The following is a 144,179-nucleotide window of genomic DNA, read 5'->3' on the forward strand; positions in this document are numbered from 1 at the left end:
GTTTAATACCTTGTTGTATTCCATATGATTCTCTATTGTTTCTTCTTCAAATTTCATAACTTCAAAGATTCTATATGTAAACATGTAATGTATGCATGGCATACAGACATGCAGTCAGACAGACAAACAAACAGATGCGCAGAACTCCAAAATGCAACACACATGCCAGCCTCCACTTCATACCTGTCGCTGGGAGATAATAATTATACAATGACCCCTTGCAGGGGATTACAAGTTAGGAGAACCACTTTATTAAGCTGGGAAATACTGTCTCCAACAGGATACAGGCATGAAACAATAATTATGAATGTTTATTTGCACACGTTATACAGTGTCTGAGAACACTTTAAAAATTGACAAAAACAGCCTAGTTACTACACATGGATCAACCATTTAAAAAATGCAGACAAACTGCATTCCCTAGTTCATGTCTCTACTGTTGAGTTTCATGAAAACACTTTCATTTTCACTTTGCTTCAACATTTCCATCTATAATAGATTTTTAAATGATGTTTGTACGTGATGCTAGATATGAATCATGGCTTCCAAATAACTGGCATAGTTGGGCACAACCGGAGATCTCCTACAGTCTGGTCCTGTTGAGAGGAGTGTTTCTTCTCCACTCAATATAAATCACTACTGACAAAGTATCCCAAAAGATCCACCAAAGCTTGGCTTTGAACTGGAGGGGATTTGCATTGATCAGATGGGAAAATAAAATAATGATATATTAATAGACTTTCAAGATGAGAACTTACAATGGCTTCTCTTTACAATGGTAAAGGGCTCTATAAAGAGGTTCCCTACCCTGTATTCCCCATACTGACCAGGCTGAATTTCTACTAGACTCACACACTAATGGCCTGTGCTACCTCACTAGAATTTCTAGAAGCCTTTGTGAAATATACAAGAGCATGTACTCTACAGGCAAACTAGGGATGGTGGACTGAGGGGCAAGCCCAGATCTTTCTTTTCTTGAACCTGTAGATAATCTAATTGAGAAATTAGAAACAAGACGACAGTTTCTAGACAAAGCAACAAAACACAATGTATTTAAAAATGTATAACTGTTATTCCATCTATAAATGATAAGACATTCAAACAGTGCTAAATCAGGCAGCACTAAAACAAAACTAAATATATTCAATGACAAACCTTTGGACGAAGTATTTTTCATTGAAGACACTGAATGCGATTTCTAGTTGATTATAGTTACATTTATTTAGTTGCTTTTAATATTACTTAAGTAGTGTTATTGCAAGAATTAAATACCTTTATAATTTCATACACCAACTTAACACTGGTTATGTTTAAAGTTTACCTGCAAGAATATACTTGTTTAACTGGTATAGCTTAATGAATACATCCTTAGTCTCTATGGCCCTCAAAATAAAACATTTGTAAAGATATTTTCAATCCTAATGTATGCAAACCAAGTCCCTCATTATCCATTTGCAGCTCAGAAAAGCCATGGCCATTCGCAGCTCAGAAAAGCCATGGCCATTCGCAATTCTCCCAAGTCAACATTGGAGAGGAAGCTTCCCTGCAGCTCCGCCTCCACCATGTTTCCAGCATTGTACCCAGCATGCAGCAGTGCAGCAGCGGCGCGGCACAGAAGCCAGTCAGCAATCTTCTGCATCTTCATTCTGTCCACATTCTGGAGATTTCCACCCCACTGACAAATGTGGAGCAAATTGGCAGCAACTCTAGCACTTGGACGCTAAAACAAATACACAAAACAAAACATTAGACCATGACAGTGTAGTGTGAGGATACTTGAACGTCACCTTCTTTAATTTCTAGGCCTTCTGCAATAAATACGTTTTAAATAATAAACAAATTCTAGAAGTCTGTGGGTCTCAAGTGTATTTATGGATTCATTTCGATTGAACAACACGTAATGGAACTTCAGCAATGACATCATAAGATTTAGCTGTGTACCAAACATTACTAGACATATATTAAATAGTTTGTGTCTCATTATTACACACACACGGGTAGTTTACTGGTTCTATTTCCATACTGAAGTAGCAGTCAGTAGTTGCTTGGATGGACCTGTATAGAGCATGCTTTGTTGAAAGTGTAAAGATCAATACGATTAGCCTGTGTGTCTCGTCTCTGTTTTTAGTAGCAATGTGTGCTATGAACACATCACCATGTAGAAGGGCATTGGGGGGTGGTGAAATACCCATTTAAATGAAGAGATTCCCACCTTGTTTGCATTTCTGCGCAGCAGCAGTTTTACCACAAGCCGAGCTTCAGGAGGCACAGTGCTGGGCAGCGGGGGGAGCTGCTTCTCCTGGTAAGTCCTGCTCTCTAGTCCCTCTGGGCCTGCAGTATAGAAGGGGTTGGGCAGCCCAAAGATTTCATAGGCAATAGCACCCACTGCCCAGGCGTCTGCTTTGCTGTAGTCAATAACAACACCAGGACCTGGGACTGCAGTTGCAACCTGAACATCCAAACAAGGGACATCACAAATCAAAACTATCCATCTAGAACTTCAAACACTAATACAACTATAAGAGACAAAGTAAAACATTTCAGCTAATACTTTTAGCAGTGTTAATAATAATAATAATAATAATAATAATAATAATAATAATAATAATAATAATAATAATCTTTATTTTTACATAGCGCCTTTCATAGTGGACTACCATCACAAAGCACTTTACAAGATACAAGACTAGGGTGTGTGAACTATGCATCAGTTGCAGAGTCACTTACAAGAACGTTTTGCCCGAAAGACGGAGCACAAGGAGGTTAAGTGACTTGCTCTGGGTCACACAATGAGTCAGTAGCAAAAAAATAAAAAATTCTAGCAATTATAAGCAACCCCATTGTTGCTTTGTCATTGTTGCTTTGTAACCCAGAAGTAGATTTAAATTAATTTCAACTTGTGACCTTTATGCTATTGTTGAATATAGAATAGAGGCATTTTAGATGCCTCCTTTAAAATGTTCAGTGTATCAAAAGCACCATTTAGAAAAACATTGAGTTTTCTCTTTATGTACATTTGTAGGGCTTCCTCAATAGCAGCTTGCAGATCAAATTTCTAACCTCCTGCTGCCGCAGGTAGAGTGCATGTTTACATTAGCTGATTGGCATAGTTTCACCAAAGGAAGAAACCAAAGTGTGAAGTACTTACTTCAGGTGCCATGAGGCAAGGATTTCCACCCCGATCGACAGAGTTACTGTTAAAGGGTAGCTTCAACCACAAGTGTCGCTCAGCCAGACAGCAGCCAAAATCTGTGATCACCAGGCGTGGGCAGCCAACTGAAAACACAACAAGTATGTCAGGAACACACACATCCCCCTCCGCTGTGCATACAAACTCAGCATCGAAACTGCATTCACAGCATGTACAAATAGGACAAGCCTACGAACGTACAGCCGGACAAACAGATGCTTTGATATATTCCCAGGCTCTGACACACTCAGTTAATTGTCCTTTTGATAAGCAGTTCTCTGTTCTGTATAAATGTGTCACGTAAGAATATAAAAGTGAGATGGACAGACAGGAGCCTCTATATATCCACAATGGGTATTGGTATCTCCAGATTTATAACAAACGCTAAAGGATCCATGCATGTACATATAAACAGGGTCTCCTTATATTCACAGCTTCTTGCATTCAGGACTACAATGCATATTCAAATGTGTTCCCTTTCAAAGCACATACTGTACACACATATCACCATTTAAAGCTAACTGAAGACAAGACACGAAGAGACTTGCAGTATTAGTATAACTGAACTGATCTAAAACATGGTTCACACATTACAGTAGACTCGACAATCGGAAATGATCTTTACTGAGAACCACTCCACAGCAATGAACTGCAGGCTCACAGCAGCTGTACAAACCACTGATATCTGATGACATGGAAGTATCAAAAACAAAGTCTAGACAAGCCATGTTTAGTACTGTACAGATAACATTCAACCAATCACATCACTAATCTGAACAGGGTCCAGACCTGACTCATTTGGGTTAAAGAGTCTGCTGCATTCCGTATCGCCAGAAACACAGCGTGCTCAACATTACCGGAATTATTAGAAACACGGCGTGCTCAACATTACCGGAATTATTAGAAACGCGGTGTGCTCAACATTACCAGAATTATTAGAAACACGGTGTGCTCAACATTACCAGAATTATTAGAAACACGGCGTGCTCAACATTACCGGAATTATTAGAAACACGGTGTGCTCAACATTACCGGAATTATTAGAAACACGGCGTGCTCAACATTACCGGAATTATTAGAAACGCGGTGTGCTCAACATTACCAGAATTATTAGAAACACGGTGTGCTCAACATTACCAGAATTATTAGAAACGCGGTGTGCTCAACATTACCAGAATTATTAGAAACGCGGTGTGCTCAACATTACCAGAATTATTAGAAACGCGCCGTGCTCAACATTACCAGAATTATTAGAAACGCGGTGTGCTCAACATTACCAGAATTATTAGAAACGCGGTGAGCTCAACATTACCGGAATTTAGAAACGCGCCGTGCTCAACATTACTGGAATTATTAGAAACGCGGTGAGCTCAACATTACCGGAATTTAGAAACGCGGCGTGCTCAACATTACTGGAATTATTAGAAACGCGGTGAGCTCAACATTACCGGAATTTAGAAACGCGCCGTGCTCAACATTACCGGAATTATTAGAAACATGCCATGCTCAACATTACTGGAATTATTAGAAACGCGGCGTGTTCAACATTACTGGAATTATTCCTGTATTGATTTTCTTTTTGACCTGAATCATGCTCCAGCAGGATGTTGTCAGATTTGAGGTCTCTGTGAGCGATTCCTTGTCTGTTCAGGTGATCCACTCCTTCTAGCAGCTGCAGAATCAGCAGAGTCGCCTCCCTGTTATCAGGAAGGGAAACTTGCAGGGACTGCCGCAGAGTGCAGGGGTAGCTGCAAGCACACAAACACAGCACTTTAAAACAGCCAAGAGGACTTTCTCAACTCACACCTTTCACTTCTGAAGTCCTGGCTTCCAGTTTGGTGGTCTAAAGAAGCCCCCAGTGGACATGCATCAATGTCAAAACTTTGGATTTATTACACTGTTCCACACTGAAAAAATCAGATTGCGATAAAAATGTGTTTGGAAATTATAGTTTAATAACTCATACTTTATTACAGAGTGCTGAGAATGTTTAAGTCAATCAGAGCGTACCTTCTGTATTCCTAGACTCATTACCAAATTCATTACAACAACCGTACCATGCTGAGTTTACACAGTGATGTATTCTCAATGTTCATACAACTGACCCGCTTCACAATACCACCTCTTTCAATTCCATTAAAAATGTGACATCACAATTGGCCACCTGCCTCAGCCATTTAACAGTATTCTCTTTATCAACCTTTTCCCTCTTCAATGGAAAATCACAAGAATAAAGGCGAAACAAATATAGCTAGATTATTTCCTTTGTAAATAAACAATAAAGCAATATAAGATTCTAGAACTACGAGCGTCTGTGAATGGGTTATATCCACACTTGTACTGTGTACACAGACCGTGCCTTTCAGCCTCAGTCTATTCACTTCTACTTGTTTATTTCTTTATTACATTTATATAGCGTGTTTTATACAAAACTAAAGCAAAGCACTGTGCAGTACATAGCAGAAAAAAAGAAGAAAACCACAATATAGCATGTCACACATACAACTGCCACTATACTGCCAGTATACAGTAATACAAAAGCAGCAATTTTAAAGTTACATTAAAACCCACTGAGATAAGAAAGCCATTTTATTAAAGTACTTATTTAGTTTTGACTTAAACTGTAACAGTTCCAGTTCCCTGACATACGAAGGCAGAGCATTCCATAATTTAGGAGCTCTAGAAGAAAAAGCCCTACCTCCTGGGGTCAAGTGACCCCATACAGGGTCAGTAACTCCTGCAAATAACTATGTGCTAATCCACTCAGGGCCCTATAGTTCACATCAAAATCTTTAAATCAATACTATACAGGGAGCCAGTGTAGAGAGGCCAGAACAGGGGTAATATGTTCACTTTGCCTGGTTTTAGTCAGAATTCTAGCGATGGTATTCTGAACAAGCTGCCAGCGGGATACCACATGTTTTGGGACACCAGAAAAAAGTGCATTACAATAATCAAGTCTAGATGAAACAACAACATGAATTAGTCTCTCTGCATTAGATATGGAAATAACTGGTCTATTTGGCTAGATTATGCAGCTATTACCCACATACACAGACATAACCTTGCAATATGTAGGTTTATCTAGTATTCAAATAATCTTCAATTTGCTTACTTCTTCATTACTAAGAACAGGGTGCGGTTGTGTCCGATGCCATCTGGATTCAATCTGGCAGGCAGCATATCAGGATAATCAGCCCAGGCACCAGGAAGCAGAGGCACATCCGCAGTAAAAGCACGGAAAACCTGGATTACATTGGGATGAGGCTCCAGCTTCTTCCTGATGCAGCCAAATTGCCTGAAAAGAGAACCACAAATAAGCCATCTCTAAACCAGATCAGCAACTCAGATTACAAAATGAAAGTTAAAATAGCATCAAGGGCAATTCCGTGATAAAGTGACCATGGCATGATTAAAAAAACAAACAAAACAAGCAAGCAAACATATCTTCCTCTATTTTTACCAAAGCGCGTGTATTTATGAATGCTGTATTTTTACTAAAGCGCGTGTATTTATGAATGCTGTATTTTTACTAAAGCGCGTGTATTTATGAATGCTGTATTTTTACTAAAGCGCATGTATTTATGAATGCTGTATTTTTACTAAAGTGCATGTATTTATGAATGCTGTACTTATTTTCAGCCGGTGACTTTTCTTTACAGACATTTAAAGTTACTGAGAAAAAAAACACATTTCCAAAGTCTGACTTCCACACATTAAGTATCAATGGTGGGATAAATGTTTTAGTTACACATTTGTAAATATGTCACATTTTTACTCTATAAAGTATGTAATACCAAGTTAATAATATTAAATTTTCTTGGGATAAAGGAACATATTTTTTGAAATAATTCAAAATAATGGTGTTTAAATAAAACCAAATCTCACATCCATAACATTTTCTTGGTAAAGATTTTGTAAAAGTTGTATACTAAGTTATATTTTTTTCAAACTTTCTCTGCAAAGCTAACTTTTTAAAATGCATGTTATGGAATAAGAATTGTTGACCCTTTCTTAATAGTAAGTGCCCAGATTAGCGTACGGACGTGGCTGTTCAGGACGTGGCTGGTAGTAAACTTGATGAGATTGTAAAGAAATCACAGGTCTTATTATATACAAGCACAATTGCAATCACTGAAGGACACCATGGCAAATTGCCGTGAGACCACATAAACAAATCACAATACCAAAAATCTGTGTCTGTCATTTTAATGGGATTAAAGTGTTTCCTCTCATCTACAGATCTTACATTTTTCTGATCAAGTTAACGCTCCTCCTTAGTAAAATGTCTAGCACACTGAAGTGCCGCTAGTTAAATTGACAAAGTTAGTGGCAATGTGCTAAAAACACGTATACCTTACACGCAAGGTATACACATTTTCATTGATTTAAGATTGCCCAAATACACGTATCTTTACATTGAAGTGATATCATGTTTAGTTACTTCATTCAAAGCACCTGGATTTCAAGTTTACTTTCACATCATGTTATTATAACAATTCAGGACGCACTTCAAAAAGCTTTTTATTTTATTTGTTTACATGTTTTTATTTAAAAACTGAAGTTGTGTCTCAGTTTTTAGCTACTTGTAGCATGTGTTCACAAAGGGGCGTGTTTGTAAAAACAAACGTTCCCGTTCTAGTTCATTTGTCTCTCACTCGGTCACTGCTGACACATCATGTGGTCATTTATCAGCAGTTCAGAAAGCTGTCAGAGAACACTGCATTCTTACACAGAAGATCCTTCTACAGTCGACATTGTTAAGAGAACCTCAGTAGAAGGTAGATTTAATTATATTCTTAATTATTAACAAAATAATAAGATAATACAATGTTAATTAATCTTGTCAGTCCTGCCGACTGAATTACCAGACAGATTTTTCACTGAAACCTTATCTTGTCTCTGTGTCCCATAAGCAAAATGTAGTGTGTACATAACACAAGATTAAATCAAGAGTAATCATAATTGTATTTATATTTCATGATGTTAAAATAATAATAATATTTTGTGTCCATTGAAAGTTTTATTTTTAAATATGACTTATTAATTTCTTGATACATTTCAGACACTGTGTCACACCCAGAACGCTGGACTTCGGGTTGCACTATTAAAATATTGAAAACCTGACATTCATGAATATGATTTAGGGGAGCTGCAAAGTCTTTCCTAGAACCATTACAATAAATGTTTTGGGTGCAGATCACACAAACCACAGACTTTTGAGAACATGTAAAGTGACCCAGCAAGGCTTGTCCATTTCTGTCACATCCACAATGACTTTCTTTACAAAACATTTTTCTGAGACTTTGAACCATGGAATTTTAATAGACAGTTTAAAAAGCACTTTTTCCAAATAGTCTATAATGTTTCTTTAACTCATTAAAGGAGCCCTGGTGTATGGTAACAAAGTTACAAAGTTGCCCTTAAATAAATAATACTTTGAAAGGCATATTCATCTGACACAAAAATGTCAGGGGTGCTAAGAAAAGGAAATACATTTGTCAAGTTGTTCAAATCCATGAACTACATTTTTTTGTCTTACCCAGGAAATGGTAATATAGATCTGTCCTAATTGACTTGAGCTTGAATATCAGAAGTCTTGGCATTGACTCCTCTAACATACAGTATATATCTGTCCTAATTGACATGAGCTTGAATACACAGTAACTGTATTTGCAATCTTTCACCATTTTCACAAAAAGTCATTTGCTGCCAATTTCATTTACTAGAGTTTTATTTAATGTTTAACTTGAAGACAACATAATGTGATATGATACTGCATTACACACAGCTCACCCATTTAGTGCAGCTGTTCCTCTCTCTCTGCTCATAGCAAGTGGAGGAGCTGCAACCAATTCCTGACCCATGGCTCTCAGGATAGACTCACTAGAAGATCCTGCCTGCAATAGGGTACACACATGAATCTGTAAGGTATTGCAAAGCATTTGTGGACCAGATCTATATAAAAAAAAAAAAAAAAACCCTTTGCATCAGATCTCTCAACTGCTCAATACTAGTTTCTCTTCAGTTTCAACATTTAAAACTAAATTGTAAAAATAAGTTGTTAAGGGAGTTGTTAATAGTTGTTTAAACATTTAGAATTTTTCCAAAACATTTTATTTGTTGTCAAAAGTATACAGTAAAATAGGCGCTAGTTTTAGTGTTTGCATAATAGTAAGTGTACAGCAAAAGTCACTTTTGTATTTAATTTCGCACATTTCTTCAGTCTTGTCCCTATACACACACACACAGTCTTACACATTATAATGGGTTGTTTATACACAAACACATGTTGAGTCATTGTTCTGATGGCTTTTCTGATTGGTTACAGGTGTTCACACTACAGTTGAAGCCCTATAATAATGCTGTTATGGGTTGTTTTAAACAACACCAACCGTGAAATTCCACATCATTTTCACAGCCAGCGGGAGCCGAGCTGGACGGCTTGTCAGAGCGAGGCCGGTGTCCAGGAGCGCTTCCCCCCTGGGGGGTGCCTGCACATGGGAGACTTGCTCAGGTTTCCAGGGGGCAGCGAATGGAGCAGCAGCCTCGTACACTGCAGCGTTACAGCCTTTCCCAATCTGCTGTCCAATCACGTAATCCTCAAGTTTGTAGCCGGTGGTGAAAGGCTTTAGTGGGCTTTCATGTTTCTTTGCCTTGTTATGGAAAAGTGCCTTTCAAGAAAAGGAATGAAAAACAAACCATTAGAATGCATTTATTGAGAACCTCATGACAAATGTATTCCCAAATGTTCTTGTGCACTGTCTTTTCTGTAAACTGTGGATTTCATGGCAACTTTCACTAAATTCAGTGTTGCTCTGAAATCCTAAATGTCTGATTTCCTCATTCCAGAAAGAAGTTGGCTGCTTTGACCTTTCACCTCCAGAATTCAGAGGTACAGAGTTGATTGGTCACATAATCCTCACTTCAGATGCTGACACAGTACTAAAGCTTTGTGTATGATGAATGTATTTTCAAGTTTAACCACGCGTTCCCTTTAGTGATGGATGTTATTACATTTAATACAAAGCTGGCGTCGTATACAATTAAATCTTACCGGTCTTAAAATGTGTATTTTTGTGTTTTGAAGTGTATGCATTTTAACGTGGCTATCATGCATTGCATTTAAATAATGCTGTCATTAAAAAATGCGTGTCGTTATTGGATTTCGAAAATATTTTAAAACGCTACAATGGGTTACGGTTACACATTATTATGTATTTATTTATTTTATAAAAACAACAAAACATGATGTTGGTACTTTCCCATAAGCTTTAGAAACTGTGGATAAAAGAACACTTTGTGGGGTCCGTGTGTTTCTATGCAGGCTTTTTTTCAAGCTAGCTGACCGAGTTCAGTGTACTCTGCCCCCTCCTGTCCCAAACTTGTGAACAGAACAAGGCCATACCTGAATTTCCTGACATGTCGCAACGACCGTTCTGTCTTCTTCCAGCTGTTGTTCAATAAGACCCAAGCCTACCCCGAAAGCCAAAAACACAGCTCTGTTCCTGGGGGAGCCCGAACCGGGAATCCTCCAGAACACCCGCCGCTGCAGCCGAGCCGCAAGCCCGCTGAGGGACACTCGGTAATACCGATAACGACCCGGCAGGAAAGTCTGAGGCTGTACACGACTGGAGGTTTGGCCGAGTCTGAGTTGTTCTCCTCGGAGCTTAGCTGCAACCCGGGCCGCTGGTTTCAGAAGCCCGAGCTGCAGTACCGAGCGACCCAGCTCCAGCCCACGGCGTACAGCATGTCTAACAGACATGTTTGGCGCCAGAAGCCCCCGTTTTACTGTAAACGCAGTGCAATCTTGAATCGAGTTTGCTAATGAAGGGAAGTCCAAGGACACCCGAAGCAAACCGGCTTATCACGAAGTCGTCTCCCCCAAAACGTCACATGACATAACAACAGTCTAAAATAAGCACACACACAGCACCTGTTTTTAATTCACCTTATGCGTCATTATTGGCGTGTCTGTTGTTGTTCAAGTGTCGGTATAATACAATATTTACATTTAATAAATGCCTTAGCTTTTTATATTATTAAAGGGAATCGTGGTTTCTCGCAAGTCCCAGTGCTGTAGTTACTGTTCAATACTTTATTTTGCTTTTTTTTTACTTTGCACATGAAGTGGATCTAGTGTGGTGGTAAGATCATGTTGTTTTACTTTAACATTAATAAAGTCTAGAAAACTAAACCATGACTAACAAAAAAATCATGAATAACACATCTCCTTAGCAACAGTGTCATTTGGTTGACGGATTTGAATGCAATATATTGGGCTATTTATGTTATGTGTTGTATAGTTTTGTGTCGCTGTTCCGTGTTTTGTCAATATCCTGAGTGAGTGCAGCTGTGAGGGGGCAGTCGTCTGCCTCCCTTTTGTTACCCCGGAACGCTACAATACACGATTCCAAAAAGAGAAAAATACTCCCTCTGATGTGTTGAACACAAATAGGTTATTCACACAAAGAAATGGTTCAATTCATGTAGCAGCTTTTAAAAAGTACCAAACAAACAACATACATCTGATAAACACAACCAACATTTTATGCAGCGTTAGATCAAATAAGTGCATATAGTTTTGATAGTTTTTGAATTTTGTTGATAGGGGTGCAATAGTAAAACGATATTCCTAGGGTAACAGTTGCAGGCAATTGTTGGTTTGTCCTGAGGAGTTGCTAGGGTTGCAGTTCAAATGGTTTTATTTCTTGTGTCACTTTGTCATGTGTGTGTTTTAAATAATGATTCATATTCACAAGATATGTGCACCCTGGTCTGTGCAAAGTTAACGGTCTCTGCTGGGGATTCCAGAGCTGGGGAACCAAGTGTGCGTAAAGTGCCGCGCGATCCAGGATTTGCATAAACTAGTAAGTATGCTAGAAATGGAGCTGGAAGAAGTGAGACAGCAACAGGATCTTGAGGAACTGGCACACCCACAATTCATGGAAGTCTGCATCACCCCTAACAGACTGAAAGCCACCAGGGAGATAGAAGGTCAGAACAGCTGGGTTCAGGTAGGCAGAAGCAGGGAAAAAAAGAAACTTCGTCAAACACAACCACCAGAAATCAAAACAACCAACAGATTTGAGTCACTTCAGAATTTTGATGAGCAGAACCAACAACAAGAGAATGAAAGGAACAACATCCAGGACCCTATTGACAGTGGTGACCAGACAGCAAAAAGAAGGGAGGTCATGATTGTTGGGGACTCCATATTGAGAAACACAGCAAGTTCAATTCGCAGTTTGGACCCCCTTACTACAACAGTGTGCTGCCTTCCGGGAGCCTCGGTCAAGCACATCACTGAGAACGTGGACAAGCTCCTGGAACGAACAGGAGACGACCCGGTAGTAGTCGTCCACATTGGTACAAACAACATTGGAAGAGACAGACCAAAATCCCTGCAAAACAAATTCAGAGAGCTAGGAAGGAAATTAAAAGAGAAAACCAAAACTGTGGTATTTTCTGGTATACTACCCGCACCTTGGAAAGGACCATATGGACAGCTGGAAATAATTAATCAAAACGCATGGCTGAAGACGTGGTGCACACGGGAAGGCTTCACCTATCTTGATCATTGGACCACATTCTACAACGAGGACTATCTGTATAGACGGGATGGACTGCACTTAAATAACAAGGGAACCAGTCTACTCGGAGAAAAGATCCTCGAGCAGGTTCGGAAGCATTTAAACTAGAAAGGAAGGGGGGAGAAATCAACAAAAAAACAGAAGGGAGACCGCATCAAAACAAGAACAACAACTCAGGTAAGACAACCATTAAATGTATTTATCTAAATGCTAGAAGTATCAGAAACAAAATTCTAGAACTTGAAGCTACTGCACTAACAGGTAACTATGATGTGATAGGTGTTACAGAAACTTGGTTGTCTGAGAGTGATGGGGACGAATTTAATATTTGTGGGTATACACTGTATAGGAAAGACAGGCAGGACAGAAGAGGAGGAGGGGTAGCGCTATACATAAGAAACAGTCTTGAAGCCCAGGTGTTAAACCTGGACAAAGAAAATAAAGCCGAATCAATATGGGTCAGAATAACGGACAAAAATTCAAAAGGCATAATAATAGGAGCATGCTATAGACCGCCAGATTCAGACGGTGAGCAAAATAATCTGTTATACAATGACATTAGAAATGTGTGTAGCAAAGGAGAAGCCATACTAATGGGGGATTTCAACTTCCCCCAAATAAAATGGGAAAACCCGGTGGGTAGCGCGAAGGATGAAATAGAAATGGTGGAAATGACAAATGACTGCTTCCTAACACAATTTGTGAAGGCACCCACTAGAGGGGAGGCATGCCTTGATTTAGTCTTTTCAAATAACGAAGATAGAATAACTAAAACAGAGGTCAGAGAACCACTGGCAAACTCAGACCACAACATGGTCTCATTTGAAGTGTTTTTTAAATCCCCAAAAGTAATGACTAAAGCTAAGGTTTACAATTTTAGAAAAGCAAACTATGAAGGTATGAAACAGAGACTAACAGAAGTAGATTGGAGTAAAATAGAGAAAACACCCACAGAAGAAGGATGGTTGTTCTTCAAAAATGTAGTACTAGAGGCGCAAAACAATTATATCCCTAAAGTAGACAAATCTAAATGTAAAACTAAATTGCCAAAATGGTTTAATAGATCAATTAAAAAAATATTCAGCGAAAAAAGGCACTTTACAGAGCATTAAAAAAGGACCAAAAAGAAAGTACGCAGAAAGAGTACACAGAACTGCAAACGCAAGTCAAAAAGGAAGTTAGAAAGGCCAAGAGAGAAATAGAAATGAACATTGCTAAGGGAGCTAAAACCAATTCCAAAATGTTTTTCCAATATTACAACAGCAAGAGAACATTCAAAGAGGAGATTAAATGTTTAAGAGATACAAATGGCAAAATCGTAGAGGAAGAAAAAAAATAGCAAATATATTAAATGATTACTTTTCACAAGTTTTTACAAAGGAGGATACGGACAACATGCCCCACATGCCAACCTGTTCCTATCCAGTTTTAAATAACTTTAGCATAACTGAGGCAGAAGTGTTAAAGGGACTAGGAGCTCTTAAATAAACAAATCCCCTGGGCCGGATGAGATCCTCCCAGTAGTACTCAAAGAAATGAAAGAAGTAATTTACAAACCGCTAACCAAGATCATGCAGCAGTCTCTTGACACAGGGGTGGTACCGACAGACTGGAAAATTGCAAACGTAATACCGATCCACAAAAAGGGAAACAAAACTGAACCAGGTAACTACAGACCAGTAAGCCTGACTTCTATTATATGCAAACTTATGGAAACTATAATAAGATCCAAAATGGAAAATTACCTATATGGTAACAGGGTCCTGGGAGACAGTCAACATGGTTTTAGGAAAGGGAGATCGTGCCTAACTAACTTGCTTGATTTTTTTGAGGATGCAACATCGATAATGGATAATTGCAAAGCATATGACATGGTTTATTTAGATTTCCAGAAAGCTTTTGACAAAGTCCCGCACAAAAGATTAATTCTCAAACTGAACGCAGTTGGGATTCAAGGAAACACATGTACATGGATTAGGGAGTGGTTAACATGTAGAAAACAGAAAGTACTGATTAGAGGAAAAACCTCAGAATGGAGTGTGGTAACCAGCGGTGTACCACAGGGATCAGTATTAGGTCCTCTGCTATTCCTAATCTACATTAATGATTTAGATTCTGGTATAGTAAGCAAACTTGTTAAATTTGCAGACGACACAAAAGTAGGAGGAGTGGCAAACACTGTTGCAGCAGCAAAGGTCATTCAAAATGATCTAGACAAGATTCAGAACTGGGCAGACACATGGCAAATGACATTTAATAGAGAAAAGTGTAAGGTACTGCACGCAGGAAATAAAAATGTACATTATAAATATCATATGGGAGATATTGAAATTGGAGAAGGAATCTATGAAAAAGACCTAGGAGTTTTTGTTGACTCAGAAATGTCTTCATCTAGACAATGTGGGGAAGCTATAAAAAAGGCTAACAAGATGCTCGGATACATTGTGAAAAGTGTTTGAATTTAAATCAAGGGAAGTAATGTTAAAACTTTACAATGCACTAGTAAGACCTCATCTTGAATATTGTGTTCAGTTCTGGTCACCTCGCTATAAAAAAGATATTGCTGCTCTAGAAAGAGTGCAAAGAAGAGCGACCAGAATTATTCCGGGCTTAAAAGGCATGTCATATGCAGACAGGCTAAAAGAATTGAATCTGTTCAGTCTTGAACAAAGAAGACTACGTGGCGACCTAATTCAAGCATTCAAAATTCTAAAAGGTATTGACAGTGTCGACCCAAGGGACTTTTTCAGCCTGAAAAAAGAAACAAGGACCAGGGGTCACAAATGGAGTTTAGAAAAAGGGGCATTCAGAACAGAAAATAGGAGACACTTTTTTACACAGAGAATTGTGAGGGTCTGGAATCAACTCCCCAGTAATGTTGTTGAAGCTGACACCCTGGGATCCTTCAAGAAGCTGCTTGATGAGATTTTGGGATCAATAAGCTACTAACAACCAAACGAGCAAGATGGGCCGAATGGCCTCCTCTCGTTTGTAAACTTTCTTATGTTCTTATGAGTGTTGCATCTGGCGCTCCTTCAGGTTCGGGAAGTCTCCTTGTTGCGTTATAGCGGCCCCTACTGGCCAAACACGCGGTGAGCTAAAGCACACAGTCTGGCCTGCTGTGGACCTTCTCGCCCTTTCCATTAACAACACATTTAAAATAATTCTTCACCAAATTAAAGTCTATTTAATTTTGAAAACAAAACAGTGTTCATCTATTTTTTCACAAAATATATATTTTTCTTTAACTTAAAATGTACTGAACTGGAAAATACAATGCTAAATAGCTTCATACTATCATTGGTGGAACTGGACATATTTCAAACGAAAACATACAAAAACTGCCATAATCCAATAATGTGTTCTACTGTTGTTATTACCAAGGTATCATCTTTTTTCTCCCATATATTTAAATTATTGGCAATACTTCAATATTGTGAACATGATAGAAAATATAGAGAACAATACAGGGCTGCAATGACTTGGTGTTAGTACCCATTGTGAACACTGAACACTTTCTTCTTCCTCAGGTCTTCAGGTCCAAAAGACATGGGTAAGAGTTCATCCACGGTCATTTTCAAATAGGACCCATCGGGTCTAGAGAGGAAAACATCCCATTCAGTCCCAAACTGCAAAACAGAAATGTGGTAAGCACTCACTTCATAAAAATCCTTTTTTAATCATATTTTTAGGGCACTTTTGAGTCTATTATCTATTAACAGCTAGTTACTAATATACTGTATTATTACACGTGTTATTTGTTAATGGCTAGTTTTATATATATATATATATATATATATATATATATATATATATATATATATATATATAATATTATATATTATATATACAAAATACAACATCTTTCAGCCATTGTGCCATCACTTAATAATGGAACGGCAAATAAAGCACAGCTGAGAAGTGATTAATGACACCTGTTCTGAAACCACTGTTTGCTGATGAAACGCTTCACACAGACACTCAAGCTTCAGAAAGTTGGCTTTCAGTGGACTGCATTGATTGTGACAATGACCCAGCAGTAGCGTGCTCTTTGGTCTCTTGCTTAAATAATAACTAACCTATTAACTAACAGAAAAGGCCAGCTACAAGTAACAGCAAAAACAGACCACTACTTTTTATCAAGACAATCATATCATTGAAATGGGGCTACATGTATTACAAGATAAACTTTTATATTTGTCTTTATTTGTTTATAATTGGTTACTATATATTAAAGTGTCAGTTGCTTCTTTTACATCAGGCTGCTGTTGAGCTTGTCTGCAGAAGCTCTCTTCATTCCACTGAAATCCTTCAGAAGCACCCAGTCTACATGTGTACAGACAGGGAGAGCACAAGATGCGTCCAGACAGGGAGAGCTGAAGATGCGTGCAGACAGGGAGCGCTGAAGATGCGTGCAGACAGGGAGCGCTGAAGATGGGTGCAGACAGGGAGCGCTGAAGATGCGTGCAGACAGGGAGCGCTGAAGATGCGTGCAGACAGGGAGAGCTGAAGATGCGTGCAGACAGGGAGAGCTGAAGATGCGTGCAGACAGGGAGAGCTGAAGATGCGTACAGACAGGGAGCGCTGAAGATGCGTACAGACAGGGAGAGCTGAATGGAATAGAATGGAATGAGGGAGGCTGTCCCGTTCTGGCTCTTCAGATTCTCAGACAAGCTCAAAGCAGCTCAAACTCAAACCACATGGACTGATACAGAAATATTAAACTGCGGCTTCCTTGCCCCAACACTTCACTCTTTACTGAATTCAAACATAAAAAACAAGCAAAACAAAAGCTGGGGAACCAGGGCGGATTGTGCTAAAAGTAAGAGAGTGTAAAACACTGGTAACAAAAAAACAACAAAACCTGCTGTCACTCTACCTCTCTCATGACTTGTCTGCAAGCTCCACAAGGAGAGATAAACTGGTCTTCTAAATCACTGGAAAATATGAAGCACACAATCAAATAGGGAAGCAAAGTCCAGGATGACACTTGCTAAAAGGACACAGAACATAGCAAATGCAAGATACAGCTGGTGTGTTTGAGAGATCTTGTTCTCACATGGGAGGCATTTCTCTGTAAAATACAAATACAATGCAAGTATATTCCCTTCATCTAGAAAATAAAGCCAGTTGATCTTAACCAATGAAATTGAAATGCTGCAGCTGTTCAGATCACTCCAGGGCTTTTGTGCAACATTACAGCATTACAACATTACGGAATTAAAACATTACAACATTACAGGATTACAACATTACAGAATTAGAACATTATAGCATTACAACATTACAGCATTACAGCATTATATTACAGCATTACAACATTAGAACATTACAACATTTGAACATTACAGCTTTACAGTATTACAGCATTAGAACATTAGAACATTACAGCATTAGAACATTACAGCATTACAACATTACATTACAGCATTACAACATTACAGCATTACTTCATTCGATTCAAAATTCAGTAAAAGCAGGTTTGGAGATCTCAGGCCTGCCCCTGTTTACACCAGTGATAGACCTCGGTGCCCTACCTTGCAATGGCGATGGCTCTGAAGTTCATGTGCCCTTCTGAAACGGCTTTTTGAATTGCTGTCCTTTCAGCACAGACTCCCAAGTTGTAACAAGCGTTTTCAACATTGCATCCTGAAGAACAGCAAACAAAATCATCTTACTACAGTAATAAGACACAATGGGCCATATCTTCAAGGCGTTTACGCCACTCTTTAATTACCTCCTGTTTTTTGACAGTGGTGAAACACTTGTTCATTTTACAAAACTAGAACCATACAACTGAGTTATAGATTTCAGTTCTATTTAAAAATAAATATTTGACCTTTTGTAACATTTACATGATTTTTTCTCCTTTCAAAAAGATTGGAGGTAACACTTTGAAGACATATCATACAATCTCAATAAAGTTTCATCACAATTGGATAAAATGGATAAATGGTTCACACACAGTAGTAAAGTGTTTCTACAGATGGACAGATAGACAGAGAGGAAAGGGTGCCTTTATATACCATCAGGCACTTAATAAGCACCTGGACCTAGCATCATGGCCCGCCATCATTTGTCGTGATCACAGAGGTTTTAGATTGTACCCTGACGCCCCCAATTAAAATGAGGGAGTGGTTGTTCAGTATTTGTTATTAGCCTATTTGTTTGTTTTTGGGTCTCTCGCTATATCGCTGCCCTCCATATATAGCAGATCTGTACTGGACCCCGACACCCGCGATATGTATCGAGTGAGCGGTGTATATAGAACTTGCGGCGTTATGCTGCCATCTAGAGGTTATGATTGGAATTAAACCATTGGCTTGAGTGAAGCAGGGCAGAATACATTTGGTTATTGTGATTAAAATCAGGACCGTTTCACACTGCATATTTTCAACCCGTGCCAAACACAGCGTCGGAAGTAACCATAGAACATGAATTTCATTTCTCTGTGTGCTTTACTGCAAGTTTTTATTTATTTATTTTTTATTATTATTACCTTGCAAAAAAGGGCTCGTGTACAACAAGCTCGGAGGAGGTGCTGGCAGCGTGTGCTCCGTGCAAGACGTGACAATTCCAGGTTACTACGACAACAATCACAATCCCGTATGCTATTTTCAAGTTTATTTTTTGTTCCATTCAGCTGCCGCTGGAAATTTTCATTTGCTAAAGACTGAGAGGCTGAGCAACTCCCGGACCTCATCATCGCTCCATAGCACTCTTACCATTTTTATTTACAACTGCGCCCGGATCTGCGAACCATGCCCACTGACGTTAGTTTTCGGCTCCTGTCATGCGCGTTTTCAGCTAGAGCGCTTCGTCCTGGGTTGAAACTGGCAATGTGAAAGAGCTTGCTGTTCAACCCGGGTCGCCGCGGGTCCGAATGGCTAGTGTGAAAAGCCCTTATGTAGAACATTTGCGTATTCTTTTAGATTTGGATAATGAAAATATACGGTACGTGTTTTAGAGCAGTTAGTCATGTATATAAGTAAGTTAACGCAGTATTTAGATGTCACAATTCAACGAGTTGAACGAGCCCTCGCAGGTTGTGAAAGCGCAGCAACAGGAAGCCAGAAGATTGCAGCACTGAGGCACAGAGCTCACAGTGCCGGATGAAGCTGCCTGGTCACCATGGCAACTAACCACTCCCCACTCACTCAATGAGGGCATTGCTGTGGTAACCATGGCCTGTGAGGCAGTGTTGCCAGGTCCATGGTTTTCCCGCAGAATTGGGCTACTTTAAAAAGTAACACCTTGTAACAAGTAACAGGTGAAAATAACATGTTGCGCATGACCATGCGACTGGACAGGAGAGACGGACGAGTGTGTTAATTGACGGTGAAAAGTAGACATTTTAAGAAACGGTACAAATATCCAAACCACTATAAAAAGCAGGGAAAGTAAAGAAGTTTAAGAAAGGTAAAGAACCGAGATGCCACTGGGTTAGTGGGCTAAATACAGAAAAAAAAATACTGCAAAGACTGGGAGAAAGAAAAAGAGTTAAAAGAGTGGATTAGCGGTGTGCCTGCCGATGACTCAGAGCAGCGTGTAGGTACTCTAAATGTGAAGCCCGAGCACATGACAGCGATCTGTTAGCTCACTGTAAGACAGAGAAACACACTAGAAACGCGGCTCCATTTTCAAATGCAAGAAGATTATTTGACATGGGATTTAAGAACAAGGTTGACAATTCCGTTAAAATATGTAAGTTGAAGCTGGCAGCCCATATACAATATCCAACAACTTGAGTAACTTCCCGTTCTCAGCCCAACTGTTGTAGTCAGTTACAAAAAGCCACAGCTGGCAAATTTATAATTTTTGCCACTATACAATGGAGATCTTGGCAAACTTGAACAGCAATGGCGAGCTTTAAACAACGTACACTGGGTGCACACTGAAGAAGACAGCCTAATTGAAGAGTTCTGGGTTGAAGTGGCGAAACACACCGATGCAGCTGGTGATAAAGATTTCACTGAACTTGGTCTTTTTGCCTTATCTCTTTTAGCCCTACCATGTGGCAATGCATCAGTGGAACAAGCTTTTTCACAAATGGCCCTAATCAAAACCAAGCTCTGAAACCGAATGCAAGAGAAATTGTTGGAAAACATTCTTAGGGTCAGAGCATATATGCAGTGTAATAAGATGTGCTGCAACCAACGTGAGCCATCCAGAGCAATGCTGCCACTGTTTACAGGCGACATCTATGAAGCAAATAACGCAGAAGATGGTGCCGACTCAGAGGAGCTTTTTTAAAACTAAAACATATATAAGAAAAAAACCCAACAAAGTAAAAATGTTTTATTTTGTACATACTTTTTTTTTTTTTTTTTTTTTTACATTTTTTCTTTGTACGTATTTGAAATTGACTTTAGATACACCTGTATGATGATAACAACTAGCCCTTGCACGCGAAGATTGAAGGTAAGAATTAAAAATGTTTTGATGTGTTATATTTTTTAATGCATGGGGCATACTTTCAATTAACTTTTTTCTGTTTATTTAAAAAAAGGCAAGCTGTTGGCTCTGTTTTGTGCAATTTGTTAAGGTGCATTTAATTGATGTGGATGTGTAATTGATGTAATTAATGTGATCATCTAGTTAGATTGGTGGTATAACTTTAAAAGATTGAACTGTTTTCTTGTTTGGGAAACAGTAGCAGCATTAAAGGAATCGCACTGTAATCCGGTTGCTGGTGTGAATGTTGATTGTGCCTTCAGAGTTTCGTATTATTTTTGTATTTTTTAATGACGTGTGGATGAGCTGTGCTGGGGCCTGTCATTTTTATCACATGTGTACTAGATATCTTTTCTTACAAAAAAATTTGATTTTTTATGCATAGGGCTACATGTTAATAGCAATAAGCTTGGTTTCTGTTAAAAAAAAAAAAAATATTGGGCTAGTTTCGAAGTGACTTTGGGCTATAAACACTAGAAATCTGGCAACCCTGCTGTGAGGCTCCGTGGAAAAGTTGCAGGACAACAGCGTCGGAGCATGTTGTGACCAGTCAAAATCACGAGCCGCCACTGGTTAAAATTGAGTTTGTAATGGGCTGGATAGGTCTTTTAAACCCTTGAACGTAGCTGATGGAAATCCAGGGCAGGATCTTCTGATGGAACGATAATTGTGCTGGCTCTGGGAGCGGGGGCCAGGAGTAAAGAGACATTCATCAGACAAAGCTTTGTGGTAGATCTAAATTGAGCTAATCTGACAACGGGAATGTCGATGTCTTTTCGAAGGAGCTTTAAAGTTTAGCGGAGGCCAGTCTTTCTGGTAAAGACGCGGTCAAGTTGAGTAATGAAGCTGCTGTTTGCACGGCGCTGTTGCTGGCTGGAGACTGGATGGAGCAGGAAAGACTAACGTTGGAGCGCCTGGAGATGAATGAAGAAGCTGAATGATGATAAGAAGAATAACCTGCGCAGGTAGGAAAATAATTGATATTATCTTGGCAGCGCTGCACAGAAAAGTGGCCTGCAGTGAAAGGAGCGAGGCAGCGAAGTTCAGATAGCGAAGACGTTACGCTGAAGCACGAAATGACGGCGTGAGAGTTTACTAACTTGACACTAGACAACAAAGCTGCAAGTGATCGGGATTTAAATAGATAATAATTGATAGGAAATTAGAGACCCCCAGCTCCACGCCCCGGAACTGTGCTAGCTAACATTTCAGCTTATTTAATTTGATTTTTTTTTTAAACGATACAAGCAAATTCTCACACTACTTGGTTTGATTGAATGAGTACACAACAAGCTTCAGTATTAATTTCAATAAAGAACAACGACACATTTTAATGAAAATAAATATTGTAGCTTTCTGTCTGCTTCACAAAAGTAAAACCGGTCTGGTTCTCATTTGCATTTTTTCAATGACTAGAATTTAATTTACAGAGAATAAAAACAAACGAAGCTAAAAACTACCTAGTTAAATCTAATTAAACATTCTCCACAAACTGCCCAGCGTCTTCTGTTATAGCCAAACCGTTTAGATATTAACACAGTGCGGACCATGTTTGCATAGGGTGCGTATTATTATTATATTATTATTATTACTATTATTATTATTATTATTATTATTATGAATGCACATTTTTCTTTCTTTTTTGCTCTGCTGTTGCTTTTAATTTATTTTTTCTGCACATACTACTTCATGATGTATGTGACTGTGACATCTAACAGTAGTGACAATACTCTTTCAAATAAACGAGTTAGGGGGTTGAATGTGAGGTCCTTATGAACAGTATTGTTGTCATTGCTTGCGCCCCGGCACCTCTTCTGTACAAATTAAGCACTGACCTGCTAACCCAGCAGGCACAGTCTCGTTGAAGACGTATTTTGACTGAGTTGAATGTTTTTGATGCAAAGGCATGATGACTGCACACGAACGGCATTGAAATGCTATATTGCTATACTAATACATTTTATTTTATAAATTCATCTAAGTGAATAATGGGTTACACAATGTAATATGAATTTGATTGCATGTTAACTTTATTAAATAAAGTTATGCTCTCTTATTGTTTGATTCTCAAATGTAATTACTTTTTTTTTTTCCTCACCTACGAAAACGTTCCCCTCTTTCGTCATCAGAGCAGCGCCGACACGGAATTTACTGTAGGGACAATAAGCGAATTCCTTCGCCCGCAGGCTCTGGAGAAGCAGGATTTCGATCACGTCCTTCTCTGCCGTGAAAGACTTGGTGCTGCCAGACTCCAGCGATACCACACGGCTGCCACCTGTCACTGTCGCAACTGAGACGTCTTCGGGGATTAACGCCATATTGGTGTTTGCCTGCGGGGTCTCCCGGTTAATGAATTAATAATATAAACTGTTTAGCGGAGACTGCTTAGTCAAACATGCACCGTCTGCTAGACATTGCCAGTTTCATGACGGTTTCTAGAATGGAGTGTGGGGGCGGTGACAGCTTTAATTATTGGTAGGCTACTGTCGATACAGTAACTACACAGCTAGTGTTGCACAATATAAAACAGGCAGCTACTGTTATGCAATTACTTGGACTTTTCCCCGAATCTAGCCTATGGAAGTCTCTGCTAGGGTGGGGTTTGTTTGTGTTGCAGTTTCATCATGAGAAGGTCCGGTTCAATAACAGACACGGCCCGTCTGCTCTCCAGCAGTGAAGGTTAAATGCCTAACAGCCAGTAACACATTTCAGCTGCTGTTCAGCAAAGGTAATGGGTTACATTATAAGGGAAGAGTGGGCAGGGTAGCTACAAAGCAGCGGATTGGTGTTTTAAGAGGCGTTTCTGTCTGAAATCTACAGTTTGTGATAGTTGTTGTTATTATAAAACAGCGTGAATACACCATGTTTTGTGTGTTTATGTTGTACATTTAGTTTTAAATAATTATAGAATAGGCATATTTTCTTTTACCATCCAATTTTTAAATGTTAACAGTTGGGCTAGCTGTAAATTGCTAATAATTAGTCCAGTCGGGGAAATAGTTAAAAGTATTTGAAAAGATTACCTGAAATGAGGTCCAATACGGTCTTCTCTCCTCCACTTGCACAATTCTTTTCTAGAGCAGAGTGAATTGTTTTATTTGAACTCCCTGCAGCAATGTCTTTGTTTTAAGTCTATAAGAAACACAGCAGCCCCACTTCATTATGTCACAGTCTCTGGTAAATGCGTAGCACATTCTTCTATTTGGGTTATATCCAGTAATATCACACAGCATGTTATCATCATGTGTCATTTGTTACTTTAAGGACTCACTGGAACCAAACTAAATGGCCAATAGCAATAACAGTGAGAAATGCCATATACAAACACTGACTGGAATTGAGATTACACTGGAAACTGAGGGTTGAAAAGGTAACAGACAGAGGGCAACACTGCCTCTAGATCAGGGTTTCCCAATCCTGGTCCTGGGGACCCAATGGACCTTAATATCAAAAGTGCTTTCCGACAGTCCGAAACTCGCTGTCTCCATCTGTTTTAACTCGACTCTTATCCAGAGCATTGTTTCCATCATAAAATGAAACCTTTTCTCAGGATTTCAATCAAGGTGGGATTGAAAGGTAGTAAAGTGGAAAAAAACGAAGAGAATATATATATTGAATAGAACACAATAGTAAAGCAAGTACATTAGGACAAAGAGAAAACAGTAAAAGTTACAGAGCTCCTATTTTAGTGTAGCCTAATTTTTAACTATTATTATTTATTTATTACTAGACGCCCTTATCCAGGGAGACTTACAGTTGTATAAAATATGACATTACAGATAACAGCAGTTATACAGTACAATAAAGTCAGTAGTAAGTAAAAGCAAAATCAAATAAGAGAAAATAAATACAATAAATAATTCAATTTGAGAGACATTTCAAGAGCAGTGTGACATGATGTGAGTTGGGGGGGGGGGCTGAGCCATATCTGCTCACAATGGAGTTGTTTAGAGCAGCTACGTTCATTCATATGAACATATACTGTAGTAAATGATTTTTTTTGGCACTGCAGCTACACTATCCCTTTCATTCTGTAAAATCACAGCACTCTTTAGCAGCACATTGGGCTCCATCACCAAAGTAGTCTGAGTCACTGCCCCCTCATCAGAACGTTTTTAGACACAGCCTGTTTGAAATAGCTTTCCATCTATATTGGGACTCTTTGAAACAGGCAGAACCACTTTAGACGGAAAATACTCAATCCGACCACATCAACCTTTTAAATTTTTGCACGGAGGGTATGTTAATTAGGTACCCACTTAATTTGCATAACATTCCTCATGCTGTCAGAATTAGGGTACTCATCCTTCCTGGACTTTTTTGATTTTTGGAACACAAACAGTCAAAGTTAAAATCCCCCCACAAAAGCCCTCCCTGGTGGTCAGAAAAGCTTCAAGGCAACTGTGTCTGCTGATTTTCATTCCAACGGAGTTCTCAGTTACTTAACTAAACCCTTCATTGAACTGAAAATTTGCTTAATTTGACCCTTTTACTTGTTTTCAGCTCTTAAACAGTTGCAGAGTTCAAGTGAGCTGTAACCTTTTATAAGCAACTTGAACTCGGCAACTGTTTAAGATCTGAAACAATTAAAAAGGTCTAATTAAGCAAATGATCAGTTCATTTAAGTGTCTAGTTAAGTAATTGAGAGCTCAGTTGGAATGAAAACCAGCAGACACAGGGGGTCCCCAGGACCAGGATTGGAAACCCTGCTCTAGAGCAGTGGTTCTCAACCCTGGTCCTGGGGGAACACTGCCCTGCTGTTTATTCTTCCAGCCAAGCACTCAATTACATAATTGAACCCTTAATGGAACTAACTGGCCTAATTTGAGTTTTTTAATTATTTTAAACAGATGGAGATTTCACTTTAGGTATACAATTGTATAATGAACAAATTCTTAATCTTTTTATAAGCTACTCTATTTAAAAAGCTCAGATTAGGCAAATTATTAGTTCAGTTAAGGGTTCAGTTATGTAATTGAGTGCTTGGTTGGAACAGAAACCAGCAGGGAAGTGTTCCCCCAGGACCAGGGTTGAGAACCACTGCTCCAGAAGATGAAATGTGCAGTCCATGTCTGTTTATGAACTGTGATGTCAGAGGGCAATTGTGCTTCCACTATTGACAGCTGAGTGACATCAGAAGGCAAAAGTTATTACTTCTGACCTTTAGAGTTACTATTGGCCAGTTTGTGGTCATGTGACACCATATTGACCTATAGGGCTAAACGTTTCAATCTAAAGCAGGGGTTTCCAACCCTGGTCCTGGAGAGCTACTGTGGCTGCTGGTTTTTGTTTCAACCAATCTCTGTTACTTAGTTGAACCAATTATTGGTGTAATTAGTCAAGATGAACACTGTGTTCCAGAGTTTTAGCCTATAAAACCTGCTGGATAGGGGCTCTGCAGGACCAGGGTTGGAGACCCCTGATCTAAAGGTTCAAAAATTAACTATTTTTGTGGAAGAATGCTTTTAAATACTTTATTTAAATTGAATGTAAATTAACATAATGGGGGTTCAAGTTCTTTTGCATTAGTGGAGGTGTTATATTTAGTCAAATGTTTATCCATGATAACCAAATGAATATTTTAAGATTTCAAAAGTTAAGCGCTGGTTTTGCACCTCTGTGTGGGTAACCTCAACTCTTCCGACTTCATGCCTCAAAGGACATTTTAAAATGTTATTTGCATTTATTTTTCTGAATTGATTACATGTAGTGGCAAGGTTTAATCACGAGTCTTGGCATTATAAACCTACTAAAATACCTTTTATCAGAAGTAGTAAATGACGGATGGATTCACAGACCCCAATAAGCATTAGTCTTGGACTACAGTAACTCGCCTGCAGTAACATTAGTGTCCATGATTCGTGTGAATCCGGTCTGGGAAACCAGATGATTCATTTGCAGTTCTAAGCAGTCATTTGATTTAGATTTGAACTAAAAACACCCGGTACAGTAATTCACATGCTTGTGAATGTGTTTCTACCTGCCATACGCTCATGACTGGAATCCATTGTCTCTGCTACTTTGCAGACTGCGTTCTCAAACTCTCCCATTATAAAAGTAGTTGTTATTGTTCTTTGTATAGCATGATGATGTAGACATTCTAAAATAAATAACAAATAGGCTGTAGAATTACAAGAAAACAGTTGTTGACATTCCCAGGGCTGCAGATCTTTTCTTGTAATTTAATGAGTATATAAAACACACCGCTAAGGATTGATTGAATGTAACGTACTTACAGCAATTTGAGATTGTCCAGTCCCTGGACAGTGAAGGCAAGGTGTTTTGGCAACAACACCATTTAAATCTTACCTGTTTTGCATATTCATTAGCTATGGAGGTCTGAAGTGTGCTGTTGTGTGTTGTAGTGAACATGCATATTCATTTTGATCTGCTACTTCATTAAGTTCTCAGTTTCCATGTTTTAGTCTCAGTGAATCTGTTACACTGGCATACTCTGGATCAGTTCGCCTCAAACATGTTCCTGTCTGAAAGCATGTCACAGCACAAGGGAAGCAGCTGGTTGTTTAATGACAGGATAGAAGTTTTTGAAGGGGAGGGACAATGGCCCCCTCCAGGAGAAATGACCATTAATATGCAATGTGAAAGCAGGGCCTGCAGCATACTTCTTTACTCCAGTGCAGTCACAGATAGTACGTTTGAAAATACAAATATATCAAAACTCCACACATGAGACCTAAATAAGATGCCAAAGTGCACAGGTATTGATGAAATTGATTTGTTTGCTCCCATTGCTTTAAAAAGGCAGACAGAATGCTTGGTTATCATGGCAAACGAGGTACATAATGTACTGGTGAGACCGCTGTGGCCCTGGAGAGAGTCCAGCGAAAGGCAACCAGACTAATCCCAGAAGTAATGAGCCAGGAACTGAATCCATATAGAAAGAAGAATTAAGGAGGACTTGATTGAAGTCTTTAAAATGTTAAAAGAAATTGACAAACCCTAGCTATTACTTTAAGAGCAGCCCAGAAACCAGGACCAGAGGATACAGTTAGAAAGTAGAGATAGATACTTCTTCTCAAAGAGAGTGGTGAGGGGATGGAATGGGTTACCTAGTCATGTTGTTGAAGGAGACAGTTCTTCACACAGAGAGTGGTGAGGGTGTGGAATGGGTTACCTAGTCATGTTGTTGAAGGAGATACTTCTTCAGACAGAGAGTGGTCAGGGGGTAGAATGGGTTACATAGTCATGATGTTGAAAGATACACTTCTTCATACAGAGAGTGGTGAAGGGATGGAATAGGTTACCTAGTATTGTTGTTGAAAGACACTCTTCACACAGAGAGTGGTGAGGGGATGGAATGGGTTACCTAGTCATGTTGTTGAAGGAGACTCTTCTTCGCACAGAGAGTGGGGAGGGGATGGAATGGGTTACCTAGTCATGTTGTTGAAGGAGACTCTTCTTCGCACAGAGAGTGGGGAGGGGATGGAATGGGTTACCTAGTCATGTTGTTGAAGGACACACTTCTTCACACAGAGAAAGGTGAGGGGATACTCAATCATTGGGCTCTTTCGAGACTCAACTTGTCAGTTTTGAAATCAATCAGCTACTCTGAACCATTGGAGAATAGATAACCTTTACAGCCTCCTCTAATGTGTAAATGTTCTTCTGTTATCATGTAGGGCTGTATTGTGTATTAAAGACTTTTTCATTATGTTATCGTGTAGGGCTGTAGCATGTGTTAAAGACTTCTTCATTATGTTATCATGTATGGCTGTAGCTTGCATTGAAGATTCCTTCATTATGTTATCATGTCTGTAGTCTGTACCATATGAAGGCAAAGATATTGAAGACAACACACAATGACAAGTACAGTATGCAGGGTTATTTAAAAGGTACAAGGTATCACTACAGACCTAGGAACATACGTTAACGACTACCTTCACTACTGAATAGAAACAAAGGTAAAGGTACACTTTTAATATTACTATGTATTGATTATTTCAGCCACTTCCCACAGGTTTATATTTGAAGACATGTTTTCCAAACACCGTTGGTCAACTATAGAGCCATCAGATCAATACAAAGGTGAGACTTTGCAGCTGATTATACATACATTATACAGAGCCATGCATTCTGAACCAAATCTGTAGAGAAGAATTAAGAAGTTAAAATCCATCTAATGGCTCTTATCAGTGGAACTTTACAGACATCTATTGGCCTTCTACTGGCTTTAAGGTTTAAGCCAAAACATTTTCAACTTGAAACATCTCATAGGGGCCCCATCAGCACATCACAGTGGACCTACTAGTGGAACATGTCTACCAACCTGGAATACATTTACAGCAATGGGTGTGCAGTTATGCCCTTATAAGAGTAAAGAGTGGTTACAGCATAGCAAAGCACAATGAAGACACGGTAAAGCACAGGGTAGCCTGGGAAATCAGTGGGGACTGTGGTAAAGCACAGATACCACGATTACCCATGGGAAAGCCATGCTATACCCTGGTAAACCTCTATCAGGGAAGTCAGGTTCCTGAATACTGCAGAATTGTGTGTACCACTAGAGGGCACTGTTCCAGAATTAGCAATGGGGACTGCCTGCAGATGAGTTATAGATGTAGCTTAATAACGCAACCCATTAAAATGTTAACATATTACCAATCCTGGCCCTTTACTTACTTAATATAAAAATGCCCCTAAGAGATTTATTCTATTGAGCTGATGCATATATGTTCTATTCGATTGAGCTGATGCATATGAAGCTGCTACGCTGGGAGGCTAAATCTCTCTACAGTGTTTCCTTTATAATCTTCATGTGCATGTAAATGTGACAGCTCGCTTCACTTGGTGAAATGTGTAAAATGTACTTGGAGATTTTGACTTGTGTCTATTGAGAATAGTGTGTTCATGTAATAACCTACACATGTCTCGTTCTTTAAGTAGTAATGTCCTTTAAATGTCCACCCAAAAAATGATACACCCAGCATTATTATACACTTTCATCATATGTATACAACATTCCATCAATTCAGACTGATGAATACTGCAGAACTACTTGGGAAGGGCTGCCTTTGCTCCTCATTGAAAAATGGGCTCATGCAAAGGTCTCGTCCAGGCTTTCTGCATTGAGTTATTAACATTCCTGATTTACATGTACATTTATCTGAAGACATTTCTCTGTTCGGGGAGACGGAGTTAAATAAGCAAGGGGTTTGAGTGGGGAGCCAGTAATGCTGCTGTATTCATGTGCCAGCTGGGAGGGTTGTGTACATGATTGAGATTACATTGTAAGACATTAAAAACACTCTAATTAGATCTGCAATGGGACGTCACACAGGTGCACTTGGGATTAGGCTGTCTTGCTCAGTAGTTTGCTATTACTAGTTGTATCCATGGCACATAGTTGGCCACCTTTGTGTAAACCCCAGGGAAGTGTGCATTGGCACAGCTTATTCCCCAGGAAACAATGCCTTGAATTACACCATCGCAGATCAACGGTCCCCCAGAGTCCCCCTGTCAAACAAAAAAAAAAAACATTTTCAATTCATCTGCAAATGACAGTGATGTGTGCCGTCACACTGAGCTGTTTTTATTGCAGTATGGCGCTCTACAGTAGATGACAGTGATGTGTGCCGTCACACTGAGCTGTTCTTATTGCAGTATGGAGCTCTACAGTAGATGACAGTGATGTGTGCCGTCACACTGAGCTGTTCTTATTGCAGTATGGAGCTCTACAGTAGATGTCAGTGATGTGTGCCGTCACACTGAGCTGTTTTTATTGCAGTATGGAGCTCTACAGTAGATGTCAGTGATGTGTGCCGTCACACTGAGCTGTTCTTATTGCAGTATGGCGCTCTACAGTAGATGTCAGTGATGTGTGCCGTCACACTGAGCTGTTCTTATTGCAGTATAGCTCTACAGTAGATGTCAGTGATGTGTGCCGTCACACTGAGCTGTTCTTATTGCAGTATGGAGCTCTACAGTAGATGTCAGTGATGTGTGCCGTCACACTGAGCTGTTCTTATTGCAGTATGGAGCTCTACAGTAGATGTCAGTGATGTGTGCCGTCACACTGAGCTGTTCTTATTGCAGTGTGGAGCTCTACAGTAGATGTCAGTGATGTGTGCCGTCACACTGAGCTGTTCTTATTGCAGTGTGGAGCTCTACAGTAGATGTCAGTGATGTGTGCCGTCACACTGAGCTGTTCTTATTGCAGTGTGGAGCTCTACAGTAGATGTCAGTGATGTGTGCCGTCACACTGAGCTGTTCTTATTGCAGTATGGAGCTCTACAGTAGATGCAGTGATGTGTACCGTCACACTGAGCTGTTCTTATTGCTGGAGCTCTACAGTAGATGTCAGTGATGTGTGCCGTCACACTGAGCTGTTCTTATTGCAGTGTGGAGCTCTACAGTAGATGTCAGTGATGTGTGCCGTCACACTGAGCTGTTCTTATTGCAGTATGGAGCTCTACAGTAGATGTCAGTGATGTGTGCCGTCACACTGAGCTGTTCTTATTGCAGTATGGAGCTCTACAGTAGATGTCAGTGATGTGTGCCGTCACACTGAGCTGTTCTTATTGCAGTGTGGCGCTCTACAGTAGATGTCAGTGGTGTGTGCAGTCACACTGAGCTGTTCTTATTGCAGTTGGAGCTCTACAGTAGATGTCAGTGATGTGTGCCGTCACACTGAGCTGTTCTTATTGCAGTATGGAGCTCTACAGTAGATGTCAGTGATGTGTGCCGTCACACTGAGCTGTTCTTATTGCAGTATGGCGCTCTACAGTAGATGTCAGTGATGTGTGCCGTCACACTGAGCTGTTCTTATTGCAGTATGGAGCTCTACAGTAGATGCAGTGATGTGTGTCACACTGAGCTGTTCTTATTGCAGTAGCTCTACAGTAGTCAGTGATGTGTGCCGTCACACTGAGCTGTTCTTATTTGGAGCTCTACAGTAGATGCAGTCACACTGAGCTGTTCTTATTGCAGTATGGAGCTCTACAGTAGATGTCAGTGATGTGTGCCGTCACACTGAGCTGTTCTTATTGCAGTATGGAGCTCTACAGTAGATGTCAGTGATGTGTGCCGTCACACTGAGCTGTTCTTATTGCAGTATGGAGCTCTACAGTAGATGTCAGTGATGTGTGCCGTCACACTGAGCTGTTCATTGCTGGAGCTCTACAGTAGATGTCAGTGATGTGTGTCACACTGAGCTGTTCTTATTGCAGTATGGGCTCTACAGTAGATGCAGTGGTGTGTGCCGTCACACTGAGCTGTTCTTATTGCAGATGCTCTACAGTAGATGTCAGTGGTGTGTGCCGTCACACTGAGCTGTTCTTATTGCAGTTGGAGCTCTACAGTAGATGCATGTGTGTCACACTGAGCTGTTCTTATTGCAGTGGAGCTCTACAGTAGATGTCAGTGATGTGTGCCGTCACACTGAGCTGTTCTTATTGCAGTTGCTCTACAGTAGATGTCAGTGGTGTGTGTCACACTGAGCTGTTCTTATTGCAGTGTGGAGCTCTACAGTAGATGTCAGTGATGTGTGCAGTCACACTGAGCTGTTCTTATTGCAGTGTGGAGCTCTACAGTAGATGTCAGTGGTGTGTGCCGTCACACTGAGCTGTTCTTATTTGGAGCTCTACAGTAGATGTCAGTGGTGTGTGTCACACTGAGCTGTTCTATTGCAGTGGAGCTCTACAGTAGATCAGTGATGTGTGCCGTCACACTGAGCTGTTCTTATTGCATTGGAGCTCTACAGTAGATGTCAGTGATGTGGTCACACTGAGCTGTTCTATTGCAGTAGCTCTACAGTAGATGTCAGTGATGTGTGCCGTCACACTGAGCTGTTCTTATTGCAGTGTGGAGCTCTACAGTAGATGCAGTCACACTGAGCTGTTCTTATTGCAGTATGGAGCTCTACAGTAGATGTCAGTGGTGTGTGCAGTCACACTGAGCTGTTCTTATTGCAGTGTGGAGCTCTACAGTAGATGTCAGTGGTGTGTGCCGTCACACTGAGCTGTTCTTATTGCAGTGTGGAGCTCTACAGTAGATGTCAGTGATGTGTGCCGTCACACTGAGCTGTTCTTATTGCAGTGTGGAGCTCTACAGTAGATGTCAGTGATGTGTGCCGTCACACTGAGCTGTTCTTATTGCAGTGTGGAGCTCTACAGTAGATGTCAGTGATGTGTGCCGTCACACTGAGCTGTTCTTATTGCAGTATGGAGCTCTACAGTAGATGACAGTGATGTGTGCCGTCACACTGAGCTGTTCTTATTGCAGTATGGAGCTCTACAGTAGATGACAGTGATGTGTGCCGTCACACTGAGCTGTTCTGATTGCAGTGTGGAGCTCTACAGTAGATGTCAGTGGTGTGTGCCGTCACACTGAGCTGTTCTGATTGCAGTATGGCGCTCTACAGTAGATGTCAGTGATGTGTGCCGTCACACTGAGCTGTTCTGATTGCAGTATGGAGCTCTACAGTAGATGCCAGTGATGTGTGCCGTCACACTGAGCTGTTCTTATTGCAGTATGGAGCTCTACAGTAGATGACAGTGATGTGTGCCGTCACACTGAGCTGTTCTTATTGCAGTATGGAGCTCTACAGTAGATGTCAGTGGTGTGTGCAGTCACACTGAGCTGTTCTTAAAAAGACATCTGGTACTACACAAGTTCACAGTTTGCTTGCCTTTCCTTCTCAGTCTGTTACTGCTTTACAGCAGTGACTTCTGGGTAAAAGCATGTCACTGGCTGAAAAGCATGTCAGTCGATAGGCAAAGCAGGCGATTGGTTATTGACAGGAAAATGCCAGTGAAGGATTGGGGACAATTCCACCTACCAGGAAGTGATTCTTTTAAAACTGCACATTTGAGAGCTATAAGGAGTAGCAGTGCATAGATGAGGAATGAATGGCACTATTCGGGTATCTACAACAATGTCAAACCCAGTGCAGCACTTACTGCACAGAGAGCCATCCTAACCCTGGAACAATCGCACAAGATTGGTGCAAAAGCAAGGCACTTATTGTGTTCACAATGCAGAGTGTGAAAGACAGACAGGTGCTCAGTTCTTTGAATGAGCGGCCTAAAAACAAATACAATGACTTATGAAGCTACTACTTCTTACTGCCTTTAGGAATGTAAATACAGAGTCTCATGCTGTGAAGGGTTTAAAGCACACAGGCTTGTGTAGAAACAACAAAACACTTTAGACCAATAATACTCACAACTTACTTGACATGAGTCTTTTCCTCCAGTGTACAATCCAGCACAGACCATGTTATCTGTGATTCTCCCAAAGTACATGATATTACAGGTGCCAGAAGATATCACAGAGACCTGGACTGCTCTGAGGTCATCAGACAGGGTGTAGCTGTAGACATAGGTCACGCCCCATCCACTCACTGTACACACAGTGCCTGGAGGGATGTAATTGTAATACTCGGGAAGGGGGGCTGTTTGAACATAGGCATTGAGATGAGCGGGCTGTTCAAGCTGAAAATTCAAATAACAAACACTTTCATCAGTCCAAGAATGAACAAATAAACAGCTAGGAGGGTGTCTTAACTGAATCACAGCATGTAGAAAACCACCCCAATCAGCTCTGCTGTAAAATAGCTTTTATTGCAGTGAAAATATTTAATTCAATCTGTACTCCTTTGTAACCTACTCTTCCCTTACCTTTCATTTCACAAAAGTGGCTGGTGAGATAACTATGGTTCATTTCAAGATTAATCACACACATTTGTTATTGAAATTATGATATATTATTTGTAAGTATACCATCTTTAGCCACCAGAGGGCAGGCTAAGACAAGAATAGTACAGAAGGTCTGAGTATATTTAGGCTTAAACATAAGAAAGTTTACAAACGAGAGGAGGCCATTCGGCCCATCTTGCTCGTTTGGTTGTTAGTAGCTTATTGATCCCAGAATCTCATCAAGCAGCTTCTTGAAGGATCCCAGGGTGTCAGCTTCTACAACATTACTGGGGAGTTGGTTCCAGACCCTCACATTTCTCTGTGTAAAAAAAAAAGCCTCCTATTTTCTGTTCTGAATGCCCCTTTGTCTAATCTCCATTTGTGACCCCTGGTCCCTGTTTCTTTTTTCAGGTCGAAAAAGTCCCTTGGGTCGACATTGTCAATACCTTTTAGTATTTTGAATGCTTGAATCAGGTCGCCGCGAGGTCTTCTTTGTTCAAGACTGAATAGATTCAATTATTTTAGCTTGTCTGCTTATAACATGCCTCTTAAACCTGGAATAATAATTCTGATTGCTCTTCTTTGCACTCCTTCTAGAGCAGTAATATCCTTTTTGTAGTGAGGTGACCAGAACTGAACACAATATTCTAGATGAGGTCTTACTAGTGCATTGTACAGTTTTAACATTATTTCCCTTGATTTAAATTCAGCACTTTTCACAATATATCCAAGCATCTTGTTGGCCTTTTTTATAGCTTCCCCACATTGTCTAGATCAAGACATTTCTGAGTCAATATAAACTCCTAGGTCTTTTTCATAGATTTTTTCTTAAATTTCAGTATTTCCCATATGGTATTTATAATGCACATTTTTATTTCCTGCGTGCAGTACCTTACACTTTTCTCTATTAAATGTCATTTGCCATGTGTCTGTCCAGTTCTGAATCTTGTCTAGATCATTTTGAATGACATTTGCTGCTGCAGCATTGTTTGACACTCCTCCTATTTCTGTGTCGTCTGCGAATTTAATAAGCTTGCTTACTATACCAGAATCTAAGTCATTAATGTAGATTAGGAATAATAGAGGACCTAATACTGATCAGGGCCTAATACTAATTACATACATTATCTTCTATACATTGTACTAGTTATATACACACTACATACATGTTCAGAGAGTGCTGTGGTTATTTAACTCAAAACACTTTTCAATATTCTGTTTCACCTTCAAGGCTATAACAGAACTATAACACAGATATGTCATCATTTATAACCTATTACTGTTGCAAGCATTCGCAGGGCCATGCGTATAGAAGCACGCTTTCAAGAAGAATTCAATTGCAGAACCCTTAGAAAAGTTTACCATAGTAAAAGTAAAGTGTAATAAAGCACAGTGAGGGAAAGCATAGCAAAGCAATGTAAAAAGCAGTGAGGCATAGTAAAGCATAGCAAAGCAATGTAAAGAGCAGTGAGGCATGGTAAAGCATAGCAAAGCAATGTAAAGAGCGATGAGGCATGGTAAAGCATAGCAAAGCAATGTAAAGAGCAGTGAGGCATGGTAAAGCATAACAAAGCAATGTAAAGAGCAGTGAGGCATGGTAAAGCATAGCAAAGCAATGTAAAGAGCAGTGAGGCATGGTAAAGCATAGCAAAGCAATGTAAAGAGCAGTGAGGCATGGTAAAGCATAGCAAAGCAATGTAAAGAGCAGTGAGGCATGGTAAAGCATAGCAAAGCAATGTAAAGAGCAGTGAGGCATAGTAAAGCATAGCAAAGCAATGTAAAGAACAGTGAGGCATAGTAAAGCACATGCAAAGCAATAAAGAGCAGTGAGGCATTGGTAAAGCTAGCAAAGCAATGTAAAGAGCAGTGAGGCGTAAAGCATAGCAAAGCAATGTAAAGAGCATGAGGCATAGTAAAGCATAGCAAAGCAATGTCCGAGCCATGGGCATGGTAAAGCATAGCAAAGCAATGTAAAGAGCAGTGAGGCATGGTAAAGCATAGCAAAGCAATGTAAAGAGCAGTGAGGCATGGTAAAGCATAGCAAAGCAATGTAAAGAGCAGTGAGGCATGGTAAAGCATAGCAAAGCAATGTAAAGAGCAGTGAGGCATGGTAAAGCATAGCAAAGCAATGTAAAGAGCAGTGAGGCATGGTAAAGCATAGCAAAGCAATGTAAAGAGCAGTGAGGCATGGTAAAGCATAGCAAAGCAATGTAAAGAGCAGTGAGGCATGGTAAAGCATAGCAAAGCAATGTAAAGAGCAGTGAGGCATGGTAAAGCATAGCAAAGCAATGTAAAGAGCAGTGAGGCATGGTAAAGCATAGCAAAGCAATGTAAAGAGCAGTGAGGCATGGTAAAGCATAGCAAAGCAATGTAAAGAGCAGTGAGGCATGGTAAAGCATAGCAAAGCAATGTAAAGAGCAGTGAGGCATGGTAAAGGTAAAGCATAGCAAAGCAATGTAAAGAGCAGTGAGGCATGGTAAAGCATAGCAAAGCAATGTAAAGAGCAGTGAGGCATAGTAAAGCATAGCAAAGCAATGTAAAGAGCAGTGAGGCATGGTAAAGCATAGCAAAGCAATGTAAAGAGCAGTGAGGCATGGTAAAGCGTGTAAACAAGGGTACATCATGGTTAATGCACAGTAATACCATGGTAAACTTGCATAAGGGAATGGAAACAAAAAAGGTGTTTTTTCCTGTAAAACAACGGTTGTGGGACTGACCCATTACTTGCCTTCAGCAGCATGATGTCACCGTTGAATGTGGACGGGTTGTAGTAGTTATAAACAATGGTTCTAGAAACATTGAACACCTGCTCAAAGCCCTCATTCTCTGTCAAGGAATGTTCACTCAGAACGACACTGAGGTATCTGGCCCTGCAGAAACACAGCACATATAAGCACTATTTCATAGTTTGTAAAAGATAAAACACTTGCAGACAAAAGTAAAGGCATCCTGTACTTAATATTGTGTAAGATCATTAAAAAAAAACACATTAAATACAATAATTTAGTGAACATTAGCCACTAAGTAACATGACAAAGACCAAAACACACATAATTTCAAATAATCTTTATACTGTAACTAAGAAACGTACCAATATTTTTTCATGACAAAAGTATTGGTACTGTTACATTAAAAGTCTGTAAAATATGTTATAGAACTAATAGAAATATACATTCATTGATTGAAAACCATTACACCGTAATTAAGCTGCATTATAAAGTCAATAGCCAGAAAAGTGGTAATTAATTCCAACATCTATTGAAGAAAAACATATTGGCAACACTGCAGGTGGTCAAGACACATGAGTTGGATTCATGTTTGAGAAAAGCACTTTCTAGCAAACAACAGCAAAGGAAATGACTACAGAACAGAATCAAAGAAATATGGAATACCAAAATCCACACTCAGAGCAATAATGAACCACAGGACACATTCAACTGAAATGCTTGAAGTGGATCCAAAGAAAAGTACTGGTACAGCAGGTAGGAGAATTGTCCGAGCAGCTAAAAAAAAAAGATTGACAGCCAAGGACTTAAAGAAAGATTCAGAAGCATCAGGCATTATATTGTGTGACAGGGCGAGGAGCCCTGTACATTTATTTATTTTTAGAACGGGTTTCCCCTCCGCCCCTGTGCAGTTTATTTTGTGTTTGTATTATGATTTATTTATTGTATATTTATTTATTGTGTGCATATATACAAAGCATTGTGTGTTTTATTTTGTATTCATTTATTTAAATGTGTTGTGGCAGAGGCCAGGCTAGCAGTTGTCACCCTCTGTTAGTAATTAATGAATTCATGCAGATTGTGGACGAGGGGTAATAAAATAATTACCAGCTAGTTACACCCCTCGGCCACGGTATATGAGCCTGCAGCTCTCGGCATTCGGGGTGGGTGTTCAGAGGAGGAACGGGAAAGCGAGAAGAAAGAGTAATTTAACGAGGCAAAAGAATAGGAACAGTGGCAGCAATCTGCCCAGCCTGACCGGTTATATTTTGTGTTTGTGATTTGTTTTGTTTACAGCTTTTCTTTTGTCCTCAGTGAGCAAGTCTTCTGGTTTAAATATTTCTTTTATTTTTGAATTTTAATAAATGGTGCTCCACGCACATTTGCCCTGCACTACTGCCTTTGTTTTCTTCCTGCATGTGGCCTGACGTCTCCACTTACGCCGTCCTGTCACACAGTGCATCAAAGAACTGTAGAAAGGCACCTGAACAAACAAGAGTTGTACTGTATGCAAGCAGACCTTTCTGCATAAAATTAACTAAATATGCCAAGAAACATGAACAGGGATCTGAAACACCTGAGCATTTTCTGGTCCAATGAGACTGAAAATAACTTTTCCTCAAATGCCCTGTATAGTATATAAACCCCCCCCACATCACTGAACAGACTTGTGAACTCTCATCACCAAACACAGACTTATGAACTCCCCATCAATGAACAGACTTGTGCAATTACAATTGCAATGACAATATCAATAAAAGTTAAGCAAAGTGTTAAACTCACGGCCGCAGACAGTGGGCTGCAGACAGGACCCACTGGGGGTGAATAAGGGTCCCACCACAGTAATGGGAGGATCGGAACTGGATGGAAGCCTGGTACTTGATAGAGTAGGGAGTGACCTCATACCCCCCAATGATCTTCTGGTCACAGAATCCTAAACAAACCGGGGCAAGGAAACTGTCACATCAGCAACTCATTTTTTCAGTTCCTGGAACAAGGTTAGACATTTGAATTATGGAATCATTAACCAATAATAAAAACTGTGATGTAGTTTGTTGAAATTGTGTTCTCCTCTTGTGCGTTGTGAGCTGCAGGTTTCCTATAAACTCATCGTCCCCTGTAGTAAGTGAGTTGGCAAACGCCTGAAGTCAGCTTTTCAAAGTGAATTCTGTTTCTACCGGTACATGAACACAACAAACAAACAAACAAACAAACAGTGGCCTGCAGTGCTCAAGTTTGATCAGAGGAAGACAGAGAGAAATTCTTACAAGGAGCAGAACACAACTACAATAAGTGACAATTCAGTTACAAACAACCTCGGAGAAGCTGATGAAACACAAGATATGTGAAATTCGGTTAGTCACATTTTAAATAATAATAAATCATCATAATAATAAATTCAGTATGGAGTGGGCAATTGATCCACAGTGGAAAATACAGCAATTGAAAAGTATGATTCAGATCCAATTTGCATTTAGAAACACTAATATACTCTAATATCCTGCAGTAATATTTGACAAGAATACACATATATTACAAAACAAGCAGCATTGCTTTTCTTTAAATGCACACAGAACAAATATTAACACAGGAACTTGCGGATTACTCTAATATGTTTGTGATAACGAATAAAGAGATAATCACACAGAACATGACAGCATTGTTCATTCTAAATGCAAGTAGTAGGTAGCGTCACAATTAATTTTCACTGCGAGTGGAAAGTCTGTGTTCAGGTGCTTTCACCGGAGTTCAGGAGCTGTTCCACTCGCCTGCCTTGAAATGAAATGACAGCTACCATGTCTGGGGCGACAAGTTTAAAAAAAGCACTAATGTTTTAACAGACACTGCTGAATCTAACGCTAGCCAGTGTTCAGACACAGCTGAATCTAGCGCTAGCCCGTGTTCAGACACCGCTGGATCTAGCTCTAGCCCGTGTTCAGACACCGCTGGATCTAGCTCTAGCCCGTGTTCAGACACCGCTGGATCTAGAGTTAGCCAGTGTTCAGACACCGCTGGATCTAGCGCTAGCCCGTGTTCAGACACCGCTGGATCTAGCTCTAGCCCGTGTTCAGACACCGCTGGATCTAGAGTTAGCCAGTGTTCAGACACTGCTGGATCTAGCGCTAGCCTGTGTTCAGACACCGCTGGATCTAGCGCTAGCCCGTGTTTAGAGACCGTTGATACCATTTCCTTTTGTTTTGTAGCACAAAACTAATGTAAAGACAGTTTGGCTAAGCTACCAATGTTACATCTGTGACAGGCTCCTGAACTCACTGCAAAGGTGAAGAAAAGAAAGAAGAAAATGAATTGAGCACACTGAGCTACATACTATGCAAGGATAACATTACCTCTTAAAACAAACAACAGCAGCAGAACCTTTACATGCACGTAGAGTACACCCATGTTTAATTCTCATCTGCAACTGAAAAAACAAAACATGTCAAAATGTAATTGATTTTTTCTTGAGATCTTTTTTTTTACATCCTGTAAACTTAAGCAAAAACATTCATCAAGTTATTTATTATAAAATCTCTGCTTCAAATCAGAATTGTAACGATCATCAAGTTATTTATTATAAAATCTCCTCTTCAAATCAGAATTGTAATGATCATCAAGTTATAAAATATCTGCTTCAATTCAGAATTCTAAGGTTAAACTATAACACACTAAGTCAAACAGACATGTTTTAGCTCGTGTCTTTTTCAGTGTACTGTTATGTGTAGTTTTACCAGATAACAAAAGCCGGATTTTTAAATACCTTTAGAAAATACAAACAATATGATAAACAATCTACCTAAAGTTATGCAGTTTAAACAATATTAAACAGATAACGGTTGTGTGTTTAATCCAGTCCTCACCTCTCCCTTCACTGCCTTGGACGATTCTCAAACTGCAGTACCTGGGGTTCCGTTTATTACTCTTTATAATGTAACTGTATCCGTGTTGCTGCTATTATCATGTACAATGAAAGATGCCTACAGTGTAACTGGGCTGAACTGAAACACAATTAAAAACAAGTGACCTAATATACGACAAAGCGCCCCACCCTGCAGCATTGTCACTTCACTGCTAAGAAGCCTTTAAGAGCGCTCCATTGCTCATTGTGCACTTTATTCAATGAGAAATCCAATACTATCTGAGACAGATAATAGTATATCAAATACATTACTTGTGATGATCAATATTATTTTGTTGTGTGTGTTATATATATATATATATATATATATATATATATATATATATATATATATATATATATATATATAGCTCAAAGAGCCAGCTTCCCAAAGTTTCGATATGTTGTACATATCTTTCTCAAGGGAGCCATTGGGAGCCATTTGGATCTCATTTCCATTTGATCCAAACTATTTTATCCAGTCAAACTGAATGGATTAACATCACTTGAGAGGCCTTCCAGCTCCTTGTGGAGTTGATGCCATGTTGTGCCAGGGCTGGGCAAACAGCCGCCCAACCTAATATTAGCTACAGGCCCTAGCTTGCAGTGTAACCATGGGTTTTGCAGGTCAGTTGTGTATGGCAAATTACAGCTGGGCACAGGTTAGATTGTCTTTAATGAAGAACAAAACCTATGCCAGCCCTGCAGAGCACCTCTGTGTCCTGAGCTTAAAGAAGGGCAATAACGAAAGAGAAGCTCAGTTATATCCAGGAAATTCCCACAGCAGAGGATTATATTAAAAGGTAGGTGAGCCGAGTGCCAGATCCAAGAAATAAATGTGGGGTAAGACAGTAATCCTTACAATGAATATGCATTGAGGCAATAAAAACAAACCACAAAGTAAGAATAGAAATGCTGGATAACAGTAAAACTGGTAGAGCAATAAGATAGATAAGTAAACACATCCCACAATTACAGAATAATAAATCCTGATCAATTTGCCCAAAAAACAAAGACAGTCCAATTTGAGTCCTTGATCACCAAATGGGCAGAGTCCCAAAAAAATACAAATAAAAAACAGAAACCAAAATGTCCAAAAGAATGTCCCCTGGGCATAATAAAGAAAACAAACCAATAAAGTGGGGTTTATGTCCCAAGATGCTTGGTGAACCCCAGCGAAAGAAAAAAACAAAAGCTATTTGACCAGAACAAAGGGATATAACCAATCCAGAGGAACAAGGAAAAACACACAAAAAGAATATATAGAGAGTTGATTCTGTTTTTTGATATAAACTTCTTTCCTAAGTGTTTTTATTTATTCTTCAAAAGCAGTATCTTAGAAAATACTTTTGCTAACAAACACACACACACACACAGCCACCACACCCTTCTCTCTTCGCTCTACACAAAAACCGACTCCCGCCTAACCAGTCAGGTGCCTGTAATAAAGAAATTGCCAATGGCTTAATGAGACACATAATCAATTAAAGTAGAAGCCATTGCTATAAGGACACTTAAAACCAATTAACTAGATTAATAGGGGAACAGACGCAGAGATAATTACTAATATGTTATGTATGGAAAACAGAATATGTGAAGATTTCAATAACTTTCAGCATTTACCGGGAAACCTAACAAAAAATTACATTTGTGGCTTTAATATATAAATGCTTGATAAGCTTTCAATTAATATTTATTTGAAGTTTTGTTTTCAGGTCTTGTTTTCTTGTTCTCTACAACCATCAGTCACAGAATGTCCTGCCACTATTTATTTATTTATTTATTTTATTTATTGCATTTATACAGCGCTTTTTATACAACAGTATTGCAAAGCACTGTACAGTACATCAGAAAAAATCTCAAAACAACAAACCACAATACATTTGTACAGTGTGTCATACATACAACTGCCATAATCAGACCATATAAATAACATGATTTCCATTACACGAGAGTAGATGTTAAAACTTCATGCTTATTTGAACTCGGCTCTCACCAAGATAAGCACCAACTAAGACGTAGCTTTCCAGTAAACTAATGTGATCCATCTGCATCTCCATCCATTTGCGTTTCTTTCCATCTGATGATGTGGATATCCTTCTGCCTGGTGTTGATGGCTGAAGTGTAGTGCTGGCTCCAGGGATCAGCTTATTTTGCCTCCCCAGCGCATCAGCACACACAACGGCTGCAATGCTGGCTCCGGGGATCAACCACAGTGCGGTCTCCCCATCAAATCAGCATGACAACCGTCTGGATTGAGCTAAGTAGGGTACGTATCTGGGCTCTCTAAAGTGGACACCTTCAGTCCTCGGTGTTTTGTTGACTAGCCCACGACACCTCAGAGGGCTCAACAGTGATTCTGGCATCCCAGCATCAACCCCCTCCATCCCCCACTCAGATCAGCCTAGCTTACTTACCTGTACATCGGCGTTGCTTTATTTCTATTATGCTTGAGATCCCCATCCAGAATCTTTCCATTTCAACCACAGCCAGTTGCTGCTCCTCTCTGCTGCTTCAGATAAGTTCTTCACTATGCGACGCAACTCTTGGCCACTGAACCCAATATCTCTGAGAAACCGGGTTGTAGAGTGTGCCACAAATCCTCAACCACCCACCTCCACTGGGTAAATCTGGACTCTCCATCCTCGCTGTTCCGCTTCAGCAGCTAGTTTAGTTGGTGGTGGCAATCTCAGGTGGAAAAATAAGCCATTGACCAACTTCTGCCAGCATCTTCCAGTCTCTAGTAGCTTCCAGTTGTCTTCGACGAGGCTTGGTTTTAACACCTTGGTGGTTGCTCTCCTGGATGGAGGAATATTGTCTTTTGTGTGTAATTGTGTGCTGTGATGGAACTGGTGGCAACTTATCGGTCATGTTACGCTTGTCTTCCAATGCTAAGGCCAAAAGAGGCCAAAATAGGGGTAATATGTAAACTTTTTCTGGTTTTAGTCAGAATTCTGACGGCGGTATTCTGAACAAGCTGCAGGCGGGATACCGCACATTTTGGAACACCAGAAAAAAGTCCATTACAATAATCAATTCTAGATTAAACAAAGGCATGCATTAGTCTGTCGGCATCAGATACATAAATAATTGGTCTCAGTTTAGCTATATTTCTCAAATAGTAAAAAGATACTTTAGTAACTTTCCTAATATGAGTCTCAAATGAGAGACCAGGATCAAAGATGATCCCCAAACTCTTCATTTCTAGTTTAACCCTTTGCGGTCCTATGTCAGACCAGGTCCAACATTACAATTTTCCCTTTCCAGTCCGATGATGGACCCTGTCCGACATCTTCAAAAAGATGTCAAGCACAGGCCTCTACATGTTTTTTCTCCGGTAAAAAACATAGAAAACTTTTCAATGGCCAAGAGAAGCCAAAAAAAATGGGCGTATCTGAGCAATCCACATAAGAACATAAGAACATAAGAAAGTTTACAAACGAGAGGAGGCCATTCGGCCCATCTTGCTCGTTTGGTTGTTAGTAGCTTATTGATCCCAGAATCTCATCAAGCAGCTTCTTGAAGGATCCCAGGGTGTCAGCTTCAACAACATTACTGGGGAGTTGATTCCAGACCCTCACAATTCTCTGTGTAAAAAAGTGACTCCTATTTTCTGTTCTGAATGCCCCTTTTTCTAAACTCCATTTGTGACCCCTGGTCCTTGTTTCTTTTTTCAGGCTGAAAAAGTCCCTTGGGTCGACACTGTCAATACCTTTTAGAATTTTGAATGCTTGAATTAGGTCGCCACGTAGTCTTCTTTGTTCAAGACTGAACAGATTCAATTCTTTTAGCCTGTCTGCATATGACATGCCTTTTAAGCCCGGAATAATTCTGGTCGCTCTTCTTTGCACTCTTTCTAGAGCAGCAATATCTTTTTTATAGCGAGGTGACCAGAACTGCACACAATATTCAAGATGAGGTCTTACAAGTGCATTGTACAGTTTTAACATTACTTCCCTTGATTTAAATTCATAGCCCCTGCACCACAGAGATAACACGGACACAAACAAAGAAGAGAGCTGCTTCTGCATCCAGCGTTCAAAGAATATCATGGACAATTGCAGAGCTTTTTGAGATGTTATAGTAATAAAATAATGACTTGGATCGCATTATTGAGGAGTTTGGTGATAAAATGAGTTATCAGGAGAGGATTTATCAGTATGCATGACTATGAAGAGGTATGTGAAAAATACAGTGAACAAGGGGTGAGGCTTAGCTGGAGATGCAGTACTGAGTGTCATTTGCTATGCAGTGTCTTTTAAACCTGTTTAACTGCGCCTGACAAGCACTGAATAAATGGACCGCTAAGGGTTAAGTTTTGATGAGAGTCTGCAAGGGTCAAGATCATATAATCCCACATTTCCTTTTAGTTTGTTCTGTGAGACCACTAGCATAACCTCTGTTTATCTGAATTCAACAAAAATTCTGTGACATCCAATGCTTGATGTCTGTAAGGCAAAAAGCTAATACACCCAGGCAGAAGAAATTCCTGGCTTTAGGTACAAATATAGCTGGGTATCATCAGCATAGGAATGGAAGTTCACTCTGTGTCTGTGGATAAAGTCACCAAATGGTAGCATATATAATGAAGATAACAAGAGACCTAGAATGGAGCCCTGTGGAAAACCACAGACAACTTCTGATTTGCCGATTTTACCTCCCAATAGAGACTAACATAAACCTATCAGAAAGATAAAATTTGAACCAGGATAGGACAAGGCCAGACAGACCTACTGTGCTTTCAAGACAATTCAGTAGGATGGAATGGTCTACAGTATCAAAGGCAGTACTTGGATCAAGAAGAATTAATATTGATGGAAAGTATAGTTATTGAGGACTTTAGGGTCCAAATTGTGTTTCTTAAGCACAGGCTTTACCACAGAGACCTTAAGAGGGAACTATACCGGAGGAAAGAGAACCATTTCTAATGTTTAAAATGTGTGTATTAATACACCAAGAACATCTCTTAATAGTTTTGTAAGAATAGGATCAAGAGAGCATATAGTAACTCTCATATGTTGAACTAGCTCTGTCAGTTCCTTGAAGGGAGTCAAAGAAAAAGCCCCCATAGTAGCCTTAATAGGTGTAGTTGGTAAAATTGTGCTGGAGTCCTCCTTAATAGAAGGGGTATGTGGAATCTCATTTCTGATGTCTAGTATTTTATTTTTAAAGAAACGTAAGAAGTCATTGCAGCTGTGAGAGGAACCAATGTCAAGGGTAGGACTATTAGGGGATGGATGAATTAATTAATTAATTTATTTCAATTAAATTTGAATAATGTGATGATGTAGCCAACAGCAGAGCCTTCCTCTGTTTAACCAGGTGGCCCTTCCTTGCGATGTAATGAACATGCAATTGAGATTCCCGCCATCTCCGTTCTAGTTTACGACCCTCAAATTTCATCTTGAACCACGGTGAGCTTTTTTTAAAAGACTCTCCTGAGTTTTGATTGATGCTACAGTATCTAAGATACCAGTCAAGGTGGTGTTGTAGGTATTAACCAGCTCATCTATTGATGAGGACTCAGAGAGTGGCAATGAGCTGAAGACATCAGAAAGCTTAACAGCAGTTGAAGAATTAATTACCCAGGATTTAAATGTACGCTCCACAGTCTTTGTAGATACTGGCAGATTCACCTCAAAAAGAATGGCAAGATGATCAGAAATAATAAGATGTAGGGTTATGACATTCTTAAGATCGAAACCTCGAGAAATAACCAGATCTAAAGTATGGCCATTATTATGAGTAGAACCGTAATGTGGGTTTGACTTGGGTGGTCGATAAATAATTACAATATGAACAGGTAATGGACTCTTTAATGGCAAGGTTAAAACTTCAAACGATGAATAAACTTCAACAATTTCTTGTTTGATTCTAAGTTCACTATGGAAAACAGTAGTGAGTCCACCTCTCTGCCCAGTAGAGCGAGCTTTCTGGAAAAAAGAATAGTTAGGTGGAGAAGCCTCAATCAGGGAAACATTGTCATTCGGTCCAAGCCAAGTTTCAGAGAGAATATCAATGTTGTAATCCTGAATAAAATCACTAATTAATGGAGCCTTATTAGACAGAGTCATGACATTAAATAAACCTAGGTGTAAATTAGTCCAATCAAGAGCAAGTGATTGAGCAGGGGTAATAGGAATTTGATGAAGGTTACTGTCGCACACACCTCTGTGTTACTCAGCGGGTAGCGGAATGGCAGGATATTTTAACCTGAATATGACATGCCTCTTTAGATTCCCTCAAATCTAGTACTGGTAACATCACCTTTCTTGTGCTGAAATTCTCACTGAGCCATTTATGGTTCAAGAGCCATCCATTGACTGTTTTAATGTATTGTTTTGAGTGGCTGAATAATGTTAAAATAGTTTTCAATTTAGCATTGTTTCAAGGAACATTCTTTTTGTCTGTGTCTTTGTGACAGAAATACAATGAATCTTGGTTGTAAATCTCCCTCCCGACCTGTGAGGACGCTAAGCAGTGAGGACAGAGTTCTTTGGACGGGCTTGAGTCGGGAAGTTGGTCAGTCTGAAAGAAGGCGAGACTCTTTTACAAGAATGTATTGACCTGGAAGGGAAACTATGTAGCAGCCACAGATTTAAAGGCAGATGCATTCGTTTACCAAGGGGTCATGCGTGACGGCATATAAGAGGGACGGAGATTGTAATCTGTTCCTTCGCTTTAGTTTGTAGTGAGTAAGAACCGAGAAGGACAGTAAAAGCAAATAAACTGATAAAATCTGAGTGTTGAGTTTTTGTTTGATTGTAATTGTCTAGTCTCGTCTTGTACGTTAGCAGACAGTCAACACAGTTCTGGAGCTGTCGTCAGGATCCAGCATGAAACCGGACAACACTGCACCTTTGTCACAAATATAAACCTGTATCACCCACCATGAGCACTACTGCACACATCTAGGACTGGTGACTGTGTTTGTATTATTGTGGGATGGATGTTGTTTATGATTTGGGACTGTCTGTTCTTGTTATATACCCCGTGCTGTACACATTGCTGTGTGCTGCTGGCGAACTATTGTTTGGTCATCAGACCTGGAAAAACAATAAAAACATTTCTAAAACTAGATTAAAAAACTGGAAAAAAGTATCTCTGTCTGCTTCTTTCACGCACTGCACTTGTCTACAATAAACCGCTTTGTCACAGCCTTACAGGGTTACAGAACCCCAGCAAGGTTTACAGAACCCCAGCAGTGTTTACAGAACCCCAGCAGGGTTACAGAAGCACATTACTTTACATTGGTGTATCTTGTGTTGTTGATATTGATGTTGTTTTGATGTTGTTTTGATGTTTTTATTCACATGTCATGGGTAAATTCAACTGTTATTCTGGAATGCTTGACAGGGGAAAGAGAGTTTTTCTTCTAAACATCACAGTTTATTAGGTCGTGCTCCTTCTTATTGTGGGAACAGAAAACCAGCATTGTTGCAGGAGGGAGCGGGATCTGGATACACTGCGATCAGTTCGAGATTTTTTTTCTCTTGGCAAACGCCCACTAGTAAATGTTGAGAAATGTATTGCTCAGATGATTTATGACCTATGACGTGTGATGAAAATTTTCAAAAGAGTTGCAATATGCTTAAAAATACAATGCTGCGATACGGACAGCACGGGACACAGCAAAGGTAATGTAATGTGTTTCTTGTACACTTTGCAGGGTGTTCTGTGACACGTCAAGCTTTAAACAGGTCTCTAGGTAAAAATACAGCAGTGTTGAAAAATGTACCTATAGCAGTCCTTTGTTACATGCAAAGTGTACTGTCTGTCTTCACATTTGCAAGCAGCTATGAATACTTTCGACAAGTCTACTGTTATCTGAACAAATCTTCATCAATGCCAAGACAATGTCACTCATGTCAATGGTTCTGTACTAAGAGCTATTGGTATAATGGTACCACAGTTTAACCCAACACACCCTAATAATCCATTATATAACCTGATCATTTAGACTCAAAAAGGCTGAGATAAAGCTAATGCAGTGGAGCAATGGTTTGGATAATGTGCTCAAATAGAACAATATTTTAGCTGAAAGAAATGGCATTAGTATGAGCATGGTCTCACTGGTTGGTTTGTTCTGTTTTTCTGTTCTAGCATCATGACTGACAGTGAGATTTGGGGATGCTGTTTATGCATTGTGATGATTTTTTTTCTGTCAGAAAGTTCCAAGCAGTATTTATATCATATGTAATAAACAATACCATTAATAATATTATTATGGGTCAAATGTATAAAATAAATCTTGCTACATAATACAGACCATCGTAAATCGAGGCTAGTTTATTGTAGTTTTCCAGTATTGCAAGTACAGGTCATTTATCTAATATTAGAATACAGAGAATCAGCAGTACAGTATAGCCAAAAGTTTTGCATCCATCTGCAGGGGTTTTCAACTGGGGGCACACGTACCCTTAAAGGTACTTCACAGGATCATAGGGGGTACGCAGGACGACTCAAAAATTCAAAAGAACAAATTTAGATAATAGAAAATAATGGTCTTGAGTGTATTTTTTAACAGCATTATATATTATCTCTAAAACATGTGCAGAAAGATTACATTTTTGTTTAGCAACTGACTGTATTTTTAAAATGATAATTCATGCATGCGTGATTGTGATTGCGCGGGTTTACACTCGCACGGATGCATTTTAATAACAGCAATACAGCGGTCGGTTGAAGAGTGTTTGACAAAGTTCATTCATATTATGCCCTGTCAAGGGCGCTGGAGCTAGGGGTGCTGGGGGAGCGGTAGCACCCCTGACTTTGCATGGCTTCCATCATATTCAGGGGTTAGTTTTGTTTAATGGCTTTCAGCACCCCCACTTTAAAAATTGTCATTTCTTCAGTCAAAAAGGGATACAATTCTCTCTTGCAAAAGAAACACAAAGGAAGAAAACACAAAAGAGTCTACAGAAAATGCAAAACGACAGAAATTCATAAGTCCAGTGATGTGTACTTGCAGTTAGGATTTACATGTGTGGGTCACGAAGATAAACCCAAGCCCAAGTATGTAGTTTGTTTGGAGGAGCTCTCCGATGATTGTATGAAACCATCTTTATTAAAAGCCACTTGGAAACTAAGCAGTCAAGCTTAGCGGGAAACCCGATTGAATACATTGAAAGAAGGCTGGCAAATTTCAAACGGCAGCCGGAGGTGTTTACTTGTAACTTAACAGTTAGTGAGAATGCTCTGAAAGCCTCGTATCTGATATCATACTGGATTGCAAATGTAAGAAAGCATATATGATTGGTGAATCTTTGATTATCCCTGCTGCAGTGGATGTTTGTAAAGTAATATTTGGCAGCAAGGTAAAAAAGATACAGCTTTCGGTTAACACGGAGACACAGCTAATAGAGAGATTATAAACAGTTTCTGCATGTGCACTCCAGGCTGATGAATCCACAGATGTGGGAAATCAAGCTCAGCTGTTAGTATTTGTTCACTACGTTTAGAAAAAGAAGTTGGTTGAAGATTTTTTTTTTTGTCTTACACTGCCAACATGAACAACAGGAGTGGGTATTTTTTAAATACTGTAGCCCCGCAGGCAGGCACCTCGCACAGGGCAAGGCAATCCACACACAAGTGGAGGGCGGGTGCGAACCCGGGACCTCTCGCACTCCAGCATAGCACCGATACTGCTGTACAAAAGGCTTCTTTGAAAGGCGTGCATATCAGGCTTATGTCTTTGTATGTGATTATGTCTCCCCCGTGCACGCTACACTCTCCCCTGCCTGCCTCAGTCCGCCCCGGACTTGCTCACCAGGCTACAGTCTGATGAACGTGTGCCAGGGTACCTGCATCCCACTCTTACACCAATGTAGCGATCCCAGGTTCACGCCTGCCCTCCGCCTGTGTGTGGATTGCCTCGCCCTGTGTGATGCGCCTGCCTGCAGGAACCAAGATCATTACAATACTTAACCAGTACATTACCACGTAAGGCCTTTAGACAGTTGTATCGGTATTTGCACAGAGGGGGCAAGGGCTAAGATTGACAATAAGAGTGGTTTGATAGCGAGAATAAAGCAGGCAGCACCGAACCCTGTTTTAACTCATTGTGTTTTACACAGAGAAGCATTGACCTGAATGAAGTTTTACTTTCTGTAAATTTCATTCAGTCCAGACCTCTGAATTTCTGCATTGTTGCTGCTCTGTGCAATTAAATGGGTGCCGACTATCAAGGGCTTCTTCTTCATATTGAAGTGCCCCATGGATCTGTATTGTGAAGAGTGTTTGAAAATTTTTGTTGGACCAGAACTTTGGTAGATTATTTCAGGGATCCCAAATGGATAAAACTAAACGGGCTCAACACAAGCATGCAGGGACCAGAGACTAACATCACTGACCTCTGTGATAAAATCAAAGGATTCTTGGCGAAAGCAGAACACTGGAATGAATGAGTGAGAATGGGAATAACAACAATATTCAGCTGTCTAATTGACTTCAATGATGGAGTTATGGACATATTGGAGACAATCTGCAGGCATCTCACAGGGCTTATTCCTCAGTTCAATATGTACTTCAGTGAAATGGAAAACTCATAAAAAATGAGAGTTTGTCTTTCAGACATTGTACCAAGGACTGACGAGCTGTGCAAGATCCACCAGGCTCAAGTGTCCCATTGAAATGGTAAGTTTTAATTAAAGATATTAGACTTTAAGCTTGTTTTATCTTAAGGATAATGTTGTTGATGTTGTAAATATTTTAAAAGGCATCATAATTTAGATTGGAAGTAAGGTAGGCTAACGTGATAAACAGTTACAGTGTAGACTATGTTGCATTATTTATAATAACTTAATAACTCCAAAGTCTTAATTAAAAGCTTTAAGAACTTCTGTTTGATATTCTGCCCTAACAGTGTCAGTTCTGTTATGATGTAAATTATGTTTTAAATAAATGGGAAAACATGTTCATTAGGCTATTATACCTTTATTGCAACTGTGGTAACATTAAGAACATAAGAACATAAGAAAGTTTACAAACGAGAGGAGGCCATTCGGCCCATCTTGCTCGTTTGGTTGTTAGTAGCTTATTGATCCCAAAATCTCATCAAGCAGCTTCTTGAAGGATCCCAGGGTGTCAGCTTCAACAACATTACTGGGGAGTTGATTCCAGACCCTCACAAATCTCTGTGTAAAAAAGTGTCTCCTATTTTCTGTTCTGAATGCCCCTTTTTCTAAACTCCATTTGTGACCCCTGGTCCTTGTTTCTTTTTTCAGGCTGAAAAAGTCCCTTGGGTCGACACTGTCAATACCTTTTAGAATTTTGAATGCTTGAATTAGGTCGCCACGTAGTCTTCTTTGTTCAAGACTGAACAGATTCAATTCTTTTAGCCTGTCTGCATATGACATGCCTTTTAAGCCCAGAATAATTCTGGTCGCTCTTCTTTGCACTCTTTCTAGAGCAGCAATATCTTTTTTATAGCGAGGTGACCAGAACTGAACACAATATTCAAGATGAGGTCTTACTAGTGCATTGTACAGTTTTAACATTACTTCCCTTGATTTAAATTCAACACTTTTCACAATGTATCCGAGCATCTTGTTAGCCTTTTTTATAGCTTCCCCACATTGTCTACATGAAGACATTTCTGAGTCAACAAAAACTCCTAGGTCTTTTTCATAGATTCCTTCTCCAATTTCAATATCTCCCATATGATATTTATAATGTACATTTTTATTTCCTGTGTGCAGTACCTTACACTTTTCTCTATTAAATGTCATTTGCCATGTGTCTGCCCAGTTCTGAATCTTGTCTAGATCATTTTGAATGACCTTTGCTGCTGCAACAGTGTTTGCCACTCCTCCTACTTTTGTGTCGTCTGCAAATTTAACAAGTTTGCTTACTATACCAGAATCTAAATCATTAATGTAGATTAGGAATAGCAGAGGACCTAATACTGATCCCTGTGGTACACCGCTGGTTACCACACTCCATTCTGAGGTTTTTCCTCTAATCAGTACTTTCTGTTTTCTACATGTTAACCACTCCCTAATCCATGTACATGTGTTTCCTTGAATCCCAACTGCGTTCAGTTTGAGAATTAATCTTTTGTGCGGGACTTTGTCAAAAGCTTTCTGGAAATCTAAATAAACCATGTCATATGCTTTGCAATTATCCATTATCGATGTTGCATCCTCAAAAAAATCAAGCAAGTTAGTTAGGCACGATCTCCCTTTCCTAAAACCATGTTGACTGTCTCCCAGTACCCTGTTACCATATAGGTAATTTTCCATTTTGGATCTTATTATAGTTTCCATAAGTTTGCATATAATAGAAGTCAGGCTTACTGGTCTGTAGTTACCTGGTTCAGTTTTGTTTCCCTTTTTGTGGATCGGTATTACGTTTGCAATTTTCCAGTCTGTCGGTACCACCCCTGTGTCAAGAGACTGCTGCATGATCTTGGTTAGCGGTTTGTAAATTACTTCTTTCATTTCTTTGAGTACTACTGGGAGGATCTCATCCGGCCCAGGGGATTTGTTTATTTTAAGAGCTCCTAGTCCCTTTAACACTTCTGCCTCAGTTATGCTAAAGTTATTTAAAACTGGATAGGAACTGGATGACATGTGGGGCATGTTGTCAGTATCTTCCTTTGTAAAAACTTGTGAAAAGTAATCATTTAACATATTTGCTATTTTTTTTTTCTTCCTCTACGATTTTGCCATTTGTATCTCTTAAACATTTAATCTCCTCTTTGAATGTTCTCTTGCTGTTGTAATATTGGAAAAACATTTTGGAATTGGTTTTAGCTCCCTTAGCAATGTTCATTTCTATTTCTCTCTTGGCCTTTCTAACTTCCTTTTTGACTTGCGTTTGCAGTTCTGTGTACTCTTTCTGCGTACTTTCTTTTTGGTCCTTTTTTAATGCTCTGTAAAGTGCCTTTTTTCGCTGAATATTTTTTTTAATTGATCTATTAAACCATTTTGGCAATTTAGTTTTACATTTAGATTTGTCTACTTTAGGGATATAATTGTTTTGCGCCTCTAGTACTACATTTTTGAAGAACAACCATCCTTCTTCTGTGGGTGTTTTCTCTATTTTACTCCAATCTACTTCTGTTAGTCTCTGTTTCATACCTTCATAGTTTGCTTTTCTAAAATTGTAAACCTTAGCTTTAGTCTTTACTTTTGGGGATTTAAAAAACACTTCAAATGAGACCATGTTGTGGTCTGAGTTTGCCAGTGGTTCTCTGACCTCTGTTTTAGTTATTCTATCTTCGTTATTTGAAAAGACTAAATCAAGGCATGCCTCCCCTCTAGTGGGTGCCTTCACAAATTGTGTTAGGAAGCAGTCATTTGTCATTTCCACCATTTCTATTTCATCCTTCGTGCTACCCACCGGGTTTTCCCATTTTATTTGGGGGAAGTTGAAATCCCCCATTAGTATGGCTTCTCCTTTGCTACACACATTTCTAATGTCATTGTATAACAGATTATTTTGCTCACCGTCTGAATCTGGCGGTCTATAGCATGCTCCTATTATTATGCCTTTTGAATTTTTGTCTGTTATTCTGACCCATATTGATTCGGTTTTATTTTCTTTGTCCAGGTTTAACACCTGGGCTTCAAGACTGTTTCTTATGTATAGCGCTACCCCTCCTCCTCTTCTGTCCTGCCTGTCTTTCCTATACAGTGTATACCCACAAATATTATATTCGTCCCCATCACTCTCAGATAACCACGTTTCTGTAACACCTATCACATCATAGTTACCTGTTAGTGCAGTAGCTTCAAGTTCTAGAATTTTGTTTCTGATACTTCTAGCATTTAGATAAATACATTTAATGGTTGTCTTACCTGAGTTGTTGTTCTTGTTTTGATGCGGTCTACCTTCTGTTTTTTTGTTGATTTCTCCCCCCTTCCTTTCTAGTTTAAATGCTTCTGAACCTGCTCGAGGATCTTTTCTCCGAGTAGACTGGTTCCCTTGTTATTTAAATGCAGTCCATCCCGTCTATACAGATAGTCCTCGTTGTAGAATGTGGGCCAATGATCAAGATAGGTGAAGCCTTCCCGTGTGCACCACGTCTTCAGCCATGCGTTTTGATTAATTATTTCCAGCTGTCCATATGGTCCTTTGCAAGGTGCCGGTAGTATACCAGAAAATACCACAGTTTTGGTTTTCTCTTTTAATTTCCTTCCTAGCTCTCTGAATTTGTTTTGCAGGGATTTTGGTCTGTCTCTTCCAATGTTGTTTGTACCGATGTGGACGACTACTACTGGGTCGTCTCCTGTTCGTTCCAGGAGCCTGTCCACGTTCTCAGTGATGTGCTTGACCGAGGCTCCCAGAAGGCAGCACACTGTTGTAGTAAGGGGGTCCAAACTGCAAATTGAACTTGCTGTGTTTCTCAATATGGAGTCCCCAACAATCATGACCTCCCTTCTTTTTGCTGTCTGGTCACCACTGTCAATAGGGTCCTGGATGTTGTTCCTTTCATTCTCTTGTTGTTGGTTCTGCTCATCAAAATTCTGAAGTTACTCAAATCTGTTGGTTGTTTTGATTTCTGGTGGTTGTGTTTGACCAAGTTTCTTTTTTTCCCTGCTTCTGCCATTGAGTAGAGTGAAAACTATGAAGGGGTACTTGAGATGAAACCTTGAGGGGTGCAGTTTCTAAAAAAGGTTGAAAACCCCTGCCCTATAGAATTAACTCTTTGTGCTCCGTAAAGTCGAATGAAACCTGCTGAATAATGTTATCGATTATTCAGCAGGCATTAGTTTTCCATATATTTAATAATAAACTGACAACAATTGAAAAGTGGGACATTTAAAAATCTAATATGAAATACTGTATTGCTATTATGGCAGACTTTTGTGATATCATTTTGTAGTTTCTTTGATACGTGAAGGTAAATAAAAGATCTAAATGATGTTCATATAGTTTTTTTTAATTATTATGTCTCAGTAACAGGGTGAAGTGTTACGTGTGAATAATACTGAGGCAGACACAGAGCAGTGGGTGTTGACATGCCACACAGGCGTGCTGATTTCATGAACACAGGTGCTGCCACTCGGGTACCAGTAGTAAATAAATAATAAAGAAAACAAAACAAAGTTACAAATAAAAGTCTGTCACACAAGACGAGCACTAGCCTCATTAAAAGAGATGCCCCGCTCAAGGCACCTACTACACTACGCAAACTCTCTCTCTGCTGGTTGGGATCTACATCCCCTAAACTAAACTACTGCTGTTGCTCCAGAAGTCCTGGTCTCCCAGCAACTCCGAGTCATTGTGACGGTCCTGGCTGAGCAGAGCCTTCACAAGCACTTTCTTGCAGTTAAAGGGTTCTGTAGTAGTGTCACAAAGATGGCCGGAGTGGGGAACATCCGACCAGAATCAGGAATATAAACAAAGATACATGTGGAGTTTGGTGAAGCTGAGTGAATGCTTTCGCTCAGCATTTAATAAATAAACAGAACAGAAAATAAAGGGTGGTAACAAACAAAAACTCAAGGACACGGCACATTCGCCAAAACAAAAGAGATAAACAAAACGGACTATCACGAAACAAAACACGGTGAGCTTCTTTAACGATTATTATTTTATTATTTATTCTCATTACCTCCATCTCCAATCCCGTTCTCCACTCACTGAACACCCAACCCCGAGTGAGTGAAAACATATTGCTTTTATGCAGCTGTATCGAGACTCTACCTCTAATCAATCATTCAATTGGAGTCGCGGTACAACTGCATGTGAATTAATAAAGTGCAATTCCCCATGCTCACATATTACATTTTACTTGCACGTGAAGTGCTGTGCAATCCTCGTGCCTAAATACAAATATACATTTTAAACACTTGTGTTACACAGACCCGTTTATAACCCATGTACCAATGACTATACACCAACATTAACACACAACAGATAACACAAAATACACACAGGGGCGGGCACTTTGCCACAAGTAATTAATTGTGCAGAGCAGACGCTCTCCTCTCCAATTTAAACAAAGCGCCCGTCTGTGTAGTTTGGCGAATCAGTTGCCTCAGGCTGTGGAGCAGACGCTCTTTTAGCTGTGTGAAGCATCCCTGGGCACGCCCCCCAGCCAATCCGAACCTCCTGATCAGCTCAGCATCGGGCGAGCCTACCTGCTCAATGAGTTGCCTAGCAACGCGTCTCCTGTTCCGCATCCCAGCTGCACACATTTACGCAAGAACCAGTGACAGGGCTCTCCCTGTCACAGCCTCAATCCTACAATTCTAGGTAATGCAAAGCCTCAGCTTTACCTGCGGGGTGCCACCATGCTTCACTGTGTGGAGCGGCTCACCGAGCAGACTGAGCTGTTCCTCGTGAAGGCTTTGCAGCCGAAACGCTGGTTTCTTTCTCAATACATTTTGAAAACTTTTAGGAGCATGTTTGAGTGTGCGGCTTCTGTTTTTCTTTGTTGATTTAAGCTTTGCTTCATTGTCTGGCACCTCAGCTATGCTGCTTGGGTGTGTGTCTACTTTTTGTTTTTCTACCACCAAACAAGTGGAACACGTTTCACGACAGGATGATAAATGGTTTCGCCAAGTTTAGTGCTAGTTTTCCAGTGAACGACGCTCTGATTACCGACAGTTTAGTGTTAGTTTTCCAGCGAGCAACGCTCTGCTTATCAACAGTTTAGTGCTAGTTTTCCAGTTACCTATGCTCTGCTTACCAGCAGTTTAGTGCTAGTTTTGTAGTTAGCTATGCTCTGCTTACCAGCAGTTTAGTGCTAGTTTTCCAGTTAACTATGCTCTGCTTACCAGCAGTTTAGTGCTAGTTTTGTAGTTAGCTATGCTCTGCTTATCAGTAGTTTAGTGCTAGTTTTCTAGTTAGCTATGCCCTGCTCACCAACAGTTACTGATATTTTCAGCTAGTGTGTATCTATTTTTTTCTTGTAAAGAGAAGGTCAGACTCGAGAAAAGCATTAAAGGCTCCCTGTTGCCTCAGTTAATTATATATTGTTGTTTGACAGTAAGGTAGTCATGGAAACTGAAATTGAAACTTAGAAACCTGAGTATAAATGATCTGATCTGATCCCTTCCCAAGAGAACGGTCAGGCTGGGAGTCTGAAAGTCATTTAGAACAACAAGTACTTGTAGCTCCTCGCATTATGAACCAATTTCCCATCATAAAACTAATCTTCCTAAAGCTGCTTGCTGTGAACTGTAAGTAATGATCAAAACATTTTATACATGAACTTGTTTTTATGAAGTATATGAGGGTTCTGTTAGTCTATTTTTCAGTTTACAACTAAACAATATTATATATATATATATATATATATATATATATATATATATATATATATATATATATATATATATATATATATATTAAAAACTTATGTTGTGTTAGATAATAATAATAAGGAAAAAGGCTTTAAATCTAGTATAAATATTATATAGTGTTGTAAAATTATTTTATTTTTTATTTAATGACTCTGGGTCTAACTAAAAATGCCTTTCCACAGGAAATGTCTTTTGTTTATGTTCCATGTAAGCAGAATGTAATCTCCTATTGCAGTGTTTGGGTGCTTTATAAAGTCTGTTTAATGTTGTTCATGAAGTTCATATTAATAATAAGACTAGCACCACATGTAAGCTCCAAGACCCTTTGTGCTTCTGTGCATCTGCTGGCATTTCAACTTGCTGTGAGTAGTTTTCTACACAGTGACACACTGACTGTATAATCCCCTGCATATGAGCCATGGGCATGCATTCACAAAGCAAAGCTGTGGCACTGAGCACTGACTGGCAAAGCAGGTATTCAGTGAAGGGCTCTTCAGAACAAATGCTGAACATCACACACAGCCTTAAGAGTCTGGTTAAACCTGATACAAGTTTACCAGTTTCTCAAGGTTCACATGTTTTATAATACACTTAACCATTCCATTGTGGGCTTTACAATGCTAACCTGCTGTATGCTTTACCAGGCTCTCACAGTGCTTTCTTCCTGTTTCCATCTGAGCAGGGTCTGCTTTCACTATGGGAAACTCTATAAGGCAATAGTCAATAATGCCTCACGGAATGTATAAGAAGTCACTATCAAATTGGAGTCACTTAAAATTGTATTTTATAAACAATATTAGACTGTTGTTATTAAGAATAACATTGGTAACTGAGGCACGTATAAGAAAACATACAATTAATATACAACACATGGAGTTTTACACGCGAAATCTACATGTGAAATAATATTTTAATAAACAGTTTTTCAGCCACAATTTAAAAACACTCAATCAACACTGTAAATTGTATGGGAACAATTCAAGAAGACTTCAGCTGAAGCATGTGTCTGCCTGGCTTCATTTCTTAGGTTATTCCTTATCTCTAAAGCAGTACCTTTAATATCTTGTGTATAGATTTTTCTAAACTGATGCTTAAACTGAAATGTGACTCGTATGTATATACTCATATTTCCCATCAAAGTGCTGCTCCACAAATCTGCAGTTTGTATAGGTTGAGAATTTATTTTGAGTGGCATTCTGAATAATACTGGCTTTCCAGTTACTTTACAAATGCTGTTTCCAACTATTGGAAAAAGAAAGCTTTCACACTGCTTTTTTGTAAAATGTATATTTCTGTTAAACGAGTGTGATACTATTTGCTAGTGTGTGTTGAATGATAAAGTCTGTTTTAATGTTGTTGCATTACTGGAACACCAATATTAAGCAGTTTATGTAATTCTAGGGGTTCTTCTCATTAAACACCGTGCATGTGTATGTAATTCTCATCAAACAGAGGTAGTAAAACCAGAGCCTTGTTTTGTATGCTATTGATAGTAACCCTTTTGTATAGTACATTATCATTTCAGTCCGTTAGATGATATGCTAGCTAATCGTTTCGTGACCTGTGTTTGGCTTCCGAGGATTCACTGATACAGCAGGTACCGTAGTCTGCCTGGAGGCATATCAGAATCATACAGATTCAGTGACTGGATCACCTGACTGGGTTCTGTGATACAGCAGTGTGATATCCAATAAAATAACAATTTCTATATTAAAGCACCTTTTTAAAACTTGTTTTGCTGCAAGGCTAAATAGAATGCAATCTCTTGTATTGAACTGTATACTGATCTTACTGGTCTTTGTTTATGCATTGTTTCAAAGTGGTTTGCAGTGTGCAGATGCAAGACTCATGTGGCGTGTAATTAGTAGACAGGCTTGCAATCCAGTTAGAAAGAGCTTTCTTTTATTTTATAATTCCAGGTCTGGTGACCAAATAATTCCCGGCAATAATTCTCGGCCATCTAGAAAGGGGACGGAGCTATGGTACACTAAATCATTGACCCGGAAGGTTAACGGCGTGGCATCCGTGGATTGGAGGAGCGCTCGTTAACCAATGGGTCATGGTTGACAGTATATAAAGGGGATGTAGTGATGTGATCTGTTCCTTTGTAAATGGTTAGAACAAACCTAAAAAGAGACTGGTGAAAATGTGAGTGTTTTGTTTGTTTGTACTGTTGTGTCTAAAAACTGTTTGTTTATTGTGATTAGACGGTAACACGAGCCGGTCTTCAAAGGCCAGCATCTAACCAGACAACATCACTGCACTTGTAGCATGGAGAACCGTATTGCACCACGAGCACTAATTCACTCACTAACGGATTTGTGCATGTGTTTTGTGTTTCATGTGGGTGTATAAAGAACGGGACTACTGTTTCGGGACAAACTCGGGATTATAAATAAAGTAATACATGCCGCTGTATTACTTAGCATCATTTATTGTTTAGTGTTTGTTTTGCTCTCAGACACTGGAATTGCAAATCATTAAACAACATTGCACCTGGATTGTAATTGTCTGTCTGTTTATTGATCACCTGCACCTGCACACTGTTAACCACTTTGCCACTATTTCTTGTAAGTGTATCACATCTATTTAACTGTTTATAACCTCAGTTTTCAGCAGTATAATTATGCTGGTACTAAACACTTTGTAGGGGATCATAAAGAACAGCAGCAGATTCTACACCCACTGCACTACAGTATCTCTTTAACTGCAGATTTTATTCACCAGGTCAAGACATCAGCACAGGTCGCATCATAGGAGGCTATGTCCCTGCGCCTCATTCAATCAGGTACATCGTGTCAATACAGACGACAGGAGGGGCACACTTCTGTGGAGGATCGTTAATTAACAGATATTGGGTTTTGACGGCAGCCCACTGCAATATTGGGTAAGCACTCCTTTACTTTGCCCTTACGTGACTTTTCCAGTCATCTGATGACTTAAACGACCCACAAACCAAACACCCTTGATCTGTCATCGTGGCGTGTGCAGTTGCCAGGTGATGCCAAGTGCCATCAGGTTCCTGTGCTAGGAAATGACAGTGTGCCTAAGCAAGCACATGAACATGACACCAGTAATCTCCTGCACATTTAACAATGAGAGGTATTGTACATGCAGCTTTGTGCAGACTCACACTGCAAAACTCTAATTGTGCCCTATACAGTACACAAGGTCTATTGATTACCGTAACATTCAGTAACAACTCAGTTACAGGATAAAAAGAGACTGACAACTCTTAAGAATCTTGTGGTGTTTTGTGGTAAATTGAGACCAACAAACTCCCTTTCAGAATACTGTAGCAGCCTTTTATTATAAATCACATTGATACATCACTACTAACAAACATTTCTGTAAAGCCTGTGTATAAAACATAAAGCGTATGCTTTAATGAGAGTTTCAGAGTACAGCCTCTGCTTTTGTGAATTACAAATAATCTTTTATTAAAGCAGAACTCATGTTGTTTGAGCAGCCAGCTTTGCCCAGGGTTTCTCTTAATGTTATATGAGACGGGATCAGCATCATTCCAGCTGAATGGACTCACCCCAGCCAGTAGACCTGACTGATAATGATGAACTCACCCTTGATCTCTCCATGAGAACGGACCGCACAGCCTTCTCACAATCTCAAATCCCAAAAGGAGGAGTAGCACTTTGTTTCTCTAATAAAATAGTTCTCTGATTGGGTGTTGTTTTGTGATGTACATTATGTTTTTACTTTCAGTATGGTAAGACAAGTAAATAAATAAAAACACCAATTACATTTCTAAAACAAATAAGAAACAATTTACTAAGAGTTGTGCTGTGACCAATGAGGATTTGCCATGAATATTCTTTCATATTCAAATATACATTTTGAATTAGCTGTAACATCTTAGAGCAAAAACAGCAGTATCTCAGAGAGAAATAAAGAATGTTATCTGTTTCAGATGTCGTTGATACCTGAGTTTCTTTGCGTGATATCCTTTTGATACAAAATACATTTCAAGCAGTGTTGGTTCAAACATTCAATAAATATGGAGAAAGAAAGCTTTGTTTAACTTTCACTTTACTCTTCCAGATGTGACCAGATGATAATAGTTGCAGGAGACTATTCACTTAATACTTATGACGGCACTGAGCAGTACTTTCAACCTCGGCGTATGATCTCTCATCCACAATACAACAACAAAACCAACAATGCTGACATCATGCTCATTAAGGTAAAACAATAAAAGTCTTTGAGCTTCTCATATTTCTATCAGTGATATTGTAAATGGAACAATTCATTTATTCATTATATGGAAGCATTGTGGTCTGTGGTCAGTTTATATTTTGAACTAACAGCAGTTAAAAACATCAAGAGGAAGAGCTTATTCACTGGACTTCCATCACCTCTGGAGGCCTGGGTGTAGATGCAACTCAGTGGTGGTGGGTTAACCTCCCCTCCAGTAGGCATTAGTCACATTTTGAACACACAGATCAGCACAATCGCCAGTGTTTGCTTGAGAGAGACCCAGGACTGAAGGTTATGGGATCAGGTCAAGATTGACGTTGCACCTCACGATGTATGTATGAATGGTACTGGATCAGGTCAGGATTGAGGTTGCACCTCACGATGTATGTATGAATGGTACTGGATCAGGTCAGGATTGAGGTTGCTCCTCACAATGTATGTGTGAAGGGTACTGGATCAGGTCAGGACTGAGGTTGCATCTCATGATGTATGTATGAATGGTACTGGATCAGGTCAGGATTGAGGTTGCACCTCATGATGTATGTGTGAATGGTACTGGATCAGGTCAGGACTGAGGTTGCATCTCATGATGTATGTGTGAAGGGTACTGGATCAGGTCAGGATTGAGGTTGCTCCTCACAATGTATGTGTGAATGGTACTGGATCAGGTCAGGATTGAGGTTGCTCCTCACGATGTATGTGTGAAGGGTACTGGATCAGGTCAGGATTGAGGTTGCTCCTCACAATGTATGTGTGAATGGTACTGGATCAGGTCAGGACTGAGGTTGCATCTCATGATGTATGTGTGAAGGGATGTCAGGTCAGGATTGAGGTTGTGAATGTGTGAATGGTACTGGATCAGGTCAGGACTGAGGTTGCATCTCATGATGTATGTGTGAATGGTACTGGATCAGGTCAGGACTGAGGTTGCATCTCATGATGTATGTGTGAATGGTACTGGATCAGGTCAGGATTGAGGTTGCACCTCATGATGTATGTGTGAATGGTACTGGATCAGGTCAGGATTGAGGTTGCATCTCATGATGTATGTGTGAATGGTACTGGATCAGGTCAGGACTGAGGTTGCATCTCATGATGTATGTGTGAATGGTACTGGATCAGGTCAGGTGAGGTTGCATCTCATGATGTATGTGTGAATGGTACTGGATCAGGTCAGGACTGAGGTTGCATCTCATGATGTATGTGTGAAGGGTACTGGATCAGGTCAGGATTGAGGTTGCATCTCATGATGTATGTGTGAATGGTACTGGATCAGGTCAGGATGAGGTTGCATCTCATGATGTATGTATGAATGGTACTGGATCAGGTCAGGATTGAGGTTGCATCTCATGATGTATGTGTGAAGGGTACTGGATCAGGTCAGGATTGAGGTTGCATCTCATGATGTATGTGTGAATGGTACTGGATCAGGTCAGGACTGAGGTTGCATCTCATGATGTATGTGTGAAGGGTACTGGATCAGGTCAGGATTGAGGTTGCATCTCATGATGTATGTGTGAAGGGTACTGGATCAGGTCAGGACTGAGGTTGCACCTCACGATGTATGTGTGAAGGGTACTGGATCAGGTCAGGATTGAGGTTGCTCCTCACGATGTATGTGTGAAGGGTACTGGATCAGGTCAGGACTGAGGTTGCATCTCACGATGTATGTGTGAATGGTACTGGATCAGGTCAGGACTGAGGTTGCATCTCATGATGTATGTGTGAAGGGTACTGGATCAGGTCAGGACTGAGGTTGCATCTCATGATGTATGTATGAATGGTACTGGATCAGGTCAGGATTGAGGTTGCTCCTCACAATGTATGTGTGAAGGGTACTGGATCAGGTCAGGATTGAGGTTGCATCTCATGATGTATGTACGAAGGGTACTGGATCAGGTCAGGATTGAGGTTGCATCTCATGATGTATGTGTGAAGGGTACTGGATCAGGTCAGGATTGAGGTTGCTCCTCATGATGTATGTATGAATGGTACTGGATCAGGTCAGGATTGAGGTTGCATCTCATGATGTATGTGTGAAGGGTACTGGATCAGGTTAGGATTGAGGTTGCTCCTCGTGATGTATGTATGAATGGTACTGGACCAGGTCAGGATTAAGGTTGCATCTTATGATGTATGTGTGAATGGTACTGGATCAGGTCAGGAATGAGGCTGCACCTCACGAAGTATGTGTGAATGGTACTGGATACATTAAGCATAGTACTGAAACCAGGACACAAGCTGGAAATGAAAAGGAGATACACTTAGAGTGAAGTAGAGAGGGGTGAGGGTACAGGATGAGCTACATAATCACTTGGATCTTTGAAAACCCAACTTTAAAAAGTTCTGAGATCCATCAGCTACTAGGAACCAGGTGAGCTTAGATGGGCCAAATGGCCTTGTCTCATTCAAAAATCTTCAAATATGTAGATTTGTCCAAGTTCACCTCAGGCACCCTATATTACTGGGATGCTGATATTGCTGGATACTGTGATACAATTGAATGTTTTTTGGCTTCCATGTGTCCTATATAAGGCACAATGACAAGGATAGGAGCCAGAATCTTTCAGAGTCCCTGTCTCAATGTTTTGATGATTTTTTTGTCTGTGCTGAACAGAAGCAAGTAAAAGTAAAGCAGTGATGGTTTGTTTGGAAATGAAGTCAAGGCTTGTAATGACGAAGGACCTCATATGTTACTGGAGAAGATGTTCTTCACCTGCCTACGTATGCATTGTAGCATTTTATCTTAGTAGAACACAGTAAACCTTTGCTCAAGCCTTGATGACAAATTCTCTTCATGCGTTTTCATGTTCATACAGCTCAAGAGGCCGGTGAAACTCAATGGCTATGTTACGATTGTGGCTCTGCCTCGCTACCAAGCTTCCCTTTCTGAAGGGCGTGTCTGCAGGGTGTCAGGGTGGGGCTACACCAGCACTGCAGGAGGACAGATTCCCAACACACTGAGGACTGTCAAGCTACCCGTCGTATCATCCTCCTGGTGTAACAGCACAGAGGCTTTTAATGGAAACATTACACACAGCATGATCTGTGCCGGCTATAGCTCAGGAGGCAAGGATGCATGTAAGGTGTGGCATTATTATTTATTACATTTCAAACCCCACACAGGTGCTGACTGCTAAGACAATACGGTCATCATGGAAGGGAGTTCCAGAGACGAGGGACCAAAGAGCAAAAGGCACGATCTCCCACAGTTCGTGATTTTGTTTTGTAATAATTTTGTTAATTAATCTGTGAAGATCTTGCTGGAAGAAGTATTATCAAGTTAATACCTTGTGAAATATCAACCGTTTGTAAAGGTGTAATCAGCAACCAGTTTCCTAAAGGGATATCTGCCTGCTGAATGGCAGGGCATCTAGAATGATCTGGAATTTGAATCCAAATAGATCTTATGAAAAATAACCTGCAGGTTGAAGCTTAAGCTTAAATGACAATTTACTGTGAATGAAAGGTTGAAGATCAACGACAGTTAAGGTGTAAAAGGTTGATCAATGTGTTCCTGTAATTGACTGTGATGCCTAGTCATGAGCAAATGAACTACAGGGTTCCACAACTCCTTTAGAAACTCAAATAGGGGCATTTCAAACTGCACTCAAATACTGCCATTATGTGTCTGTCTAGATAGCAGCATGGCCATGTACAGTAACAGTGCAGGGATTGGAGTGGACCCTTTAGAATCTCTTTACTGAGACTTGCTTCATTATAAAGATAACTGTTTTAAATGTGAACAACAAAAATACATGCAGTTCAACCTACTCTATAAAGCAATTAAAAGACATTACTACCAGTGAACTTTAGACAGAGATTATTACAGAGCACTCCATTGTGATCCCCTCAGTAAGACCCCCACACAGAATACACAACAGCACACAATGCATTGGAGCTGGAGTTCAAACAGGATAGGGTCTAGTGACTTGTATCTAGATGACATTAACATTACAATACATGTCTATTACAATATCATAGCAATGATACTATGGCAATTAATAATCAATTAGTAATTTAGTCTGTAGCCAGCCAGATCATTTTAAGTTCATGATTTAATAAAAAAAAATGATACAATGTTCTTTTATATACAAGTGCATGCTATTGTACTGAATCGGCATCTCAACCCATTGAAAGGCAAGGGCTTGGAAACCGCAAACCATACAACTCAAAGACAAAAGCCTTTCCATTCAGCTAAAGAACGTGCTGTGTTCAGGGGGCTGAGATTCTGATTCATTATAATATGCCTACACCACTGTGATAACTGGAGAGTGGCTTGTTTGAGATGAGACAGGGCTCTTTGACAAGGCTTGATGTGTGTTCATGTCTTCCCAGGGGGACTCAGGCGGTCCGCTGGTTTGTGAAGGCCGGGTTTATGGCATTGTGTCCTGGGGAAACGGCTGCGCAGACCCCCGATACCCTGGAGTCTACACAGCTGTGGCTGCATTTAGAAGATGGATCGACAGAACTATCTTCAGCTCCAATGGCAGATGTCCCCAGCAGTAGCTTAGTATTTGTGTACTGTGAAAGTAAAGCGATCCAGGAAACAGGTACAGGTTTCACTGAAGGGAAACAAAACGATTGTAAAAAGCAACTCAGAAGGATAACTCTGAACTGTGGCTTTTTACTAGGTGTATAATTACATAACAAGTTTAAAAAAGGGAAATTTCCCTACCTTGAAAAGCCTGCCCTGTTACTTTCTGCAATTTTGTTTTAAAATAAAGTGTTTTGTCAAGTGAACTTTTATATGGTTCTGTAGCAAAATCCAGGGCAGAAATGAATTTAGGACTGCTTCCCAGTGTAAAATATATTTCTATCATATGTATGCAGGCAAGCATTGTGGGAACAAGTGTGTTCTTCTACTTGATTCAGTACCAGTCTAGCACATGATGACATTGGGAAGGTATGCTCTGGGATGTTTCCTAGCAACCTGAAAAAAAAAATCTTATGTTCTTATGTACCTTATCTTAAGATCGGTTCAAATAAGGATCTGTGAAGTCATACAATAGAAATCAAGAGCTAGATTTCTTTATAAATTTGTGTTATAACATTAAAACAATGATATTATTAAGATGATTGGTAAAATAGATTTGTGTCCATTGTCTAATTTAATTTTTGTTTAGACATAATTATATCCTATAAACAAAGTCATTTTTAAAGGATTAAATACAGTTCTGTATGCATTTAATGTTTCTAGACTGTAATTCAGTAAACCAGCAACAGTGTAGAACAATCTCATGAGTATTAAACATGGTAATTTAACCAAAGAGCAGTCTTTAATAACTCCTGAGTGAAAGCTGTGTGAATGGGATTCCTTTCACTCAATAGCCAGGCATGAGCTTATGTTGCAATGCTGTACCGGGCCTGTGTAGCAAACGCTACACTAATACCCTCTCCTGGATTCCTGTGTAATTTATAAAGAGAAAGAATTGAAAGAAACAAAGCCAGGGTGAGGGAAAGCAGGGCCACTAAAGGGAAACTTTTCATCTATAGTTTATAGCATAGAGCAATTAGGTTTCATGGTGACATTAACACTGATTCACACTCATGTTGGGTTACCTACTGACTGCAAATTTGCAACAGTCGAATAGTTGAGGTAAAAACAGTCAACTTGTCCATAAATAAATAAATATTAATAAAACGTGTTTTTGATAATGTCTGGTGCTCAATTTGTGAATGCTGTGCTAAACTGTTACTTCAAGTTCTGTGCTGCCTCACAGGACATTGCTGTAAATAAGACGCTGCATCTCAAGATAATAAAAATCTGCATCTCTGTGGAGATAATGAAAAATGTGCATCTCTGTGGAGAAAATGAAAATGTGCATCCTTGTGGAGATAATGAACACGTGCATCCCCATGGGAGATAATGAACATGTGCATCTCTGTGGAGATAATGAACATGTGCATCCTTGTGGAGATAATGAAAATGTGCATCTTTGTGGAGATAATGAAAATGTGCATCCTTGTGGAGATAATGAAAATGTGCATCTCTGTGGAGATAATGAAAATGTGTGTGGAGATAATGAAAATGTGCATCCTTGTGGAGATAATGAAAATGTGCATCTCTGTGGAGATAATGAAACATGTGCATCTCTGTGGAGATAATGAAAATGTGCATCCATGTGTGGAGATAATGAAAATGTGCATCTCTGTGGAGATAATGAACATGTGCATCCCTGTGGAGATAATGAAAATGTGCATCTCTGTGGAGATAATGAAAATGTGCATCTCCCATCTCTGTGGAGATAATGAACATATGCATCCTTGTGGAGATAATGAAAATGTGCATCTCTTGTGGAGATAATGAACATGTGCATCCCCATGGGAGATAATGAAAATGTGCATCTCTGTGGAGATAATGAACATGTGCATCTCTGTGGAGATAATGAAAATGTGCATCCCCATGGGAGATAATGAACATGTGCCATCTCTGTGGAGATAATGAACATGTGCATCCTTGTGGAGATAATGAAAATGTGCATCTCTGTGGAGATAATGAACATGTGCATCTCTGTGGAGATAATGAAAATGTGCATCCCTGTGGAGATAATGAACATGTGCATCTCTGTGGAGATAATGAACATGTGCATCCCTGTGGAGATAATGAAAATGTGCATCTCTGTGGAGATAATGAACATGTGCATCCTCTGTGGAGATAATGAAAATGTGCATCTCTGTGGAGATAATGAAAATGTGCATCTCTGTGGAGATAATGAAAATGTGCATCTTTGTGGAGATAATGAAAATGTGCATCTCTGTGGAGATAATGAAAATGTGCATCTCTGTGGAGATAATGAAAATGTGCATCTTTGTGGAGATAATGAAAATGTGCATCCCTGTGGAGATAATGAAAATGTGCATCTTCGTGGAGATAATGAAAATGTGCATCCTTGTGGAAAATGTGCATCTCTGTGGATAATGAAAATGTGCATCTCTGTGGAGATAATGAAAATGTGCATCTCTGTGGAGATAATGAAAATGTGCATCTCTGTGGAGATAATGAAAATGTGCATAATGAACATGTGTGGAGATAATGAAAATGTGCATCTCTGTGGAGATAATGAAAATGTGCATCTCTGTGGAGATAATGAACATGTGCATCCCTGTGGAGATAATGAAAATGTGCATCTCTGTGGAGATAATGAACATGTGCATCCCTGTGGAGATAATGAAAATGTGCATCTCTGTGGAGATAATGAACATGTGCATCTCTGTGGAGATAATGAAAATGTGCATCTCTGTGGAGATAATGAAAATGTGCATCTCTGTGGAGATAATGAAAATGTGCATCTCTGTGGAGATAATGAACATGTGCATCCCCATGGGAGATAATGAAAATGTGCATCTCCATGTGGAGATAATGAACATGTGCATCTCTGTGGAGATAATGAACATGTGCATCTCTGTGGAGATAATGAAAATGTGCATCTCTAATGAAAATGTGCATCTCTGTGGAGATAATGAAAATGTGCATCCCTGTGGAGATAATGAAAATGTGCATCCCTGTGGAGATAATGAAAATGTGCATCTCTGTGGAGATAATGAAAATGTGCATCTCTGTGGAGATAATGAAAATGTGCATCTCTGTGGAGATAATGAAAATGTGCATCTCTGTGGAGATAATGAAAATGTGCATCTCTGTGGAGATAATGAAAATGTGCATCTCTGTGGAGATAATGAAAATGTGCATCTCTGTGGAGATAATGAAAATGTGCATCTCTGTGGAGATAATGAAAATGTGCATCTCTGTGGAGATAATGAAAATGTGCATCTCTGTGGAGATAATGAAAATGTGCATCTCTGTGGAGATAATGAAAATGTGCATCTCTGTGGAGATAATGAAAATGTGCATCTCTGTGGAGATAATGAAAATGTGCATCTCTGTGGAGATAATGAAAATGTGCATCTCTGTGGAGATAATGAACATGTGCATCTCTGTGGAGATAATGAAAATGTGCATCTCTGTGGAGATAATGAAAATGTGCATCTCTGTGGAGATAATGAAAATGTGCATCCCCATGTGGAGGTAATGAAAATGTGCATCTCTGTGGAGATAATGAACATGTGCATCTCTGTGGAGATAATGAAAATGTGCATCTGTGGAGATCTGTGGAGATAATGAAAATGTGCATCTCTGTGGAGATAATGAACATGTGCATCCCTGTGGAGATAATGAAAATGTGCATCCCTGTGGAGATAATGAAAATGTGCATCTCTGTGGAGATAATGAAAATGTGCATCTCTGTGGAGATAATGAAAATGTGCATCTTTGTGGAGATAATGAAAATGTGCATCCCTGTGGAGATAATGAAAATGTGCATCTTCGTGGAGATAATGAAAATGTGCATCCCTGTGGAGGTAATGAAAATGTGCATCTCTGTGGAAATAATGACCATGTGCATCGCCATGGAGATAATGAAAATGTGCATCTCTGTGGAAATAATGAAAATGTGCATCTCTGTGGAGATAATGAAAATGTGCATCTCTGTGGAGATAATGAAAATGTGCATCTCTGTGGAGATAATGAACATGTGCATCTCTGTGGAGATAATGAACATGTGCATCCCTGTGGAGATAATGAAAATGTGCATCTCCATGTGGAGATAATGAACATGTGCATCTCTGTGGAGATAATGAACATGTGCATCTCTGTGGAGATAATGAAAATGTGCATCTCTGTGGAGATAATGAAAATGTGCATCTCTGTGGAGATAATGAAAATGTGCATCTCTGTGGAGATAATGAAAATGTGCATCTCTGTGGAGATAATGAAAATGTGCATCTGTGGAGATAATGAAAATGTGTGGAGATAATGAAAATGTGCATCTCTGTGGAGATAATGAAAATGTGCATCTCTGTGGAGATAATGAAAATGTGCATCTCTGTGGAGATAATGAAAATGTGCATCTCTGTGGAGATAATGAACATGTGCATCTCTGTGGAGATAATGAAAATGTGCATCTCTGTGGAGATAATGAACATGTGCATCTCTGTGGAGATAATGAGATAATGAATAATGTGCATCTCTGTGGAGATAATGAAAATGTGCATCCCTGTGGAGATAATGAAAATGTGCATCTCTGTGGAGATAATGAAAATGTGCATCTCTGTGGAGATAATGAAAATGTGCATCTCTGTGGAGATAATGAACATGTGCATCTCTGTGGAGATAATGAAAATGTGCATCTCTGTGGAGATAATGAAAATGTGCATCTCTGTGGAGATAATGAAAATGTGCATCTCTGTGGAGATAATGAACATGTGCATCTCTGTGGAGATAATGAACATGTGCATCTCTGTGGAGATAATGAACATGTGCATCTCTGTGGAGATAATGAACATGTGCATCTCTGTGGAGATAATGAAAATGTGCATCTCTGTGGAGATAATGAACATGTGCATCCTTGTGGAGATAATGAAAATGTGCATCTCTGTGGAGATAATGAACATGTGCATCCCTGTGGAGATAATGAAAATGTGCATCTCTGTGGAGATAATGAAAATGTGCATCTCTGTGGAGATAATGAAAATGTGCATCTCTGTGGAGATAATGAAAATGTGCATCTCTGTGGAGATAATGCATGTGCATCTCTGTGGAGATAATGAAATGTGCATGTGCATCTCTGTGGAGATAATGAAAATGTGCATCTCTGTGGAGATAATGAACATGTGCATCTCTGTGGAGATAATGAAAATGTGCATCTCTGTGGAGATAATGAACATGTGCATCTCTGTGGAGATAATGAAAATGTGCATCTCTGTGGAGATAATGAAAATGTGCATCTCTGTGGAGATAATGAAACATGTGCATCTCTGTGGAGATAATGAAAATGTGCATCTCTGTGGAGATAATGAAAATGTGCATCTCTGTGGAGATAATGAAAATGTGCATCTCTGTGGAGATAATGAAAATGTGCATCTCTGTGGAGATAATGAAAATGTGCATCTCTGTGGAGATAATGAAAATGTGCATCTCTGTGGAGATAATGAAAATGTGCATCTCTGTGGAGATAATGAAAATGTGCATCTCTGTGGAGATAATGAAAATGTGCATCCCTGTGGAGATAATGAACATGTGCATCTCTGTGGAGATAATGAAAATGTGCATCTCTGTGGAGATAATGAAAATGTGCATCTCTGTGGAGATAATGAAAATGTGCATCTCTGTGGAGATAATGAAAATGTGCATCTCTGTGGAGATAATGAAAATGTGCATCTCTGTGGAGATAATGAAAATGTGCATCTCTGTGGAGATAATGAAAATGTGCATCTCTGTGGAGATAATGAAAATGTGCATCTCTGTGGAGATAATGAAAATGTGCATCTCTGTGGAGATAATGAAAATGTGCATCTCTGTGGAGATAATGAAAATGTGCATCTCTGTGGAGATAATGAACATGTGCATCTCTGTGGAGATAATGAACATGTGCATCCCTGTGGAGATAATGAAAATGTGCATCTCTGTGGAGATAATGAAAATGTGCATCTCTGTGGAGATAATGAAAATGTGCATCTCTGTGGAGATAATGAAAATGTGCATCCCTGTGGAGATAATGAAAATGTGCATCTCTGTGGAGATAATGAAAATGTGCATCCCTGTGGAGATAATGAAAATGTGCATCTCTGTGGAGATAATGAAAATGTGCATCTCTGTGGAGATAATGAAAATGTGCATCTCTGTGGAGATAATGAAAATGTGCATCTCTGTGGAGATAATGAAAATGTGCATCTCTGTGGAGATAATGAAAATGTGCATCTCTGTGGAGATAATGAAAATGTGCATCTCTGTGGAGATAATGAAAATGTGCATCTCTGTGGAGATAATGAAAATGTGCATCTCTGTGGAGATAATGAAAATGTGCATCTCTGTGGAGATAATGAAAATGTGCATCTCTGTGGAGATAATGAACATGTGCATCTCTGTGGAGATAATGAAAATGTGCATCTCTGTGGAGATAATGAAAATGTGCATCTCTGTGGAGATAATGAAAATGTGCATCTCTGTGGAGATAATGAAAATGTGCATCTCTGTGGAGATAATGAAAATGTGCATCTCTGTGGAGATAATGAAAATGTGCATCTCTGTGGAGATAATGAACATGTGCATCCTGTGGAGATAATGAAAATGTGCATCCCATGTGGAGATAATGAAAATGTGCATCTCTGTGGAGAGATAATGAAAATGTGCATCTCTGTGGAGATAATGAAAATGTGCATCTCTGTGGAGATAATGAAAATGTGCATCTCTGTGGAGATAATGAAAATGTGCATCTCTGTGGAGATAATGAAAATGTGCATCTCTGTGGAGATAATGAAAATGTGCATCTCTGTGGAGATAATGACCATGTGCATCCCCGTGGAGATAATGAAAATGTGCATCTCTGTGGAGATAATGAAAATGTGCATCTCTGTGGAGATAATGAAAATGTGCATCTCTGTGGAGATAATGAACATGTGCATCTCTGTGGAGATAATGAACATGTGCATCTCTGTGGAGATAATGAAAATGTGCATCTCTGTGGAGATAATGAACATGTGCATCTCTGTGGAGATAATGAACATGTGCATCTCTGTGGAGATAATGAAAATGTGCATCTCTGTGGAGATAATGAACATGTGCATCTCTGTGGAGATAATGAAAATGTGCATCTCTGTGGAGATAATGAAAATGTGCATCTCTGTGGAGATAATGAAAATGTGCATCTCTGTGGAGATAATGAAAATGTGCATCTTTGTGGAGATAATGAAAATGTGCATCCCTGTGGAGGTAATGAAAATGTGCATCTCTGTGGAGATAATGACCATGTGCATCCCCGTGGAGATAATGAAAATGTGCATCTCTGTGGAGATAATGAAAATGTGCATCTCTATGGAAATAATGAAAATGTGCATCTCTGTGGAGATAATGAACATGTGCATCCCTGTGGAGATAATGAAAATGTGCATCTCTGTGGGATAATAATGAATGAACATGTGCATCCCTGTGGAGATAATGAACATGTGCATCTCTGTGGAGATAATGAACATGTGCATCTCTGTGGAGATAATGAACATGTGCATCTCTGTGGAGATAATGAACATGTGCATCCCTGTGGAGATAATGAACATGTGCATCTCTGTGGAGATAATGAACATGTGCATCATTGTGGAGATAATGAAAAAGTGCATCTCTGTGGAGAAAATGAACATGTGCATCCTCTGTGGAGATAATGAAAATGTGCATCTCTGTGGAGATAATGAAAATGTGCATCTCTGTGGAAATAATGAAAATGTGCATCTCTGTGGAGATAATGAAAATGTGCATCTCTGTGGAGATAATGAAAATGTGCATCTCTGTGGAGATAATGAAAATGTGCATCTCCATCTCTGTGGAGATAATGAAAATGTGCATCTGTGGAGATAATGAAAATGTGCATCTCTGTGGAGATAATGAACATGTGCATCTCTGTGGAGATAATGAAAATGTGCATCTCTGTGGAGATAATGAACATGTGCATCCCTGTGGAGATAATGAAAATGTGCATCTCTGTGGAGATAATGAAAATGTGCATCTCTGTGGAGATAATGAAAATGTGCATCTCTGTGGAGATAATGAACATGTGCATCTCTGTGGAGATAATGAAAATGTGCATCTCTGTGGAGATAATGAACATGTGCATCTCTGTGGAGATAATGAACATGTGCATCTCTGTGGAGATAATGAAAATGTGCATCTCTGTGGAGATAATGAACATGTGCATCTCTGTGGAGATAATGAAAATGTGCATCTCTGTGGAGATAATGAAAATGTGCATCTCTGTGGAGATAATGAACATGTGCATCTCTGTGGAGATAATGAAAATGTGCATCTCTGTGGAGATAATGAAAATGTGCATCTCTGTGGAGATAATGAACAAGTGCATCTCTGTGGAGATAATGAACATGTGCATATCTGTGGAGATAATGAACATGTGCATCCTTGTGGAGATAATGAAAATGTGCATCTCTGTGGAGATAATGAAAATGTGCATCTCTGTGGAGATAATGAACATGTGCATCTCTGTGGAGATAATGAAAATGTGCATCTCTGTGGAGATAATGAAAATGTGCATCTCTGTGGAGATAATGAACATGTGCATCTCTGTGGAGATAATGAAAATGTGCATCTCTGTGGAGATAATGAAAATGTGCATCTCTGTGGAGATAATGAACATGTGCATCTCTGTGGAGATAATGAAAATGTGCATCTTGGTGGAGATAATGAAAATGTGCATCCTTGTGGAGATAATGAAAATGTGCATCTCTGTGGAGATAATGAACATGTGCATCCCTGTGGAGATAATGAAAATGTGCATCTCTGTGGAGATAATGAACATGTGCATCTCTGTGGAGATAATGAAAATGTGCATCTCTGTGGAGATAATGAAAATGTGCATCTCTGTGGAGATAATGAAAATGTGCATCTCTGTGGAGATAATGAAAATGTGCTGTGGAGATAATGAACATGTGCATCTCTGTGGAGATAATGAAAATGTGCATCTCTGTGGAGATAATGAAAATGTGCATCTCTGTGGAGATAATGAAAATGTGCATCCCCGTGGGAGATAATGAACATGTGCATCTCTGTGGAGATAAAGAACATGTGCATCATTGTGGAGATAATGAAAATGTGCATCTCTGTGGAATAATGTGCATCTCTGTGTGGAGATAATGAACATGTGCATCTCTGTGGGAGATAATGAAAATGTGCATCTCTGTGGAGATAATGAACATGTGCATCTCTGTGGAGATAATGAAAATGTGCATCTCTGTGGAGATAATGAAAATGTGCATCTCTGTGGGAGATAATGAAAATGTGCATCTCTGTGGAGATAATGAACATGTGCATCTCTGTGGAGATAATGAAAATGTGCATCTCTGTGGAGATAATGAAAATGTGCATCTCTGTGGAGATAATGAAAATGTGCATCTCTGTGGAGATAATGAAAATGTGCATCTCTGTGGAGATAATGAAAATGTGCATCTCTGTGGGAGATGAAATGGAGATAAAAATGTGCATCTCTGTGGAGATAATGAAAATGTGCATCTCTGTGGAGATAATGAAAATGTGCATCTCTGTGGAGATAATGAACATGTGCATCTCTGTGGATATAATGAACATGTGCATCCTTGTGGAGATAATGGAAATGTGCATCTCTTTGGCGATAATGAACATGTGCATCCTTGTGGAGATAATGAAAATGTGCATCTCTGTGGAGATAATGAAAATGTGCATCTTTGTGGAGATAATGAAAATGTGCATCTCTGTGGAGATAATGAAAATGTGCATCTCTGTGGAGATAATGAAAATGTGCATCTCTGTGGAGATAATGAAAATGTGTGTGGAGATAATGAAAATGTGCATCTCTGTGGAGATAATGAACATGTGCATCCTTGTGGAGATAATGAAAATGTCCATCTCTGTGGAGAAAAGGTACTGCACGCAGGAAATAAAAATGTACATTATAAATATCATATGGGAGATATTGAAATTGGAGAAGGAATCTATGAAAAAGACCTCGGAGTTTTTGTTGACTCAGAAATGTCTTCATCTAGACAATGTGGGGAAGCTATAAAAAAGGCTAACAAGATGCTCGGATACATTGTGAAAAGTGTTGAATTTAAATCAAGGGAAGTAATGTTAAAACTGTACAATGCACTAATAAGACCTCATCTTGAATATTGTGTTCAGTTCTGGTCACCTCGCTATAAAAAAGATATTGCTGCTCTAGAAAGAGTGCAAAGAAGAGCGACCAGATTTATTCCGGGCTTAAAAGGCATGTCATATGCAGACAGGCTAAAAGAATTGAATCTGTTCAGTCTTGAACAAAGAAGACTACGTGGCGACCTAATTCAAGCATTCAAAATTCTAAGAGGTATTGACAGTGTCGACCCAAGGGACTTTTTCAGCCTGAAAAAAGAAACAAGGACCAGGGGTCACAAATGGAGTTTAGAAAAAGGGGCATTCAGAACAGAAAATAGGAGACACTTTTTTACACAGAGATTTGTGAGGGTCTGGAATCAACTCCCCAGTAATGTTGTTGAAGCTGACACCCTGGGATCCTTCAAGAAGCTGCTTGATGAGATTTTGGGATCAATAAGCTACTAACAACCAAACGAGCAAGATGGGCCGAATGGCCTCCTCTCGTTTGTAAACTTTCTTATGTTCTTATGTTCTTAATGAAAATGTGCATCTCTGTGGAGATAATGGACATGTGCATCTCTGTGGAGATAATGAACATGTGCATCCCTTGTGTAGATAATGAACATGTTCATCTCTGTGGAGATAATGAAAATGTGCATCTCTGTGGATATAATGAACATGTGCATCCCCATGGGAGATAATGAAAATGTGCATCTCTGTGGAGATAATGAACATGTGCATCTCTGTGGAGATAATGAAAATGTGCATCCCCATGTGGAGATAATGAAAATGTGCATCTCTGTGGAGATAATGAAAATGTGCATCTCTGTGGAGATAATGAAAATGTGCATCTCTGTGGAGATAATGAACATGTGCATCTCTGTGGAGATAATGAAAATGTGCATCTCTGTGGAGATAATGAAAATGTGCATCTCTGTGGAGATAATGAACATGTGCATCTCTGTGGAGATAATGAACATGTGCATCTCTGTGGAGATAATGAACATGTGCATCTCTGTGGAGATAATGAAAATGTGCATCTCTGTGGAGATAATGAACATGTGCATCTCTGTGGAGATAATGAAAATGTGCATCTCTGTGGAGATAATGAAAATGTGCATCCCTGTGGAGATAATGAAAATGTGCATCTCTGTGGAGATAATGAAAATGTGCATCTCTGTGGAGATAATGAAAATGTGCATCTCTGTGGAGATAATGAACATGTGCATCTCTGTGGAGATAATGAACATGTGCATCTCTGTGGAGATAATGAACATGTGCATCTCTGTGGAGATAATGAACATGTGCATCTCTGTGGAGATAATGAAAATGTGCATCTCTGTGGAGATAATGAAAATGTGCATCTCTGTGGAGATAATGAACATGTGCATCTCTGTGGAGATAATGAACATGTGCATCTCTGTGGAGATAATGAACATGTGCATCTCTGTGGAGATAATGAAAATGTGCATCTCTGTGGAGATAATGAACATGTGCATCCCTGTGGAGATAATGAAAATGTGCATCTCTGTGGAGATAATGAACATGTGCATCTCTGTGGAGATAATGAACATGTGCATCTCTGTGGAGATAATGAAAATGTGCATCTCTGTGGAGATAATGAACATGTGCTTCTCTGTGGAGATAATGAACATGTGCATCTCTGTGGAGATAATGAAAATTTGTATCTCTGTGGAGATAATGAACATGTGTATTTCTGTGTTGATAATGAAAATGTGCATCTCTGTGGAGATAATGAACATGTGCATCCTTGTGGAGATAATGAAAATGTGCATCTCTGTGGAGATAATGAACATGTGCATCCCCATAGAATTAATCTATTCTCAAACTGAATAGATTAATTCTCAAACTGAACGCAGTTGGGATTCAAGGAGATAATGAATAATGAACATGTGCATCTCTGTGGAGATAATGAAATACCATGGCTTCAACTAGAGGCTATTATTATTTAGTCACAACACAGTCTTACCTTTATTCAGCGCTATAACCTTCTGGTTTCTGGCCACTACCGCTTACTTCAGCTTATCCAACAAACATCCTCCTGCCTTTTATTATTTCTATAATTCTCTCACAAACAGTCCCATGCTTGCTGGTTAAATGACAAAGCAGAATGTTTTTTTTTAGTTTTTTTCAAATCTCTTTATTTTTAATTCACGTAAATTGCTTTGTCAAGCAAGGTTTTGTCACAGATGCAAAGTGGTTTTATTGTGTACTTTTTTACTTGCACTATTTATTTACACCCCAGGGAATTATGAACAGAAAAAATCAAAACTATGCAGAATTATGCAGTGTCTCTGTACAAGTGTGTACAAAGTAACAAAAGTATTGTGCAGTTGTGTTGGGTTCTTCTCTCATACTGGATATCAAAATAATAGCATAAAAAACTAAGTAGAAAACAATGGATTTTTAACATAAAGTATTTTTAAATTCCAAGATTGAAATAAAGGAACACCAGCTCTTTCAGTTTGTCTTCTGAAAGAGAACACTGTCGATGACCAAAACAAATCAATGTCAATTTTCCCTGGCAGTAGAGTGCTCTGGATCGCATCGGGCTGACACTTTCAGTGTACAAAGCAAAGCATATCTTTTACTCTCTCTTCTGCTGATATATTTGCAACTTGGGACCTTTGTCGTGGCATTTTCTGGCAGAATCGATCAATGTTCTTTTTATCCTCAGTGTGATCCAATGCTTTTCTCTATCCTTCTCTGTTAATGGTGATATTATTTAATATTCCGTGCCTATGTGCGGGGACACGTTATATGTGTGAAATTACACAGGCGCGTAATTGCATAATTCCCCGGGGGAGTTTATTGTATTTTTTACACTGTACGTATTATTTATTTTTATACCCAAAGGGAGACCCCAATAAGGGGTTTTATGTGTGTGTTTTTACCCTTTTAATTATTATATTATAATATCTTATCATGGGCACGGACACAAGTGATTGGGGCCTTAATTGTAGTCAGGTGCAGGTCATCAGCACCCTTTGATTAGTCCTCCTATATAACTGGAACTAAAAGAACAGGAAGGGGAAACATGGGGGAAGACACTGGAACCAGACCGGGGCCATTTTGGACATGGAAGGAAGAGAAGCAGCACTGGAGCCTCAGCAACAAAGACATTGAAGAGAAACAGCACTGGAGCCTCAGCAACAAAGACATTGAAGAGAAGCAGCACTGGAGCCTCAGCAACAAAGACATTGAAGAGAAGCAGCACTGGAGCCTTAGCAACAAAGACATTGAAGAGAAGGAAACAAAACAACTAAATGCAGTGAAGACTCTGCAGAAAAGAAAGTACTCTTTTGCATTGTTGAGATTATGAGAATACTGTTTCACAACAGACTGCGAGTATAACTTGTGTTGTTTACTTAAGTGTCCCATCTGATGTATGCTAGTGTTCTAGTTATTAACTATTACATGACTCCAGTACACAGGGACTGTGAATGGAATAAGTATACTGTTGGACTGAAGAAGTATCTGTTGTATTATGAGTGCTGACTCATTGTAGTTCTGTCTGTCTCCAGGGCTTGCCCTCTCTCTCTCTCTCTCTCTCTCTCTCCGTTCCAGGAGAAGGATTGCAGGGAAGACAGACTGCTGAATTACCTGCAGACACCCTGATAAGAGAAGCTCTCGCCTACTAGAGATAAATATCAGTAGCTGGGTTGGAAAACTAATACTCTTGTAGGGAGGGGCAGAATGCGGGGTGTGTGAATTAGCCCCGCTCAGACAGTGAGACAGAGAGGGGAGAGTGAGTATTAAGGACAGAGTGTTTTCCTTGTTTCTCCAGGATCAACGTCACGGAGGTGGGGGAGGAAGCACCCCCGGGAGGCAGGTGTGGGATCTGGATGCAAAGTATTGGCAAGCAGCCAGATAGACTTTTGTGGATAAAGTGCCTGCATAATGGTGAAGACCACTTTGGAGAAGATTGCCTTTTGTCCTTTGAGGAAAGAGACTCTCTGTGGCCATTGAAGGTCAGGTGGCACTATGGTTCTAAACAGTGTGGGACATTTTGGAATTGCCCAGTGGGACTGAACTATAGTGTTTATTTACCCTGTGGATATTGAATTATAGCATCCATGGGGAAACCATTATTTTAGGGGGTATAAGTGTTTTTGTTATTGACATTCTTTGTATAAAAACTGTTCTGTTGATTTTGTTGTTTGCCTTAATAAAGAACAACCTTTTTCCCTATTTGCCTGTGCGCTCCTGGGGGGGTCCAGTGGTCAGTCTGAGATCCAAACAACCTGGGGGGTATAGAAGAGAAGGTTACTATGAAATATCCTTACCTGTAAAGTCACGCAAACAAAGCCCTGACATTTTCTAGAGGAATTGCACTGGTTTTCATGTGACGTACAAAGACATTTGATAGTATAAATCACTTTGAACATCGAGACAACTTGATCTGGCTGGGTGTGTCACAACAGAGCAGCACTTTAATAGATTATGACCTACTTACATAGACTGCACAGGTGTCTCGGGTTACAGAGCCATTCATGTTTATCATTTAAAGAAAGTACTTCTATGTAAGATCAATAGGCTTGAACTAATACTACAGAATATGTAGACCATTAAATGCAGCTTTACAATCAGGGAGGGCTCAATGGATGCTATAGTAGTTGGTATTTCAGTGAACTGTTTCAATTTGATTTGATACCATTACTGCATAGGTCTGGCACACTAGGGTGACAGTAAAGCACAATAGAGCCGAGCCTGTTTTCATGCACTATGTTTATGTCCTGAAAGAAACTCAAATTTTTTGACAAACGTTTCAACTAGAAGTCCTTTTTAAAGTCTTTAGTTTCTTTTGGTATTTCTTTTCTGCATATAATACATATGCCAGGATTCAACTGAAATTCTTATCTTACTTACACTGCTCACACAGTACAGTTATACAAAAAGATTTTTGAAATATAATGTTGACTTTCTTCCCTTTTTTATCTCCTGTTCTGTGTACAGTAAAACATTGATTATAGCCCCTTGGTAACCTGTCTGGTGTGCAGTGATCTGCCCTGTTGAAATTGGAAATGCGCTATTCAACCCTGAGTCTCTGGTATTTACACAACAGTGCAGCACAGAATCTTATACAGTTAAAGATAAATAGGGTTGAATTACTTATTTTTAGGAGACTTCCTGATTGGGTAATTTTACAATCAATTTCACATTTTAAATTGTATTAACCGAACAATTTGATTTTCCAAACATGCCCTGCTCCCAGTCTATTCTGATAAGAGGTTGTGAACATGCCCTGTTCCCAGTTCATTCTGATAAGAGGTTGTGAACATGCCCTGCTCCCAATTCATTCTGAAAAGAGGTTGTGAACATGTCCTGCTCCCAATTGGTACCAATAAGAGGTTGTGAACATGCCCTGCTTCCAGTTCGTTCTATTAAGAGGTTGTGAACATGCCCTGCTCCCAGTTCGTTCTATTAAGAGGTTGTGAACATGCCCTAGTCCATTCTGAAAAGAAGTTGTGAACATGCCCAGAAAATGTATGGAGCTCTTTTGTTTGCTACTATAGTTCACTAGACAGCGCTGGCTCTTAATTCTGTCTGATCTAGCCTATGTTACATATATCTATGGCAGACGACTTGAACTGAAGAGCAGCTCCTGCACTGAAAGCACCTGAACACTGACACAAAGTACTTGAGAAATTGTAATAAGAATGATTGCAAATATCATTAACTTGTAATGGGACTGTAAACAAAATCAAAGAGGAAAGTATTGCATGCCCTTTGTCCACAAGGTGAAACTATTATTTTCCTACTGTGAATATATAGATTCGGTTATTCAATGTGTTTACTGGAGCACGCTGGCAGTCTGGCAGCTCTAGAAGCTTCTCTGAGATAATGAGATGCTCCAATCTGAGAGTTAAGATAATGAGATGCTCCAATCTGAGAGTTAAGATAATGAGATGCTCCAATCTGAAAGCTAAAATAATGAGATGGTCCAATCTGAGAGTTAAGATAATGAGATGCTCCAATCTGAGAGTTAAGATAATGTGAAGCTCCAATCTGAGAGTTAAGATAATGAGATGCTCCAATCTGAGAGTTAAGATAATGTGATGCTCCAATCTGAAAGCTAAAATAATGAGATGGTCCAATCTGAGAGTTAAGATAATGAGATGCTCCAATCTGAGCGTTAAGATAATGTGATGCTCCAATCTGAGCGTTAAGATAATGAGATGCTCCAATCTGAGAGTTAAGATAATGTGATGCTCCAATCTGAGCGTTAAGATAATGAGATGCTCCAATCTGAGCGTTAAGATAATGAGATGCTCCAATCTGAGCGTTAAGATAATGAGATGCTTCAATCTGAGAGTTAAGATAATGTGATGCTCCAATCTGAGCATTAAGATAATGAGATGCTTCAATCTGAGAGTTAAGATAATGTGATGCTCCAATCTGAAAGCTAAGGCCTCTTTTCCCTTAGTAATTCTTGCTAAGAGGATTTCATGGATTGAATACATTGCCACAGAGTCTTGAGGAAACTCACAGTGCTGAACAAGAAATCTTGATGGAGTTGACAGCCTGCTTAACCAGCTGTCCACAATGTTTGTTGTACTGATATAAAGGGATTCACAGTGCAGCACAGACACAGTGTAAGGATATTTGAGGAATTATTATGCCAACACTTTGCAAATACATCTCAAACTGAACTGAGGGTTGCTGTAATCTGAGAGGTAGGGTTAGAACAATAATTACTGTGATAGTAGTAATAATTTGCTTAGTCTTGATTATTCATTGTATTAAATAATCTTATTCGTTTATTAAGACATGCTGCTGGGGGTGTAAAATTGTAAAGATAATGTGTAAGATTACACATGATTTACCTACGAGGCTAAAGTGCATCCACAGCAACTGTCAATCTAGTCAATATACTATACTTCTAAAGGTCTGTAGACCCCCCTCCCCCCTCACACACACACACAGGACAGGTCTGCAGCCCCCCCCCCCCCCACACACACACATACAGTACAGGTCAGTAGTCCCCCCACTCACACACACACACAGTACAGGTCTGTAGTCCGTCCCCCCGTCCGCCCCCCTCACACACACATACAGTACAGGTCTGTAGCCCATAGCTTTGGAGGGTTTGCTATTGATTCCCACTGAGATAACATTTAGTGTTTCAAACTCCAGGCAGCCATAGATCACCATATTGTAAAGATCTTTGCTAAACTAAATATTACAGTATTAAGAATTTAATGGACATGGCCATCGTGCACACACTATCTCCCTGTGCAAAGGCAGCCATCTCGTATGCTTGAGGTATGGTGCATTAAGTTTGGAATGAACACAAACTAGTGCTGCAGCAATTGATAAAGTTCATTGAATAATCATCCATCCATCCATTATCATTAACTGCTTAACCCTATAGAGGGTTAAGCAGTTAAACACAGGGCGCAAGGCAGGACTGCAAACACAGGGTGCAAGGCAGGATTACACCCTGGATGGGATGCCAGTCCATTACAGGGCAACTAAGGGGTAATTCAAAGAGGCCAATCCACCTAGCCAGCATGTCTTTGGACTGTGGGAGGAAAGCAGAGTACCCAGAGAAAACCCACGTGAACACGAGGACAGCATGCACACTCCACACAGACAGATCCCTGAGGCCGGAATCAAACCCAGGACCGTGGAGCTGTGAGGAGGCAGCAGCGCTAACCACTGTGCCACCTTGCCAGCCCTTGAATAATCACAACTTCTGAATTCATCTATTTATATTTTCACAAACTAATCAGAAAAATTCCTTCCGTTCTCACTTTCCAGTCTTGTTAATTAAACTTGTTAATTAACATCACCTCTGTTAGTATTAAATATCTTTAGAACATTCTAACACCAAAATATCACAGCAATATTTCAGAGTGCATCCCACAAGAAATTGCATTTACAGTCTGTATACAAAAGGCATTAGATGTAAAACATATTAATAAAAGATTGTTATCTATCTATCTATCTATCTATCTATCTATCTATCTATCTATCTATCTATCTATCTATCTATCTATCTATCTATCTATCTATCTATCTATCTATCTATCTATCTATCTATCTATCTACCATGACTCTGCACTCTTATGTGTATGTTTCCCGTCACACTTGACATCGCAATGACATCACTAAGCTCATGACAAATTCTCCCGAAGACTGACCATACGGACATAACACTGGGAAATCATAGTCCTTGTGATTGGTAACATGTTCAGTAACAGTAAGCAGATTTCCATGGGTAGAATTGAAGGGCAGCTACCTTTTACTTCTGATACTTGACTGCTTTTAAGATATGATACTTTTGAAGACTGAGCTAACACTACGCAACTGCGTTTTGTTAAAAAAAAAAAAAAAAAAAAAAACTTTCAACTGCCTACATGGCCTGGTAATTGTAGTCTGCTTTCACTAGCCTCGCAGCTTCTGCTTTCACTAGCCTTGCAGCTCACTGCATGTGTTTCTATCTGTTCCTCTGGTTTTTGCAGCTGATTTGCAATCTCTCATTAAAAAATAAACTAGAAATGAAGAGTTTGGGGGTCATTTTTGATCCTGATCTGTCATTTGAGACTCATGTTAGGGAAGGTACTAAAGTATCTTTTTACCATTTGAGAAATACAGCCAAACTTAGACCAATTATTTCTATATCTGAAGACGAGAGATGAATGCATGCCTTTGTTTATTCTAGAATTGATTATTGGAATGTACTTTTTTCTGGTGTCCCAAAACATGTGATAACCCGCATGCAGCTTGTTAAGAATACCATCGCTAGAATTCTGACTAAAACCAGGAAAACTGAACATATTACCCTTGTTTTGGCCTCTTTACACTAGCTCCCTGAGCAGTATAGAATTTATTTTAAGATTTTGCTGTTAACTACAAGGCCCTGAATGAATTAGCACCTAGTTATTTGCAAGAGTTACTGACCCTGTATCTTCCACAGGAGATCACAAGATGTGGGGCTGCTTGTTATTCCTAGGGCAACAAAAGCACCATGAGAGGAGGGAGGGCTTTTTCTTGTAGAGCTCCTAAATTATGGAATGCTCTGCCTTCGTTTGTCAGGAAAGCTGGGACTGTTGCAGTTTTCAAGTCAAGACTAAAAACACACTTTTATAAAATGGCTTTCTTATCTTAGTGGGTTTTAATGTAACTTTAAAATTGCTGCGTTTGTATTATTATATGTATACTGTTATTTAAATGGTCTGACTGTGGCAGTTGTATGTGTGACACGCTATACAAATGTATAGATTTTTTTACGCTATGTACTGTACACTGCTTCGTGAAACTTTTGTATAGAAAAATGCTATATAAATAAATAAATAAAAATAAAATAAAATAACTATGTAGAGGTCATTATTTATTAAAATGTTCTCAAATTGTCTTTTTTAGTCAGCCCAGAAGGCTCAGTTTGTCCATAGCAGATTTGAAACAGGAACACATTAATCTTGTTTCTGCACAGAGCAGGGCATCAAAACACTCATAACTTTGTTCCCAAGCCTAACACCCACACAAAGCAAGTAAACTTGAAGATCAGATTGAATATCTAATTAGTTCCAGATACCTTATGTCTAGTGTGAAATGCAGCTTTTCTGTTATTTTTTTTTTTTTTACAGTTTCTAAAGGTATTGATTGCATGCGAAAATAAAGACATCTAATAGTGATATTTTGTGTTCTATTATGAATGAATAATCAAGTTAGTTTGAAGGAGATGCACTTATGTAGTGGTGCATTGAACTGTTTTCAATTGGGACCCTACCTGAAAACACAAATCACAAACACAAAGAAAAACTCTACTGCAGTGAATGCAAATGCTTACTGTAAGTATTGAAAGGCCATATTTGTGTACAATGAAGTAAAAATACCATTCAACTACATGTACAGAATATTGTGTGAAATGCAAGGCCTGTCTCTTCACCACAGCAGTGAAAGAATGTTTCATTTCACATGAAATATCTCGCTGTTATACAAAAGATTTTCCTGGAGACCCCCCCGGGCAACCTTCGCAGACCCCAGTTTGAGAATCACTGCTTTAAATTACTAAAGACCCTCCCTGACATTTTATATATTTTTACAGATAAAAAATACACTGAAGAGACTTCAAGATACAATGGCTTGGATTGCAGTTTAGAAACTCAAAATTTTCTCTGCTTTCTCCTGACAATGTGACGTAGTACACACATACCACCCTGTGACAAAATGGCTGAGTGAGAACAGGTGCAGGAGTGGTGCAGTGTGGTAATTAAACAGAGAGAGCCTTGGCATCCAGTTTGGAAAAGTGTTCTTTATTTTTATTCCAGGTCTGGTGACCAAAACAATAATCCCCTGGCAATACACAACAATGTGTGCTGCACTGGGTAAATGATAATGGGATTCCAGTCCCAACTAATAACACAATATCTGACCCACAATAATACAAACACGGTCACCAGTCCTGGGGGTGTGCTGTAGTGCTCGTAGTGGATGATGCAGGTTAATTATTGACTGTTGGAGAAGTGCTGTTCCGCTGCTGGCCCTAGATGACAGCTCCGGAACTGTTTACACAAACCAAAGCGAAGGAACAGATTACGTCCCCTTTTATGCTGTCACACATGATCCCTTGGTAAATGAGTGCAACTGTCTCTCCAATCATTTCCCTTCTGTGTCAATGTGTTATTGCAACGGAGTCTCGCCCCCTCCCAAGCTGGCCAACTTCCCTTGAACCCTGGGAAAGAACTGTCAGACCAGCCCGTCCATGGAACTCTGTTCTCGCTGCTTAGCGCCCTCACAGGTCGGGGGGAAGATTTACAACCAAGAATAATTGTATTTCTGTCACAAACCCCCATTCCTCACGCTATCTGCAGATACCACCTTCATTCCTCATGCTATCAGTAGATACTACCCCCATTTCTCACGCTATCAGTAGATACCACCCCCTTTCCTCACACCATAAGAAGATACCACCCCCATTCTTCATGCTACAAAGTGCAGGGCCAAAACATGGAGCAGCTGCAAAGGGTGAGGAAATCTCACATTGAAAAGTTGTTCAAATTGACTAAAAACTTTCCATGGCTACAAGCTTGAAAGCCATACCATATGATCAGGAGACTTCAACGGTGAATATTCCATTTGTCATATAACCTTAGGCAACTTATAACTAAAGCCGTGCCAAGCAAAACTGAGATCTGCTGAAAGTAGCCTTGGTAAGCGTATTTGACCAAATAGAAATAATAATAATAATAATAATAATAATAATAATAATAATAATAATAATAATAATAATAATAATAATAAAATAATAATGGAGGGGTTTAGAGATCTGGAAAGAGCTCTCTTATGGCATGTTGGTATTACATTTTTTTTGGTATCTGTGGAACGCTGTGTTTGGGCTTTTGTTTTGTTTTATAAAAAATATTGTGGCCTGTGACAGGATGGCTGAGTAGTGGCAGCCCCACATTAGGAAGCTGACACAGAGGCACACAGGCAGGTGCTTGCAGGTTGATGTGTCGGGGTGTGTTTTTACTTAAACACAAATAAACAAGACACTTTCACAAAAAGCACTGCTCACAAAATAAAACATTCAAACAAAAACAAATCTCGAACACTGACACCAAACAAATACTGTGCTGGTATTCCCATTGCTTTCTTTCTGTTTCGTTTTTACTTTCTTTTTCTCCTGTCTCTCTCCCACTTATCTCCACACCAATTAACCATTCTTTTAAATCATTCAATCATCCGTTCTTAAACCGCAAAACAATAAATTTCTTGCAGGGCTTAGCACTGACCCCTATTTACGTGCAGGACTCTGTTCTACCCTGACACATATCCCTCCCCTTGTGTGCCGCACACATCGCCCCAACAACCACCTCCCCTCGTAAAGTCCTAAAAGTCTTGTTTATAATCCCAGCCCAGGAACAGGCAACAACAGGTCTATGGGTGGTGGCCAAGGCCACAACACTGAGAATGCTTCCAGCGGCAAAGCCTTGGTCATCCTAAACGTTTTCCGAAAAATGAAATCCATGTACACATTTACACTTTCGGAAGTGTCATTGGATTATCTATCCCAAGTCATGTAATCACAGACAATAGTTGTTTCCAGAAACCCAATTTTCTGATTCGTTTTCTACATGCTTGATCTCATGTAATCATGATGGGCTCTATGTACCACTGATTTTTCTGTTATTATTTTCACTCCCGTGACTTAGATTCATCCCTCTGAGATGGTTTAGTTAGGACTGTTTGTTTCAATCTACTTTCATATGCAGATGTATAAATCTCTATAATACTGAGGTTTCACGCTTACCCTTGAAGTATCATCATTTTTTCCTGATTTACGGCCTCGGTTTGTGCCTGTTATTTTACACGTGCCTTTCACTGGTGTAGATTCAACTAGCTGTTCATATTTGAAACTTCCTTGTTAAACGTTTCCCAGCTTTTAGTTACTTATAGTTAAAATAAAGCACTTACAATTAAAAAATAAAAAATAATTAAAAATGTATTTATTAATAGTCTATAATAAATAACAATGGCAGTAAATGCATTTTATTTTGGTTTATTTTATATTTGAAGGTGCTTTATTTTAAACTTCACATTAATAATTGAAGGGAAAGACAGAAACAAATCATTCTTTAATTAAACAAAAACTGAAATATTGTTAACTGAAATTATGTAATGCACTCACAACTTTCAAAACACAAACTGTATTTATTTGTGTAGCTTCCTATATGTACTGTACTTTTTTCCTTTACACAACTAAAATATACATAGACTCAAACAAAAGTGCAATATTCTTAGATGAAAGCACTATAGGGGAGCATGGTTACGGTACAGACGAATACAAACATGGTTAACTGGAGAATTACCATGCAAATTTACCATGGTAAACGTTCATATATAGAAACAAGCTTAGTTTTAGTCATGCTTTCCGTTTTTGGGGACCCTTTCTTTTAGATCTCTGTTTTGGTTTGTTCTCTCTGTGCCGGGTCTGATCTTGTTTAACACATCACATTCACTTTGTCCTGCTTGTTTTTTATTTTCTGCTGCTTTCTGTTTTGTAATCCTCCTAAGGTCATGCCATTTCTTTAATGTCAAGTGTCTGTTCCTTACAGTGTCCCAGTGAATTCATTGTGTTAATTATTTATTTCCATGTTTCGTTTCAATGTTTTTGGCCCTGCGAAGTGTTAAATAATATTTCCTGATTTTTTTTCTATACCATAAATTTCGTCTTTGTGGAAATGTGTTTTCCTTTCCATTGTGGGAGTCTGCAGAAGCCATAGCTCGATCTTATTATATTTTCTGAATCCTTCTTTTCCACTCATTTATCTTTGCAAGAAGGAAGATCTAAATCTTGACTTTCTGCGTTACGAATCTATTTCTAATGAAATGCAATTCCAATATAATGAGCGGTAATTTATGCTGTTCGTAGACTTGTGGTGATATTATTTTAGTTGTTCACGAAAAAGAGCTGCTTAGTACATCACATGCAGATATTCTACGAAGGACAGAGGTTATGAATTCCCAGTATTTAAGAACATGTAAGCAAGATTAGTACATAGAGCCCAATGAATTTAATTTGATAAATAAAATCCATGGCGATCAATAATTGAGTAATTGATTCTACTCTAATAAAAATGGCATTTTATTAAAATAATTCTCATTTCTAATGGAGATAATCTGTATGGTGATAAACCCGGCTTTTAAGGGTGGCTTCATGGTGGTGTATCTTAATTAAAAGCCTCTCGAGCCTCAGTACTTGTAAGAGTGTCAGGGTGCTGTCCAACGCGAGGTCTCAGAATGGCAGCCCTACATACTGCTCCTTCCTAATCCCCTGAGGATGAGGCTCCTCCCCGCAGCAGCTCTGTGACAGCCCCACAGCATGTGGAAATGTCTCTGTGACTGTCAGTGCTGCTGCCTGGCAGGGATGGATTACCTGTGACAAAATCAATACAGAAACCAGACAAGCTGATACAAGCTTGCATTACAAGGTAGCAGCTAAACCAGTGGTACAAGCGATCACATTACACTGCTATCTTTAACCTGAGTGTTATGTGGAGGATTTCTGTTGGCACACCTCACCGGTTGCCTTGGACATGACCCCCCCATCATCTTAACAAGGAACTATAAATAGTTCTCTTATAATAATTGTATTATTATGAATGAATGAACTTATTCCAAATGACGAAAACCTAAAATCATATGCAGCCACTCCAATTAAAAATAAAACCTTTTTTTAAATATCATTTTAGAACTGTGTTCAAAGCACACATCTGCACAGGATAAGATGCACTGGAATTGTTTGTGAACATTACTTAAACATGATCTGTACACACCTCTGACACAAAGCCTCTGGGTCCTGCCTGACTGTACAGCCATTGCAGACAATGAGAAGCACCCTCTGCCTCTGCAGTAGTTGTAAATGGGTATGTTCAGGAAAGCGCTACACTTTGGAAGACAGATTGCTATGTATGTGAATGTCATGAGATATTTAGTCAGCAAAGGTTTTGAGTTGGGTGAAATGGGCAACAAGACCCAGTCATTCTGCATTATGTTCAATATTTGGAATAATATATTAGGCTAATTATTGGATGATCCATTATAATATTACTTATGGGATAATCTCAAAGGATACAGCTCAGAAGAAAGTAAATTAAAAATAATTGATTCTGATTTGCCTAGAGATACTGGCAGGATATGGGAATAAGGAAACCACTTGATTTTACCGAAATGAGTGCTTTGGGTGCGCTGGATGCATTAACAATATAAATCCTTAGTGACGTCTATTTTAGGATCTTGATTCTTTCTAAGTCAAACCTATACCAGCATGAAGTTAATGGAATGGTATAATTGGGATGTCTGCAGCTGCCTGATACAGGAGCACTGGCTGGCTTCAATAATGTTCAGCTCTTTTTCTTCCAACCTGTTTTTTATTGGAAGCTATGTTGTGTGACTGAAAGAAGGGTCCTCCCTCTAATCATACGTAATCAAACTGTTCCTATAAATAGCCCTATCGTCTACGCCTCCTTGTTGTTTCTTTGTTTGGTCCTCCTCCCTGCCTCCACCTTGCAGCATGCCTTGTCCAGGGGGAAGGTGACCTAAAGTGCCACCTGTCCTGCCCACGGGCTATAACTGTCAATAATCAATGATCATTGCATTAAAGCTCAGCCAGCTCATGGGGCGGGGGGACATGGTCCAGAGTGCCACCTGTCTTGCCTGTGGGCTATAGCTGAGTGAACAGGATGGCTGGGTGGTGACATCACAGACCAGGAAATGCAGGCAAACACAAGGACTGTGGGTTGAGACACAAATGCTCTCTTTATTAATTCAATAAATAATAAACAAAACAACACAGGCACAAACAGTTCAAACAAAATATTACACACAATAAATAAAACCAGTATCATGCTGGTTTAAAATCTGCACGCTTATCAATTATATTTCTCTTCCCTTTGTGTGGCAGCTCTTTCTCTCTCGTTCCTTCTCTCCACTTGTCTCAACAACCCTGGTCAGCAAAAGCTGCTGTTTTTTATACAGTGGTCGAGGGATTAACTGGCTATCAATTACCTTGTTTATCCCTCGACCACATTCTGCACGAGATTTCTAATACACGTGGTCGACAGGTAATTTGTCAATAAATCACCTGACCACGCATTCTCACGAGATGTAGTCTGGCAGAGACGAGAAGCAAACATCGTCCCTGCCAAACTACATTAAACTATAACAATAAAACACACATACATGTGTGGCAAAGTGGCTAGTGGAGGGGAACAGGTATAGCGGTGATGCGATGCAGGAGTGACAGGCAGACAACAGATTCCAGTGAAAAGGTGCTTTTATTTATAATCCAGGTCTGGTGACCGTTAAATAATAAATCCCCGGCTATACACAACAATGTGTAAAGCACGGGATGGCAATAATAGGGCACAGTCCCGAACAAAACGAACACACGGTCACCAGTCCTGTGCTGACCCTGGTCGACAGCTCTGGATAGGTGAGTTAACTGTCTGGTGGTGCAAAACGCAGACAATTACAAACACACACAACACGTAATTCTCTGTAACAACGAGAGCTCCTCTCTCGCTCCTTCTTTCTCCGAACATTTACCCAAACGAAGGAGAAGATTAGCGTTACCCTGGCCCCTATATGTAATCCCGCATGATATCGAGATAAACGATTGCAGCTGCCTTATTACTTGCAGCTGCCTCTCGTTTACCTTTCAAATCAATACGTTCTTACAACAGAGTCGCGCTTCCCTCCAGGCTGACCCACTTCCCTGACCCGGAAACGAACTGTCAGGCCAGCCCTTCCAGATACTTCTCCTCCCGTTCTTTAGCGCCCTCACAGGTCGGGAGGAAGATTCATCACCAGAACTCATCTTTCCGTCACATATCCCACCGCTCAGAGTGGAGCCGAAGGAACACTCGGCTAAATCTACCTTCCCCATTACTCCCCCCTCCCGGGAAAAATAATCCGCATTTTGGTGGTCTTTCCCCGCACGGTGTACCATGTGGTACATGAAGGGCTGCAATGCCAGATACCACCGAGTTATCCGGGCATTGCTGTCCTTCATTGTGCTTAACCACTTGAGTGGGGCGTGGTCTGTGACCAGATCGAATGAGTGTCCCAGCAGGTAGTATCGTAAAGAGTGAGTAGCTCATTTAATGGCCAAACACTCTTTTTCGACTACGGAGTAGTTGCGTTCCCGAGGTAACATTTTTTTACTGAGGTATAATATCGGGTGTTCTACTCCAGCTACTTTTTGGGACAAGACTGCACCCAAACCTACATCCGATGCGTCGGTGTGGAGGATGAATCTCTTGGTGAAATCCGGTGTGATAAGAGTGGGGGCCTGGCAAAGTGTACGCTTAATAGTATCAAACGCTCCCTGACACTCAGCTGACCATTTAATTAAATTTGGAGCACTCTTTTTGGTGAGGTCGACTAACGGGTTAACCACTGTGGCGTACTCGGGGATGAAGCGGCGGTAATAACCGGCTAAGCCCAGTAGTGACCTCACCTGAGTCTTGGTTTTGGGGATTGCTGCATCAACCAAAGCCTGGATTTTGGTGACTACAGGTCTCACCCTTCCATTCCCCATTAAAAATCCCAAATATTGAGTCTCTGTTTTGGCAAACGCACATTTCCTCAAGTTAGCTGTCAGCCGGGCTGCACTTAGAGACTGAAGAACGGCTGCAACCCTAGCCAAATGCTCTCGCCAGGTGGAGCTGTAAATCACCACGTCATCAATATACGCTGCTGCATATTCATGATGTGGGCGTAAAACCTGGTCCATCAGTCTCTGAAAGGCAGCGGGCGCACCATGTAGCCCAAACGGCATGGTTTTAAAGTGGAACAGCCCTTCTGGTGTTGAAAATGCGGTTTTCTCTCTGGAGCTGCGGGTTAAAGGGATTTGCCAGTATCCCTTCGTCAGGTCCAGAGTGGAAATAAACCTCGCTTTTCCCAGTCTGTCTAAAGTTCGTCGACCCGAGGCATAGGATATGCATCGAACTTAGCAATAGCGTTCACCTTTCTGAAATCCACACAGAAGCGGTTGGTGCCGTCTTTCTTAGCCACTATGACGATCGGACTGCACCACTCACTCCTGGAAGGCTCAATCACCCCAAGCTCGAGCATATCCCATACATCTTTGCGAACGCCACTTCGTCGACTTTCCGGGATCCGGTACGGTCTCTCTCGCACTGTGACACCTGGTGGAGAGATAATGTCATATTCAACTAATAATGTCATATTCAACTAATACGGGCACGTCAGAAAAAACATCGCTGAACTCCTCAATAAGCTTACGCAGCTCTCTTTACTGATCCGGAACCAATTGTTCCCCCATAGAAATCGCTCTTGTGCTCGGGGTCTCTGGACAGGGACCTAAATCATCCTCCATATTGCCTGGGGCTATAAATAAGACCTCCCTTGCCTGCCAGGGCTTTAACAAATTGACATGATAAATTTCACGTTCATTTCGGCGATCGGGCTGTCTAATTTCATAATTTACTTTCCCTATAGCCCGAATCACCTCATACGGCCCCTGCCATTTAGCACACAGTTTCGATTCAGATGAGGGAAGTAGCAGCATTACCTTGTCCCCTGGTCGAAAGGTTTGAATCCGTGCATTTTTGTTGTAATGCTGCTGTTGTCGGTGCTGAGCCGATCTGAGGTTGTCTTGGGCCAAACGACCGACCAAATCCAGGCGATCTCGTAGTAGGAGCACATACTTCACTACATTTTTAGACGAGCCTTTGTGCTCCTCCCACCCCTCTCTCAGCAGGTCGAGAATGCCGCGAGGCTGCCGGCCGTACAGGAGCTCAAAGGGGGAGAACCCCGTTGAACTCTGCGGCACTTCTCTCACCGCAAAAAGGAGGTAGGGAAGAAGCGATGCCCAATGTTTCTGCTCCTGTGTTACAAATCGCCTCAGCATCAACTTTAAGGACTGATTAAAACGTTCAACCAAACCGTCCGATTGTGGATGATAAACGGACGTCCTGATGGGACGTATTTTTAATATTTTGTACACCTGCTGTAACGTATTGGACAAAAAATTGGTTCCGTGATCAGTCAAAATCTCCTTGGGGATCCCTACTCTAGCCATAATCTGCGCTAACTCGGTGGCTATTGCAGCTGCACTAGTGGACCTCAATGGAACTGCCTCTGGTTGCATAATCCACCACTACTAATATATGCGTATACCCAGAGTCAGAAGGTAGCAACGGGCCCATTATGTCCATTGCAATGCGCTCGAACGGAGTGGAAATAATCGGCAGTGGGATCAAAGGAGCGGGGCGCACTCAACCTGGCGCTACTCGCTGGCAGTCTGGGCATGTGGCTACATATTTCGACACATCAGTATGAAGACCGAGCCAATAGAATCGAGCCAATATTCGTTCCCTCGTCTTCTCGGCTCCGAGGTGCCCCGCAAAAGGGATATCATGCGCCAGCCTCATGACCTCGGTCCGACAAGACGGGGGAACCAATAATTGTGTTACAGGCTGTCCTGTGCCCGAGGCTAGGTTTACCCTATATAGTAATTGCCCCTTTATACTGAAATGTGGATATACTAGCGGCCCAGCGCCATCAACATCCTTACCTTCAATGGAGGTACTGGAGGTACAAAGGGGCTGGAATAACCTCTGCCCTAGTCGGCCCAGTAACCTCGCTCTCTCGGTCACACTGCGTTCCCACTCCCTTCGACTGGCGTTTGTTACCATTACAGCACTCTCCCACCAGACCCCAGCCTTGTCTCAAAGACGCTCCCTCCCATTTCGCGGTCCGTCTCTCCTTATTTGTTTTTCTAGGACGGAACAGAGGGGAAAACATTTCAGTATGAAAAGGAAACACATCACCAATCCGTTCCTTTTTCCCTTTTTCTGCCACGTTTACGTGTGTGGCTGAGAATGCCATTATTTGCACCAATTCTTTGAATTTTGGCCAGTCTCGGCCCAGAATAACTGGGTGCGGCAACCTTTCCGCCACCCCGACTACAAGGTGACGTTTTATCGGTCCTACCGATAAATATACTTTTAGGGTGGGGTATGCCGCCGTGTCTCCATGGATACAAGAGATGGCCACCTGACCTTGTGGCCGCCACGACATACCGCCCAAGAGAGCTGTCCTGATCAAGGTTTGCTCACACCCTGTGTCCACTAACGCGTGGGTTTTCACATTCCCTAAAACCACGTCAATCAGACAGGGCCCCTCCCAACCATTTTCCCCCTGCTTACCCGTTCCAGGTGTCCAGTTGCATGCAGCCACGTCACACTCCATAGCAGCGGGGCATGACCTGGCCCTATGTCCTGGCTGGTTACACCTAAAACAGAGTGGAGGGACAGAGGGGGCATAGGTTAAATATCTGTCCCGCTGCTGGTAGGGCAACGGGGCAGGGGCAACACCTCTACCCCAGCTGGGGGCCATCCTCGGTCTCCATGGGGGGGAGGCAAGGGGGCCCAACGGGGTCGGCGGTCTGGGAGGTCTGGGTGCCGGGACCGAGGGTGATGGTGGTGGTGTTGGAGGAGAGGGAGGGAGAGGTTGGTTCCTGAGCAGGGCAGGGGCTGACAGGATCCCGACCCGGGCTGACGTCAAAGAGTCTTCAAAATCTTCGGCCAATTTGACCGCCTCCTCCAGGGTGTCAGGGTTGTGGCGCCGTACCCACGCCTGAGTTTCGGTCGCCGACCACATGGCAGAATTGTTCCACCACAATGGCTTCCCCCATTTGTTGAGCGGTCTTCTTCTCTGGGGTCAGCCAATGGACCATGTGGTCGCACAACCGCTGTGCCACCACCCTGGGGCGTGTCTCCGGGGCTCTCCGGTACTCGCGGAACCGCGTCCGGTGGGTCTCCGCGGTGATGTTGAGACGACGGAGGATAGCCTGCTTGACTAGGTCATAGTCAGTGGCGTACTGGTCGCTCAGGGCTTGGTAAGCTGCCTGCGCTTCCCCGATCAGGCAAGGTCCTAGCTGGCTTGCCCAGAACTCCCGAGGCCATCCCGCCGCGGTTGCCAGCCGCTCGAACGCCACCAAAAATGCCTCCGGATCATCCTCCGCCGTCATTTTCATGGCCCGTGCCTTCGGGGCCGACATCAATGATGTTCCGGTAGGGGTCGCTCCTGCAGCAACGATCAGCCCTACCCGTTCAATGAGCGCCGTATAGCGCTCCTCCCTCCGTCTCTCCTCTGCATCCCGTCTGATCTCCAGTGCCTGCAGCAGCTCCGCCAGCGCGTTGCGGTCCATAGTCCCGTGTTCTGACACCACCTGTGGCAAAGTGGCTAGTGGAGGGGAACAGGTATAACGGTGATGCGATGCAGGAGTGACAGGCAGACAACAGTTTCCAGTGAAAAGGTGCTTTTATTTATAATCCAGGTCTGGTGACCGTTAAATAATAAATCCCCGGCTATACACAACAATGTGTAAAGCACGGGGATAAGCAATAATAGGGCACAGTCCCGAACAAAACGAACACACGGTCACCAGTCCTGGGTGAGTGCAGACGTGCTTGTGGTGGGTGAAGACACTGTATTTCGTGACGGTTCCGTGCAGTGGTGATCCGGATTGTGCTGACCCTGGTCGACAGCTCCGGACAGGTGAGTTAACTGTCTGGTGGTGCAAAACGCAGACAATTACACAACAAACACAACACGCAATTCTCTGTAACAACGAGAGCTCCTCTCTCGCTCCTTCTCTCTCCAAACGTTTACCCAAACGAAGGAGAAGATCAGCGTTACCCTGGCCCCTATATGTAATCCCGCATGATATCGAGATAAATGGTTGCAGCTGCCTTATTACTTGCAGCTGCCTCTCGTTTACCTTTCAAATCAATACGGTCTTACAACAGAGTCGCGCTTCCCTCCAGGCTGACCCACTTCCCTGACCCGGAAACGAACTGTCAGGCCAGCCCTTCCAGATACTTCTCCTCCCGTTCTTTAGCGCCCTCACAGGTCGGGAGGAAGATTCATCACCAGAACTCATCTTTCAGTCACAACATGTCAATAATAACAATAGTAAATAATAATAATAATAATAATAATAATACAAAATCAAATAATTAAATACAAGGGTGGGCTGTCATCAATCAATAGGACAATCAAGGCTCTACCATGTGGTAGTTGACCGTGACGGGAGGTATGTATCCTGAGCAAGCCTACACATTGTTCCCTCCTCCCTCCTCCTAACCTTAACCCTAACCTACGCGCTGTTCTCTTCTCCCTCCTCCTACCCCTAACCCTAACCTACGCGCTGTTCCCTCCTCCTCCTAACCATAACCCTAACCTACGCACTGTTCCCACCTAACCTCCTCCTACCCATAACCCTAACCTACGCACTGTTCCCTCCTCCTCTTACCTATAACCCTAACCTACATGTTGTTCCCTTCTCCCTCCTCTTAACCCTAACCCTAACCTATGCACATTTTTCAATTTCTAATATTCGTTAACATAACGCTTGATCTGGGTCGATTTGTTGAAGATTTTTATATAGAGTAAGTCCACTGCTATGCAATATTGCATTTCTATGATTTAAAATCCCCATTTCACTCAGCTTCAAACCTTACCTTTAGAACCTACAGAAACTCATGCACTCAATATCGACACTGTTAAAGAAGAACATGTATGAACGAGAGGAGGCCAGTCTCAATATCAACACTGGAACAGAAGAACATGTACGAACAAGAGGAGGCCGCCCTGTTCCTGCTATAACTGGCTTTACAGACTTTGAAACAGAGGCCCAACGCTGAATTCAAATGGAGCATGGTAAAACTGCAAAATTACCATGTATAAATACCATGCGAAACGTTTATATGGTAACCACTACAAGACAGCATTTATTGCTATATTAATGCTTCAGACTTCAAGTTTACCACTGTAACTTTGCCGGGTGGATTTGTAGTTTTGGTTATGATTATACTATGCATTAGTTTACCATGGTTTGCCGTGTTTTTAAATGTGCTTTACTATACCTCTCTGTGTTTTTCACGTGGCTTCATTACACTTTGCTATTCTATCATTATGGGTGACTGTGGCAAAGTGGTTAACAGTGTGTAGGTGCGGGAATGCTGCAGTGATCAGTGAACAGGCAGACAACGATAATCCAGGTGCAATGAGATTTTATTTGTAAATCCAATGGTCTGATGACACAAATACAGCAAACAAAAACAATGCTAACAGGCAAAACATCGGCATGTATTGCACTGTTTTAATCCACAGGTTGGTCCCGAAATAATAACAGTCCCATTCCTAAACACCCACACGTAACACAAACACAAACACAAACACAAGTCCACATTGAGTGCTATAGTGCTTGTGGTGTAAATACAGTTACTCGTGAACAAGGTGCAGTGTTGTCCTAGTTTAGTGCTGGCCTATAGCGAGAGCTCCAGATCACGTTAGCCATCTAGTAACAACAAACAAACAGTTTTTAGACACGACAAACAAACAAAACACTCACGATTACAATAGAGGTCTCCTTCCGGTTTTGCATTTAATCATAACAAAGAACAGGTGACTTCGCTGTGCCCCTTTTTGTACTGTCAATCAGGTTAATGAGTGCAACCACTCCTCCAATCCACGGCTGCCATGTCATTTAGTGTGTCGCAGCTTCGCCCCCTTGCTAGATGACTGACTTCCATCTAACCCTGGGAATGAATTGTCTGGCCATCCATTCCAGAGTCCTCATAGGTCGGGGGGGAGATTTATCACCAAGAATCATTCTGCCTCTGTCACAGTGACGTATTTGTACATTTTATTTGTTGCTTGCTATTTGTTTTTATATTATTTGTCATTTTTTTAAATGAGTTGTTTTCTAATTTAAAATGAAAGGGAATAGAAACTAGCTTGCTTGGCACTGCACATGCTCTTGTCAGGTTTATGAACTATTAATGAGTCATAGCTGCATGTTGTTTCTTCTTCGATCATTGAGGATTTTTCAACAGCTGTGACTGTCTTGAGTGACGGGAGCGTATTTCTATTTCTGGCCTCGCCTCCCCTGGCTTCACCAGCTGCTGTGACTCTCTTGAGTGACGGGAGCGTCTTTCTATTTCCGGCCCCGCCCCCTTGCTTCACCGCCTCTTGGTTTATTTGACGCACCTTGGTGCTACGTGGCAAGCAGCTGTGAGATTTGATTGCTTAAACAGAGTTTGAATCTCTCTAAATATATCCGGTTGCATAGGCTGTCTCTATGCAGGGTGTAAATACCTGCTGACACGCTGCTATAATGTTTGTGGTTTGAGTCTCTTATCTAGACACCACAGAGGTGCACCCTCTTGCTAAATGTGTCTAGTACCAATATATTTAGCCTAATTTATTCAGACTATGGTAACAAGGCATTCTCAGGCTCCTAGCTAGTTTAATACAATTAAAATTATTTTGCTCCATTTTTAAATTGGCCTTTGCCCTAAAAAGTACTAAAATCAATTCACTTACATCTAATTTGCTCCAGCAATCATATTAACCCTTTTATTGCACAGATTTTTCTTGCTTTTCCTATCATTTTGGCTTGAATACAACTGTATATAAAAGATAATTAGGTGATGTGCACACAAGGGCTTCAACAGTACCGTCATGTGGTCCGTTTCTTTTTTATTGCTTCAGTTTGCTTTGGTTGTTCTGTGTCAGCACTCTAAAGATGAGCCGAAGCATGTAAAGAGCTATGCCAGTCCTGTCTGATGGGGTAAAGTTGATATCTTTTTACAGGGAATGGGCTGGACTTACTGTGCAGACAGACCAGACATGGAGGTTAGTCACAAAAACTGGCACAATACAACAGATTCAGCCCATTTCATTTTGGGTTCTTTCATTTTCCCTGAAAGTGTGGTTATTACTGATGTCATTTATGAGAACGCAATTGCTGCGAGCAGAAATGCAGTCTTCAGTTATTGAAACAGAACATTCTAGCTTTGATAATATAGAAAATAGGATGTCTTGCTAAAACGCAGGTCTCAGGATAACTAATCAAAGCAAACCTTCTCATCTATTATGGTTCACTTAAAGGGGTATCTTTTACAGCTACACTACTGGTCAAAAGTTTTAGAATACCCCAATTTTTTATTGACATTTAAGCTGTTCAAGTCCAGTGAATAGCCTGAAATGGAACAAAGGTAAGCGGTAAACTGCCAGAGGTTAAAAAAAAGTTTAGGTTACCAAAAACTGAAAAATAATGTACATTTCAGAGTTATACAAAAAGGCCTTTTTCAGGGAACAAGTAATGGATTATTAACTTCCAATCTGCGGCTGCCACATCTTTTCCCTTCTGGCTCAATGCATTATTGCAACAGAGTCTCACCCCCTTCTTCGCTGGCCGACTTCCATTGAACCCTGGGAAGAAACTGTCAGACCAGGAACTATGTTCTCACTGCTTAGCACCCTCACAGGTCGGGAGGGAGATTTACAATCAAGAATCACTGTATTTCTATCCCAGCCATCTACATATATTTACCATAAATAAATATGGGTGTTTATAGGAATGTATTAACATCCTGGTTAAGAAAAGGACACCACGCAGCAATGGATAACCCAACAGGACGCATACCTTCCCCACAAGAGCCTCCATTGCATATGAAGCATTTCATGTAAAGCTCCTCTGCCTAATCATTTTTATTTACCGGGATGAACACATCGCATAGCTTTATTATTTCATTGTTTGTATTTTAGCAGGCGGTACGGGGATGCTCCAAAGGATGTGGCTGTGCTCCAACTATTTTAACTCCATTTTATTTTTCTTCAACCATTGTTTGGGTTCAGTGTTTTTGGAGATTTTGTATTCTAATAAAGGAGGTTATTTAATGCAAGATTGTCCAGACTGTGAACGTTCGATTCTGGTCACCACATTATCAAAAGGACATGGTGGCCCTGGAGAGAGTTAAAAGAAGAGCAACCAGGCTAATCCCTGAGCTAAAGATGTGAGTTATGAAGAGCAGCCAGGATAATCCCTGAGCTAAAGATGTGAGTTATGAAGAGCGGCCAGGATAATCCCTGAGCTAAAGATGTGAGTTATGAAGAGCAGCCAGGCTAATCCCTGAGCTAAAGATGTGAGTTATGAAGAGCAGCCAGGCTAATCCCTGAGCTAAAGATGTGAGTTATGAAGAGCAGCCAGGCTAATCCCTGAGCTAAAGATGTGAGTTATGAAGAGCAGTCAGGCTAATCCCTGAGCTAAAGATGTGAGTTATGAAGAGCAGTCAGGCTAATCCCTGAGCTAAAGATGTGAGTTATGAAGAGCAGCCAGGATAATCCCTGAGCTAAAGATGTGAGTTATGAAGAGCAGCCAGGCTAATCCCTGAGCTAAAGATGTGAGTTATGAAGAGCAGCCAGGCTAATCCCTGAGCTAAAGATGTGAGTTATGAAGAGCAGTCAGGCTAATCCCTGAGCTAAAGATGTGAGTTATGAAGAGCAGCCAGGATAATCCCTGAGCTAAAGATGTGAGTTATGAAGAGCAGCCAGGCTAATCCCTGAGCTAAAGATGTGAGTTATGAAGAGCAGCCAGGCTAATCCCTGAGCTAAAGATGTGAGTTATGAAGAGCAGCCAGGCTAATCCCTGAGCTAAAGATGTGAGTTATGAAGAGCAGCCAGGATAATCCCTGAGCTAAAGATGTGAGTTATGAAGAGCAGCCAGGATAATCCCTGAGCTAAAGATGTGAGTTATGAAGAGCAGCCAGGATAATCCCTGAGCTAAAGATGTGAGTTATGAAGAGCAGCCAGGCTAATCCCTGAGCTAAAGATGTGAGTTATGAAGAGCAGCCAGGATAATCCCTGAGCTAAAGATGTGAGTTATGAAGAGCAGCCAGGATAATCCCTGAGCTAAAGATGTGAGTTATGAAGAGCAGCCAGGCTAATCCCTGAGCTAAAGATGTGAGTTATGAAGAGCAGCCAGGATAATCCCTGAGCTAAAGATGTGAGTTATGAAGATAAACAGCACAATGAACGGGGGGGGGGGGGACGGGGGGTGGGGGGCGGGGACAGGGAGTGACTAAATCTTGATTGAGGGTTATAATTGGAGAAAGCCAATGTTTTAATCATAGCATGGGCAAAGGGACCAAAGGACACAGCTGGAGATTGAGAGGAGATATCTTACCTGATTGATTAAAGAGATATCTTACCTGATTCCGGGAGCCTCGGTCAAGCACATCACTGAGAATGTGAACAGGCTCCTAGAACGAACAGGAGACGACCCAGTAGTAGTCGTCTACATCGGTACAAACAACATTGGAAGAGACAGACCAAAATCCCTGCAAAACAAATTCAGAGAGCTAGGAAGGAAATTAAAAAAGAAAACCAAAACTGTGGTATTTTCTGGTATACTACCGGCACCTTGCAAAGGACCATATGGACAGCTGGAAATAATTAATCAAAACGCATGGCTGAAGACGTGGTGCACACGGGAAGGCTTCACCTATCTTGATCATTGGCCCACATTCTACAACGAGGACTATCTGTATAGACGGGATGGACTGCATTTAAATAACAAGGGAACCAGTCTACTCGGAGAAAAGATCCTCGAGCAGGTTCAGAAGCATTTAAACTAGAAAGGAAGGGGGGAGAAATCAACAAAAAAACAGAAGGTAGACCGCATCAAAACAAGAACAACAACTCAGGTAAGACAACCATTAAATGTATTTATCTAAATGCTAGAAGTATCAGAAACAAAATTCTAGAACTTGAAGCTACTGCACTAACAGGTAACTATGATGTGATAGGTGTTACAGAAACGTGGTTATCTGAGAGTGATGGGGACGAATATAATATTTGTGGGTATACACTGTATAGGAAAGACAGGCAGGACAGAAGAGGAGGAGGGGTAGCGCTATACATAAGAAACAGTCTTGAAGCCCAGGTGTTAAACCTGGACAAAGAAAATAAAACCGAATCAATATGGGTCAGAATAACGGACAAAAATTCAAAGGGCATAATAATAGGAGCATGCTATAGACCGCCAGATTCAGACAGTGAGCACAATAATCTGTTATACAATGACATTAGAAATGCGTGTAGCAAAGGAGAAGCCATACTAATGGGGGATTTCAACTTCCCCCAAATAAAATGGGAAAACCCGGTGGGTAGCGCGAAGGATGAAATAGAAATGGTGGAAATGACAAATGACTGCTTCCTAACACAATTTGTCAAGGCACCGACTAGAGGGGAGGCATGCCTTGATTTAGTCTTTTCAAATAACGAAGATAGAATAACTAAAACAGAGGTCAGAGAACCACTGGCAAACTCAGACCACAACATGGTCTCATTTGAAGTGTTTTTTAAATCCCCAAAAGTAATGACTAAAGCTAAGGTTTACAATTTTAGAAAAGCAAACTATGAAGGTATGAAACAGAGACTAACAGAAGTAGATTGGAGTAAAATAGAGAAAACACCCACAGAAGAAGGATGGTTGTTCTTCAAAAATGTAGTACTAGAGGCGCAAAACAATTATATCCCTAAAGTAGACAAATCTAAATGTAAAACTAAATTGCCAAAATGGTTTAATAGATCAATTAAAAAAAATATTCAGCGAAAAAAGGCACTTTACAGAGCATTAAAAAAGGACCAAAAAGAAAGTACGCAGAAAGAGTACACAGAACTGCAAACGCAAGTCAAAAAGGAAGTTAGAAAGGCCAAGAGAGAAATAGAAATGAACATTGCTAAGGGAGCTAAAACCAATTCCAAAATGTTTTTCCAATATTACAACAGCAAGAGAACATTCAAAGAGGAGATTAAATGTTTAAGAGATACAAATGGCAAAATCGTAGATGAAGAAAAAAAAATAGCAAATATATTAAATGATTACTTTTCACAAGTTTTTACAAAGGAAGATACTGACAACATGCCCCACATGTCATCCAGTTCCTATCCAGTTTTAAATAACTTTAGCATAACTGAGGCAGAAGTGTTAAAGGGACTAGGAGCTCTTAAAATAAACAAATCCCCTGGGCCGGATGAGATCCTCCCAGTAGTACTCAAAGAAATGAAAGAAGTAATTTACAAACCGCTAACCAAGATCATGCAGCAGTCTCTTGACACAGGGGTGGTACCGACAGACTGGAAAATTGCAAACGTAATACCGATCCACAAAAAGGGAAACAAAACTGAACCAGGTAACTACAGACCAGTAAGCCTGACTTCTATTATATGCAAACTTATGGAAACTATAATAAGATCCAAAATGGAAAATTACCTATATGGTAACAGGGTCCTGGGAGACAGTCAACATGGTTTTAGGAAAGGGAGATCGTGTCTAACTAACTTGCTTGATTTTTTTGAGGATGCAACATCGATAATGGATAATTGCAAAGCATATGACATGGTTTATTTAGATTTCCAGAAAGCTTTTGACAAAGTCCCGCACAAAAGATTAATTCTCAAACTGAACGCAGTTGGGATTCAAGGAAACACATGTACATGGATTAGGGAGTGGTTAACATGTAGAAAACAGAAAGTACTGATTAGAGGAAAAACCTCAGAATGGAGTGTGGTAACCAGTGGTGTACCACAGGGATCAGTATTAGGTCCTCTGCTATTCCTAATCTACATTAATGATTTAGATTCTGGTATAGTAAGCAAACTTGTTAAATTTGCAGACGACACAAAAGTAGGAGGAGTGGCAAACACTGTTGAAGCAGCAAAGGTCATTCAAAATGATCTAGACAAGATTCAGAACTGGGCAGACACATGGCAAATGACATTTAATAGAGAAAAGTGTAAGGTACTGCACGCAGGAAATAAAAATGTACATTATAAATATCATATGGGAGATACTGAAATTGGAGAAGGAATCTATGAAAAAGACCTAGGAGTTTTTGTTGACTCAGAAATGTCTTCATCTAGACAATGTGGGGAAGCTATAAAAAAGGCTAACAAGATGCTCGGATACATTGTGAAAAGTGTTGAATTTAAATCAACGGAAGTAATGTTAAAACTGTACAATGCACTAGTAAGACCTCATCTTGAATATTGTGTGCAGTTCTGGTCACCTCGCTATAAAAAAGATATTGCTGCTCTAGAAAGAGTGCAAAGAAGAGCGACCAGAATTATTCCGGGCTTAAAAGGCATGTCATATGCAGACAGGCTAAAAGAATTGAATCTGTTCAGTCTTGAACAAAGAAGACTATGTGGCGACCTAATTCAAGCATTCAAAATTCTAAAAGGTATTGACAGTGTCGACCCAAGGGACTTTTTCAGCCTGAAAAAAGAAACAAGGACCAGGGGTCACAAATGGAGTTTAGAAAAAGGGGCATTCAGAACAGAAAATAGGAGACACTTTTTTACACAGAGAATTGTGAGGGTCTGGAATCAACTCCCCAGTAATGTTGTTGAAGCTGACACCCTGGGATCCTTCAAGAAGCTGCTTGATGAGATTTTGGGATCAATAAGCTACTAACAACCAAACGAGCAAGATGGGCTGAATGGCCTCCTCTCGTTTGTAAACTTTCTTATGTTCTTATGTTCTTATGAAGATAAACGGCACAATGAAGGGTGGGGGGCGGGGACAGGGAGTGACTAAATCTTGATTGAGGGTTATAATTGGAGAAAGCCAATATTTTAATCATAGCATGGGCAAAGGGACCAAAGGACACAGCTGGAGATTGAGAGGAGATATCTTACCTGATTGAGTGGAGACATCTTACCTTCCTCTGAGAGGAGACATCTTAACCTGATTGAGAGGAGATATCTTACCTGATTGAGTGGAGACATCTTACCTATTTTAATATGGAGGTATAGATACTGAAACTCTCTGGCACGTTACATGCATGCTGAAGAGAATTACATTCAGATGTTGGTTTTCATAATAGGATATTTGCATGAAACACAGTGCATTTCCACAGAAAGTGTGCATCACAGATTAGAAGGATCTATACCAGCTCAGGCTCTTCATTATACACAAAACCTCAAAGTTATGAACCCCACACTTACTAACAGACAGCTCAAATGAACACGTGAAACCACAAACAGGGCCCTTGGCTTTTGTAAAAGATGTGAAGATCAGATGGAATTCGAGCAGTTAAACACTGGTCCCGGTTTATTTATTATTATTCCTCTACAGTCTGGGACTGCTGTTGGTGTACAATCCCACAGTGTACAATCCAATCTGCAACCAGATGCCAAGGTCAAAGACCTATGGAACTGTGGAACCGCGATTTATTGCTCTCCCTCCAGTATTTACTGCTAGTATAATGAATTCACAGATGCTGATTGACTGCGGAAGGGTTTTATCTGCAGCAGATCCCTGCGGATTGGAACTGTCAGCCCCCGTTGCAGACTTGCAGAAATCCCTCTAAATCATACAGATGGAGGAACCCAATCTGTGTCTATATGCAAATGATAGCTAGAGGCTGCAGTAAGACAACAGAGCAGCAGAACAACAAAGCAAAGAGGGTTCTGTGGAGGGAATATTATTTTGCAAGGGAGAGGAGGATGCAGCAAACAGCACCTATTTTACTTTGCTCAACTTGGAAATAAAAGAGTTCTAGATTAGTTCCCTCTTGTGAAGGCAATTGTGTGCATTAACCAGTCGAAAAGTGAATATGAAATGACATTATTATTGTGTGAGAAAAGTTGCCTCTGCAGCCTTTGCACTGGACTCTCATTGAGTAACTTTCTCCCTCAGAACATCTCCAATTATCTTGCTGGGTTTTCCACACATGTATCATATACTGACCCATTTAACATTACTGCAGATGATGTATTCTCTGGAAAGCATTTAGAGATTTCAGGGCTGCGATATTTAAATCCATCTCTGTTTAGATCAATCAAATAGATCCCAGTCTTATAAAAGAATAGAGAATTATTCATGGGTTTGATGTGCTTTCAGAGCTGAAAATGTTCAGTTGAATCATATATAATTGCGTTATAATCGTTGACTCAAAATAAGCAGATCATTTGCTGATTTATTTCTAAATAGAAAGCAGAAACAAGTGAAGGCATTGGAACAAATGCTGATAAATGTTGTTTTCCTGAGTGCTGGCTGTTGCTGGAGAGGCAGGTGTACAGATAGTTGGATGCTGTACACTTGAAGGGCTCCCCAAATGTTAAACATGTACCAGCTGGAGCTTCATTCTGCTGCAGCCCTACAAACATACACAACCTGACTGGGTACTAGTGAAGAACCACCACATGGACTACAGACCCTTGCTTTTGAGGCTTAAGGTTTAATACATTGTAAGTACATGCATTTTCACACACAGTATTAATTTACAGTGGTTTATAATATATTCAAAAGTAACACTTAGGTGATGTTATGTAAAGAAAATGTACACTTGAAGCTATATTCACCGGAGACCAAGAAAACCAAAACACAACAAAGGAAATTTCCTTCGATATACACTTTGAAACATACCTACCACAGGTAGGAGACACTCACACTAGAGACATGATATTGGCATTGCAGTGTTTGATGTTCATTTAGCCAGCTGTATAAAAAGTAATGGAATCTGTATACATTGTGGTAAAATGTGGGGTCGAGCTATAGAGGGGAGCTATATAGGATAGCAGGTAACATGGAGCCTATACCCTCTATAACCACTGAATAAGACACTGTAGTCCAATAGCCCTAAGGACAGAGTAAAAAACACATTTCCCAGCAGGCTTTGCGAGTCCCAGGGAATCCAAACCCCTGTGGTTTATGGGAAGGTACATGTAAAGACCCTGAATACGCTGCTGGCGGTCTGTGTTAAGGCTAAGGCTATGGAGTGTAGCAGAGAGACTGACTGAGCGGAGGTCATAAACAAAGTATTATTAAATCTGTGCATTTAATATTAGAATTGGGTTCAACAAGAAAACAGTTTAGCTGCTTGGTTACTAGTCACCAATTTACTGTTTAGTTAGTACTCTGTGAGGTAGTTAGGATTTTATTTAGTTTTGTTTATTTTGGGATTCAACTAGCACGCATCCTCTGAACAAAGAGAGTTGTATACAAATAAACATACAGGTAGAACCCAGATAAACGGTGGTAATGAAGACACATTGTCGCAACATATTATAAGACATTCTAAATACATGACTTTAGGTTTGGTTCCCTTTCAAGTATGAAATGTAACTATTTTCAAGTGGATATTTACCTCCTAATGACCTGAAACCTGAACAAAATATATCAAAGCTGCTTACACAGCCTGTGACGCTGTCATGGCCCGTCCCTGATGGCACCAAATGACAGAGCTCACAGATCTCAGTGTCATTTTTCCTTTCAAGAACTGATCTGACAGGAGTGCCTATTCAGATAAATTCTTGTTACTTTTTCTGCTATATATTTTTGGATTTATTGTGTTTTTACACAACATATATTTGAATTTTAAAATAATCGCTGTATTAGTTTTACTAATTATGGGTATATGGCACTACAGCCTGTTGTTTGTTATGTCCCGTTGTGGCCTTGTGCCCCTCGTGAAGCCGGCGGCTTGAGTCGCCGCTTCCCAGGGATCAAGCTACGTACGTCGGCTGACTTTGTGCTTTTTTTTTCACCCAAAATTGCGAGGCGGTTTGCTTAATTAAAGCAATTGTTATTACTGTATTTTGTATGAGAGAAATGTTTTTCTTTTCTCATGTATTTTTCTGTAATTTCAGGAACTAAGCGCAGGGCTGTCTGCAACGTGTGCTGCGGTGAGAGGACCAGGAGGCTGCTTTGTGGTTGCTTGCAATCTTTACCACAGCATCCTGATGCCGTTTTGGTGGCAGCTTTTGCATCACCATTACATGGGCTGCTAGTTCATTCTAACAGGCAGGCTTCACTCAGTAGCTTATACAGATGGGCATCCCTGTACAGTGCTACCCTCGGTAACTGTGAACTGGTGGACCTGTATTGTCCTGGTACCATGGTCATCGACCTGCTCTGGTCCGTTCCAGCCCGGTACTACAGTCTCCAAACCGGTATCAAACCGACCCAGTACCTCCCAGTGCCGTCCCGGTTCCTACCCAGTACAGTACCATACCGAACCGGTGATAAACACCAAACCGACCTTGTACCGTCCTGATTCCGACCCGCTGCTGACCGGCGCTTACTTCCCTGGTCTGGTACCAAGCCGGTCTTGTCTTGCACAGCCCTGCTGCTCCGCTGCTCTCTATAATCAGACTGAGGCAGCGCCTGTACATTCTTACTCTACGGTGCATTGCTTCTTGCATCATGCCTGGGTTTATCACTGCGACACATGCAAGGTCAGTCTGCCTGGTGAAGACAAGCACAGCAGATGCTCTTCCTGCCTGGGGCCAGAGCATGCAAAGGAGGCCCTGGTGAACTGTAGTTTCTGCGGGTTTTGCGGGAATTTCTCTAAGTGCACGCTGGAGAAACATCTCTTCCGCAGCTCTCCAGAGCACTCTGCGCCCCTCACTCCTGCACAGCATTCTTCCCCATCACCCTCTGGTAGAGAAGTGGCTGCATACTCATTCCATAGCTCTGTGCCAAGAGATATCGGCCGATGTAACCGGGAAAGTAGCCCACTCTGGAGGCTGTCTTCACAGGCTTCCTAATCCTCCTCTGCCTCTCCTTCTCCCAAGGAAGAAGTGTCGCTGTTCCAAGCGATCTAAGGAGGAAGAGCAGATGGAGAAGCAGTTCACCATCAAGGAAGTTACTGCATGGACATTTGGCGCCGCTTGCCTCACCTTTCACACAGTGAATGGAGATGCCTGGCACACAGTGAATGGCAGGCAGGATTAATGAAAGTATTGCGTCAGCTACAAGCTCATTAATACCCCTTGTTATTATTAGCACCACATTCAAATGCACAATATAATGGAAATCAATAGGGAGAAGCTGCTGATAATATCACTTGAGTTATTCAGTCTGGACAATCTTGCATTAAATAACCACCTTTATTAGAATACAAAATCTTACAGATTTCCAAAAACATTGAACTATGGTTGAAGAAAAATAAGTAGAGTAAAAATAGTTGGAGCACAGTCACATCTTGGAGCATCCCAGTGCTGCCTGCTAAAAACACCAATCAAATAATAAATCTATGTGACGTGTTCATCCTGGTGAACAAAATATAAAATATATAAGGCAGAGGAGTAGCTGTAAACCCCCCCCCCCCCCCCCCCAAAGGAAAGGCTGAGAGATTTGGAGAATCAATAGTTGCTAATAATTGGTGCAATGCATTCATCCTGGTGAACAAAAAACAAGTTGTCAAAAGCAAAAATTAAAATTGAAATATATGTAAATACACACAATTATGACCACTTACATCGCCTCACACATTTTATTGAAATGCACACAAAAGTTTGTATAAAAAGTATAGTGAACTTCCAAAAAAACATGAAGGAAGGGTAGAAAACACCCCTTCCTTCATAATCAAATCTCCTAAAGAATGATCTCTCTGAGGATCGAACATAGTGGACCTGCAATTTAAAACCCTGAAGAAAGCTCACAGGCACATGATGTTTGTATAACTATCGAAACAGCCACCTCCAAGCGGTGACAAGAAACAAGGTAACATTTTTTTAATTGAAATACTTTGGGAATTTCTTTTTATAAGCAATTTATAAGTAAGCAAATTGCAGGATTATTAAACACATTAGGGGCATTAGGATTAAGACATCTAAAATGGAACTGAACCCCAGCCAGCAACCATCGAATGGAAGATAATTGCAAACCGCTGACCAAAAAGAAACATATTGACTCCACGCTACATCATAAGCTTTTAAAGTCGACTCTGCCAAGACTGATCTCATTTAATACTTGGCAGTCTGAGAGAGATCTGAAATAAAGCCTACTGGTTAGTCTAACATGAATTTGTTAAACGAGGGGCATGCAATACCTTGAGATTCTGCATCAGGACACAATTGATTCATGAAAACGACAGCTAGATAAAGCATCAGCACTGTTGTTTAGTAACCTGTGGATGGTGTGATTCCCAATGAGACTTAACCATGCAAGACGTCTCAGAAATCTCATGATTGGGGAAGGAGATCTTATTAATGACATCAGCTGTTGCCATGTTGTCGCAATGCACTTGTATCCACTTCCTTTCCCATGAATGGGCCCATATATACAGTGCTTTGAGACACCACTGAATAAAAATGCAAATAAATAAATACAAATATATATATACCTTGCTACCTGAGCCTCTTTTTACTACCTGGGTATCGATTATTCATTTGAGAATTTAAAGAAAATGTAGAAAATATGACAATGCAGTTGTAAGCGTGGGTCTCTCGCTGTCATAATAAAGGCAACATTAAAACAAGCTTTGCATTCAGCATTTTCTTAAATGACAGGATCTCAAGGTTTTACAGAAAGCCATCGACACAGCAACAAGTACACCTCAATAATAATACTGCAGCGACTATTCTTCTCAGGAACTAAATCGGAAAGAAAACAACATAGCATCCTGTTGGATTTACATCATTGATAACTGTGATCCAATTAATAATAATAACGTGTGGCTTCCAATACAGAATGCTTTCAATCAATCAGTCTTTATTTGATATAGTGCCTTTCATAGTGGACCACCATCACAAACCGCTTTACAAGATACAGTAAAAGAACAAAGCATAATACATTAAATACAAGGCTAGGGTGGAAAAAGAATTCTAAAACATTGTGGATACGAGAAAAAAAAGTAGCAACAACACAACCGATATGAGGCTTAAAGAGCATGGAAAGCAAGAGAGAGCACGTGAGTCTTGAGAGCTGATTTAAAGCGAGCGACGGTGAGAGCAAAGCTGGGAGAGAGTTATTGTGCAGATATAGCTTCTTACAAAAAAGATCAAATAAGTAGCGTTCATTTAAAAAGAAATAAACACAAAAATAAAGTACTGTGAGCATGTACTCCAGAAAAGCATACACACTCCAAAAAGCGTAAGAGAAGCACATCACTCACACACTTACGAAACACTGACCGGTTTTATTTTGGGTTAAATAAAAACATTTGTGGAGCACATTAAGTAAGTGTGCTTCCTCCTTTGAATGAAATATTTTCTTGGCAGAGTTGAAAATTCAGTTTTCTCCTGGTTGGTAAAGAAATTCCACACAATGCTTGGATGTTTTAAACCAACAACAACAAGGATATGGCCAATAGCTGTTGCAAGAATCCTACAGCATGAAGTGCATTTAACATTAATAACTGTATTCAAACTGAGATGTTTATTATTATTATTATTATTATTATTATTATTATTATTATTATTATTATTATTATTATTATTTCAATGTTTGCAGTACTTAAAAAGTCTACAGATCTGAAGGGACTTAATGTATGTGTACTGTATAGTATTTAAATATACATCATGCACTGAAACATTAATATATGTGTGGTTTTTTTTTTTTCAATCATTACCCAATTATGGGTATGCAGATATTTGTCACGGCGGGTACCGGGGTCCAGATTTTCTACCCATACCGACCTCCAATATATATTTAGCAAGAGACGACGACTGGATAAAATTCGAGGAGAGCTGTGGATTTTTCGGATTCAGATACAGAACGAATCTCTGAAGGCCAGGAGTCCACAAACTACTGTCCATTGAAGTAACCATGGAAACTCACAAAGGAAGTTACATCAGTAAAACACTGAAGAGGGGATCAAAGTGATTGTAAAAAAACAAAAAGGAAAAAAAAGTCATTCCAGTGATTTAAAAACACAGACCAAAAGCGAAGACGTTGACCCCTAGTCCAAGGTTATTGCTGACTGTAGGGAAGCTGTAGATTGTATTTTATCTAATAATCTTGCAATGAATGACCGACCTTGTGGAATTATACACATTGCGAGTGTAAATGCCAAGAAGAGAAAGCAGATCTCGTTTAAAGTGTCTTGAAAGGAGTACTGACTGAATATTTCTCTAATACGATACAGTCTGTCTTGTGGTAGATGCGCTAGCAAGTTCAAAATTATTCAAAGGACCTCGAGAGAGGCAGCAGGCCCTAAGGTTTTCTCATCTGACAGTGGAGCTCCCAGATCGTTTAAAGTATTTTTTAGAGCTGTAATGCTTGTAGCAACGAGCGACCCTGGAAAGTCTATCACTGAAAAATCGTCGAGCAAATGAACGAAAGGCAGTCAGATTATTTACAGTACTATGATCCAGCACAGCGTTTCTGAAAGAGAACCGAAAGCGAGTCTTACAGCAAAAAGTATTTTGATTTCAATTTAATACCAGCAAGATGTCATTGAGAAGGATGAAGCGCCATAACTTTAAAAGCATCAGTAATGCCTTGTTTTGCCAACCGTGCTCCTCTTTCTGCAATTTGGATCATGTGAATAGCGTCATGTATTTTTGCATGTGCAAAGAGAATTGATTGGAGGTAATAAGACTATAATGCTCGCTTCACTGCCACCGTGCGGAGCTGACAAATTATGATTAGCAGTTTTTTTCCAGAATATTTTTGGGTGGCTTCTCTGATAGGATTTCTTTAGAGTGAAGCTCATCTTCAGTACAGGGTCGCTAATTGCAAATTGAAGATTTCGACTACAGTGAGAGCTTTCGGTTAAGGAATGCAGACCTGCCTGGAAGCCTTGGCTTAATCCAGAAATCAAATTCAAAATTGTTAATTTACAAGGCCCTGAGTGGATTAGCACCTAGTTATTTGCAGGAATTACTGGCCTCGTATCTTCCAAACCGCACTCTGAGATCACAGGATGCGGGGCTGGTGGTTATGGATGGGATTAATTCCTGTCTGTGGCAAAGTGTTTGATTGTGTACAGGTGCAGGAGTGATGTAGTATGTTATGAAACAAACAAGGAGAGTTGTAATCCAGTTGGAAATATTTTTTTATTTATATCCAGGTGTGAAATAATAAGACATGAGCAATGCACAACAATGTGTATTGCAAGGCGTAAATAACAACAAGTTACAATCCCAAATAATAAACACAAAATATCCGCCCCACAATAATACTAACACAGTCACCAGTCATGCCTTTTAAACCTGGAATAATTCTGGTCGCTCTTCTTTGCACTCTTTTAGAGCAACAATATCCTTTTTGTAGCGAGGTGACCAGAACTGAACACAGTATTCTAGATGAGGTTTTACTAATGCATTGTACAGTTTTAACATTAATAAAAAACTTTTCAGTATATGTCCAAGCATCTATTTGGCCTTTTTATAGCTTCCACACATATAGCTTCCTAGGTCTTTTTCATAGATTCCTTCTTCAATTTTAGTATCTCCCATATGATATTTATAATGCACAATTTTATTGCCTCTGTGCAATACCTTACACTTTTCTCTATTAAATGTAATTTTCCATGTGTCTGCCCAGTTCTGAATGCTGTCTGAATGACCTTTGCTGCTGCAACAGTGTTTGCCACTCCTCCTATTTTTGTGTCATCTGCTAATTTAACAAGTTTGCTTACTATACCAGAATCTAAATCACTGATGTAGATTAAGAATAGCAGAGGACCTAATACTGATCCCTGTGGTACTCCACTGGTTACCTCACTCCATTTTGAGGTTTCTCCTCTAATCAGTATTTCCTGTTTTCTGCATGTTAACCACTCCCTAATCCATGTGCTTGCATTTCCTTGAATCCCTATTGTGTTCAGTTTGAGAATCTTTTACGCGGGACTTTGTCAAAAGCTTTCTGGAAATTTAAATAAACCATGTCATATGCTTTGCAATTATCCCTTGTCGATGTTGCATCCTCAAAAAAATCAAGCAGGCTAGTTAGACGCGATCTCCCTTTCCTAAAACCATGCTGACTGTCTCCTAGGATACTGTTACCAATTTAGATCTTATTCTAGTTTCCATAAATTTACATATAATAGAAGTCAGGCTTATTGGTCTGTAGTTACCTGGTTCGGTTTTGTTTCCGTTTTTGTGGATCGGTATTACATTTGCAATTCTCCAGTCTGTAGGCACAACCCTTGCGTCGAGAGAGTGTTGCATGACCTTGGTTAGCGGTTTGTAAATAACTTCTTTCATTTCTTTAGGAGGATCTCATCTGGCCCAGGGGATTTGTTTATTTTAAGAGCTCCTAGTGCCTTTAACAATTCTGCCTCTGTTATGCTAAAGTTATTTAAAACTGGATATTATCACACTACAGTTAACGTCGATCACATTATACATGCAACTGGCTTCATATATTTATATGATACTATAGTTTATTTTTTGCTTCAACACTTCTGTATTTTAATGCTTATTTTCCAGGTAATTATAACTTCTGTTAAAATCAACTGTTATTGTCCCCATTGTTGCTCAGTTCCTTTGAAATGCTAGTAAAAGGGTTTGACTGCAGATCAAATCAAACCTGTTTTACAAATCAAGATGGATTATTACGCCAAACCCAAATCTGTCTCCAGGCTTCTACGCTTTACTTTTGCTTGACCGGAATCATGCATATCAGAAATCTACAGTACAAAGATATACATCCTTTAACAATGTTCTGGCACTGAAAGCAGGCCTGAGAGAATTGTTTTGCATGAGCTTTTAAACTAGATAAAGGATATGCAGATAATGCAAGCACCAGACTGAGAGTCTAACAATTCCAGCTGAGTGGCCAATGAAGAGATCTCGCTTTGAAATTTCATTCATTTATAGTGGAGCTGCAAACCTCACAGAGCATCCTGCAAACAGGGTGGAAAGCTGTGGCACAGGTCATCCAACTGCTTCAAAGTGATTGGGATTCAGTGAAGTCACATAATCCAAATGTGCTGCAATATATTCAACTGCTCCTGGGAAAACATAGGGAGGGTAATACTGTAAAGAAGACAGATCAGAAAAAGACTGATAGTTTGTTTATTGGTCCCTTCATCTCTGTCTTGAATTCTCATACAATTAAACTTTATGATAGTGTTTGCAAACCCACCCCTATAACAGTTTTGTATGATATGGTAGCAGCAAGCACTACTCTACTTGAGCTCACAGGGCAATGGTAAGCATGGGCTTCATTGGACTCAGTTCTTGACGATTTTGCCTCCCTAACCAGCGGGAGGACCATGGCCAATGTGATATATAGTGAAAATGGTCAACCTAGCACAGCCAGGAACCTGCACTCCCCTGACTATGACTGCCTCCACACACCATGCAGTTGTGCCTTTACCAGGTAAGCCATTTGGTGATAACACTCACACTACTTTTAAAGGGATCATATAGCAAAGTTTTTGTATTTTTGACTTACATTTATACTGCCAGGAGTCCTCAGAGACTTTGAGCCTTCAGAGCCAGGACCATCACTGTCAGGAGTCCTCAGAGCCAGGACAAGCACACTGTCAGGAGCCCTCAGACCCAGGACCATCACTGCCAGGAGTCCTCAGAGCCAGGACAAGCACTGCCAGGAGTCCTCAGAGACAGGACCATCACTGAAGGAGGCTTCAGAGCCAGGAACGTCACTGCCAGGAGTCCTCAGAATCAGGACCATAACTGCCAGGAGTCCTCAGAGCCAGGACAAACAAACTGCCAGGAGCCCTCAGAGACAGGACCATCACTGCCAGGAGTCCTCAGAGTCAGGACAAGCACTGTCAGAAGTCCACAGAGACAGGATCATCACTGCCAGGAGTCCTCAGAACCAGGACCATCACTGCCAGGAGTCCTCAGAGTCAGGACAAGCACTGCCAGGAGTCCTCAGAGTCAGGACAAACACCGTCAGGAGTCCTCAGAGACAGGACCATCACTGCCAGGAGTCCTCAGAGCCGGGACCATCACTGCCAGGAGTCCTCAGAGCCAGGACCATCACTGCCAGGAGTCCTCAGAGTCAGGACAAGCACTGCCAGGAGTCCTCAGTGTCAGGACAAACACCGTCAGGAGTCCTCAGAGACAGGACCATCACTGCCAGGAGTCCTCAGAGCCAGGACCATCACTGCCAGGAGTCCTCAGAGCCAGGACAAGCACTGCCAAGAGTCCTCAGAGTCAGGACAAGCACTGCCAGGAGTCCTCAGAGCCAGGATAAACATACTGCCAGGAGATTTCAGAGCCAGGACCAGTACACTACCAGGAGGCTTCAGAGCCAGGACAAGCATACTGCCAGGAGTCCTCACGGCCAGGACAAGAACTCTACTTATTTTTGTGTTTCTTGGATTAAAAATGTTGTTCCAGGCCCTTCTGAACTTTTGAAAGCTGAAGGAGAGTGTTCAGCTGTCTGACCTCACAGCCCCTTCCTTGTTCTTTATGGGTCACCCCAAACTCCATGTGGCAGTGCCTTTACTATCTGAGCACCTTGGGGACCATGACACCCCAAACTCCACATGGCAGTGCCTTTACTATCTGAGCACCTTGGGGACCATGACACCTCAAACTCCACGTGGCAGTGTCTTTACTATCTGAGCACCTTGGGGACCCACTGTGCGCATTTTTTATTTAGAAAGAGATTTATTTTTATGTGGAGGTCCATTTCACACTAAACTTCATAGTTAATTAAATAACTTTAAAAATAAAATAATAACAAAATTGTTATCCTGAATAAAATTAACAAGGAATACTTGTTGAGAACTAGTGGGCATTGTATTAAATCATTTGTCATTTATCTTTCACAACACCTTTTAACTACTCAAGACTCAGGGCTTGTTAAGTACCATTGAGAGGAGGAGTCACATAGGGTCATTGAAAAGAAAGGAGGTCAATTAAATAATAAACAGGGTTATTCAGCAATTCATTCCATCAGTCCTTCGCAGAAATGAAATACATTTCTATCATTGCCTGACTCTAAATATAAACGTAAGAATCTCCTCTCCTGCTCTAGCCTGAACAATAAACTATGAAGAGGGAAGAGAATGTGCAGTGTGAGCGACGTGAGGATTCAGAACATGCAGTGTTCATTCAATTCAAGTCTTTGTCATTTTACCAGAAGAGATGCTATTGGGATTTCTATCTCATTTCCAAATGGGCCACAGATGCTAACATCATAAATTAACAGGAATATTTCTACCATAAAACAGAGAGAGAATCTGAAACTGTAGCGATTTCAGCTGCAATGGAGCTCAAGATTTATGGTTAGGAAACAAACCAAGCACTACAAAATACAGTGAAACCCAATTAATATAATTTCTGTTAAATGTCCCTCTCCACTTACTATCATTCATTTATCTGTGATCTGTCTCTGCAATCGCAATAGGAATCTCTGAATTCTTAATGGTGCTTCACTCGGTGGTTTCTTCACTATCGCTTCAAATGGCTTATGTTCTGATTCAACGTCTGTTCTTCTGCCATACACATACTGGTGGAACTTCTCACATGCAAACACTACTGCCAGCATCTCCTTCTTAATTTGAGCATACCTTTGCTCTGTGGTGGTCAGTCCTCTGGACGCTTATGCAACTGCTGCACTGTCTTGTAGCAAACCTGGTCCCAAGCCACTATGTGAGGCATTGTGGCAAAGTGCCCACCCCTGGGTATTTATTTTTGTATGTTTTTCATTATTATTATTATTATTATTATTATTATTATTATTATTATTATTATTATTATTATTATTATATTGTTTAAATGTATGCAGGCGGATGAAAACCTTCTGCTATTTTATATTGTTTTGATTCAGCAGAGAGTGGGTTAATGCATGTAGTCAAGAGATAAATGATGGCTAGTTGTCTCGTTAGCTCCTGACTACCTGCTATATAAGATCTCCCGCTAGGATTGTGGACGGAGTGTGTCAGAGGAGAGATGTAAGTCTGTGGAAAATGAAAAGGAATGATTGCTACTTATTGTGAATCACCCTGAAGGTGCTCATATCCATTATTTGTTTCTACTTGTTTGGCCAACGTGCCCTTTTGTTTAAATGTTTTTTTGTTTGTGCAAATCTTTTGTTTTCTGTTTAATAAAATACTGAGCACCGTAGCACCTCAGTTTCACTGCCACCCCTTATTTTTCCGGTTTGTGTTTCCTGATCCGTGACATCACCACAGCTACTCACTGCAACCACTCTGCCACAGGCATCTACTGTTAACTTTACTGGCTTGTTTTGGTCAAAATACTTCAAAACTGGAGCTTTGTTAAACATGCTTTCAGCTCTTTCATAGCCCTTTCATGTTCTTTTGTCCAGTGCCATTCAATATCATTCTGCAACAATTCATAAGAACATAAGAAAGTTTACAAACGAGAGGAGGCCATTCGGCCCATCTTGTTCATTTAGTTGTTAGTAGTTTATTGATCCCAGAATCTAATAAAGCAGCTTCTTGAATAGCATTAGCTTCAACAACATTGTTGTTATGAGTTGGTTCCAAACCCTCACAATTCTCTGTGTAAAAAATTGCCTCCTATTTTCTGTTCTGAATGCCCCTTTGTCTAATCTCCATTTGTGACCCCTGGTACTTGTTTCTTTTTTCAGGTCGAAAGAGTCCCTTGGCAGGCTTGGAAGACTTAACGGGGCCACAGGGATCACGTACTGGGTGAGGGGGCTGGGGCAAAGTGGGTAAGTGTGTGCAGGTGAAGGTAATACAGCAGTGCAGAAGAAACAGAGAGACAATGATATCCAGGTGCAATGGTGTCTATTAATTGTATTTTGTCCAGAGCCTGACGGCAAACAGCTGTAAACAATAATGATGAAGATTGATACAGCAGCGTGTATCACTTATCTGTAATCCCCAGGTTTGACCCGCAACCAAAATTCCCGTTCTTTTTACAACACATAACACAAAACACATACACAAGTACTACAGTGAGTGAATTAGTGCTTGCGGTGCAAAGACAGTTCTCAGTGAAACAAAGGAAAGCGATGGCGTCTGGGTTTGATGCTGGCTGAATAGCGACATTCAGGATCATGTTAGTAGTCTAAATAACAAACAGTTTTTACTAGACAAATAAACACAACACACATTCTTGTATCACAGGATTTTCCTTCTAGGTTGTTCTAACCGTTTACAAAGGAACAGATCACTTTCACCACATCCCCTATTTATACCCTCCCTCATGACCCCTTGGTTAACGAGCACATCTGCTCCTCCAATCGATGAATGCCACACCGTTTCCCGCCCAGGTCATTGAGTTTGGGTACCGTGGCTCCGTCTCTTTTCTAGATGGCTGACTTCCACATAACCCCTGGAATAAACTGTTATGCCATTTAGTCCAGGGTACTCTTTTCCCTGCATCCTCGCAGGTAGGTAGGTAGATCTAACACCAAGAATTATTAGATCTTTGTCACAGGGGCGTACATCAGCTCATTATTACGGCACTGCTTAGTAGGCAGAAGGTTGACCGCTCTACGCTACAGACCCACCGCTCTACGCTACAGACCCAGGACCCAGTGATAGGGCGGTGCTGGGATTTCAGGAAAAATGGTTGTCGACCAGACCTGAATGAGAGGATCCATTTGGCGCAACTAGTGGCAGAGCTTGTTCAAAAATGGCGCCGAATTGAAGAGAAAGAGGGTCTTGTGCTTATCTACCAGGAGGCGGCAAGAGGTTTTTACAGCTTTTGCTGCCGAAACTTCTTCACCCAGAAGTCCTCACCAGTCCACATGATAACCATGGCCATCAAGGTGTGGAGAGGACTACACAGCTGCTCCGCCAGATGGTGGTGTCCTCACTGTGAACGCTGTATTCTTTCCAAGAGTGCAGCCAAAGGTGCAAACTTTCATGGGGAATGTGCTCACTTCAAGACCTTTGGAGATCTTGGCTGTTGACTTCACAGTCTTGGAGTGACGGGAGGGAGAACACATTGTGTGAGAACACACCGTACCGTGGCCAAGTTGCTGGTACAGGAATTGTTCTACCTTTTCAGAGTGCCAGAGGGAATTCACTCTGATCAAGATAGAAATTTTGAGAACAATGTGATCTGCCAACTGTGCCAAGTATATGGGATTCAGAAGAGCCACACTAATCGGAGTCTTGCAGGTCAGCATTGTAACCCACACTGCCCCAGTCAATAGTCAGTACCACAGGCGAAGCTGATGGATAGAATGCAGGGGCTTTGAACCTCATGTGTACCCACAACAACAGTAGGGTAACTGTCAGCGATACGTCCAGACAGTGACCAGTAAAAGGTTTATTGACGGGACGTCAACGCAAAAAAGGGAGGGTGGGGGGGTGGAATGTAGCATATGTCATCATGGTTATGGGGGTGGGACGCCCAGCAATAAATTCAGCTGGTGCAGAGCAGAGAAAGCTGTTCCAGGTTGGAGGTGATAAGCTGCTGGGTGCATGTTTTTGTCTCACAAAGTGGTGGAAGGAAGGGTGTTAGGGTGAATTCAGAACGAGGAAGGAGGTGAATGGTGTCCAGATTCTCCCGATGGACAAGACTGCTGTCAGCCACTGGTTTCTGTGTGTTTGTTTTATATTGCTGATTGCCAGGTTTGTTGTGTTGACTAAATTCCCATTGTATTGTTAATTGTGCACACACAGGTTATTTCTGCTTTTATTGTTTTAATATTCCTGTGTGTGTGTTTTAGTGTTTTAATTGTTGTGGGGGAGCTGCGAGAGAGCAGGACACTATTTTTATGGGGTCAGTGCTCCATGGGGGCCTTGATTTAAACCAATCCATTTCTATATAATTTGGGGTTTGTGGTATTTGGTTTTGGAATTGCATGTCAATTTTAATACTGTGTGTATTATTTTCTTACTTTTTGTGGATTTGTATTAAGTTTTGTGTTATTTTCACAGATGGGATTGGGTGGTGATAAAGGTTTTCTGGGCAGTGGAACCAGCTAATTATAATTTGGACTTTCCCTGCTCTTTCGTTCCTCCCTGTTTGTATGAGAATTACTATTAGCTAATAATTATTGTACGTTATTGCCTGGCGTTTACTTGGGTGATACTGCCCCTATAGCAGTTAATCAGTCCGACTCGCACGGCAGCAACATGGCAATATCCCTATAGTGTGGATAGGGTTATCACCTTAGCAACATCATATTTGTGTTTGTTATTTGTTTCTTTGCACACTGCAGCACTGTCATTTATTATTTGTTGTTTTGGGGGCTGCCTGTGTTGAATAAAGTACAGCCAATACTTTTTATTCTGTGTTTTATTAATTGTGTAAATAAATGAATTGCTCTTTTGAGCAGCAACTGGCTCTGAGTCTCAGGTCTTTCATGTATTTGTGAGGGGCTTCAATGGGGAACTGTGGAAATGTTGCCCCGTCCCTGTGTGTATTTCTGTGTTGTATGTTGCGTGTGGTGTGTTAATGTTGGTGTATAGTCATTGGTACACTGAATGTAATATGGGTTACGAGCACGAGTGTTTAAAATGTATATTTGTATTGAGGTATGAGGATAGAACAGCGCTTCACGTGCAGGTAAAATGTAATAATATGTGAGCACGGGGAACTGCACTTTTATTAATTCACGTGCAGTTGTACCAAGACTCCAACTGAATGATTGATTAGCATCAAGTCTCTGTACAGCTGCATAAAAGCTGCATGTTTTCACTCACTCAGGGTTGTGTGTTCGGTGAGTAGAGGTAACAGTAAAGTAATAACAAATTATAATTTCAACTCACCGTGTTTGTCTGTGCAGTCTGTTTTGTTTGTCTCTTTGTTTTGGCTAAAGTATCGTGTCCTGTTGTTATTTGTCTTACAACCTTTTATTTTCTGTTTGTGTAATCATTAAATGCTGAGCGCAAGCAAGCGCTCAGCTTCATCAAAACTCCAAGTCTCTCTGTTTATGCTGTGTTGGTTCCTGGTTCTGGTCTGACGTCACCCACTGCAGCCGTTTTTGTAACAGGAACATTGGACTGAAGGGATTATATTGTGAAAAGTGGTTAAGGGAGGTGCTAACGCTCCAATTTAGTTAGCTGGCATAGTCACCAATTGAAGCAAACCAGTACCTCGCCACATGATTGAACTACTAACATTGAACATTTAAACTCCAGAGAGTAAACTTACCTAGTATACTACACATTTTTAAAAGAAGAAACATCATACAATGACAATCTTTGAGTTTTTTTAGCCCATAGACTGCAGTCACCACCGCTCTGCTATTTTAAATTTATGAATTAGCCATGTGTGCACTCAATGCTCACTCACTGTCAGCAGCCAGCTCTATTCATAGAGTTAACCTCATCCATCTGAAAGGAAACATACACCAGTACAGCTGTGGTTTTATTTTAAACGAGATTCAACATTGTTGACTTGATTTCTAATTCACAAAGTACTACAACATGTTAAAAAAATTAATTAAATAATGCATTTTCCGCCATTACAGGATTTTTCTCGCGCACCCCTTGACGAGAGCTCGCATACCCCCAGTTTGAAAACCACTGCGTTAAAGAATACGTGACCGAGCACTTCTTCCAAATAAAGTCTTCCTTAACCAGCATATAGATTTCACAAAAGATACAGGTCAAAACACACATTTCAGAATCCATAGTGTGTGGAAGAGGATGAATGAATAAATAAATAAATAGGATTTATAATAATTTAACAAGGCAGAGAGCAGATGAAAAAGTAATGAGAACTGAATAAAAACAAAAGGTCACATTATGGCTCTCACTAAAAGCCCGACGTTTTGAGTCTGACGTCAACATTTAGGCTTGGATAGCAGAAGGAACAAAAAAAAAAAAAGGAAGGTCACTGCGTACTGCGCACTGAAAGGATTTGAAAATGACAAGCGCGCCACATTTCAAACCTACCTAATGCAGTTAAGTTGTTCGTCAGGTTTGCCACCTGCAATTTGTTAGCTGTTTTGTACCCTTGTTTGGTTAAGTATGAACTACCACACCACTCGAAGGTTTGTATTATTTTATTTACTTACGCATTCATACTAGATTTATCGTCAATAACGAGTCTTAACAAATGTCTTGTGGTATTTCACAAGATTAGTTTGCATTGCATTTTCCTTTTACAAAATTATTTAGCTGTATAGTACAGTTATATATTACTATGTAAAATTCAAGTAATAAAGCTGTGCTACTTCATCAGTTTTTTGGTGCGCATTAAAACAATGTAGGCTAATGTAAAATTGAAACTTGAACTACCCTTTTTCATTTAGTAGCCCTAGTTGCGTGGTGAACGAACAAAGCAATCATACAGAACAATTGTTTGGTGCCACTATTCATTTTCTTTTTAAATTACATGTTGAACTTTTTGTTTTATGCATGTATTGCTCTACCCTGGACCCAAACACCGGGCTTAAACGCCTTCAATCTTGAGGTAAAAGCTCTTCAAGGAGATGCTTCTGCATCGTTGTTTGTGGTGACTGACACACTGAAACCCCCTGGTGCATATTCTCTACACGACCTCTGAGAAGTAACAGCTGGCTACTCATCTGAAAAAAACAGGAGTTGTTAAATAGCAAAATCCAACAATACTTTTATGAAAAAAGGAAATATTATGAAGCATAATTATAAATATGAATTATTATTTAATTAGGAAAGAGAAAACAAATGTATAATAGATTACAACCATATGTGTTGCCATATGACATGATCAACTGCTAAATTATTAATTTCAGTATGCAATTATATTTGATGTGCATCTAAAAAATCTGAAAATTAATGATAAAACATGGTTTAAGAAGCAGTGAAGTGTAACAATGGTGTACGTCTGATTAAGACTCAAACAGCATCACGTTATAACATCACATAATAAATACAGGTTATGAAGTCATGTGCTGTATATTATGTATCCTACCTCCTTTGTGTGAAGCCATCTGTTTTGTACATAGTGTAGTTCCTAACTCTTGGCCTTGATTTACAGATTGATATACCTCAGACTCTGAACCTCCCTGGTACAAGCTTCTTGATTGTGAGCAGACTCAGTCTCATGAAAGTGAACAAGCAGTTCGTTGGGACAGTTGGTTGTTACGTGCAATAATTAGCATTGCCAATGACTGTCAGTCATTTGTTTTAAAATGGTAAACATACAAAGTGTTATTCATCTACCTTTGTATTTCTAATATAGTAAGGTTCGCTATACTTTTCTATCTGAAGATTGTAGTGTGAATGAAACAGAACTATGAGTTTCCAAACCATGTTTTAACAATGAGCTGGTTTCCATGCAGTCAGGCTCGTTGTAACTCGTACCATTTGTGTTTGTGTTTCGTTTCCTGGTCTGACTTCACCCCTGCAGCCCTCACTGCCTCAGTACCCCATTCATTTGAAGGTATGCTTTTGCTCTCTGATGGTCTCCCTGTGAACCTTAAAGGTCATTAAAAAGTGAAAGACTTCAATCATAAACAGATGACAAATTAAATAGCTTTATGTTGTAAGGTACTGATAAAATATTGTACCTTATGTGTCTTTTCTACATTGCATAATGCCCTACATTCTCCCATTCAATCTATTATACATTTATATTTATTTTATTTTTTGTATGTAAATCAGCCCATTGTCTAATAAAAATCTGAAAAGCATAATCATACAAATGATTATAACCAGATTGTTATTATTTTTATTGTTTTGATTATAATATAGCAGGCAAATGTTCCTATTGAAGTAGGGTACAATATATTTTTTTGATTAAAAAGTTGTCGTTGTTCTTTTGTTGAAATTAATGTTCAGCTTTCATATTTTGTTGTATACTGCTCATTTAATCAAACCAAGTAGTGTAAGAAGTTGCTTGTATCGTTCATGACATTTTTCAAATCAAGCTTATATTGTGTGTAAAAAATGACAAAAGAGTTGCAGCCAGTGTCATCTTACTTAAAGGCACTCAAGCTGAAATCATAAAGTAATTTCAAGTAGGCTACCGACGTGGCAGCGGACTGTCTCTCTTTAGCGCATTCAAGAACTCACAGACTTGATACAGCTGTGTCAAGAGTTTAAAAAGAAAGCATTTCATGAGATTTTTAACTTGCATAACTAATGAGGTACCAGCTGGCTATGACTCTGCACGCCCAGTGGTTCCAGGGCTGTGCCCCGGCAAGCCCTGGCACAAATGAAGCACTAAAAACAGCATGATTTTCAAAAGGGGTAAAATAAGAAACAGATCGCAAAATTATTTTTAAAGCATGATTAATGTAACCACCTCACTTGATTTATATTTTTTAATGGTCGACAAGTGAATACATGAAAAATGTTATCTAAACCCTGTGAAAGCCATATACTTAGTGAGCCAAAGGAGCTTTTAGAAATCACTTTGTGACCTTGTTCTTATTTTGCCCTTTTTGAAAATCAATATTTCAAGAAGAGAGAGAAACAGCTGACGAAGACAGCAACGCTGGCTTAGCAGACAGTGCTCCTGACAATGTGGGCCTTCAACACGAGGACGAGCCGAGACCAAATGAAACCAGTGCAATCGAAGCAGGTCAGTTTAGCAGCGATCCTGCATTGTGGAGTAACATTGGTGACAGTTTCAGGAGTTTTTGAATTGCTAAGGGTTCAGCTACTTGTCAAAATAAAAACGTAACAAAGGTATTTTTTCTTGTCGGTTGCATCATGCTGAATCTGGAGAGAAATCCTGAAGTGTGTGGTAGAAGTCATCATATTTGTAAGTGAACATGGACTTGCGTTGCTTGACCACAATGAGCTGTTAGGATCACCATATAACGAAACTATTTGGTGATCTTAGAGCTGATTGCTCAATTTGATCAATTTTTGGCAGATCATACGAATAAATTCGGACAAAAGGGTAAAGGGAATCCGGCTTTTCCGTCATCAAGTACTTATGAAGAATTCATTGATTTGATTAGGCAGAAAATTAAAAACACAGTAGCAGCAGAACTGCAACAAGCCAGATATTTTTCAGTGATTGTGGATTCGACACCAGATTCATTTATTGGATTTCAGCCACTAGAGAATCATACAGGTACAAGCCTTGCTGACTGTGTACTTGCAATGGTGAACACTTGGGTTTGAACATTTCTAATGGCCTTGGACAATCATATGACAATGCCAGCAATATGTCTGGGTGGTACAGCAGTCTGCAGGCACATCTGAAATGAATCGCTGGAAACAGGTTTTCCGTAACAAGGGTACCCAGTCATTCTTGACACTCAAGTGTCTGTCAGGCACAAGATGGAGCAGTTGCGCAGATTCCATGAAAGCCTTGTGTCAGAACTACAATACAATTCAGCAAGCCCTAGAGACCTGTCAAAAGATATGATCCAGTCACATGACACCCGACTGGAAGCTGCTTCTCTTCAGAGCAAGATGAAACAATTGGAAACTGCCTTTATGGCACAATTTTGGGAAACTGTTCTGCAACGGTTTAAAATGACCAGTTTATAGTTACAGAAAAGCGACATTGACCTGAATACAGCAGTTCAGTTATTGGAATCACTTGAATCATTTGTGGCTTCCTTGCGAGATCAATTCCATAATTTTGAAAATGTTGCTAAAAACAGTATCAAAGTGATCTGACTCGTTCCCGAAAATGAAAACAGTTTGCAAATGAATCGGGAGAAGCTGACGTCTGTGTTGTAATTGACCAGTTATTAGCTTGTCTTCATCACCGATTGGATGCCAATAGGATGCCGAAAGATCGCTTTGGAGTACTGTTTGAACACAACTTGTTGGAAATAACTGGCTTTGGGAAGCGTGTTGCTGAACTTGCTGCAGTTTACCCCAATGACTTGGACCAGAACTTTCCAGATGAACTCCTACCATTCAGATTCTTGGTACAGGACAAACCAGACAAATCTCCTGCCAAATTACTGCAAGTTTTAACACAAAGTGGCTTTCAGTCAACATTCCTAATGTGTATATTGCTCTTAGACTCTTCCTGACCCTACCTTTTACAAACTGAAGGAAAACGTACAAGGATCAAAAATGAACTGAGATCAACAATGCATCAAAGCTGCCTGAATGACTTGTCTCTAATGGCAGTTGAGTCACAACTGGTGCTACAAATTGCCTTTGACAACATTGTCATGATTTTTCCTTTCTCAAAGCTCGGAAGACACCAACATACATTCTCATGAGATTTTATATGTTTGTATTTTTTCACATTTGGTTACATAATTATGTGATGGTATTATTAAAACACAGGTGTAATGGGTATCTAAAAGAGAGACTTTTACAGTATATGAAGTGGAGCACGTGCTTAATGTTTCAGGAATGGGAACCCATTGATGTATCGCGTATTGCTTTATTTTAATTGCATCACTGTAAAGGTATTGTTAGACTAGTACTAAAAGCTATCAGTATGGCCTGTATGTTGTAGTTTACCGCAGTATAAAATGCAAAATATATATTTAAAAAAAAAGAGTCTACCTGACCACTAAACTAAAACATCATTCCTTTTCATGTTGTTTTACATTCATGGAGTTCCCATGCATCTAAGTCAATTTCCTAAGGCAGTTATTTTATTCAGTTTTGTGTTTGTAAAATTGAGTAGTTAATTTAGATATTGCGTGTTGCGATGTGATTTGCTTTATTATTAATGCAATGTGTACATGTTTAACAGGTCTATTTATTAATGCATTTTGACACATTCGTGTTTTTAATAGGGTGTGGGGGGCTCCAGTTTTCTTTGTGTATACCATTAAAAACATACTGCATTGGCACAGTTTTTAATCCCTACAGGGCATGCAGTGGAGCAGCAATGATCACTGTCCTGACTAGTTTAGCATTGTTGTTTCATGCTGACAATGATGTCTGAAGAAAGTTACTAATTATTATTCACAAGCAGATGAAAAGAGCACACAGACTGAAAGAGATCAAGGCTGTAATAGAAGAGAACTGATTTCTTCCTCGTGGTAAGACTTTATCACATAAAACATTTCCCATGGGACGAATCCGATCTTATCAGGATTTCAATAAGATTTTGTAGCCTGCAAAACCAAAGTGTGCTCTACTTTTGGAGTTGAGGGAGATTTCATGTCAGAGGATCATTTTAATGTGCTTTTAATTACACTGCAACATCTTTTTAATCTAAATTCACAAGCTCAAATAAATAAATATTATTATAACATAAAGACACTGTGGGCCAGTTGTTTGCATACAATTCTGCAACAAATCAAATGAAAGTGGTTGCAGCTAACAAAATACTTCCAGAAATCTTATTTGTTGTGCACAACTATTCACTGTATAGCTCTTAATGATGCACTTTCATTACAAACACAACACCTGGGATTGCACATCCATTCACTGTATAGCTCTCAATGATGCACTTTCATTACAAACACAACACCTGGGATTGCACATCCATTCACTGTATAGCTCTCAATGATGCGCTTTCATTATAAACACAACACCTGGGATTGCACATGGTTTCATTGCTTTACCAGCCAGGAAATCTGTTACACTTGTACCTCCGAGGATATTTCACCTCAACAGTATCTTCAGGGTCAAAACCAAAGCATGTTACTGGCTGCACAGCATGTCAGTCATTAGAGGAAACAGCTGGTTTGCTTGTGGCAGAAAAGAGGACACTGAAGGGAGACAATTTCACTCTCCAGGTGAAATACAAGGAAAGAGCAGGACTAACTGAAAGCAACAACTACTTTCTTTATCATAGTGTAGTACAATATATCATGTTTTAAAATAAAATAAAATATAAATACTGCCCAGATCTGTGACTAGATATGCACTGTGTGGACTATTTATGGAATTATTTTGTGAGCTGCAATATGAATACGGCTTCCGAGCCTCATTTAAACACCTGAGAGAATGACAAGCTGGAGTAAAGTGTACTGTATTGATGCAATTGTCATTTTGTAAAATCCAAAAGAAGTTTAAGCCTGTATAACCGCACACTATAGATCTTGTCCTGACAGAGTTGCTTTATAATCCTGTCATTGTGATTAATGATTGTATCTTGAATATGAGTCCATCATTTTTTTTTTCTCAACAAACAGAACAAGGCAGATTGCCTCATTCAGGGAATTTGAAAGTCTTCAGTGATGATATGATTGGTTCTACCTCCACACTAAGATAATGGAAACCTTTTCTATTAAGGAAAATGACAGTGTCTCTGGCTGGAGCCAGGTATACCATGAGATCCATGATCAATAGCCTTCTAAGGTGGTGCGCAGCAGAGGCAGATAGCAGCAGCAGCAACAAAGAGTCATGCAGGTACTCATTGTAAAGACAGGGTTGTGTTTATCTTTGTAGTGCCTGCTTAGTAAACCCTATTTATATTCCATATGATAAGATGTAAGCCTGTGCTGTTCTTTATCGCCAGCAGTCCAGCTATGAAATTAATTATAGAGACACAATCTTTGTATTGTCCTGTGACAGAGAACGAATGAATCCTAGTCAACAATCTCTCTCCCGATCTGTGAGGGTGCTGTATAACAGTATGGCAGAGCAAAGCTCTGCCCTTTTTAAATTGGCAGGGATGGGGTTAATTTCCCCTACCTGCCTGGGTTTATTATGCTCAGGTGGCTGGGGTTGATTAGTTGATTAGGTTAACTAATGATCAATCAGCGCCCAGCCATCTGACATAAAAGGAGGCCTCTGCTTCTCATTTAGGAGGAGGGAGTTGAGGTTGGGGTTGGGGTTGAGGTTGAGGTTGGGGTTGAGGTTGAGGAAGCAGGTTGAGGTTGAGGTTGGGGTTGAGGTTGGGGTTGGGGTTGAGGTTGAGGTTGAGGTTGAGGTTGAGGTTGGGGTTGAGGAAGCAGATTGAGGTTGAGGTTGAGGTTGAGGAAGCAGGTTGAGTTTGAGGTTGAGGAAGCAGGTTGAGGTTGGGGTTGAGGTTGAGGTTGAGGTTGAGGAAGCAGGTTGAGTTTGAGGTTGAGGAAGCAGGTTGAGGTTGAGGTTGAGGAAGCAGGTTGAGTTTGAGGTTGAGGTTGAGGTTGAGGTTGGGGTTGAGGTTGAGGTTGAGGTTGAGGTTGCAGGTTGAGGTTGAGGAAGCAGGTTGAGTTTGAGGTTGAGGAAGCAGGTTGAGGTTGAGGTTGAGGAAGCAGGTTGAGGTTGAGGTTGAGGAAGCAGGTTGAGGTTGGGGTTGAGGTTGAGGTTGGGGTTGGGGTTGGGGTTGGGGTTGAGGGAGGTTGAGGTTGAGGTTGAGGTTGAGGTTGGGGTTTGAGGTTGAGGTTGAGGTTGAGGTTGGGGTTGAGGTTGAGGTTTGAGGTTGAGGTTGGGGTTGAGGTTGGGGTTGAGGTTGAGGTTGAGGTTGAGGAAGCAGGTTGAGGTTGAGGTTGAGGAAGCAGGTTGAGGTTGAGGTTGAGGTTGCAGGTTGAGGTTGGGGTTGAGGTTGAGGTTGAGGTTGAGGTTGGGGTTGAGGTTGAGGTTGAGGAAGCAGGTTGAGGTTGAGGTTGAGGAAGCAGGTTGAGGTTGAGGTTGAGGAAGCAGGTTGAGGTTGAGGTTGAGGAAGCAGGTTGAGGTTGAGGTTGAGGTTGAGGAAGCAGGTTGAGGTTGAGGTTGAGGAAGCAGGTTGAGGTTGAGGTTGAGGTTGAGGTTGAGGTTGAGGTTGAGGGTTGAGGTTGGGGTTGGGGTTGCAGGTTGAGGTTGAGGTTGGGGTTGGGGTTGAGGTTGAGGTTGAGGAAGCAGGTTGAGGTTGAGGTTGAGGTTGAGGTTGAGGAAGCAGGTTGAGGTTGAGGTTGAGGAAGCAGGTTGAGGTTGAGGTTGAGGAAGCAGGTTGAGGTTGAGGTTGAGGAAGCAGGTTGAGGTTAGGTTGAGGTTGGGGTTGAGGTTGGGGTTGAGGTTGAGGTTGAGGTTGAGGTTGAGGTTGCAGGTTGAGGTTGAGGTTGAGGTTGAGGAAGCAGGTTGAGGTTGAGGTTGAGGAAGCAGGTTGAGGTTGAGGTTGAGGAAGCAGGTTGAGTTTGAGGTTGAGGAAGCAGGTTGAGGTTGAGGTTGAGGAAGTTGAGGTTGAGGTTGAGGTTGAGGTTGAGGTTGAGGTTGAAGGGGTTGTTTTTGAGGTTCCAACTCCAAGCACTCCAACTTGAGGTGACCCCAAACTCCAACTCCAACTGAGGTTGACTCAAACTCCAACTCCTTCCCAAGGTTGAACTCCAACTCCAACTCCTTTGAGGTTGAGGAAGCAAACTCCAACTCCTTCTTCCAACAGGTTGAGGTTGAGGTTGAGGTTGCAGGTTGAGGTTGAGGTTGAGGAAGCAGGTTGAGGTTGAGGTTGAGGAAGCAGGTTGAGGTTGGGGGTTGGGGTTTGGGGTTGAGGTTGGGGTTGAGGTTGGTTGAGGAAGCAGGTTGAGGTTGAGGTTGAGGTTGAGTTTGAGGTTGAGGGTTGAGGTTGGGGTTGAGGTTGCAGGTTGAGGTTGAGGTTGAGGTTGAGGTTGGGGTTGAGGTTGAGGTTGAGGTTGAGGTTGCAGGTTGAGGTTGAGGTTGAGGAAGCAGGTTGAGGTTGAGGTTGAGGTTGAGGTTGAGGTTGAGGTTGAGGAAGCAGGTTGAGTTTGAGGTTGAGGAGGTTGAGGTTGGGGTTGAGGTTGCAGGTTGGGGTTGGGGTTGAGGTTGCAGGTTGAGGTTGAGGTTGAGGTTGCAGGTTGAGGTTGAGGTTGAGGTTGCAGGTTGGGGTTGGGGTTGAGGTTGCAGGTTGGGGTTGGGGTTGAGGTTGAGGTTGAGGTTGAGGTTGAGGTTGAGGTTGCAGGTTGAGTTTGAGGTTGAGGAAGCAGGTTGAGGTTGGGGTTGAGGTTGAGGAAGCAGGTTGAGGTTGGGGTTGAGGTTGGGTTTGAGTGAGGTTGAGGTTGAGGTTGAGGTTGAGGTTGGGGTTGGGGTTGAGGTTGAGGTTGAGGAAGCAGGTTGAGGTTGAGGTTGAGGTTGAGGTTGGGGTTGAGGTTGAGAGGTTGAGGTTGGGGTTGAGGTTGGGGTTGAGGTTGAGGTTGCAGGTTGAGGTTGAGGTTGAGGTTGGGGTTGAGGTTGAGGTTGAGGAAGCAGGTTGAGGTTGGGGTTGAGGTTGAGGTTGAGGTTGAGGAAGCAGGTTGAGGTTGGGGTTGAGGTTGAGGTTGGGGTTGAGGTTGAGGTTGAGGTTGAGGTTGGGGTTGAGGTTGAGGTTGAGGTTGAGGAAGCAGGTTGAGGTTGAGGAAGCAGGTTGAGGTTGAGGTTGAGTTTGAGGTTGAGGTTGGTGTGAAAGTTTTGAATCCAGTGAAGGCATTGCCCAGCCTGGAAACCTTTTTTTTTTTGTAAGTTTTGTTTTTGCTTTATTTGTGTCTAAAGATGTTTGTTTTGCCCTTATGCACTTTATTTTTGTGTTTTTTTTTATAATAAAATTAGGCTGTAAAAAATTAACTGCAGTCACAGTGTCTGAAACAGAAACAGAGTGCCTCATGCTGGATGGTCTGGCAGTTCATTCCAGGGAATGCCCGAAGTCATCGTCCTAACGCGGTATGGGATGTGTCAGTCATGGATTGAACGAGACATGATTGAACTAGCTATCGAAGAGGGCATGACTAAGGGTATAGTTGGGGACATGACAAGGTAATCTGTTCCTTTGATGTGGTTATGATAAAGATTGGTAAAGGAAACAGACTGTGAAAAGTGTATCATGAGGATTAACTATTTTGTTTGTTTGTCGAAACTGTCTGTGTTTGTCATGGTTAGATGGGTAACACGAACCGAGAGCTGTCGCTACAGCACAGCATCAAGCCTTGACTACAGTTCACTATTGTCACTATCCTTGCACCACATCTGCACTAAGAGCACTCACTATCAGGAGAAGTGACCGTGTCTGTGTTGTGTGTTGTTCTTTGTATTATTATTTTGGGACTGACTCAGATGGTTTATATGCTGGCAATACATATCACTGTTCAAAGCTAACATTATTATTTAACCGGTTGGGAAAACAGAAAGAAATAAATAAAACCTCTCCACGCAAAGCTTTTTTTTTTATTAAAAAAACCTACAAAACAAATGGTAAATGTACAGTAACCTGCAACTGGTGGCTTGTTTCTTAACTCTAGAACACGCTGCCAATATCTGCAACCATGTGCTATATCATTTAAACACAAAAAAAGCTTGGCTGGTGTATTGAAACGTCACTGCTACACGCAGCTGACTGACACACGCACACAGCCCGCCTCTCTTAAAGGGGAAGGCACCAAAAGCCTGATGGCTAGAACACTTTCTGTTTCCATTGCGGAAGCTGTATTTGCTTCTAATGCCATTACTCTCGTAGCCTACTTTTAATATTTATTTATTTAGTGAGGCAGTTAATTGTGATGGTCAGATATGCAACGTTCCACTCTCTCTCTCTCTCTCTCTCTCTCTCTCTCTCTCTCTCTCTCTCTCTCTCTCTCTCTCTCTCTCTCTCTCTCTCTCTCGCTCTCTTATTTATTTGTATTTTTATAGCGTTTTTTGTTCAGTAGTATCTCAAAGCACTGTATATATGGGCCCCTTCATGGGAAAGGAAGCGGATACAAGTGCATTGTGACAACATGGCAACAGCTGATGTCATTAATAAAGGTAGATCTCCTTCCCCAATCATGAAATTGCTGAGATGTCTTACGTGGTTAAGTCTCATTGGGAATCACAGGTTGCTAAACAACATATATACAGTATATATATATATATATATATATATATATATATATATATATATATATATATATATATATATATATATATATATATATACAGATCCCAGGGTGTCAGCTTCAACAACATTACTGGGGAGTTGATTCCAGACCCTCACGATTCTCTGTGTAAAAAAGTGCCTCCTATTTTCTGTTCTGAATGCCCCTTTGTCTAATCTCCATTTGTGACCCCTGGTCCTTGTTTCTTTTTTCAGGTCGAAAAAGTCCCTTGGGTCGACATTGTCAATACCTTTTATAATTTTGAATGCTTGAATCAGGTTGCCATGTAGTCTTCTTTGTTCAAGACTGAATAGATTCAATTATTTTAGCCTGTCTGCATATGACATGCCTTTTAAACCTGGAATAATTCTGGTCGGCACTATATATTATTATATATATATATATATATATATATATATATATATATATATATATATATATATATATATATATATATATATATATATAACTGAATTGGTATGATTCTGGTTTGGTGAACTGAATTTTAATAATAAATACACAAAAATCCACATTCTGCTCAAGTTTCCCACAGCCCTGTGAATCTCATCCATCAGCTACTTTAGAATGTATTTATTCTCTAAATCCATATCAGGCTGTTACAGAAAAGCAATCTCCTTAACTTCTTTGTGTTGCTGCTTCAAAGATTGCACTGTCACTGCACACCATGCTTGGCTCTTCCACCAACGCTCTGCACATTGGCAGCATATTTGTGCTGAATATGAAGAGGAACAATATTGCAATGTGTGTGAAATACAGTATGTGTGAAGCAGTGTGGCACTTTGGAGGAGCCTGCATGCTGATTAGCCTAATCTCTGCGCAGCTGCTTTCAAATGACACTACAGCTTGATTATATATATATATATATATATATATATATATATATATATATATATATATATATATATATATATATATATATATATATATAAATTAAAAACTAAGACAATTGAGAAGATACAATGTCTGAGATAGGTAAAGCAGAAGACAAAATCATGGATATTTATTAATTAAAAATCAGCTCACCTAGGATTTGACTTGTCCGATTCAAGCTAGGTTCACGAAACTGCCACAAAACAAGACGGACACCTAACCTAACATCATTTAAACAAAGAGAGCAGGAGATCTGATTTGCTTCTAGGCATTGGAGCGTCTTGATTCCAGCAGCAGCAGAAACACTAGTGTCATGGCACAGCCACCCTGCTGTTCACATGGTTTGAGGTTTCTTATTTAATTGATTGTAGAGCAATTGCCGTTGCCACTGCTGCCATCTTTGCCATGCTTTATTTTTTCTTTTCCAGTGACTAACAGATGCTGGTGAGCATGTGACAGAACTCTTCCAAGCACAATCACAAGCGGTCCGGATTGAACTCTGCATCTGCATAGTGTAGGACACGGAACTGTGGAAATAACCCTGCTGATACATGTTAATGCATAAAACACAGACTATGGAAAGAAATTGATGCACACAGACACAAATACACCATATTATTAAAAAAATCGACTTATAATGTGAGACACAGCTATTTTCTTGAACGGTAAATAGAAAAAAAAAAAAACATTTATTATTTTCTTTTTCTTTTTTATTTAACAGTACAGGTAAAATGTGTTGTATAATTTCCTTCATTTGATTCATTTCACAATATTGATGAACTAGTCCACATCCCCTACGGTACAGGACAAGGTAGAGGAAACCCCAGAGAGGTGAAAGCATGAGAAGGACAGATGGATCCCTGCACCCATTCAGGGTAATTTCAGGCACTCCTGCACAGCACTTACTGTACTATTGTGAGCCTCCAGTGATGTGCTCATTGACAGTAGAAACCAGCAATGCTTTAATAGGAGTGTCCTGTCTCTGACAAGGAGACCGCAGAACATGCTACTGTATGGTAATATCTTGTGTAAATGCTTACACAAGGGGAATTCAAGTTCAATTTACTTTGCTTTAAAGGGAAATATTTATGATGCTTTATTGTTTTTTTTTATGTGCCATTGGCCATGTAAATGTACCCTGCTAAAGGTGTATAGCCATGCAGTTATACTACAGTCACGGATTAAACCTGCATCTCTATTGAATTATTTGTATGTGGTTCAGTTCAAACACAGCATGGCTGTGTTATAAAAGCACCATAGGTGCTGCCTGTGCTCTCGACCTCTGCTCTTTTAAAACCGCACAGATAGTAATAAACTGTAATATCCAAGGGTCCCCAGTGGCTGACGGCCGCGTGGTGTGCAGGGTGATTCATAGTCAAAGGAGTGCAGGGGAGCATCCTGTCTCTGCAGAGTCGCCGGACTTTACTGAGGATTCTGGAGGGAGGAAAACCCGGCAGGAACTTTCTCCACATCGTGCTACAGCAGACCCCAGCGGCCAGGTGCCCAGTGAGCTCAAGAAGGCACTGCAGGGCTGGCCTTTGTCAGAGGCCGGTAGCTCGCTGACAACCACGCTTATATTCCTGGGTGTAAAAGAGGAAACTGGCTCAATCATGGGATCGGAGGACTCCTACTGAACCACCACAACCCCTGCCATGTACTCTCTCTCTCTCTCTCTCTCTCTCTCTCTCTCTCTCTCTCTCCTCTCTCTCTCTCTCTCTCTCTCTCTCTCTCTCTCTCTCTCTCTCTCTCTCTAATTTTTTGTTTCTTTCTTTTTTTCAGCCTCTATGACCACCAGTACACAATGGAACTGGTGCAGATTCCTGAGGCACGGCATTACTTTAGTCTTGCAATGCTGAACCGTGGGTTTTTTTTTCCATCCTGCAGGCAGCACTTTGACAGTGCTGGCAATGTGTGCTGTAAATACTAGTTTGAGCAATTTGTTATAGCCTGCATTTTCAGAGAGTGATGTGTTTTTGGTCTGCAGAAAACCTAAAACCACCAAAACCATGCTGTGTTTGACCTCTAATGTAACAGACAAGCCCAAGTGGCTGTAGCTTGAACCTGTTTTCATTTAGCTGTTTTCATTTGTTTCTATTTACCTCAGCTGTTTCCATTTACCCCAGCGGTTTCCATTTACCCCAGCTGTTTTCATTTACCCCAGCGGTTTCCATTTACCCTAGCTGTTTTCATTTACCCCAGCAGTTTTCATTTACCCCAGCGGTTTTCATTTACCCCAGCTGTTTTCATTTACCCCAGCGGTTTCCATTTACCCCAGCAGTTTTCATTTACCCCAGCGGTTTCCATTTATCCCAGTGGTTTCCATTTACCCCAGCTGTTTCCATTTACCCCAGCTGTTTTCATTTTAAACAGGGTATCTTGGGTAAAGAACGTTCACAGTTTGCTGACCTACTTTTAGGACGTTTCTTACTGTTTCCCTTCCTAGGTCACTTCACCCCACATCACTTGGGTTTAGAATATGTTACTGGCTGTAATGCATGTCAGTCGATTGCAAGGCTTTCAAACATACATTTCTTTTAACCTAGCGCAGTACTAGATATCACTACAATACTACACAGAGACCACTATGGTGAACCCAAGTGCTGCAGCCACTGTATTCTATTAGTACCACTTCTATAGCATTGAAATATATGCAGAATCCAACCTGATGTATAATGAGCAGAAAACCAGCGCTCAAACAGATGGTGCTAAAATATGGAAGAAATGATTTATTTAAAAAAACTATATTTAGAGTGCCCAGTTATTTTAGCACGTTTTTCTCCCACAAAACAAATATCCAACTATGTTCCCTCACCGCAGTGTTCCCCACAACAGCTCAGGAAAACTGAGGTTAGTGGCTGAGGTTAGTCCCACAGCACCTCTCCTCTTAATACCCTGGAGCTTTACAGAGGGATTTAGTGATCTGCCAGCCCCTGGAGGTCAAAGGCCAACCCTGCAGGTGTCTGTGTGGGCTCACCTGACACCTGATCAGAGAGGTCTTGCAGTGCGTGAGGTCACTCAGTTCATGTAGACCAGGGGTCTCCAACTCTGGTTCTGGAGAGCTGCTGCGTCTGCTTGTTTTTGTTCCAACCAATCTCTCAGTTACTTAATTGAACCAATTATTGGCTAACTAGTCAAGATTAACAGGTGTTCCAGATCTTTAGCCACTGATGATGTAAAGACACCTATAAATAATGCTGGATACGGACTCACCAGGACCAGGGTTGGAGACCCCTGATGTAGACTATGCCTCCCTAAACTGCAGGACCAGAGCTCCCTGCAAATATAATTTAGTCTGTACATTCTTCCTTAGTTTATGCTCTCCTGGCTGTATGACTCCCAGCACACCACACAGCTGCCTTTACCAGGTCTGTATGACTCCCTGCACACCGCACAGCTGCCTTTACCAGGTCTGTATGACTCCCTGCACACCGCACAGCTGCCTTTACCAGGTCTGTATGACTCCATGCACACCGCACAGCTGCCTTTACCAGGTCTGTATGACTCCCTGCACACCGCACAGCTGCCTTTACCAGGTCTGTATGACTCCCTGCACACCGCACAGCTGCCTTTACCAGGTCTGTATGACTCCCTGCACACCGCACAGCTGCCTTTACCAGGTCTGTATGACTCCCTGCACACCGCACAGCTGCCTTTACCAGGTCTGTATGACTCCCTGCACAGCGCACAGCTGCCTTTACCAGGTCTGTATGACTCCCTGCACACCGCACAGCTGCCTTTACCAGGTCTGTATGACTCCCTGCACAGCGCACAGCTGCCTTTACCAGGTCTGTATGACTCCCTGCACACCGCACAGCTGCCTTTACCAGGTCTGTATGACTCCCTGCACAGCGCACAGCTGCCTTTACCAGGTCTGTATGACTCCCTGCACACCACACAGCTGCCTTTACCAGGTGAGCCAGTAACCTAGAAAAATATCTGGTCTCCAGAAATGTAATAAAATGTTAAAAGTTTACTACACTGCAGGCAAAAACCCATCGCACTTTATAAACATCAACAAGCAGACTCATGTATTCCCTGGTATTGTTTAATATATATTTCATCATTTTACTCTAACATCATGTAAACTGACCATGTATGTGTTTTATTTATCAATAATGCTTTGTGATATTATAATTTTGTTTTTTGGGGCAGTGGGTGTATTACAAAATCTCCTCCTAATAAATTCCTTTACAGCAGCTTGTACATGATGTGTCAAAAGAGGTGTCTGTGGGTTAAAGACAAAAGGCTGGAAATGCAGTGGACGTTTTTATACACAGGCGTTAAAGTAACAACAGTCAGGATCTTATTCCCATTCACTTCCACTGTGCTGTGTCCGGGAGATGTCACTGTAATATTATTAAGTGGAGGAGGACATTAACAGAAGGGATATTTAAAGGGCTTGTACTGTGACCGTATCTTTCACCTCGATGACAATGACATGCCCTTGCTGTCTGGCAGCTGCCACAGTGCTCTAGCAATACACATCAAAACATGGCTGCCAGAATCCTACAGCATACTTCATATGAATGAGCTTCACCTGACCTGAGGCAAACACTATTGCAGTAAAAGCAAGCATGTTTCACTGGTTCAGTAAATACAACAAACAAGCCAATTGTGCAAGGGATGGTACATAATAAGCAGCTTGAGATAGCATTTGTTTTATTTGTTTTACAGTTTGTCTGCTATTATGTGGATATTCTGAACATTTAGAAAGGAGGCTCTGGCAAAGATGAAAGATCAAAGTTTTCACATGATTTGAATGGAATGAAGAATGTGTTCTGATTCAGCTTTTATGATTCTAATAATACTCATGACATTAATTAGCTTACAATGCTCTTATAATGCTCTTGGGAAACTACCGCCAGACCAAACCACACTACTATTATATAACACTGTCACAGGGTAGCCCAGGGGTGATGTCAGACCGGAGACACAGGAACAAAAACAAGGACAGGTACTGCAGGGCAAAATGGCACTGGTGCCATTTTTAATAAACAAAAAAAATCAAACAAAAAGGATTACAAAAAATAAAGGTACTGGCCAGGCTGGTCGAATTACTTCACTGACGCAGTAAGTTTTTTTTTGGTTTGTTTTTGTTCTCTCCTCACTCGCTCTATCTCTAACTCCCCAACACTCTCCATGATACGCCTTTTTTATATCCTCAGGCAGGGGATTAACCAGCTACCAATTAGCTGATTATCCCCCGGCTGCATTCTGCACAGGTTTTCATTCACTGGCAGAGACGAGCTGCCATACCTCGTCTCTGCCAGAACAGACACACCCACACTCACACACATGCAGCCACGCCATCATTTCAAACAACTAAACAAATATACCAAATCATAACACAAAAATGAACCAGTGCAAAACAACAACACACACGGTGGAGGGGAAACCCCATTCTAAAAATAAACAATACAGAATACAAAAATAAACACATTTTAATCTGCAGGGCTTTGCCCTGCCCCCATTTCTACAGTATGTGGCCCTGTTGCAAACACATAATAATATTTTAATGCAAATACATACTTTATTGCAAAACAGATAAGAGGTGATATGTACACATCGGACATTACAGCCTATGCTGGGAAACTTGGCCCACCCTTAACAGAGCTGTTATGAAAGTGTTGAACAGCAAAACACTCAAATAAAAAAATAAAAACACTGAAAAAAGTATACAATGAACAAACATTGCTTTAAATTTCTACACACATACTAATAATACAAGGCTATTTCTGCATCCATTATTACCTGTCTGATATTCTCTAGAAATTAGTTGCTGATTGTATCTCGACTTCGTATCTTTAGAATAAGATCTAATTACGCATGAAGTGCTTTGAGACCTCCATTTAAAATCCAGCATTAAACTTCAACTGCAACTCCAGCTGCAACTCCCAACTGTAACTGCAACACGACTTGTGCAGCTCAGCTACCAACTGTGTCATACTGTGAAGCTACTGGGCCTTGCTTGGCTAAACAATGTTGAACCGATTAGACTTTTCCAGCTGCTTGAGCAGGGTGTGGGGAATTCTTTATGTCTGAATGGAACAGAGATTTTAAAACAGATGATGCCAAGATCACCTCAGTTCCTTCAGGCAATTCCACAATAGAAATTACTTTCTATAGCCATAACTAAACATTGCGGGAACTTCAGGTCAGACTGCATTCAAGACCTACATGAGTGGACCTTGGAGCAAGGGTTAAAACTATTTGACTTGAATACTTTAGCATTCTCTTTCCAGTTTTTTAATGTCAAATAAAGCTTCCTGAGATATATCATTCATACAACTGATTTCACCCTTTCTAAATATTGTATATTTACCTTCTGCATGAAGTCCTCTTATCCCAGATGTCCAAATATCAGGGTGCAAGCCATGCTTTTAGATGCAGTGATACTGTGCGCAATATGCAGAGTTTAACTGAGGGAGATTCCTGAGCTGATTGAATAAAAGATCATTGCATATACAAGAGAACTCAGACAAGAAGAATGCATTTTAATGCTGTGGGATACTAAAGATGACTGGGCAGGGACATTGGAGGGTATGACAGGTGAAGGGCAATGAAACAGATTTAAAGTTATAATGCAAGACATGCCTGAAAAAAGAGCAGGCTTAACAAACAGTCACTAACCTGGTTAAACACATCAATACAAAATAAACAGAAATAAAGATGGCTTATCGGAAAGATGGAAGTGCAAAAAATGAGAAGTGCATAGGATGCTTAAACAGGTAAACATAGATAACAGCATAAAAGATTAATTTTCAAACTGAATGCAGTAAGGATTCAAGGAAATGCATGCACATGGCTTAGGAAGTGGTTAACATGTAGAAAACAGAAAGTATTGATTAGAGGAGAAACCTCAAAATGGAGCGAAGTAACCATTGGAGTACCATAGAGATCAGTATTAGGCTCTCTGCTCTTCCTAATCGACATTAATGACTTTGATTCTTGTATAGTAAGCAAACTTGTTAAATTTGCAGACAACACAAAAACAGGAGGAGTGGCAAACACTGATGCAGCAGCAAAGGTCATTCAAAATGATCTAGACAACATTCAGAACTAGG

At 40.4% G+C, this 144,179-nt stretch overlaps 4 protein-coding genes across 4 annotated transcripts; 1 reads left to right on the forward strand and 3 right to left on the reverse strand.

The window, feature by feature from the left end:
- Positions 1–235: 235 nt before the first annotated feature.
- LOC121329075 (serine/threonine-protein kinase PINK1, mitochondrial-like) lies at positions 236–12,046 on the reverse strand. The gene is made up of 8 exons (XM_041274390.1): positions 10,599–12,046; positions 9,586–9,864; positions 8,987–9,090; positions 6,306–6,488; positions 4,775–4,938; positions 3,149–3,276; positions 2,213–2,449; positions 236–1,720 (listed from the first exon to the last, which is right to left on the reverse strand). The coding sequence occupies exons 1-8, from the start codon at positions 10,953–10,955 to the stop codon at positions 1,460–1,462; spliced, it is 1,713 nt and encodes a 570-aa protein (XP_041130324.1). The 5' UTR covers positions 10,956–12,046; the 3' UTR covers positions 236–1,459.
- Positions 12,047–15,999: 3,953 nt separating this feature from the next.
- On the reverse strand, positions 16,000–23,793 carry LOC121329387 (cytidine deaminase-like). The gene is made up of 4 exons (XM_041274969.1): positions 23,336–23,793; positions 18,321–18,432; positions 17,663–17,720; positions 16,000–16,412 (listed from the first exon to the last, which is right to left on the reverse strand). Exons 1-4 carry the CDS (start codon positions 23,553–23,555, stop codon positions 16,272–16,274), a joined length of 531 nt encoding a protein of 176 aa, XP_041130903.1. The 5' UTR covers positions 23,556–23,793; the 3' UTR covers positions 16,000–16,271.
- Positions 23,794–29,078: 5,285 nt separating this feature from the next.
- Positions 29,079–41,502, reverse strand: LOC121328475 (trypsin). The gene is made up of 6 exons (XM_041273158.1): positions 41,476–41,502; positions 40,966–41,039; positions 39,401–39,551; positions 37,621–37,762; positions 34,428–34,688; positions 29,079–30,711 (listed from the first exon to the last, which is right to left on the reverse strand). The coding sequence occupies exons 2-6, from the start codon at positions 41,018–41,020 to the stop codon at positions 30,562–30,564; spliced, it is 759 nt and encodes a 252-aa protein (XP_041129092.1). The 5' UTR covers positions 41,021–41,039; positions 41,476–41,502; the 3' UTR covers positions 29,079–30,561.
- A 17,046-nt stretch (positions 41,503–58,548) lies between these two features.
- LOC121329125 (trypsin-3-like) lies at positions 58,549–67,984 on the forward strand. Its single transcript, XM_041274498.1, has 5 exons — positions 58,549–58,648; positions 61,499–61,658; positions 62,828–62,969; positions 65,803–66,069; positions 67,322–67,984. Exons 1-5 carry the CDS (start codon positions 58,594–58,596, stop codon positions 67,490–67,492), a joined length of 795 nt encoding a protein of 264 aa, XP_041130432.1. The 5' UTR covers positions 58,549–58,593; the 3' UTR covers positions 67,493–67,984.
- The last annotated feature ends 76,195 nt before the right edge of the window (positions 67,985–144,179 follow it).

The sequence above is a fragment of the Polyodon spathula genome, chromosome 16, assembly GCF_017654505.1.
Source record: "Polyodon spathula isolate WHYD16114869_AA chromosome 16, ASM1765450v1, whole genome shotgun sequence".
NCBI lineage: Eukaryota > Metazoa > Chordata > Actinopteri > Acipenseriformes > Polyodontidae > Polyodon > Polyodon spathula.

What these genes read in the sequence shown, in the direction of transcription:
- LOC121329125 (XM_041274498.1), top strand. Translation starts at nt 58,594, where the DNA reads ATGAACCAATTTCCCATCATAAAACTAATCTTCCTAAAGCTGCTTGCT. An exon ending in GCAGCCCACTGCAATATTGG is followed by an intron (nt 61,659 to 62,827) that starts GTAAGCACTCCT and finishes TTACTCTTCCAG; the next exon opens with ATGTGACCAGATGATAATAG. An exon ending in GAGGCAAGGATGCATGTAAG is followed by an intron (nt 66,070 to 67,321) that starts GTGTGGCATTAT and finishes ATGTCTTCCCAG; the next exon opens with GGGGACTCAGGCGGTCCGCT.
- LOC121329075 (XM_041274390.1), bottom strand. Translation starts at nt 10,955, where the DNA reads ATGTCTGTTAGACATGCTGTACGCCGTGGGCTGGAGCTGGGTCGCTCG. An exon ending in AAATGATGTGGAATTTCACG is followed by an intron (nt 9,091 to 9,585) that starts GTTGGTGTTGTT and finishes ACCCTATTGCAG; the next exon opens with GCAGGATCTTCTAGTGAGTC. An exon ending in CTTGCCTCATGGCACCTGAA is followed by an intron (nt 2,450 to 3,148) that starts GTAAGTACTTCA and finishes TTGGATGTTCAG; the next exon opens with GTTGCAACTGCAGTCCCAGG.
- LOC121328475 (XM_041273158.1), bottom strand. Translation starts at nt 41,020, where the DNA reads ATGGGTGTACTCTACGTGCATGTAAAGGTTCTGCTGCTGTTGTTTGTT. An exon ending in GCAGCCCACTGTCTGCGGCC is followed by an intron (nt 37,763 to 39,400) that starts GTGAGTTTAACA and finishes GTGTTTCTGCAG; the next exon opens with GGCCAGATACCTCAGTGTCG. An exon ending in GAGGAAAAGACTCATGTCAA is followed by an intron (nt 30,712 to 34,427) that starts GTAAGTTGTGAG and finishes TTTGTTTGACAG; the next exon opens with GGGGACTCTGGGGGACCGTT.
- LOC121329387 (XM_041274969.1), bottom strand. Translation starts at nt 23,555, where the DNA reads ATGGCGTTAATCCCCGAAGACGTCTCAGTTGCGACAGTGACAGGTGGC. An exon ending in AGAGCCATCGCCATTGCAAG is followed by an intron (nt 17,721 to 18,320) that starts GTAGGGCACCGA and finishes CATATTTTCCAG; the next exon opens with TGATTTAGAAGACCAGTTTA. An exon ending in GCAGACAAGTCATGAGAGAG is followed by an intron (nt 16,413 to 17,662) that starts GTAGAGTGACAG and finishes TCTGTTTTGCAG; the next exon opens with TTTGGGACTGAATGGGATGT.